Here is a 142,361-nt window from a genome sequence, read left to right as displayed (position 1 = left end):
CATAATTGCTTTGGCACAGTAGAGAAGCAAGTAATCTGTCATTTCTTCCTCGCATTTGCACAAATAAACTTATTAAGCAGAGTCCATACCATCTTTTTGGTGCCCATGTGCTCCACACTACACCTGTTGGGAAAGCTCTCTATCTCCCTTGGCCAAGGAAGATTAAAGGGATCTAATTGAAAAATTGCTGCTCTTGGACTCATTTCATCTCAATTCGCCCTCATTTTCCTTTTTAATTGACAATGATTGCAAATTCAATTGGAAAATCTCCACTTCATCAAGCTCTCAATCATTAAACTGTCTTGAAAAGTGGTGGCTCCATCCACCCTCTTTCCCAACTTGGTCCCACTCCTCCGCTACCCATCCATCTCTGTTGGATGCAATAGAGAATAAGTTAGGGAAGACTTGCTTTTTATTCCCTTCCACTCATTTTTTATGGTTTTCCACACCCCCACTCCATACCCTTCTCTCATCCTTCTTGAAGACCACCTACTTCCTCTTTTCCGAACTTTCCTATTATGATTTGTTTTGACAAGGACTCCTTGTTAGTAACAAATCTTCAATCCTACTTACCAAGCAAGGCCTTGTTAAAGGTTGAAAGATTGTGAATACCAAGATCCCCTTCCTTCCTTGCCAAGTAGACTGTAGTCTAATCAATAAAATGAGGTCTTTTCTCTAGTGCACCTCTTCCTCATAAAATGTTTCTTTGGATCTTCCTGAGTCTTGAATTGACCTTTCTTGAAACGACAAAAAAGATATATAAATTGGAAGGCTTAATAATGTGCTTTTATCAAGGTAAGTCTCCCTTCGAAATGTATGGGTGGTATGGAGTTATCATTAAGGTATGCCTAGCAATTTTATTTTTTTAAACCATGTACAGACTCCAACTACTGCTGCAACTAGTGCTCAATGAACGCAACAGTGTCAGAGATACAATTCTGGCCGCATGTCATTTGTGACTTCATAGTTCATGATAAGTTTCTTCTTATCTGCTGCTACATACCAAAATGACCAAGGGTTGATTCTAGTTTGTCCAAAATTTATTAATTCATATCATGTTGTGTGTTGATGTGATTTGTTCCAATTGTAAAACCATTATTTATGTTCTATATGTGATGTATCTGATGAAGTATTCCACTTCCCATTGTAACAGTGGCAGTTGGGTTATGCTGAATATGAGGACTTTATGTACAAGAATGGCCAACATGTAAGGGAAAGGAAGAGTACCTGGTGATGCTGCTGCTGGAGCATATGGGACGCAGTAACAACAATGTAATAGGGCTATTCATTTTTCCTTCAATATTGTAAAGGAAGGGAGTAGGAACATGGACAACACTCAGTATTTGTTCTTTTATTATAGTTAAGGGTGCTGGTCAGTGTTGTATTGGCGATTGATTGGACAACAACTATGATTGTAAGATGTGATCCAAAGTGATAGGTTTATTATGGGGTATGGTACTAATTTCATAAGAGAACAACAAACATAGACTGGAACCTATTTGTTTGTACACTAATGCAGTTTCAGTTTATCCTTCTATACTCACATTAGTAAATTGTTTGACGGCTTTCCTTTCATATTTAGTTATTGTGTAAGCTTTTACATAGCATCTTCTGTTAATGTTATTGGTAAGTTGGGAGGTTTGTTTGGTTTGATTTACTACATTAGAAACAGTTTGCTGGTATACCAATAGTTTGCAATGGCGCCCTTCAAATCTTGATCTACCAGGGTTCAGGACTATTGCGCATCCTCATTGGCAAGGGCTACTCAGGGTTCCTAAATGATTGTGCATTTTGCTAATTTTGTGTTTCAAACCATGTACAGGTTGTTATAGAAAAAATAAATGTGGTAGAAAACCAATAAATATTTGCTTCGCATGATCACCTTCCGTATCCAACCAAAACCATCATAACTTGACATAACCAGAAAAATGAGAAAACAACAGTATGATTAAATAAATACTGAGGGTGAAAAATTGTCGGGAGAGCAAGATTTATCGAATATGGTTTAAGGTAGTGTCATGCTGCAATAGGTAATGAAATTAACTAATAAAAATTTGAAGCCACAGAATGGCTACATTTCTCGCAGGTGCGTTAAGGTAATACTTGAGGTACATTAAGGTAGTACCTGATGACCATTAAGGTAGTACCTTATGTGCATTAAGGCAGTACCTGACATTTCTTATGATTACATAAGGTATAGTTGGAGTAACCTATAAGAACATAACAATGTCATGTTGTAATAGGTAATGAAATTAACTAATAAAAATCTGAAGCCACAGAATGGCTACATTTCTCGCAGGTGCGTTAAGGTAGTACCTGAGGTACATTAAGGTAGTACTTGAAGACCATTAAGGTAGTACCTTATGTGCATTAAGGTAGTACCTGAAATTTCTTATGATTACATCAGGTCGATGGAGTCACCTATGACAACATAACAACGTCATGCTACAATAGGTAATGAAATGAACTAATAAAAATCTGAAGTCACATAATAGCTACATTTCTCGCAGGTGCGTTAAGGTAGTACCTGAGGTACATTAAGGTAGTACTTGAAGACCATTACGGTAGTACCTTAAGTGCATTAAGGTAGTACCTGAAATTTCTTATGATTACATAAGCTACCGATGGAGTCGCCTATGACAACATAACAACGTCATGCTACAATAGGTAATGAAATGAACTAATTGTGTCTGAAGTCATAGAAGAGCTACATTTCTCGCAGGTGCATTAATGTAGTACCTCAGGACCATTAAGGTAGTACCTGAGGTGCATTAAGGTAGTACATGAAATTTGTTATGATTACATACGCCACCGATGGAGTAACCTATGAGAACATAACAATGTCATGCTGCAATGTGTAATGAAATGAACTAATTGTGTCTTAAGTCACACAACAACAACATTTCTCAAATATGCACTAAGATAGTACCTGATGTACATTAATATAGTACCTCAAGACCATTAAGGTGGTACATGTTTTGCATTAAGGTAGTACCTGATGCGATGAAACAATTATGTCTTCGTTGACAAAAGATGTACACTACAAATTCCAACAAACATTACAAATTCACAAACACTAACAACAATTTCTACTAACCAACACATAATTTATGCATTTTAATTTTTATTATTATTATAATTTTTATTTTTATTCTCAACATATATGATTGAATTATCAAGTTTTTCGCCAATATATGATATTGCCTAATTATATTCATCAATCTGAATAAATACATAAGTTTTCCACCCAATTTCTAAATATGTCCACAACATTTTTCCATTTCATGAGTCTCCAATACACAAAAATATTGAGATCGAACAACCGCTCATGCGATCCAAAATCGACATTTGCCTCAACCTATGCCCTCACCAATGGAGGAAAAATTGCAAATACAACAACCACTCGAAAATCACTCTTCTGCTCCATTTTAAACAAAAAAATTATTAAAAAAACAACCCTAAATACAAATTAATTACCTTCACATTTGATGTGAAGGTTACAGAAAAATGTGATCCAATGAGAAGAACACGAGATTTCTTCTTCATGAACCCAATATATCAGAGTTGTCGTTTCCATTCCGATTCGCTATCCTAAACCAGATTTTCAGTCAACACGTACCCGCCTCAAGCCGTCTTCTTAACTCGACCTTGTTTCAATGAAGTGCTCCATTTGGTTCTTCACAATTACCACAGGCAACAAAAATTTTGATTCAGGTTTTCAAGTAAAGGTTTATACTTTCAAATGTGTGAAATTTTGCAAATTTTCACACCCTCTTCGATTCGAAGGGGTGACGAAATTGGGATGATCGGGTCCAAATGGTTAGGACTTTGAGAGGAGAAGGGGCTGAAGATAGAAAACTAGATTGGAGTTTGGGATTAAAGGCTTCAGAAATTAAATGAGAGAAATTGTTGAAATATACAAGATTCTCTGCTTTGCCTCGGTGACGGAGTGAAGACAGATGAGAGGAATGGCTGACAAAATGAGAGAGAGGGAAGAAAGAACGGCTGAACGCTAGGGTTTTCTTGTGGGAACCTCTGCTTTGCCTCCGTGACAGAGTGTAGAAAGATGAGAGGAATGGGTACCAAATGAGACAGAGGGAGGAACAACGGTCAGTCGCCTAGGGTGTTTTTTGGTGAGATGGGTTGCTGACGTGGATACCTGGAGGGGCAAGCTCGGTAGAAAAAACACAGCCAACTCAGAGTGCATGAATCTGATATAAGTTTCCACATTAACATATGTTTTTCATCTTTCACAAACCTGGGTTCCAAAAACAATATTATTACCATATTGGCCCATGAAAACACAACTTTCCCTTAAATGAAAGCAAATCTCAAAGGTTGACCATAGGCAAGAATTCTTGTTCTGATTCAGAAGAGAGTTGGAAGCTTTGTGAAAAACTGAGAATGGAGAATTGGGTATTAGCTAGCAGGTATTCCTTCCTTGGTGGACCTTGTGGCTCAGAGTCAGTCAGTCAAAGCCTTTAATTTGAAGGACTCCATTGATATAAATGCTTGGCAGGTAAAGAAATTTAGGCTTTTAACTCTTTTTCACGTTCGCGAAAGGGAAAACTGAAGATGGGAGATGGGACCAGTCTGCGTGGGAACACTTCCTCGTTTGGGTGCATAAGTCCATTAGTATGATAGAATTGCTCATGGTTTTGGTCGCTACTCATCATGCCTGTGTGGGGGATCTTCCACTATTGGGTTGGTCGCCTCTCACTGCCCCTGTCGTTTTTCTTGTCTTTGTACCTAACGTTGAATAGGTCAAAAGTTTTAGTACAAATGGGTCACTTCTATGTAATATCCCCAAATATTTAAAAAAAAAAAAACAGCTTTTGAAAAATAATTTTATGATTTTTTCTAATATGAAATTCTGTTTATTAAGAATATCTCATAAATATTGTAAATATTTTTTAAACATAATTTTTATTTGTAGATATTTTTGAAATCACTTTCTTTTTACTGTGTTTTATTTTCAATCATTTTTATATTTATATTATTATTTTTTAAAACACATCATATTTCATAAAAGATTCAAAAAATTAATTTTAAAAATAGAAAATTAGTTTTAAAAACATTTCTTAAAATATGATTTCATGTATTTTTATAAAAAATTTCACTCTTCATAATGGTTTTTAAGCATGACAGCGAGTAGATTAATACTGAAAAGTGTGGATTAATACTGAAAATGGTAATTCATTTGACAATAATTTTAAAAAAAGATTCTAATATTTTTAACGCTTAAAATTTTTTATCATTTAAGTGTTTAAAATATTAGAAACGTTTTCTAGAATCATTATCAAACATATTTTAAGTAGTTTTGATATTGAAATTGAATCTTGTCGCTAATGATATTTTAAATTTACCAAATATTAATTATTGTGAGGTAATTAACACCCAAGAATTGGGACCGGGACCATGGAAAGTTCCTCAATTAAAAAGAAAAAAAAAATCTTCAAGCATGACAATTTTTTTTTTTTTTTTCACTTGCATGTACTTGTGAGCACGATATGGATAATAAGATTTTCACCAAGATAATATAATAAAGTGTGAAAAGGTATTAGATGTGATTAGATTTGTTTATGGAAATGCATCTTCAAATGGACATAAAAGACATCACTACAATAAGCTTTTATCATTTTCAAAACAATCGATGGCTGTAGAATACTAGAATGGAAGGCGTGGGACCCACTCCAAACCCTAACCGGCCAATGATATTTATAAAAAACTAAAACCAGGTCCCACATCGAAACCCTACACCAACCAAAAACGTCCATATAAATGCCGCCGTCCTTCCTACGCTATCTCCTGTTTCTCTCTATTTCCCAGTCTCTTTCCCACAGAAAATAAAAAATATGGAAGGTCTCTCCTGAAACTGCTGCCACACCAGCCAATCCTAAACCCTAATTTCCCCCTCCCCCAAATTTTACTCTACCAAACTCCAGAGATCCTCCTGCCTTTTCCCTTCCTCGACGTCTCTAACTACCCCCTTCTCGACGCTTTTAAGTTTTAACCCTCTCTTTTCCCCTTTCCACCCTCTCTCCTCTTTCTCCGATTTCAATTCTTTCCCAATTTGGTTGTGCCACCAAAATCTCCCCATTTTTCAAAGTTTTGTGTTGTGAATTCAATGCCCCTGTGAATTTGGGGCGCTCTTTTTGGATGTTGAAAATGAGATATGAGGCCGTTCTTGATTTCCCTGGAGCTGAATGACCTCATAAATTCTAGGCTCTCTTACCTGCTTCTCGGCCTTTTTAACTCTTAGGAAGTAATCCTCCCCCCTCTTTCTTTTTCGCGTGGTGAATTTTGTTTTTTTTTTGCTAATTTTGTTTTCAATATTGGGTCCAGTATATAATGAATTCAAGAGTTCTGTAATTCAACTTGAATTTTTTTCCTGTCAAAATAAAAAAATTATAATTTCAATTTTGAAAATTTTGCGTGTACCCTTTTCGCTAAAAATGGGGTTTCAATTTGTTATTCCTTTAAATTGTGGATACGTATGTAGTTTTGTGCAATTCTGATGTCTGGGTTGCTAATAGAAAGTGGAATGCTTTCTCTTGGTGTGTGTTTGTGTTGGATCATAAATATTAAGTTTGTTAAGGGACACTGCTCTTTCTTTCACCTTGAATGGATATGTGGTTTTGTGGTTAACCGGGTGTATTGATGGCTGATTTGGTTGTTTCAGATGAAGTATAGTTCTAGAAAATACTAGTTGTAATGGTTTTGTCTCGTGAGAATTGGAGAAGTTTTATTTTTTAATGTCACATAGACAAGTGAGGAGATCTTGAATGTATGTTTTCTTGACTGTTTGTGCGTGGAATGGTTAGACATCCTTAAACTCAGAGTGAAAATTTGTGGGTCTTATTTTATTTCTGAAATTGCAGACTGTTCAATATGTATCATCCCAAAAAATTTTCAACTGCAAGTTTAGTGCCGCATAAAGCTCAAGGTAGTGAACCTCTTGCTACTGTTGGGGCCTTGGGTGGATCATCTGTTAAAAATTCAAATCCGACTGGGGGAAGTGGAAAGCAGCGGCTGCGATGGACTTCGGATCTTCATGACCGCTTTGTGGATGCCATAACTCAGCTCGGTGGACCAGATAGTGGGTATTTTCTTTTAAGTAATGAATTTATGGATGTCATGACTCTTTCATTGGTAAAACCGTGTAATTGAATTTCTATATTTTTAGATTATATTTTAGTTTTTGTTGGCTTTTATATTGTGTTTTTCTTGATTGTTGTTAGAATGGGAGGTGGTAGACAGATGTAGTTGCTTATTTTAATCTCTAAAGGATATTTGAGCTTGTGAGGTTTATATGTGAGTTCTAAAAGATGGCGGGTGGCAAATTGGCAAGACCTAGTTTTTTTTTTTTTTTTGTAACAATTTTCTTCATCCTACCAAATTCTGGTGCTCTGTTTACTTGGTAATGCTTGCATTGCATTTGGTAGGGGACAAGAGAGGCATAGAGCAGGGGGAATTTTTAAAATCCCTTGTTTGTGGTGTTTATTTACCAAATTAGGAGAGAAGGTAAGAGAAACAAGGGAATAGGGGGAACATTTGGGGGTATTAAGCATGGTAAAGAGCAAATGGTCTCTCTTCATGAGAAACTTTGGCATGTCCTTAGCCCAGAGATTAGTCTCCATTTTGGGAAGAGCATCTTAGAGAGAATCGAATCAAGTTTTATAGAAAACTTGAAATGGGGTTGTTATTCACTGTAAAATTTGGGACATGGCATAGGAATAGAAAGCAAATGGCCAAAAGGGATTTTCCAATGACATTCCTAGGAGAATCAAGACCAAATTTGATAGGAATAATGAAACTGACTTGTTTTATAATAAAATTTCTTGACTGATTTCGGCTTACGAACTATCCAAAGTGAATTTAGGAAAAGCTTTCAATGACAACCAAATTCAATTAGTGTTATGAAATACTAAAATGAAACATGTTTAAAGAAGCATAAAAAAAGGGCAATATTTAGTAGTTGGCAGGATTTTTTGTTTTATTTTATTTTTATAATCCGGTTCTATAGAAAAGTTTAAAACATGTCGAGCCATTTTATAAAGTTTTAAGTCCATTTCAAAATCAAACAAGTGGAGAGCTCTCTTTTTTGGCCTAAATTTTGCATGCTTTTGTCCATGAAAGTAACCAAATCATGTCAAAAGAAAGGAAATATGTTAGAAAACATTTAAGGAAAATTCATATGAAGGAACATATTTTTGGCATGGTTTTGAATGGTTTAGCATATGGTCCTTGTGAAGTGTGTGGATAAGATCTCCTTGTGGTGGGGTTGGGGTGGTGGTGGTGTGTTTGTGCTAGGGGAGAAAAGGAGGGGGTGGTTCATTGGCCTGGAGTAAGGGTTCGCTTGATAGCTTTTACCATGTGGAAAGACATTTAGGATGTGAGAGATTTTTACAGAATATCCTGTTCTTTCAGTTGGGGATAGGCTTGCCTTGAAGTTTTAGCATGGTGAGTGTGTGGTTATTAGTTTCTATTGACTTGTTTTGATTAGCTGAGCTCAAATTATTGTCGATTATCTCTTGGCCAGTATCAGGGAATTTTAATGATCCACCAGTATGGAGGAGTCCTATCTTAACTAATAAGCATTTCATGAACAAATCATGTGAAGAAGAAAAAAGGATGAATATAGATCTTTTAATTCACTGTTCAATAGCCTGAGACGCATCATCCAAGGTTTTCCCATTATTTGGAGTCCTTTGGTTGCTCCAATGAACAAGCGGAAAAGTGTTTTCTAGATCACATGGCAACTTCATTGGGCAGAATAGAAAGAAGCTGTGGAGGACTGATCCCCTTTGCCTATGAGAAGCATTTTAGACAAATGATAAATGAGGTTTTTTTTAAAAAGAAGAAAAAAGAAAAGAAGAAAATCTTTTTGAAAATAAAAGGGTCTAAACCTAGAGGATAAGGATTTCAATATGCACTTTTGGTGGTTTAGGAATGTTCTTTCGTACTCATTTAATTCAGGGACAACCTCTTCCTGACTGCATTGTAAGTATTAATCCTTGTATACCTTTGGAGATAGGGCAAGAGTACATCATACTTGAAGGATAAATTTAGGAGGGAGGGAAAGACAGTTGGAAGTAAGACTTTTGAGTTTAAAAAGCTAGGGTAGAGGAATTACTTTGTTTGTTCTTCCCTTTCCATTCTCTCTAAAATTTGGCAATTCTTCCCAAGCTTTTCCCTTGTGCTTCATAGGTTTTTGTGAGGAATTTGGTAGTCTTGGGAGAGCTTAAACTTAAGAATGTGGTTATTTGTAGATGAGGTATGGAATTTATAGGAATAAAATTCTCCAATAGGGGTACTTTTGGGAGCGTATGGATCAAAGCACGTTTGTTGCCTTAGATTGCATATGATGTGCTGCTTGTGATTGCAATGTGGTTCATTGTGGAAGACTATTGATTCAGAATTATAAGTTAAGCCAGTGCTTGTGATCACTTTTTATGTCTGTTTATTTCGTTATTTTTCAAAATATGTTTCTAAGTGTACATGGCCTGTTTTGTCATATATCGAGCAAATCACTGTCGGTCACACGCAGATAATTGCACCTTGCATGTCAACATGCGTCAGTAACATAAAATTTATGATTTGGAGTTTGGAATTCAACTTTAGATGTCCTCTGCATGCAACGGAAGTTGCAGAAGTTTAATCGATCATAGCTTTTTTATGGATTAATGAATCTTATGTTTGAGGTTGGATTGATTAGAAAGTTACTTGAGATTGTGCAATGGTGTACTCATAGCAATTCCTATCTTCTTCCTCAATTATTCTTGCTCCTATGACTTTAATGGATTTTTCTAGAATTATTTTCATTTATACCTTTTTCTTCCTTTCCATTTTTGTTTTCAGGGGCAACACCAAAAGGTGTGCTAAGAGTGATGGGTGTACCTGGACTTACCATTTATCACGTGAAAAGCCATTTACAGGTATGATTATATTAACTAATACCATTTTCTTATGCACATACCAATACATGAATACACACTTATGGATCTGCATTTGCGGAACTAATGCAATTTATCTGCATCATTCTTTTATGTAGAAGTATCGCCTTGCGAAATACCTGCCAGAATCTCCTGCTGATGGTACATATGCATTCCCTTCCCCAATTTAATAGCAGCATTTTGTTTCACCTTCTAGGCATATATGAATCTGAAGTTGGAGAAAACCTGGCTGACTTTTAGGTTCTAAAGATGAAAAGAAAGGATCTGGAGACAGTGGCTCTAGCATGGATTCTGCCCCGTGAGTACCTTTATTTCTTCCAATCCTATATTTATTTATATGCATATCTATCCCTCTGTTTCCCATGACGTGTTTTTTATTGAAGAAGTAAGAATTTTACAAGGTATGACTCTTATGTATGACATTTGTCAAAACCATTTATCCTTCAGGGGAGTGCAAATTAATGAGGCACTGAGGCTGCAAATGGAGGTCCAGAAGCGTCTTCATGAACAGCTCGAGGTTTGGTCTTAACTTCTCTCATTGCTATTGATTGCTGAAAGAGGATAATGTGTTCTATAATATCATCTCTTTAATAGGTTATTCTTACTTTATATGTTTCTCATAGTTTTGCTGTCAGTGGATGGGAGGGGGTATAGTGGCTGTAGCATTGGTTGTAATTGTGGTTTCTGTTTGGGCTTTGGTGTAGTCTGTATTTGGTTTGTGTTGCTATTTCAAGTGCATAGGCTGAAACCAGCAATGGTCAGATTAGGATTTACACACACACACACAAAAAGAAGAAGAAGAAGAAGAAGATAAAAAGGTGAGAATAAGTCCAAACCATAGGTTTATTTTTAACCAAGAACTTGAAGTTTAACCAGCTCATGGTCTGTCATTAGCATGTTGCACATGGTGAGTTGCTCTTATGTTGTGGACATGCATGGTCATCAGTTTTACCAAGGCTGAGTTTGGCAAATGAAAACTGCATCCAGTTAATACTTCCAGAATTCTTATACTACTCACTGTTTGACGTGGAAGAAGTTTCATGTATACCTTGTGGAGATCAAACTCATTAGCAGAATTGAGGAAGATAACTTCCTTGCAAATTAGCATTTTATATTGGCTCCTCTATAAGCTTTTTATACTGGTCCTTCATGCATTCACATCCCTTCTCATGCTTAGACTTGTCTGGAATGATCTCCTGATCTCCTGTAGTAACAAACACATTTAATGTAAAAAATAAAAAACGGTTAGTGAATCTACAGTTTGAAGCTTTCAGGTTTGATGAGAATAGGTCCTGTGCTTTTCTTGAGTTTGATTATCCCTGATTTGCTATAATGATCCAACTAAATGGATATATTGTAGGTGCAAAGGCAGTTACAGATGAGAATAGAAGCACAAGGGAAGTACTTGCAGAAGATCATAGAGGAGCAGCAGAAACTAGGGGGTGCATTGAAAGCCTCTGAGGCGGTACCATTGGTTGATGATAAGCAAAATCCATCTCAGTCAAAGCCACTTCCTGATGCCTCTATTGGGTCCTCATCTCCTCGGAAGAAACAGAAGGTCGACGATGGGATGACACATGATTGCAATCCTCCCCTCGATCCACCAAAACCTGACCATGGTTGCAACCCTCCCCTCAATCCACCAAAACCTGACCCGAAGCATGGTTTCATTGATCGGTGGGATCGAGACATGTATGGGAATGATGGTGTGTTTGGATTCAACTTGGAAATAGAGTTCAAAGAGCAAGAAGATGGGGGATCTGAGCAGAGAGCAGCACCTCTGGAACTGGAGCCAATGTGTGGTTCAAAATAGGGAGAGCCCCAGATGTTGGCATTGTCCTGTGATATTGTTGTTGATGTAGCAGCAGTTTTAAACCATGCTTTTGTATAAATCTTGTAATCCATTTGTAATTATATTTTCAAATACAGTATCCAGCTCCTCATGCTTACAGTCCTTCTAGTGCTTGAGAGGCAGATCAGCAACAAGTTATGTTGCTGTTTTCAATCATTTATATTGCACTCTGTCCTGAATGTTTGTGAAAAATATGTAAAAAATAATAATAATAATTGTTTGGTATCCAAGACTTTGAAGTTGATCCAAAATATTTTCCAATCTTAACAAATTTTAGGTATCTAATAAAATCTAGGGTAAATTACAAAAATGGTAGATCAAATTGTACATTTTAAATTATTTGAAAATATTTTAATTTATTTTTGGTCAAATAAATGTAGTATTTATGTGTATAACTGTATGATTTTATGCTTAAATTTAAAATCTTTTTCTTTAATTTGCTTTATATATAAAATTTTGTTATTTTATTTGAAAATATTTTAATTTATTTTTTTTTCAAACAATTTTAGTATCATAAATTTATTATATTAATTAATTGTTTTCTATTATTAATATGTAAGTGGTTATCAAATTTATGTTATTATTTTTTACAAAATAAAATATGAAATTGAATAATTTTGTTTTACATATATAGTATAATATTTTTAAGTGTGTGAGTATTTTTTTTTTATTTTAAATTTTAGTCTTTTTATAAGGTTTACTTTTTTTTTTCTTAATTTTATATAAAATTATTTAGATTTAATTTTATTAAAAAAATTGGCATTATAAAATTATTGTATTAATTATTTAAATACTATAATATAAGTGGTACATAATATGGATATATGTAACTCCAATTTAAGGTTAAAATTTATAATAATTTTAATTTAAATATGTGATGATTTGTTCATAATAAAAAAATAAATAATTAATTTTTCTCTCACATAACTTGTAAATGCGGCTTAAATATAATTTTGAACTTAAACTTTAAAAGTATAGTTAATGATTACGACTTTAACAATTTAAAAAAAAATCAAAATTGATTTTAACACAAAAAAACCTATGCCCATGTGGATATGAAACACTAATTTAGAAATTATTTTAAAGAATTAACTACATTATAACATGATATATGGTTGGGTATAAAAAACAAATCTAGATAAATTAAAGAACTTGAAGATGATACTAATAGGAGAAACAACATCATCAAAGAATACGAAGAATTCTATCAAGGTTATGTCTTCTTTCAACTACCCTAATAACTTTAATTTGAATTTTTCACTTGCAATAGTAGCTATATGGGGATCAAAACTTCTTTGTCCGACGATTTTTGGTCTTGCGTTTTGATGCTTAGTTTTCATAGTTAATTTTATCCCATGAGGTGTCAAGATTAGTTTAAGTCATTTTAAGTTCATTGTGTTCAAAATTAAATAAGACAATGATTCTAAGAAACACTTTTTAAAAGTGTTCTTTTTTTTAAAAAAAAAAATGTTTGGTAAAATTTAGGAAACACTTTAAAAATATTAAAAATCACATTAAGTGTTTTTGGAAAAAACACTTGATAGATGATTCTCCTAAAAACACTTCAAGAGAAAACGTTTTTATTAATAATATTTTGAGTAAACACACTGTCAAACATACTCTTATAATACATTAAGTAGTGTTTTGTCACATGTATCTCCAAAAAACATTATAAGTGATTTTTCAATATTACAAATGATTTTTCAAAATTTTAAAATTGTTTCCTAAATTGGGCCAACGGCAATTTTTTTTAGAAAATACTTTTTAAGAAAAAAACAGTTCCTAAAATCACTATAAAATGAACTCTTAGAGTTTGTTTAATAGTAATTATATGAAATGTTTTTAATATTTCTAATATTTGAAAAATTTTATCGTTCAAGCATTAAAAATGTTTTCTAAAATCACTCTAAATGTATTCTTAATCTCATTTACATATCCACTAAAAAAGCTTTAATTTAAAAGTTCAATTTAAGAAACTTTAATTTAAAAGTTCAATTTAAGAAAAAAGTCTGAAAAATTATTGACAATAAAATGAGATGAAATTCTTCCACAATCCCATACCTTCGTATTTATTGAGATGTTTATGACTTGATTATGGTTGACATTGAAAATGAGCTTTAGCGTTTTGGGAATTTGAGGGTTGTTTGAAAAATATTTAAAAAAAACAATTTCTAATAACAGGTTTTCAAAAATGGTTCTCAATTTTTTTAAACAACAAAATTTTGTTCATTTTTTTTTTTGGGTTGTTCTTCATGAATGCACTATCCACTTATTCATAATATAAAAGTTTTTAAAATATTTTTTATTGTTCTTCAAACACTATACCAAAAGCAATAAAAAACATTCAAAATTTATTTTAAAAAGTAAATTGTTTTTAGAATAAATTTTCAAAAAGACTGTCTTCCGTTAAGGTTGTCGTGGGAAATCATCTTGAGATGAATGTGTGGTGTCATTTGTTGGTTCTACTACTACAAGTTTGACCCTCATAAAAAAATGCAGTGATCCTGACATTCTTCTATGATTGTGTTTTTTAAATTCTTTAATAACCCTAATCAATCTCGTAACTTGCTTTTCAATAAAATATTATTGAATATTGTAAAAGTCCCTTGTGTAGATCTAAGTGAAATATGATATCATGCTTATTTTCTTCTCAATTGGGCAAGTGTATGTGACTTGAAGATTTTATTTATTTATTTATATTTTTTTTTAGAAAAGATGGTTGGAGAGGGCCATACTCTTGCATTCCTATTATTCCTCTCCCCGACAAGGTTAAAGAAGCCACAATTTTTTTTAGCAAAGTCATTTCAAAACATGTAATTAACTTTGAAAGAAGGTTTTGATGTAATGTTTACTATTCTCGGGACTATAAAACCAAAACTTATTTCGAAGGTGACAACCTTACTAAAAGCAAATAAGGTAGATTTAACTCTTTTGCTTTATAAATAAACTTTTCTTAAACTTCATATAGTTTAGATCTCTGATTTGATGAATGGAGAGATGACAGGTAAAGATTGTCCCATCAAGCGTGCTAAAAATTTATATATATTGATTTATCTTTATAAAAAATTATATGTGATCAAACGAGACTTTTATTGATTTGAAAAATGATGCATATATAATCTTCATTTTTTAAAAAACTTTCTTATTTTCTAGTTATTAATAAAGGGTTTAAAGAAGCTCGATCTTAAAAGGCTTGATATTAATTTGGGTCTTTTCTTCATTTAGTTTGATTTTTTTATTATTATTGTTATTTGACTTGGCTCTTGGCATAATTTGGACCTTGGCACAACTTATGCTTCAAGGTGCTTTGGACCTTAGTTCGACTTCGACCTTGGTGTGATTTGGGCCTTGGTATGACTTGAGCTATGATGTGACTTAGGTTTTAACATAATTGCAACAATATTAATGGAGGGCTTGAGCAACTTAATCTTAATTTGAGGAGGTATTTTGTAGATTTTGATCTTAAAGTTTAAAACTTAAGACTTTGAATATATTGACAATTTAGAGACATTGTAAAGAAATTGAAGATTTGTTAAAGTCTTACTCGAAGATTTGAAGAAGTTTTGGATATGCTTTTGAGAGCTCCCCTCTAACTCTTAATTGATCTTGAGAGCTTTAAATATGAAGCCAATAGAAACATTATATTTGGATAGTTTTTTTTATCTTTCAAAGGGGTCAAACTTGGGTATCCAACTTAATTCTTAAGTTCCATACCACATGATTGCACTAATATTTTGTACGTGTATATGAAAACATAAAATAAAAACCAATTAAAAAACTAAATGCAACAAGAAAAAGTTTAAATGAGTTTGGCTTATAAAAACTTTACAACTTTTTTTTAATTGGTTAATTATTATTTTGATGAGGGTTTTTTATATAATTTTATAACTTGATAAATAAAAAAATAATTAAGATGAAAAATAATTAAATATATTATATCTAACATTTATCAAAATTTAATAGATTAGAGCAAACACCAAAATTTATTTGTTTATCTTTTTTATTGAATATTTTTGTAAGGAGAGTGAAAATTCAAATATTTTTGTAACGTAATTAGTTTGCTAAAGATGATTTTCATTTCGGTATTGAAGAAAACATAACAAAGGTGAAGGTTTCATTAGCTTGATGTAACATTTTTTATTTATTTTATGTGAATACATATGTATATTGTGGGATCCTCACTAAAAAGTGCCACGTGGCTCCCTCTCCCTTGGCCACGCGGACGGCTCCCCTTGCGACGCATGACATAGCTCATTCCACCCGGATGTCTCACAGCCGCCATTCTATCCGGCCGACATTCCACCTCATCCAGATGTGATGATCCGACCGATGTTCCACCTTCTTCGGATATTTCACATCCGGCGCCTTTCGTCGGATGGGAGAGAAGGACGATTCAACTTCCCCGGACAAACATGTCTGGATACTCTAGTGACAGCTTACCCGGACAGCTTAGTTCGTCAGACACTCACGATTCACCGAATCCATTTCCGCCCACAACAAAAAAGATAACTCTGACAACACTGACAACCAAGCCTCCTGAACTGTCACTCATCTTTAATACAAGATACATTCGACAAGACATTCCCAAGTTTTCTTAGGTCTTCTGACACATTCCCGATATTTAAAGTCATAAATTGAGGCAACCGCCTAAATACCTTCCTGACAACTATCACTTGGCACCAGAAATGTCATGATTGCTTTGCCGCCCTAAGAGCCGCAATCATGACGATGGGACCCGCTAGCAAAGCAGTGCCATACTTTCTGACACTATATAAAAGGGCTTTCACACAAGGAGGAAGGTAAGGCTAACTATCCCTAAAAAAGTTTGATAGCTTGATCTCTTGAGCCATGGCTAACAAAACCATCGGAGGGTGTGTCCGGACATCCTGTCCGAACACCTTTTTGCAGGAGGACAGAGGATTCACTGTAACATGTTGATCGAGATTCCGTTACTGGTGACAACTACTGTAGCAGGGGAATTTTGCCATCAAGACTGACGTCGTCTGTGGGAACATCTTTTCTTCTCAGTAAATCCTATAACTTCCAACTGTAAAGATGACTTCACCCTTAAGGAGTCGTGCTTCCGTCAGAGGTATTGAAAGTCACTTCGAGTGGCGGGACACCATGGAAAGATGACAGCGAGAGAACGAACGGCATACACAAATTTTGCTCCAAGAAACAAGGAAACTCAGGGAAGAAAACAATGTCTTGAGGATCCGAAGCTCTCCCCAACCTCAGCATTATCAACGGAGGCAGGACCCCTGTCACAACCAGGGAGCTCCATTCCCCCGAGAGGCGAGCCCAACCCTCGAAGCGCATGAAGCATGGCCTAGCGAAACCCCGGTGTACGCTCACCATGTCCGACGAGATGAAAGTTCAGGCTCTACTCGAGTCTCATCCAAGCAACAACGTGAGAAAATGCCCCAAATATCTGACGCCATGCGCGCGCGTCTGGGACCCCAAACACCCCACAAAAACAGGCCTCATGCCACCATATCACTGGATGCACACTCCGAGCCCTCGAACTCGCCTACTTTACAAGGACATGTCGCCCGCCCCCCCCCGTGGCGCGGGTTGGTAAAAACCCCTCGCACCTAACCCCTCCAGGCTCTATCAGCAGGCACCTGGACGACATGCTTTCCACGCCTTTCAGCTCTCGTATCATTAAATATGAACCCCCGCGAGGGTTCATCGTCCCGAAATTCTCCACATATGATGGATCCAGCGATCCCTTTGATCACATAATGCATTATCGGTAGCTCATGACCCTTGACATAGGGAATGATATGCTGTTGTGCAAGGTTTTCCTAGCCAGCCTACAAGGTCAGGCTCTTTCGTGGTTTCACCGATTGCCTGCGAACTCGATTGACAATTTCCGGGATCTGTCCTAGGTCTTCATGGGGCAATACTTATGCTCAGCCAGACATAAGCAAAATATCAGCACCTTACAGAACCTCAAAATGCAAGAAAATGAAACTTTGAGAGAGTTTGTAAAGCGCTTCGGACAAGCTGTCCTACAAGTCAAATTGTACAGCATGGACGCAGTCCTCCAAATTTTTAAGCGGAGCATATGCCTAGGGACCCCCTTCTTCGAGTCCCTCGCCAAAAAACCTCCTACAACCATGGACGATTTATTCCAGCGTGCGAGTAAATACTCCATGCTAGAGGATGACATCCGTGCCGCTACACAGCAGGTCTTGGTAACTGGCTAAGCCGCTAAAAGTGAAGCCACCAGAAGCTTCAAAGCACCCAACCATCTTGGGTCATCAAACATGGGGCAAGATGAGCGACGTCCACCACTCATTCGGACACTTCTCACCAAGTCGTATGAAAAATTGCTTCCTATAATCCGCGATCTGTCTGGATTTAGATGGCCAGTACCAATAAGATCGAACCCCTCAGAAAGGAACCGTAACAAAAGATGTGATTACCATAAAGATCATGGGCACACAACTGAAGCGTGCATAAGCCTCCGTTACATGGTGGAGGATCTCCTAAAGGCAGGACACTTGAAGCAGTACGTCCAAACAGTGCCTAAAGGTCAAGAATCTCCCCATGGTTGAGGCCCACGCGCCACAGCAGCTCCTGTTAGGGCAGTGATCAACTACATATACGGAGGACCCTTGGATGACGAGTACAGTTCCAAAAGGAAAAGGCAGAGACTGCTACGAGCAGCTATGGTTCGGGAACACATGAGCTCCATCCGACCGGGATTAGCCAATGGGAGCATCCATCCCATAGATGGGACCATTGTCTTCCCCACTCTAGATCCAGCCCGAGCGCTGCAACCGCACCGAGATGCTCTCATCCTAACAATAGGGGTGGGAGACTACGATGTGAAAAGAATCTCGGTTGACCCAAGTAGCTCCGCGGACCTGTTGCAGGTGGCGGTCATCAAACGAATGGGTTTCAAACCCTCCAACCTGGAAAATCCCAGAAGAACCCTGTCCGGATTCAATGGTTCTTCCACAACCTCACTTGGAGATGTAATACTGTCGGTTCAAGCCGGACTAGTCATTCTAAACGTTTTATTTTCTGTGGTTGAGGATTTATCCCCTTCTAATGCCATCTTGGGATGCACGTGGTTGCACGGAATGAAAGTCATTCCATCCACATATCATCAAAGGGTCAGCTTCATCACCCAAGATGGGCAAATTGATCTTTACGGAAGCCAGCTCACTGCCCGGCAATGTTATCAAATCGCTTGCGAGGCCGAACCCAGTGCCGACCGCGAGCACTCCCCCAAAGAAGCAAATGCTTCTGACCAATAGCAATTACAGCACCTAACGGACAAAGATCCCCCGACAGCAGACCCGCTGGAAGCTGTCTGGATATCAAAGGGAGGTGAACGCTTCACGTACGTCAGTACCCTCCTACCGCCGGTCGAGAGATTCGAGCTCCAAAAAGTGCTCCAACAAAATTGTGATATCTTTGCTTGGGCCCACTCGGACATGTCCGGAATACTTCCGAGCGTCACCTCTCACCGGCTCAACGTATTAGCCATCTTCAAGCCCATTCGACAGAAAATCCGACGATTCCATCCGGACAGGCAAAAAGTCATTCAGGAAGAAATAGAAAAATTATTGGAGGCCGGATTTATAAGGGAGGTGGAGTATCTGAAATGGTTGGCAAACGTAGTAGTGGTCCCCAAGATTGGAGGAAAATGGTGGGTGTGTATAGACTACACCAATCTCAATGACGCGTGCCCCAAAGACAGTTTTCTACTACCGCGAATAGACCAGATAGTAGATGCAACCTCCGGGCATGAAATGTTATCCTTTTTGGATGCTTTCTCCGGGTATCACCAAATTCCCATGGCTCCGGAAAACGAAGAAAAAACCTCCTTCATAACTCCTCACAGACTTTACTGTTATAGAGTCATGCCATTCGGACTCAAAAACACTGGGGCTACGTATCAGAGGTTAATGACCAAGATTTTCAAGCCACTGATTGGCGACATTATTGAGGTGTACATTAACGACGTGATAGTCAAAAGCAAAACCCAAAGCGAACATACCCAGCATTTGTAGAAAGTTTTTCATTTATTGAGAAAATATGGCATGAAGCTTAACCCAGCCAAATGCGCATTCGGGGTAAGCTCGGGGAAGTTCCTGGGGTTCATGGTTACCCAAAGAGGAATCGAAATCAATCTAGATCAGGTGAAAGCGGTCGCAAACATGCTTGCACCAACAAACAAGAAGCAGTTGCAACGCCTCACTGGAAAACTCGTCTCTCTCAGACGGTTCATAGCTCGATTCACAAACAAAATGAAGCCTTTCTTCCTGACACTCAGAGATATCAATAAACCCGGATGGACGCAAAGCTGCCAGAATGCTTTTGAAGAAATCAAGTGGTATCTTTCTCAACCCCCCATTCTAAGCAGTCTGCAACCTGGGGAAAGACTATACCTGTACCTAGCAGTTACCGAATGGGTTGTTAGTGCGGTCTTGCTCCGTTCCTTGTCGCCCCGAGAGCAAAGACTCGTATATTTCATCAGCAAAGCGTTTGCCGATGTAGAGACAAGATATTCAAGGATGGAACAGACTGCCCTGGCGTTGCGCACGACCGCTCAGAAACTGCGTCCCTATTTCCAAGCTCACCCCATAACCATACTCACCAATCAACCTCTTAGAAATGTCTTACATAAACCAAACATAACAGGAAGGATGCTACGATGAGCGATACAGTTGAGCGAATAGGGAATAGGTTATCAACCCAAACTATCCCTGAAAGGACAGGTCATGGCAGACTTTATAGCAGAGTTGCCTGAAGCGCGCGTCCCTGACAAAGAATCGACTCCGGATGATTGGTGGTCTCTGCATGTTGATGGAGCCTCCCGCTCGTCCGGATCAGGAGTCGGACTCCTTAAAGCACCAACCGAAGAACGGTTGGAGCAATCCATCCGTCTAGATTTTCCCGCTTCAAACAATGAGGCTGAATATAAGGTCATCCTATCCGGATTGGATCTTGCGACCACTTTGAACGCCTCAAAATTCAAAATCCATAACGACTCCCAGCTCGTCGTGGGGCAAATACTAAAAGAGTACGAGGCCAAGGACGAGCGCATGGCCAAATACTCATTGAAAGTACAAGAATCACTCAACCGGCTAGAAGAATGGATCATTGAGAAAATCCCAAGGGGAGATAATGTGCAAGCCGACGCTTTGGCAGGAATAGCCGCATCATTTCACGTGAAAGAGTCAACAATGCTACCGGTATACATTCAAGCCACTCCCACCATCGCTGAATCACATGTTTGCAATGTGAGCCCAAAGAAAGACGACTGGGCGGTTGACATCAGAATCTATTTACAAACGAGGGCATTGCCTAAAGATTCCAAGCACACCCACAAAGTTCGGGTACAAGCATCCCGCTTTACCCTAATCGGAGGTGATCTCTACAGGCGATCCTTCGGAGGTCCGTACCTCAGATGCTTGATCCAGCCAGAAATCCAATATGTTATATCCGAACTTCATGAAGGCGTTTGTGACAACCACTTAGGGGGCAAAACCTTAGCGCACCGGGCGCATTCACAAGGATATTATTGGCCTACAATGAGGCAGGACGTAGAGATATATGCCAGAAAATGCGACAAATGCCAAAAACACGCGCCAATCCCGCATATGCCTGCTGAGACGTTAAACTCGGTAACAAGCCCTTGGCCTTTCGTACAATGGGGGATGGATATCGTGGGACTCTTTCCCACTGCAGCCGTTCAGAAGAAGTTTCTACTCGTTGCTACCGATTATTTCTGCAAGTGGGTAGAAGCTGAAGCCTACTGTCACAAGATGCTTCAAATGACCCTCCCCATGGCTTATATAGGAGGTGAGAAGCTTCTAGAGACCCTTGGAGACATCCACACTTAGCCACTAGTGGGAAGAGTGTGGAAGGTTCTAGAAATGCCTAGAGAAGTCCACACAACTCTACACTATGGTAGAAGGCATGAGAAGGGTCCAGAGCTTTCTAGAGAAATCTAGAAGTCTCTTGTATATAGGCTTGTACATAGAATAGTGTAGGACATTCTAGAATATTCATGAATTGTAAGGAACCCTACAAGGTTCTAGAAAGTTCCATTGGTGCCTATAAATAGGTGAGGGCCTCATTTGGCCAAGGCACCAAGCAAGTGAGCTTCCAAGCACTTGTAAAGGCTTCCTTGAGTAATAAAAGCTTCCATTCTTTAAAAGTTGCCTACTACAACTTCTCAAGCTTCCGAGTCGTGAGCATCTTAGCCTAACAAGCTAAGTGTCGGGGGTAAGGCTGACTTAGCAAGATCAAGTGTCTTGATTTGCCTAAGTGCCGCACGAGCTTAGGAAACGACTAAGTCCGTGACAAGTGGTATCAGAGCGTGGCTACGAAGTGGGCATAAGGGAAGCATGTCGGGCTCTAACGTGGAGGAGACTAGCGAACAAACCCGTGGGAGGGAGGCCGAGCCTACTGCACGGGGCAGGGGCAGAGGTAAGAAGGATACATCTCGTGATGTTGTTGCCAACATGGAGGCAAGGTTAGCCAAGGTGGAGCTAGCCATGGCAGACACCCGGGAAGGGGTGGACTTGATCGAGCAAGGCATGGAGAAGGGTTTAGAGGATCTAAGGGAGCAGATCCAAGACCTTCGCAAGGGGGTGCTGGTCTCGCAAGTTCAGCCGGTGTCACACAAGGAGTTCATGTCCTTCCAAGACAAGGTCATGAGCATGTTCGCTAGTGTGGAGTCAAGGATGGAGGCCTTGACTGCGTGAGTAGAGGCCCGAGACCAAGAGATTCGACAAGAGTTGGCCATCTATAAGACCGCTGTATCAGCACGAGTCATGGCCACTCATGAGGCACCAAGGGTGGAGGTGCCCAAGCCACACACGTTCAGTGGCAAGAGGGATGCCAAGGAGCTAGATAACTTCTTGTGGCACATGGAGCGTTACTTTGAGGCAATTGCATTGACGGATGAAGCCACTAAGGTACGCACCGCGACCCTTTACCTCACTGATAATGCTACTCTATGGTGGTGTCGACGATTTGCCGACATAGAGAGAGAGACGTGCACCATAGACACATGGGATGCCTTTAAGAGAGAAATCAAGAGGCAATTCTATCCCGAAGACGTGGCTTACCTAGCAAGGAAGAGTTTGAAGCGTCTCAAGCACACGGGCTCGATCCGTGAGTATGTCAAAGAATTCTCTACTCTTATGCTTGAGATACCTAACATGGTTGAGGAGGAGCTACTGTTCAACTTCATGGACAACTTGCAAAGCTGGGTCGAGCAAGAGTTGAGGAGACGTGGTGTCCAAGACCTAGCCACGGCCATGGCAGTAGCCGAGTCCTTAGTAGATTATAGAAGGGGAGACTCCTCCAAGCCCAAACCACCATCCAAGGGTAACCAGGCCAAAGGTGGGGGAGACAAGAGGTCGCAAGGCCATACCTCTAAGGAAGGATCAAGCAAAGGCCCTAGTGGCAAGGATGGCAAAGGCAAGGACAAGCGAAAGGAGTTCACGCCCAGGACCAATTGCTTCCTGTGCGATGGTCCGCATTGGGCACGGGACTGCCCTCAGAGGAAGGCTTTAAATACTATGATCGAGGAAAAGGAGCAAGAAGGCGATGCTAAGGTGGGATCGTTGCAGCTCCTAAATGCCCTTAAGGCCAAGCCGATGCCTAAGACGCCTCAAAGCAAAGGGCTGATGTATGTGGAGGCCCTGGTGAATGGGAAAGCCACTAAGGCCCTGGTGGACACAGGTGCCACTCACAACTTTGTCTCGGAGGATGAGGCAAGAAGGCTGGAGCTCCAAGCATCCAAGGAAGGAGGATGGCTCAAGGCAGTCAATTCAGCCGCTAAGCCATCACATGGAGTAGCTCGCGGGGTGACTATGCACATCGGCTCGTGGGAAGGAAGGGTCGACTTCACAGTGGCACCCATGGACGACTTCAAGATGGTGCTAGGAATGGACTTCCTATAGAAGGTCAAGGCCGTGCCACTACCTTTCCTACGCTCAATGGCTATCCTAGAGGAAGAGAAGCCGTGCATGGTCCCTACGGTCACTGAAGGTACGATCAAGACCCCTATGCTATCCGCTATGCAAGTAAAGAAGGGGTTAAAGAGGGAAGAGGTGACCTACCTCGCCACCCTCAAGGAAGAAAGGGATGATGGGTCGAGAGAACCCATGCCTAGAGAAATCGAGGGGGTCCTTGATGAGTTCAAGGACGTTATGCCGCCCGAGTTGCCCAAGAGACTTCCTCCTAGGAGAGAGGAAGATCACAAGATTGAGCTGGAGTCGGGAGCCAAGCCCCCTGCTATGGGGCCATATAGGATGGCACCACCCGAGTTGGAGGAGCTAAGGAGACAACTCAAGGAGTTGCTAGATGAGGGGTTCATCCAACCATCCAAGGCTCCCTATGGCGCGCCGGTTCTATTTCAGAAAAAGCATGATGGGTCCCTACGAATGTGCATAGATTACCGGGCACTCAACAAGGTGACGGTGAAGAACAAGTATCCCATCCCACTCATTGCTGACTTGTTCGATCAACTGGGAAGGACAAGGTACTTCACGAAGCTAGACTTAAGGTCCGGCTACTACCAAGTCAGGATTGCGGAGGGAGATGAGCCGAAGACTACATGTGTGACCAGGTACGGCTCGTATGAATTCTTAGTGATGCCTTTTGGACTCACCAACGCCCCAGCAACGTTCTGCACCCTCATGAACAAGATCTTCCACCCATACTTGGACAAGTTCGTGGTGGTGTACTTGGATGACATAGTCATCTATAGTAACACTCTAAAGGAGCACGTAGAGCACCTGAGGAAGGTCTTTAAGATCTTGAGGCAGAACGAGCTATACGTGAAGAAGGAGAAGTGCTCGTTTGCTAAGGAGGAAGTGAGCTTCCTAGGGCATTGCATCAGAGATGGCAAGCTGATGATGGATGATAGCAAGGTGAAAGCCATCCAGGAGTGGGATCCACCAACCAAGGTACCTCAACTCAGATCTTTCCTTGGTTTAGTTAATTACTACCGGCGGTTCATAAATGGTTATTCGGGAAGGGCCGCTCCACTCACTGATCTTCTTAAGAAGAATAAGGCATGAGAATGGGATGAACGGTGCCAACAAGCCTTTGAGGATCTAAAGAAGGCTGTGACTGAGGAGCCAGTGTTGGCACTACCCGACCACACCAAGGTCTTTGAGGTACACACAGACGCCTCAGACTTCGCTATTGGGGGAGTCCTTATGCAAGAAAGACACCCAATCGCATTTGAGAGTCGCAAGCTAAACGACACGGAGAGGCGTTACACGGTGCAGGAAAAGGAGATGACTGCCATCGTCCACTGCTTGCGCACCTGGAGGCACTATCTGCTAGGGTCTCACTTCATAGTGAAGACCGACAATGTGGCCACTAGCTACTTCCAGACACAGAAGAAGCTGAGTCCTAAACAAGCTAGGTGGCAAGACTTCCTGACCGAGCTCGACTATACGCTGGAGTATAAGCCGGGAAGTGCTAATCATGTGGCCGACGCCCTAAGCCGCAAAACCGAGCTAGCGTCTATGACGAGTCAGCCCCAAGGAGACATAATAGATCTTCTAAGGGAAGGACTGCAACATGATCCAATGGCTAAGAGCCTCATTGCCCTGACTCATGAAGGGAAGACCAAGCGGTTTTGGGTGGAGGACGGCTTACTCTACACCAAAGGGAGACGACTCTACGTGCCTAAGTGGGGGAACATAAGGCGGAACCTGATTAAGGAATGCCATGACACCAAGTGGGCAGGGCACCCTGGGCAACGACGCACTAGGGCATTACTCGAGTCGGCTTACTATTGGCCCCAGATACGGGATGAGGTTGAGACCTATGTGAGGACTTGTCTTGTGTGCCAACAAGACAAGGTGGAACAGCGACAACCTAGAGGCCTGTTAGAGCCACTACCTATAGCAGAACGCCCATGGGACAGCGTCACCATGGACTTCATCATCGGGCTACCCAAGTCGGAGGACAGTGGGTCTATCATAGTGGTGGTGGACAGGTTCTCTAAGTATGCAACCTTCATAGCAGCCCCGACCGACTGCACGGCGGAAGAGACGGCGAGGCTATTCTTAAAACACGTAGTCAAATATTGGGGGTTGCCTAAGTTTATCATCAGTGATCGCGACCCGCGCTTCACTGGGAAGTTTTGGACGGAGCTCTTCAAGCTTATGGGTTCGGAGCTTCACTTCTCCACCAGCTTTCACCCACAGACAGATGGACAGACTGAGAGGGTGAACGCCTTACTGGAGCTATACTTGAGGCACTTTGTGAGTGCCAACCAGAGGGATTGGGCTAAGTTGCTAGATATAGCCCAGTTCTCATACAACTTGCAAAGGAGTGAGGCGACCAACAAGAGCTCGTTCGAGCTAGCCACAGGGCAGCAACCCTTAACTCCTCACACGCTAACGATAGGCTACACGGGGAGAAGTCCAGCGGCTTTCAAGTTCGCGAAGGGGTGGCATGAGCAAGCTGACATAGCACGCTCGTACTTGGACAAGGCCGCTAAGAAAATGAAGAAGTGGGCTGACAAGAAGCGACGTCACACGGAGTGCAAGGTCGGAGACATGGTGCTTGTCAAGCTCCTTCCTCAACAATTCAAATCCCTAAGGCCAGTGCATAAGGGCCTTGTGAGGAGGTATGAAGGACCCTTCCCTATACTTGGAAAGGTCGGCAAGGTGTCCTACAAAGTGGAGTTACCGCCAAGGTTAAAGATTCACCCTGTCTTCCACGTGAGTTACTTGAAACCATATCACGAAGACAAGGATGATCCAAGCCGAGGGCTTTCTAAGAGGGCACCTACAGCGGTTGTGACCTCCTATGACAAGGAGGTGGACACATCATTGCAGACCGAATCATCAGAAGGCGTGGTGTGCCTCCTGCTACGGAGTACTTAGTGAAATGGAAGGGACTACCAGAAAGCGAGGCTAGCTGGGAGCCAGCAAATGCACTATGGCAGTTCCAGGAGCAGATTGAGCTGTTCCGGGCAGAAGACGAGATGAGGACGTCTGCTGCTTAGGTGGGGGAGAGTGTCACAAGATGCTTCAAATGACCCTCCCCATGGCTTATATAGGAGGTGAGAAGCTTCTAGAGACCCTTGGAGACATCCACACTTAGCCACTAGTGGGAAGAGTGTGGAAGGTTCTAGAAATGCCTAGAGAAGTCCACACAACTCTACACTATGGTAGAAGACATGAGAAGGGTCCAGAGCTTTCTAGAGAAATCTAGAAGTCTCTTGTATATAGGCTTGTACATAGAATAGTGTAGGACATTCTAGAATATTCATGAATTGTAAGAAACCCTCCAAGGTTCTAGAAAGTTCCATTGGTGCCTATAAATAGGTGAGGGCCTCATTTGGCCAAGGCACCAAGCAAGTGAGCTTCCAAGCACTTGTAAAGGCTTCCTTGAGTAATAAAAGTTTCCATTCTTTAAAAGTTGCCTACTACAACTTCTCAAGCTTCCGAGTCGTGAGCATCTTAGCCTAGCAAGCTAAGTGTCGGGGGTAAGGCTGACTTAGCAAGATCAAGTGTCTTGATTTGCCTAAGTGCCGCACGAGCTTAGGAAACGACTAAGTCCGTGACATTACGCAAGCATCAAGGACAAGGACGTCAAAAGGTTCGTCTGGAAAAATATAGTGTGTTGATTTGGAATCTCTCAGGCGATTATAACCGACAACGACCCTCAGTTTGATAGCTCTGCCTTTAAAAGTTTTTGCACGGAACTTCACATCAAAAACCTGTATTCCACGTCACGGTACCCTTAGAGCAACGGTCAAGCGGAAGCGACCAATAAAACCTTATTAAGTGCATTGAAGAAACGGTTGGAAAAAACCAAAGGAAAATGGGTAGAAGAGCTGCCCGGCGTCCTATGGGCCTACCGGACCACACCCAGAAGGTCGACAGGAAATACCCCATTTGCCCTTGCATATGGAACAAATGCCGTCATCCCAACTGAAGTGGGTATGCCTACAACCCGGACTACAGTCCAAGGTCAAAGAAATGAAGACGACGAGCTTGCAAGGCATTTGGATTGAGCCGATGAGGCTAGAGAGGCAGCATCCATCCGGATGGCCGCATATCAACAAAAGGTGGCGGTATACTACAATAAGAAGGTGTGACCTCGGATTTTCAAGTTAGGGTCATCGGTGCTTAGAAAAGTCTTTGAAGACACGACTGAGAAAGGAGCCAGAAAATTTCAGGCCAATTGGGAAGGTCCTTATATGGTATCAAAAGCTAACGAAAATGGATTATACCATTTGCAAACCTTAAATGGAACCCCTCTACTCCGCCCTTGGAATGCAGCCAATCTGAAGCAATACTACCAATGAAAGAAAGATAGGAGAATAATGTGAATGAGTATGTTTTATTAATAATCGAGAAATTGTATGCAAAAGACATTCTCCGGACTACTAATACAGAGAAAAATCGCAGTAAAAGTTACAAAAAGACAAGCTCTCATTGGGAAGGCTTGCGGCGCAACTTTTCCTCCTCACCCGAAGGAATCGAAGAGATGTCCCGTTTGATACCATTCTTCTTCATGTAGCAACGGTAGCCAAAGAAATACATCTCGTCCACCTGTTTCTGGTATTCTGTCTCGAGCTCCTCCCTTTGCGCAGCAAACTCAGCCTCCAACTCTTCTTTTTGTGTTGATAAACGCAACTGCAAGTCCTCTTTCTGCTTTTTCTCAATTGACACCTCTGTCCGGAGTTGTCTCACCTCCCCCCTTAGTTGGGCTGTCTCATCCTCCGCCTCGTGCAGGCGGGCTTCTGTAGCTTTCCCCCAGCTCTTCGCCTCCCTAGCTCTATCCGAAGAGCCTCGTTGTCGTCCTAAGACCTCTTCAAAGCTTCGACACTTTCTTCAGAAGCCCTCCGGGCAGTGGATAAGTTGGCTTCGGCTTGCTCCAATCTTGAGCGCAATTCCTCTTCATCGCTCATGCGCTGGGAGACGAAGGCCTTCATATTATCGGTAATCCGCAGCAGGTCTGAAAAAAGATCGCGTTGTTGAACCATGCCGCGAATACCGCTCACCAGCTGCAAAAAAACCAACAACAACAAATTCAATCACCAGCCATGTGAAAAACACACCAGTATGACAAGAAAAATCAAGGGAAATAAGCTATACCATTTCCGCTACTTCAAACATTTTTGCTGAAGGCAGAGCAACATTTGAGCCGGAAGGAATCTGTTTCAGCATCTCTCCCAAGTCTGCATAGCTGAAAGGGCTAGCAAAGGTGCAAGTCGCATCATCAACTGGACTCTCCCCTAACAAGGCGTTATGGTGTGGCTCATTCCTCAGAGTCGGGCCCTCATCAATCACGGCTGGCTGGATGTCTTCGGGCGAACCCTCATCCGGGACAAGCACCGGGTCAGATGGATCCTCTCTAGCTATCTCCATCTGATGCCCCTCCGGATAGCCCTCCTGGGCGGATGGGCAGCTGACTTCGATGGTTTCCCGAAGACGATCCTGAAGCCGCCCGCTGATGCCGGACTTTAAATCGCGAGCAGGATGAGACCTCCTCACAACCGGTCCACCGGTACAAGTGCAAGGGGACTTGGCTCACAATGGGGCAAACCCTGCCTTTCAGCCCCCGTTTCTTGCATCGGAGGGGCCGTAAGAGGCATCGGGTCAAGGCAAGAAACCCCGGCTGCGTCCGCGTCCGGGTGGGGAGTGCCGAGCTGATCCACTGAAGTGTCTTCCTCCGCTAGAAGAGTCAGCCGTTTAGCCGCTGGCATTGAAGGCCCCGACTCGTTTTGACCCGGGATACGTTCAAATGAATCACTTGAAGGAGCGCACAAGCCGGAGGGAGCTGGAGATCTTATTACTATTCCCTTTGTGGGAACCCTCTTCTTCTTTCCCGCTGGGGCGCGAGCGGGAGGAAAAGGCGCGGGGCGTTTATCACCGGGTGCCCTCCGCAAGGTTCCCTCTTGCCTCTTTTCCTCCCGTTGGTTGAGAAGTGTTTGGCGTGCCTAGGCGTCCACCTCGCGCGCCTCCATATAGAATGGGAGGTCTTTGAGAACAAAATGTTCTCCGGCCACCACCTTTTTGGGCAGCCGCCTCGGTAATATGTTGAGAACGTACGGCTAGGGCTCTTGGGTAATCGAGCGGAGATTCTGCGCGGAGAGAAGCGTTTGACAGCTCCTCTCATCCGCCGCAATCTCGAACAGCCTGTTCAACCGGTCGAACGGGGCTTTTTCCACCCACTCTACCAGCTTCCCTCTTCTATCATTGCATGCACCCAAGAGAACAAAGCATGTTAACCACCTTATGATGCTGATCTAACTCGCAACCGCGGGAGGACAGGGGGCAACTTATTCACACCTAAGGTCTTCAATGACTGGTTAGGAGCGAACTGCTTGTCCGGATGCACCGTCAAGCCTGCCCATGTGCCCTTGACCAGCACGTGTCTTCTGGCGGCCCCCTTGGTCGAGTCAGGAAGGCCGGTCACCAGTTGAAGTGATGGAATGCTGACAACAAAGTTGTAGATATCATTCTTCCCCTTCTTGACGGAGTAGGCGAATAGGACCTCCAGCAGGGACAGGTCCAAGTTAAACAGCATGCCCAGGACGTTGCAGCCCATCAGTACCCGGACAATGTTGGGGTGGATCAGAGCCGGTGGAATCTGGGTGTAGTGGAGGAATTGCTTGAAAAGTGAGGGAAACGGAAGGCGAAGTCCCGTATTGAACTGTTCCTTGGAGAAGCAAATGGAGTTGTTCCCCGACTTGGCGATCGACACGGCATCACTCTCCAGCAAACGAATGGACACTCCGTTTGGGATACCGAAGCAATCTCGGAACTCCTTCTCGTTTAGGAGCTCAGTGCGGTTGACTCGCCCGCCAGAACCGCCTTGCCCGACCGCGCCAGTCACCATGTTTTCCTTATTCGAAGACATCGTAGATTGCGCAAAACCTGCGTTACAAGAAAGCACCGGTCAAAACGCATTCAAAGCACATCGCATTGTAAAAACCCTAAACCCATGAGCCCTAACTCGAAGATTATAGCATCACCTCACAGACCCGCCAAAAAAACCATTCTCTCAGCAACCTCACATTCAAAGAAACCTATGAAAACCCCCAAAATACATCAGGAACCCTTTGTCAGTCCCCAGCACATCCTGGCCTCTTCAAGGCTCGAACTCTAACAAAAACTACCTGTATCGTTCACTTCTACCAACCCAATCCATCCCCTCAAGGGCAAACAAACAACATCGCAAACAGCAAAGTGAAAAAGAAATGAAGAGTGAAATGGCAAACCTTGCAAAAATTTCTGAGAAAAATTGAAGACCAGTCGCCGCACTCTCGAATTTTTTCTGAAGAGTTTCTGGAAGCACTTGGGAGGCTAGAAGCAGAATGAAAAGTATCAACAGAGGGCCCTGGGCCCCTACTTATAAGAATAAAGCCCCGAGAAACCCCCTAAACGACAAGAAACCTAATTGCACCAAGTTCCGAAACGACACACCATCGAGCAGAGTTTTCAAAGTTGGCGCGCCTCACTAGCTCCCGCAACGAGAAAGCACCACGTGCCATTGTTGTCCATATGAAAGAGAAATTGTGTAAAAATACCATTTTTATCCCGCATTTTCTGACCAAGCTAGACAGGCGATATAAAAGGGGGCATTGTGGGATCCTCACTAAAAAGTGTCACGTGGCTCCCTCTCCCTTGGTCACGCAGACGGCTCCCCTTGCGACGCATGACATAGCTCATTCCACCCGGATATATCACATCCGAAATTCTTCTCCGCCGATATTCCACCCGGATGTCTCACAGCCGCCATTCTATCCGACCGACATTCCACCTCATCTGGATGTGATGATCCGACCGATGTTCCACCTTCTCCGGATATTTCACATCCGACGCCTTCCGCCGGATGGGAGAGGAGGACGATTCAACTTCCCCGGACAAACAGGTCCGAATACTCTAGTGACAGCTTACCTGGACAACTTAGCTCGTCAGACACTCGCGATTCACCGAATCCATTTCCGCCCACAATAAAAAAGATAACTCTGACAACACTGACGACCAAGCCTCCTGAACTGTTACTCATCTTTAATGCAAGATACATTCGACAAGACATTCCCAAGTCTTCTCAGGTCTTCTGACACATCTCCGATATTTAAAGTCATAAATTGCGGCAACTGCCTAAATACCTTCCTGATAACTATCACCTGGCACCAGAAATGTCATGATTGCTTTGCCGCCCTAAGAGCCGCAATCATGATGATGGGACCAGCTAGCAAAGCGGTGCCATACTTTCTGACACTATATAAAAGGGTCTTCACACAAGGAGAAAGGTAAGGCTAACTATCCCTAAAAAAGTCTGATAGCTTGATCTCTTAAGCCATGACTAACAAAACCATCGGAGGGATGTCCGGACACTTTTTTGTAGGAGGAAGGAGGATTCACTGTAACGTGTTGATCGAGATTCCATTGCTGGTGACGACTATTGTAGCAGGGGAATTTTGCCATCAACATATATGTCAAAAAAAAATTATATTAGAAAATTAATTTTTTTCTTTCATATTCTTCATACTTATATGCTTTAGTTATACTTTTGATATCAGATCACAAATTACGCACCATTGTCACATTCCTTATACCCTTGACATATTTTTTCATGCTTTGATCATATTTTTTTGTAATTTAATTGCATTTTACATACTTAAGTCATATTTTTTTTGTACCTATATTGGTTTTGATCACATTATTTATGCCTGAGTAACTCAGTCATATTTTGCATATCTCGGGAAAAAAATTTCACCTTAGTAAACTTGTTTGTATACAAGTTCTATTATTCATATCTTAGTTATTTAGTCACGCATTTCTCATTTAGTCATACTTTCTATATACTAGTAATATTCTTTGTATCTAGGTGATATTTTTCGTATTTTAACATCTTGAGAATATTTTTTGTATCTTAATTACATTATTTGCATCTATATCACATTTTTCATATTTTAATACCTAAGTCACTTTTTTTTACCTCAATACTTTGGTCACATTTTTTATACTTTAGTCACATATTTTATGCCTTTGTCACATGTTTTTTTTTTAACTTTATCATATGTGAATTAATAAGTATTAATATTATGTAGTCAATGAAAATCATAAAATTAAAATAGAATTTATATTTTTAAAACTATTAAAAAAATGCATGAATATGAATGTATTATTAATTAATTGAGTATAAAAAATATATAAATAGAAATTTATTATGAATTTTTTAATTATAAAAACATATAAATATAAATTTATTTATTAAACTAAACATGAATATGAATTTATTATAATACCAAGAGTTAGTCTTTTAATGTAGGCTTTTTATTTCCATTTTTTTTATAAAATATTTTTAAAAATATATTTTAAATATAAATTTACAACTAATTTATTTATTATCAAAGTACGTGAATATTAATTTATTATCACTTTATTAATCTCTTTTATAAATGTTAGTATTATTTGAACAAATAAAAGTCATGAATTTTGAAATAAAACATATATTTTTTAATCCATTCAAAGATTCATTAAATATTAAAAAAAATAGTTATTATATATAATTATTTATTATCACAAATATATGAATATAACAAAATTAAGTATTATTATTACGTAAGAAAATAAGAGAACATAGAGAATTATTATTTTAAAAAATAATTGAATATATTATGATAATAAGCATCGGTATCAAAACATCATAAATAAAATTTATCTTTTTTAAACTTTTAATATTTATAAAAAAATCATTCAAAAATAAAAATTTAGCGGTTCACATGGACATGATTTTTCACTAGTAATTTTAAATAAAAATTTATTTTAGTTGATCTATTTTTTTCAGTTTCAAAATTTTAAATAAAAATAAAATATAATTTTCATAAAAATAAATTATAAATATTTATAATTTTTTATTTATAAAATATATTTATTTTTAATAAAATTTAAAAATTTAAAAATAAATATATTTAAAAGAGGGAATTTCAAAGAGGGTGTTATTTTTCAAACTCAAAGAGTGGAAACCGTAGAGACATAGAGATGAAAGTAGTGGATTCCAGTGAATTAATGGAGGCTCTCAGGGGATTGTTGTGACCATAGTGACTCTGACAATGACCATTGATATTAATGCATTGAAAATGGTGCAGTGCTAATAAACTAAATGGTGTTTGGAGGTAGAGAAAACGAGGTGTTTGGAGGCAGAGGAAATGAAACATTGTTAACTGCCCGAGTGGAGAAGTTAGGGAGTTTGCCCACAATAGGATTTAATGGTCCGCACGTAATTATCCAATGTCGGACGTGGGACAGCCGGCGCCTTCTCGTCTCTCTTGGTCTTGGGTTGGAGAGAGTGAGCATGTGACCTTATTATAATAACCGCTGTCTTTTCCATTCTCTCAAAAAAACTAAAAGAAAAGGAGTCTTTATTTATTTTTATCTCTTCTTCTCTCTCTTCACTGCGGGCCATACAGGTGTTTTGAACCCTTAAAACTGCTCTTTCCCTTCTAGGGTTTCTTCAATTCTCTCTCTACTTTTCAAGCCGAGAAGGAGGAGGAGAAGAAGAAGAAGGTGGAGTGGGGTTTGACTGGTTCTCCCTGATTTTCTGGTGAGCGTTCCTCGGCTAGGTGCGTGTTACTTTCCTTTTTTGTCCATTTGGTTTTTGGGTCTGGGAACAGTGAGGGGAAAGGAAAATGCTGCATGGGGAGACTTTTTGAGGCATTTTCCTTTACTGTTTCTAGGTTTCTTTTTTCCCGAGAACCAAACGGTGCTTGAGCAGTTGGGTCTGATTGAGCCCTGTACAATGTTGCTATAATTCTCTGCAATCTTGGGGTTTTGAATTTTTAAAAAAAAATTATAATTAATTAATTAATTATTCTTAATCATGTGTTAGATCTTAAGGGCATTTGTGTCTGTACACATGGTCAACGGGGTTTGGGGAGTTCCAGAACCCTTTTGGACTAAACAAACATAACATAAACTCTCCTTAAAAAAAGGAAGAAAGAAGGATATGTGACTTTACCATATTGCCCTCTTCTTCAACCCCACCCACCCCACCCCACCCCTTCCAAAAGCTCTAATTCCTTCTCCTTCCATGTCTCAGTTCCTGGCCTTCCCAACCCTAAGCCCATCTTGTACTTCAATTTAGAAAAAACAAAAAAGCCCGCATGGGTCATTCGTTGTTTTTGTTTTTGTTTTTCCTTTTTCGTGAGGATGAAGAGGGTAAAAATGGTAATTTCACAAATGGGTTTGTCTTTAAAAAAAAAATAAAAAATGAGATGTGGAATGGAGGGAATAAGACTTCCCTTTTCATTTATTTAGAGTTGCTATACTTGCTGGATTATCAAATGACCCTTTCTTTTAAAGAAATCACGGTTTTGCCATCCTGAACCTATTCCTAGTCGTCCTAGATATTTCAGGAGGTTGTTTGTGGTTATTCTTCTGTTCTAGAACAAACCATCCTCAGTGCTTTTTGCATGCTATGTTGAATTTGCCACTAGTGAATGTTGTGTACCAAATTTCAACCTCAAATGAATATTGTATGTGAAATTTTAAGCCCCATTTGGGAGTCATTATGTTTAAAACATTTTCATGCTTTTGAAAATGTTTTTAAAATGCTTTTGAAATCAAAGAGAATGGATATACACTAAAAAAATTGCTTTGATAATTTTTTTGGTAATATTATTAAATAACAAAAAGGTGATTTTTGGAAGAATCATGGATCAAGTGATTGTCCAATGATTCTCCAATTTTGAAAAGTAATTTTAAAAAGTGCTTTCAAGCATTAGGAAATGTTTTTACACCCTTTTTAAAATAACTCTCAAATGGGCTCTTCTTTTCATGTGCTTGTGTGTGTTTTTGGCTTGATGACTTGATGGAGAACTTGGAGTTGGTTGGCCTCATTGTTTTTGAGTGCTGTATTTTATTGTTATTTCTTTCTTGAAAAGAAAAAACAGCTTAATGGGTGATTTTGAGTACCCAAATAAAATAGATTTCTGGCAAAATTGATGAGTAGCATTGTTTTATTGTTTAGTTTATGGGTTGGTTATGTTTGTTGCCTCTTATAGCCTATAGGTAATTGGTTCACTAGAACAATTTACAATTTGGTTGCTACGGGATTTTAGTTTTAACAAGGTGGTCTTGTGATTTAGCTTTGCTAGTTTATTATTGTTACTTATTTATCTTTGCTTTAGGCATTTGAAATGAAGCCTTCGGACACAACGGAGGTCACAGAGGAGGTTCTGCCACCACCTCCATCTGTGATTCCTCATGATGGAGTTGGCATACAAGTAAAACCAGAACATACATCTGAGTCGGTGAAGAAAACAACAAAGCCAAAGCGTGTCCCGATGTCTAGGCGTGGTTTTGGATCTAAAGGACAAAAAATATCACTCCTAACGAACCATTTTAAAGTTGGTATTACTAATGCTAGTGGCCACTTCTTTCACTACAGCGTAAGTCTTTCTGTTTGTTTGTGTCTTTTCACGGGTTTTTTTTTTTTTTTTGTAATACTGATAGATTTCTCCTTTGCTGGGACAGGTAGCCTTGACATATGAAGATGGCCGGCCTGTTGAAATGAAGGGTGTTGGAAGAAAAATAATGGATAAAGTTCACGAGACTTATGACACTGAGCTGTCTGGGAAGGATTTTGCTTATGATGGGGAGAAGAGCTTATTCACGGTTGGGGCCCTCCCACACAACAAACTGGAATTCACTGTTGTGCTTGACAGTGTCTCTTCAAATAGGTAATTTGCATGGGTTCTTTAAACAATAGTGCATGTGATTTACAGTATCACTTGGCATGGGACATTAACTTGGTGGGAGCAATGTTGTATCTAGAAATACTAGAAATGGCAGCCCTGATGTCAATGGAAGTCCAAATGGGGGTGACCGAAAGAGGCCAAGGCGCGCATCCCAGTCTAAAACATTTAAAGTAGAGATAAGTTTTGCTGCCAAAATCCCAATGCAGGCCATTGCAAGCGCATTACGTGGTCAAGAATCAGAGAATTCTCAAGAAGCCATCAGAGTCTTAGACATAATTTTGAGGCAGCATGCAGCAAAACAGTAACTTCAAAATTATCCTTGTTTCTTTCTAGCTTATTTTTCTGTTATTGGCTATTCTAATTGGATTTTTTCCTACAGGGGCTGCCTTCTTGTCCGTCAATCATTCTTTCATGATAACTCAAGGAATTTTACAGACTTGGGAGGTGGTGTCCTTGGATGCAGAGGGTTTCATTCCAGTTTTCGAGCCACACAAGGTGGTTTATCTCTAAATGTTGGTAAGTGTACTACCTAATTTATATTCAAGGTTTTTTTCCCCCAACTGCATAACATTTTACCTATCACCATTTTTTTGTTAACTGCAGATGGGTCCACTACTACAATCATACAGCCTGGACCGCTTGTTGATTTTCTCATTGCAAACCAAAATGCACGAGATCCATTCCAGCTCGACTGGTCAAAGGTATCAAATTCTGTGCTCTGTGGCATTGTGGTAGTAAACTATTACCAAAACCTGTGAGATCTCTTCCAAATTTTCTGAGTGCCATAGTTTTTCATTGACAGGCTAAACGGACTCTCAAAAATTTAAGGATAAAGGTAAAACCTTCTAATTCAGAGTACAGAATTGTTGGACTGAGTGAAAGTCCTTGCAAAGAGCAGATGTATGTCATTTCTCTCTTCATGTTATCCTCTCTTTTACTATGGTTAAGCTGATAAACTGCTTTAGTTTTCCTGTTGATGTATTTTAGGGTTTTTTATTGCTCTTCTTTTTTCTTTGCCTTGTTGTTGTAGGTTCACCCTAAAAAATAGGGGAAAAAATGGAAATGATGATGCTGAAAGTATAGAAGTGACGGTTTATGATTATTTTGTTAACTATCGCCAGATAGAGTTGCGTTATTCTGGAGACTTACCTTGCATCAATGTTGGGAAACCAAAAAGGCCTACGTACTTGCCTATTGAGGTGACATAATTTTTGAATTAGAATTTTAATATGGTCATGCAGCTTCTTGTGAGCTTGCTTGGTGGTATATGGTCAGTGAGCTTGGTTCTGGTTTGTATCCAGCTTTGTTTTTTGGTTTCTTTACAACGCTATACGAAGGCATTAACTGTTCATCAAAGGTCCACCTTGGTAGAAAGATCAAGACAAAAGCCCCAAGAGAAGATGACAATCTTAACTGATGTAGGTTTATCCCCAGTATTTTGAACTGAATTTATATATATATTCTGTGTCTGGGATTTACCTCTGGGGTTTGTGGCAGGTCATGAAAAGCAACAATTACGAGGCTGATTCATTGCTGCGTTCTTGTGGCATTTCAATCAGTACTCAATTTACTCAAGTTGAAGGTCGCGTTCTTTCAGCCCCAAGGGTATTGCATTTCTCAATAAGTCAATTCATTTTTTTTTTACCTTTTTTTCTTTATGGTTTTCATGTAATTTTCTTTGTTTTCCATAATGTTAATTGTTGTGCCTTATAAAGGTCCATGGTTATAAACTTCTTCATAATTGTCGTATTTGGCAGTTAAAGGCAGGAAATGGAGAAGATCTTATTGCTAGAAATGGGCGGTGGAGCTTCAACAATAAGGTGCTATGGATAATTTCTGCTCAGTTAAATCTTGATACTACTAGAATTCTGACTGAAATTTGTTTGTTGTATAGAAACTTGCTGAACCTTCAAAAATCAAGAATTGGGCTGCTGTAAACTTCTCTGCTCGCTGTGATACAAAGGGTCTATGTAGAGATATAGCCAGGTTTGGAGAAACGAAAGGAATTGTAAGTTCTATCAATGTCCTGTATGCTGACTTCTCCATGGAATCCAGTGCCTTACCATGTGGTTTATGATTTCATTATGTTTTTCTCTCTCTCTTGTAGTTCATAGATCCCCCAATAGATGTTTTTGAAGAGAATCCTCAATTTAGACGAGCTCCACCTATGGTTCGAGTGGAGAAGATGTTTGAACAAATGAAGCCACAATTGCCTGATGGTCCTCCCCATTTTATTGTCTGCCTTCTTCCTGATAGGAAGAACTCTGACATATATGGTTGGCTAATTATAATTTATTTTTAATTCATACTGTTGTATTTTTATTAATATATTTAATAATTTATTTAGTTTGATCTTAAGGTCCATGGAAAAGGAAGTGCCTTGCAGAATTTGGAATTTTTAATCAATGCCTTGCACCTACTAGAGTTAATGATCAGTATATCATGAATGTACTTTTGAAGATCAATGCCAAAGTAATGTGTTTGCCTCGCATTTGTGCTGTTCTAGTTTCTTATTTTCTTTGCATTTGTTCTTCTGCTTATCTTCCTCTTTTTTCATGTTTCTCTACAGCTTGGTGGTTTGAATTCTCTGTTAGCCATTGAACCATCAAGAAATATACCCTTGGTTTCCAAGGTTCCTACCATAATCTTTGGAATGGATGTGTCACATGGCTCCCCTGGCCAATCTGATATTCCATCTGTTGCTGCTGTACGACACCCTCTCTTTGTAGTCTTATGGTCTTACATGTAGCTTCTATCCCCCAATTTTTTCCTTCCAGAAATTGTAGTCTTATGTTTCCAGGAGTGATAGTTATTTAATTATTTACTTATCAATCTGTGGTTGTTTTGAATTTTGTGATAACATATTTGTTTTTAATTCTTAGGTTGTGAGTTCTAGGTGTTGGCCACTGATCTCTCGTTACAGAGCTTCTGTTCGTACACAGTCACCGAAAGTTGAAATGATAGATTCGCTTTTTAAGCCAGTATCAGATGATAAAGATTTAGGCATTGTCAGGTTCGATCCTTATTTCCTATTTTGATTTGAACTGAGCGTTCTAAGTTTCTTATCCTGCTAGATATTATGGATTGCTGAACGTCTCTGCCTTTAATTTCAGGGAGCTGCTGTTGGACTTTTATGTGAGTTCAGGGCAAACAAAGCCCACTCAAATAATCATTTTCAGGTATATTATTATTATTGTTTATTATTATTAATATTTTTGAATAGGTAAATGCAAATAATATTAATAAAGCACCAAATCGGCACACCAAGGTACATAGGATATATGCAACGGTTGCCAAAAGGCACCAAAAAAGGACAAGGAGAACAAAAGATGACTCCCTCCCTCAGTAAGAACCCAACCAATCAATTATTATTTTATTTCCAAACAGGAAGTTTCTTCATCCTTTATCATTTTGGCTTGGATATTTTTTGTAATCTTGTTTATGAAGAGGCACTGGAACTTGCCTTGGCTTGACCAGATAAGCGTAAAACTCATGAATTATGAGCCTCACTAACAAAAACCAATGAGTTTACAGCTCACGAACTCCTTAATAAATTTGGGCTGTTGGGGAAATTGGTAGTCTAATAATTATGTTGAAAGAGAGAGAGAAAGGAGAAAAACCTTATTTTCATTCATATATTTTTACTTACAATTGAGAGATATATATATATACAAGGCTAGGAGTCCTAACTACCATACATATGACCTATATTAATAAGGAAAGATAGTATACTATACATACATTATATTCAACACTCCCCCTCAAGCTGGAGCATATACGTCATATGCACCAAGCTTGTTACAAATATATTTAATCCTAGGACCTCTGAGAGATTTAGTGAAGATGTCTGCTAGTTGATCATTTGAATTGACAAAACTTGTAGCAACACATCCTGATGCGATCTTCTCTCTAATGAAATGACAGTCAACTTCAATATGCTTGGTCCTTTCATGAAAGACTGGATTGGATGCAATATGTAATGCGGCCTGGTTATCACAGATGAGTTTCATCTGTTCATCCTTTCCAAATCGCAACTCCTGAAGAAGATGTCTCAACCATATGAGTTCACATGTTGCCAAAGCCATAGCTCGATACTCGGCTTCAGCGCTAGATCTGGCCACTACATCTTGTTTCTTACTCTTCCAAGATATTAGATTACCTCCAATAAAAACACAGTACCCTGAAGTGGAACGTCTATCTGTGGGTGAGCCAGCCCAATCTGCATCTGTGTAACCAACAACTTGAGTATGACCTCTGTTCTCGTACAATACACCTTGGCCTGGTGTACTTTTGATATATCGAAGAATACGGATTACGGCATCCCAATGGCTATCACATGGTGACTGTAGGAATTGACTAACAACACTCACAGGAAAAGAAATGTCTGGACGAGTAATGGTGAGATAGTTCAATTTACCTACGAGTCGTCGATATCTCCCGGGGTCTCCTAAAGGCTCCCCCTGTCCTGGTACAAGTTTGACATTCAGATCCATAGGTGTGTCTACCGGTTTACAGTCTAACATACCGGTTTCTTCCAGGATGTCTAAAGCATACTTCCTTTGGGAAAGGACCACACCAGAACTAGATTGAGCTATCTCAATTCCCAAGAAATACTTGAGTTTCCCCAAGTCTTTGGTCTGAAAGTGGGTAAAAAGATGTTGCTTTAGTTTCTGTATACCATCCTGATCACTGCCTGTAATGACGATGTCGTCCACATAAACAACCAGATAAATACACTGCCCCAAGGAGTTATGATGATAAAAAACTGAATGGTCTGCTGTACTGCGAAGCATGCCAAACTCTTGAACAACAGAACTAAAACGGCTAAACCATGCTCGAGGAGATTGTTTCAAGCCATATAGAGAACGGCGTAACCTGCACACTAAACCAGACTCCCCCTGAGCAACAAAACCAGGAGGTTGCTCCATATAAACTTCCTCGGCAAGATCACCATGAAGGAAGGCATTTTTAATATCCAACTGATAAAGAGGCCAAGAACACATAGCAGCCATGGAGAGAAGCAAGCGGACAGAAGCAATCTTGGCAACAGGGGAGAATGTGTCACCATAATCAGAACCATAAACTTGAGTATAGCCTTTAGCAACTAAGCGGGCCTTAAGGCGATCAACCTGACCATCAGGACCAACCTTAACTGCATAGACCCAACGACAACCAACTGTAGATTTACCAGGGGGTAAAACAACAAGATCCCAAGTGCCATTAGAGTGCAGAGCAGCCATTTCATCCACCATTGCCTGTCGCCAGCCTGGATGGGAAAGAGCTTCATGGGTGCTCTTGGGAAGAGAAACAGAGGATATAGCAGAAACAAAAGCAGAATAGGGTGAAGATAATCGATGATAACTCAAAAAATTGTAAATAGGATGAGGATTACGAGTAGAGCGAGTACCTTTCCGAACAGCAATGGGTAAGTCATTAGGAGAAGGCAGAGCCGGGGCAGGTGAAGCCGAAGGGATAGGAAGTGAGTCAGCAGGTGCCTCAGGAAAAGGGAGAGGAGCAACGACACGAGGACGACGATGATAAACCTGAAGTGGTCGAGGGGGCATAGCTTCAGGTGGGGAGACAATGGGAATGGGCAAGACTTCAGAAACAGGAAGAGACTCAGAAGTGGTGGAAAAGAAGGGTGAGTCCTCAAAAAAGGTGACATCAGCGGAGATAAAGTACCGATGAGTCTCAAGGGAATAACAACGATAACCCTTCTGAAGTCTGGAATATCCCAAGAAGAGGCACTTCATGGCTTTGGCGGAAAGCTTGTCCTGTCCAGGAGTGAGAATATGAACAAAGCAAGTACAACCAAAGACACGAGGAGGAAGGAAATAAAGTGGTTGGTCAGGGAAAAGAAGGGAGTGAGGAATCTGATCATGTAAGACAGAGGAGGGCATACGATTAATCAAATAACAAGCGGTAAGAACAGCGTCCCCCCAAAAGCGAAAAGGAACGTGACTATGGAGGAGGAGAGTACGAGCTGTCTCAACAAGATGTCGATTCTTGCGTTCAGCTACCCCATTTTGTTGAGGAGTATGAGCACAAGAAGACTGATGAAGAATCCCATGATGAGACATAAACGAAGTAAATTGGGCTGAAAAATATTCCCTGGCATTGTCACTGCGTAACACACGAATAGAAATATTGAACTGGGTTTGGATTTCAGTATAAAATTTCTGGAAAATTGAGAATAACTCAGCTCGATTTTTCATTAAAAATAACCAAGTACATCGAGAATAGTCATCAATGAAAGTGACAAAATACTGAAATCCTAAAGTAGACGCAGTCCGACAAGGACCCCAAACATCAGTGTGAACAAGCTCAAAAGGAGACTTTGCCCGATTATTCAAACGCTTTGGGAACGAGACACGAGTATGTTTCCCAAGCTGACATGACTCACACGGAAGCGACGACAAAGTGGAAAAACGAGGAACCATCTTCTGGAACTTGGAGAGACTAGGGTGGCCCAGACGATTGTGAATGAGGAGAGGAGCATCAGTGGAAATGCAAACTGCAGGAGATGAATCTGAGGTGAGGTGATAGAGGCCTTGAGACTCACGTCCTATGCCAATCGTCTTCCCCGTACTCCGGTCCTGCAAGGTCACAAATTTATCAGAAAATGTAATAGAGCAATTAAGAGTACGAGTGATTTTGCTGATGGAAATAAGATTAAAAGGACATTCAGGAGTATAAAGGACAGAAGTGAGAGGTAGAGAAGGCAGAGGAAGGGCCAAACCAATACCTTTAGCCACAGTTTGAGAACCATTAGCTAAGGTAACAGTAGGTAAATCAGAGGTAGTAGTAATAGAGGAGAAAAGATCCTTATTACCAGATAGGTGATCAGATGCTCCAGAATCTAGAATCCAGGGTCCAAGAGAAGATGTGTGGGTAAGGCAGGCAGAGGCATTACCAGGCTGGGCAACAGAGGCAATAGAAGCCTGAGATGTCTGAGATGCGGAGGAGCTCGGAGGCTGAGGCAACAGAGAATCAGAGGACTGGGCCATATGGGCAGTGCGAGGAGGTCTTCCATGTAACTGATAGCAACGATCGCGAGTGTGGCCAAGTTTATTGCAATAGGTGCATTGAGGACGTTGGCCTCTACCTCGGGTACCACTGCGTCCTCCTCGAGAGGTAGTTTGAGAAACTAACACAGAAGAATCTGAAGCGCTATCAGATGTCAAAGTCTGAGTGGACGAGATACGCAGGAGGCGAGCAAACACATCATCCAAGGACGGAACTGATGAACTGCCAAGAATCTGATCACGAATAGGCTCAAGATCCGGACGGAGGCCAATAAGAGTAAGAACCATGAAGAACTTGTCAAGTTGTGTTTGTTGAGCCCCAACATCAGGAGTAAGAGGCATCACAGTCAGGAACTGCTCCTTAAGAGAGGCAATCTGACCAATATAAGTAGATAGGTCCAAGTCCTGTTGGCTGAGATGGACAATAGCAGAAGCCACCTTATAAAGACGCTGGATATCATTCGTGTATAATCCTTTGGCCTGAGTCCAAAACTTAAAACAAGTTTTATAGGCCTGAAGATGAAGAAGAATCCGGGGATCAACCGATTGCCATAATACACTACATAACTGTGCATCTATCTTCCGCCACTGTACGCGGTCAACCTCAGGGATATCTGCCTCCTGGGTAACCAAGTGATCCTCATATCCTTGACCCATAAACCAAAGTTCAACAGAAGCAGACCAGGAGAGATAATTCTCACTGCCAACCAATTTCTCTGAGGTAATCATAGGAGATCCAGAGATAACAGAGGTAAAGATCTGATTTTTGGTGGTCATATTCACGTATTTGGATCGAAGAGAGCCCTAAGATGGGTTCAGATTTCGGCGGAGAGAGAAAAAAAGTGAAACCACGGCTGTGAGAGGTGCAATCAATGGAGAAAAGGTTCGTGACGTGCCTGGAGAGGAAGAGAAGCAGCACCCAAGCCTCGGAGATGGAGGGGGAGCCCTGTCGGAGGTGGCCGGAATGGCAAGAAAGCCAAAAACAGGGAAAAAAATGGAGATGCAGGGCTCGGGGAGGACTGCCGGGGGGCTAGAAGGCCAAGACGGCGCCGGACGAGCCTGGAGAGGTGTCGGAAGTGGCCGGAATATGCCTCACGCGCCCCCACGCGCCGGCGCGTGAGATGCAGCCGCCGACCGAAAATCGCGCGTGGACGGCGCGTGGCTCCTCTTTTGGTGCTGGTGTCTTCACAAAAGGTGGAGATCTCCTCCAGGCGCTCCTTCTGGTATGGTCGGTGTCGGAAAAATAGGTCGCCGGAAAGTTCGCCGGAAAATTTCGCCGGCGGTGAGTGGTTTCTAGCGACGATCCGACTGACCGGAAAGTATTGGGAGATGGGAAAGGTGACCGGAAAGAAACACGGTGACCGGAAAGAAACACGGTCACCGGAAGGTTTCCCGGAGTTGATGACACGGAAAAACAGGAAAGAATTAGGTTTTCTTCCTTGGCTCTGATACCATGTTGAAAGAGAGAGAGAAAGGAGAAAAACCTTATTTTCATTCATATATTTTTACTTACAATTGAGAGATATATATATATACAAGGCTAGGAGTCCTAACTACCATACATATGACCTATATTAATAAGGAAAGATAGTATACTATACATACATTATATTCAACAAATTATAAGGTTTATGTATAGAGATATATTCTCTGGGCAGAAGGCGTAAACTAATTTCAGATTGTTAGGAGTGGTGAGACAAAAGAAGCATTGTGATGTGTTTTCAAAGATGACAAATTTTTCATGTTCACAGGGGAGATGAAAATATTTCCCAACCATGCAAGTCTTCTTATGTCAGCATTATATGATTTCTTTTATATTTTTTGTTTCTAAATAGACTATTTGATTCATAAACAACAAGAAGCTCTCTGGAACAGCTTTATGGCATAACACTTGTATGTTCTAATGGTATTTGTTTCTGCACATTGCCTTGACAGTAAGGGACCTTCTTGAATGGTATTGAACTTGATTGAATGAGATGATGAACAATCTTGACATTTGTTATTCTAGTCTGTCAATCATAATGTTCAAAAGAACCCAAAAAGAAGGAAGAAACTGTCCCTCACCAAGAAAAAATTGTCAATATATTGGAATCCATTTGGAACTTGAAAAGTGCTCTTTGCAACTAATAATATATAGGAAGATTGCTTGAAGCTCCCTTGTTCCACGTGGGAAAAGATGGGAACCAAAAGGTGGTTTATATTGAAACTCACTTTTTATGCCTTATGGGTTTGTTATTGAGAGAAATTGGAGGTCCACACATGCGCCATGTTGAAGCCCATCTAGTGAGATTTTAGGGAGGCCTAGGTTGTAAACCATCTAACAGGACACGTTTGCATCCATCAAACACCTAGGGGGGAACCTCCTTGGATTCAAGCCACTTTGGTGCACCCAAATTGGTCCGACTTTTTGTTCCATTTTTTTAAACCTATTTTGGGTTTCTTTTATTATTATTTTTCCTGTTGGATTAATTTGAGAAGAGTTCTTAGTTACTAATTTCTACCCCTACAAATCATCTTTTTTTTTTTTTTTTCCATTTAGAGTATGCCAATTTGATTTGAGAGGGGGACAAAAGAGAGCCCCCATATTGCAGTAATGAAGACCTTAGATAGCAATGTGTCACTCTTTATTGATCACTTTGTGTGACTTCTATTTGTAGAAACACTTTGGAAGAGTTGTGTTGCTGTAGTTATTGAAGTGCATCGTTGTTGGCAGTTGATTGTTGTACCTTGGAGGTAGTGTTCAAAGTAGCGGCCGAGTCAGATATGACTTTGTTGAGATCAGTATGACTTGGATGAGTTGTATCACCTTGATAAGGTGTGAAATGAGTAAAAAACCTGAATCACCCTTATGCATTGATGTGGCTTTAAGAATGTCAGTACTAAATAAAGTTGCAACTCTCAATCGAATTGGGTTCTAGGATGCTAAGGAAAGGGAAGCCTCTCTTTTAGAAAGTGGGCGACAATGGAAGAAGTCTTGTGTAGGCAAAAATAAAGATAATTATGGCTTAAAGAAGGTGATAAACATGTAAATTTATTTCATAAAATGTCCAATGCTTGTAGAAGAAGAAACTAATGTTATCTCAAGATATAGACATAAAGGAGGGGGTGACAAATGCTTTCCATAGCCTTCTTTTTCAGTTGGGGGAGTAGAGACCGAACATCAATGGAATTACGTATGAAACTTTGCGTAGAGAGGATTCAAGTTCCCTAGAGATACCATTTTTTGAGGTTTTTTCAGTCCTCTAGTTTGTGTGGGGATAAACCCCTTGGGCTAATGCTTCTCCATGGCCTTTTGGTAATTTTGTTGAGACTTTATGGAAAGTGAGGTAATAAAGTTTTTTTGCAAAGTTATATGAGTTAGGCTCTTTCAAAAGAAGCTTAAATGCCATGTTTATAATGTTAGTTCCAAAAAAGGGGGTGCAAAAGATTTAAGAGATTTTAAACCCATCAATTTGGTGGGAAACTATATAAAGTAATGGAAAAGTGGTTTTGCTGCATGTGTCTGTGGAGGCAAACAAATTTTTGATACTGTTTGCATAGTAAATAAGCCATTAACTCAAGGTTGAAAAGCACCAACACTGGGGTCATATATAAGTTGGATATTGAGAAGGTGTATGATCATGTCAACTGAGGCATCTTACTGGTGGTCTTGGAAAAGAATGGGATTCAATTCCAAGCACCGATAGTTAGGTCATATATAAGCTAGAGATTGAGAAGGGGTATGATCATGTCAAGGGTTCTCCTTTATTTTGAATTAGGCAAAGGAAGGGGGCTTCATCATAGTGTCTTTAGTTAATGGTAGAGGAAAGGGAATGGAGGTGTCCCACCTATTATTTGCCAATGATACTTTTATTCTCTATAATGCTAATAAGAAGCATATGAAGTATTTGAGCTTGGTATTCATGTGGTTTAAGGCAATTTTAGCCTTAGAGTTAAAAATCAATCTAGAGAAAATCAAGTTTATCCTAGCTAGGGAGGTTGCTAATGTACATACCTTAGCTAAGGTTCTAGGTTGTAAAGTGGGTATCCTCCTTACTTTATTTAGGTCTTTCACTGAGAGTACTTTTTAGATCAATCTGGGTTTGGAATGTGGTGGAAGAAAGATTTTAGAATCATCTCACTATGTGGAAGATAAGATACCTATCAAAAGGGGGAATGTTAACCCTTATAAAAATACACTTTATCTAGCTTACCAATTTACCTTATGTCTTTATTTGTCATATCGATAAAAGTAGTTTTAAGGTTGGAAAGGATCCAAAGGAATTTTGATTCAAGGGGAGGAGCTCTTTAGAGAAAATGACATTTGGTGAATTAGTTGACAATTTGCATGGATATGAGGAGGGTGGCTTGGGTATTAGAAGTTTGTCAATTTTTAACAGCGCTTTTTTTGCAAATAGTGTTGAAGATTCGGTAATGTGAGTGTGTGGAAGGCAATCAAAAGAGGTGGGAGGCCTTCAATAGTAGAGCTAGTTTTAGGGTAGTAGATGGACAAAAGGTGAAATTTTGGAAGAATAGGTGGTGCGATGACTTAGCCTTGGGAGTGGTTTTTTCTACATTGTTCTCAATAACCACCACCAAAGATGCGAGTAGCCAGGTGTGGGAGTAGGGAGGGGAGGGGGATTGTTGGGAACTTTAGGTTCACAAAATAGATTCATATTTTTTGGACCATTTGGGAGGGGAGTAATGGGAGAAGTGGAGACCTTTTTTAGGAAATTGCAAGCATGGTCGATTTGTGGGGATATAGGGGACATTTTCTAATATTAGTAATAAGAGTTCACAAATTTTTTGTGACTTATCCTCCTTGTCACAAGCATATGTATTTTACAAATTATCACAAACCCAAGTTATTAACTTGTATAAGTTAAGATCTGTCCTTCAATATAATGGAACATCTCTTTTTCTTAAGAACGAAAGAAAAGATTATTTGGGTTTTGGAGCACACGAAATATTTCATTACAAATTAAGACATAAGAAACTTTGTAATTCTGGAATGAATCAATGGAAAAACTGGTTAAGAGGTCATTATCAATATAAATATTTATCTCCGATAATATGGTCTAGATTAGTACCACAAAAGTGGCGAAATAGAGTAAGTGTGGCTCAAAATCAAAATAAAGATTTAAGCAAATGGGATTTATCTTAAAAAGATCAATTAATTCATTACAACAAACAAAATGATTATGAAGTAGACTCATTAACGAATCAAAAAGAAAATTTTAAAAAACACTATAGATATGACCTTTTATCATATAAATATATTAATTATGAAGATAAGAATGATTCATATATTTATGGATCACCATTACAAGTAAATAATAACCAAGATATTTCTTATAATTACAACACACATAAACGCAAATTTTTTGATATGCTGGAATTATTTATATATATATATCCTTACACCACTTGAAAGTAGTCATGTTGTGGTAGCTAATTTATGTTATATTTGAAATAGAGTAGGTGATGCACTCCTTAGTGAAGATCCCCTTTTGAGATGACATGGATCCTTTGTTGGGAAGAAGAGGAAGAAAGCCTAGAGAGCTACTTCTTTATACTTATATGGGCCATGTGGAAGGAGAGTAATGGGAGAGCATTTGATATAACAACGAAAAATTGAATCAGGCAATTTGATAATCTTTTATATTTAATTTTTTGTAGAAGGTTAGAGTGTGCATAGAGCTTGTTCATTGTCTATGATAAACTTTATGGATTGACTGAACTCTAAGTAAGTCGAGGAGGGAGTTGTTTTTTGTATTGTTTTGAAAATCAGATTGGACTGGCCGGTCTAATTGGTCTGACCATCGATCGGCGATCTCTTTGGTTCGGTCTTGCGAATTGGACCATTCAAGGTCGGACTGGCTTTGAACTGGCGGTCGGACCATCGAACTGGACTGATTGTCCGGTTTTGGACGAACTGGTCAACTTCTGGTTGACCAGAATTCTGGTGGGCTGTTTGTCCACAGCATCATCGCCATATCATCCTTATTTTTCTATTGTGTTTATGTCTTGATGTTTTAATCTGAAGCATTCAGAAGTTGATAATTGAAAAGAATCACTGCTTTCCATCTGATGACTTTTTTTTTTTTCCTTTTTTGTTAAATTAATTTCTTCTAACATTGCTCAAAACCATTTATGATGAGTATTAATGTGTTGGACTTAGGGATGGAGTCAGTGAATCGCAGTTCAACCAAGTCTTGAACATTGAGCTAGATCAAATTATTGAGGTTTTCCTGGGATACTCCCATGCGCTGAAGTTATTTTTTTAATTTTTTTTTTCTCTCAGGTACTTGCAGTCTTAAACGTTATGTTTTTGTTTTCCTCCCTGTTCTTTTGCAGGCTTGCAAGTTCCTCGATGAGAAGTGGACTCCTAAATTCACAATAATTATTGCCCAGAAAAATCACCACACAAAATTCTTCCAAGCTGGGTCTCAAGATAATGTGCCTCCTGGTTAGCTTCTTTAAAACCCATCTTCTGGTGAAAAACCAGTTATATCATCTGATGACAAAGTGTACTCCATCTTCGTCATTTGCAGGAACTGTAATTGACAGCAAAGTCTGTCATCCAACGCACAACGATTTCTACATGTGCGCACATGCAGGGATGATAGTGAGTTTTTACATAAAGCTGGTGTTTTTACTGGGACAAAAATAAGCCATGCCCTACTTGGCAGTTGGGAATTTTGCAAATTGGTCTTTTTCAATGTAAACAGCATTAGTAATACCTCTGGGCAGTTGCTTGGATTTCCATAGTGCAACTTCTCTCCATCTCACAGCTTCACTCATGAGAGTTGTTTTTACACCATTCAAAGCACCCTGTGTTGGTTTGGGCAGAAGACCTTGCACATATCCAAGAGATCAATCCAACCATGCTGACAGTTAATGAAGATAGAAACATGGGCATCCTAAACAGAAAGATTTGACGAAGTGATATTTCAGGGCCAACCCTGAACAGAGATTTGCAAATGTTTTCCTTATTGGAGTTGGATACATGCTTTTATCTGACTAATTTCTATTTTTAATATATATATTTTGTAGGGGACAACAAGACCAACACATTACCATGTTCTTCTAGACGAGATAGGCTTTTCAGCTGATGATATGCAAGAACTCATCCATTCTCTGTCCTATGTGTAAGTATTCTTAATCATACTGTATTGTTATAAAGTATTTAGGGCTGTTATGATATCTAACTCTTTTATATTTTGCAGGTATCAGAGAAGCACTACTGCCATATCCATCGGTAATGCATATTCCTTTACATTTCAATTGGTTAAAACCAAAGCTATTCAGTTCCTGAATATCTTGTAATCTAGTTTGTCTCACCTCGGCATCTTATCCAACAACGAGCTAAAATTCTAGCAATTTTTAGGTGCCTGGGTAGTTTAATAATTTTACTGAGAAATGAGTATCGTTTCATTGATAGCTAGATATTTAAAATGATGCTTTTGACACTGAACAACTGACTCTCTTCCTGCATCCTGCCAAAAGCGAGGAAGTAGTTTGGAAGGTTATCAGTTTTATGCCAATGAAACCATTTTGTAGTCTTGTAGATATCATGAAACCGACTATTTTCCTGATCTCGAAACATTGATGAAAATGGAGTGCATTGTTACACCTAGTTTTTTTATTGGAGTCTAAAATTTGCCATTGTTGTGTTTCCTGTAGTCGCCCCAGTTCGCTATGCACACCTGGCGGCTACACAGGTTTCACAGTTCATGAAGTTCGATGACTCCTCGGAGACATCTTCGAGCCATGGAAGTTTGACTTCTGTTGGAGGTCCCCCTGTCCCCGAACTCCCCAGGTTGCATGAAAAGGTTTGCAGTTCTATGTTCTTTTGCTGATCTTTTTTGTGAAAGTCCAGACTAATACACTGTTATCAAGGGTTTTTGGTAGGCAGCTTATTTCCAGCAATGCCTCTTAACTACTCTGTCTATATATTATTACACACTTGTGAAGGAAGATGGTACTAGCAGCTTCTTCCTAGGGAAACATGTGTTCTGTAAAGTCTGACTAGGCTACTTTGACATCCGATGTACATACCAACGGCTATACTATGTGGTTTCCCTATTTTGTGTCCCGGTCTGATGTCTATTAACTCCCTGTTGTATATGCTACATGGCTTCTATGTTTTTGTTTATAACTCTAGTAGCTACCTAGGAAACCCAGGTTTTGTATGTATGGACGTATTGAGTTATGTACATGGTACATGGTTTTGGTATCTCGTTCCATATCCTATTAGTACTATGACCTATGTGCTACATGGCTTCTGGGTTTTGGTTTGTAACTCTTATAGCTGAGGGAGATATGCACTGCCATGTCTATTTATCCAAGGTTTTGATGCCTACATTTTGTGTGATCTTTTCAGAAAGCATGAGCGCCTTCAGGAGAACAAATATGGTGAACCCAAAGCCTAACTCTTTTAATAAGGTTTTGGAAAATCTTTGGGTACTGATTTGGTATCCATCGAACTTAATGTAAGGGTCTGTTTGGGAAGTATTTCTTAAAGCTGTTTTCTGTTTTCCGAAACAAAAACATTAGAAAACATGTTTGATGATCTAGTATTGTTTTATTCTTGGTGAACATCTTAAACCTATTTCTCCTGTTCTTTCACTATTTACGGAACCAAAAAAAAAGGGTTGTTCTCCATGTTTTCATTAGGGTTGTTATTCATCTTCTGTGTTCTCAAGTGCATCCCTTCCTTGTGAAGGTCTCCATCACTACAAGTAAAATTCTTTGAAAATATAGAAAAAAATCTTTAAAAATACCAAAAAAAAAAAAAAAAAAAAATCTTTGAAGAAACTGACAAAAATTTATGAAAAAAAATATAAAAAAATCAGAGAATTTCTCAAAAGGAAAATCCAGCCCTGAGATGAAGATTGAAGAAACCTCGATCAAGCCTCGGCCCCAACGATGTCATTGTGGGATCGACAGTTCTCCTTTGGTCACTGGCGTGTTGTCTCTGTTTTGCATCTCGTGAGTCATCTGAGCATGGTATGCTCGATGGTGTTTGGGCATTGGAAATGAGAAGCAGATTTGGCAATATTATTTTATATAATAATAGTTTATTATTTTATTTGTGTAATAAGAATGTTGAATCAAATCAGATCACATAATGTATTATTTACGATAACGGTAACATATATGGTGTATAATATAAATTCTAATGACATTGTCTTATTTGAATACGATTTGATAATATATTATTTTATATAGTAATGATGTATTATTTTATATGTTAATGGCATAATATTATCAAATAATACGGATTTAATAGATTTAATAATATGATATAAATTTAATGATTTAAACTTATTTTATTTAAATATTTTTAAATAATTTTATTAATATTTTAATAATTTTTTGAATTTTTGAATTATCAAATTTTATGTTTCATGGAGACATAAACATTGATATACCTCAAAAGCCTCTCACTTAATCGTCAAGATCACAACTTTGAATAATTTGTCACACCTTGAAAATGTTCATCAATAGATCTCTATGGAGACATAGAATATTTACAATTATTTAAAAAATTTGAAATAATACAAGTAATTTTAAAAATTGATACAATTGCGTTAATTTTTAATAAAGTGTAAATCTAAAAATGATTTATATTTATAAAATCAAATTAATGAAAGAAAACACTCAATTTGAAAAAACAACTTCCAAACAAGTTTTTTATTTTATTTATTTTATAACACTGTTTTTAATAACTCAACCAAACATATATATTTTTTTGTTTTTAAGAACAAAAAACTACTGTTTAGAATTCAGAATCCAAACGTAGTTTTATTTTTAAAAACACTAAATATTGTTTTTAAAAACCACTTTTAAAAGTTGTTTTTTAGAACTATATTTGAAAACACTTTTCAAATAGGCCCTAAGGGAATGGATGAGGGTATGAATATACGAGATCATGTATGAACAAATGAGACTACATATAAACAAACAAATAGGATCAAAGTATGACAAAAAAAAAAAAAAATTATGCATTTGATAGAGTCATGAATCCAAAGCTAAACTCTTTAATCGAGCTCTTGGAATAATTTAGGGTACTAATTTGATACTTGTTAAATTTGTGGTTTTTGGTCATTGAAAATATGTGATAAAATCCAAGTAATTGAATGACGTTTTAAATATATGATATTAGAATACAAACAAATGAGACTGAAGTATAAAAGAAACATGTGAATAAACACAATAAGGAAACTATATTATGACTGCTCCTACTTTTAGGTGGGTATTGATATCGATACTGACATTGATTCGAGATTGAAGTTTTCACTAATTTTGTTATCTTCCCTTTAATTTGTGCACCAAATCAAAATGAAAAACCCTTTAGTTCTCCATCATTGTTAGGTGGTTGCCTTGGAAAATTCTCCATCATTGTGGGCATTAAAGTCATAGCCCTTGACGAAGCATTTGAAGATAAGATAGGATGCCCTCTTTCCCATTGAAATAGCAATAGAATCCTAAGTTGCCTCCCAACGAAAAGTTACTTGGTTTGTTGGTGACAACTGACAAGTCGTGGCCCCAAAAAAAAAGGGGGGAAAATGAAAAGAGTCAACAAAGTCTAGTGGTTGAAGTTATAAAAGGCTTAAAAGTCTTTGAAAACCCATTAGGGTTGGGGGCTTGTCATTACCAGTTGGCTTAAAGGCCATTAAGCTTTAAGGGTCCCTTCTCTCATGTCTGAAAGCTTTAAGTTTTTCCAGTCTTACTTTTTTAAAGTTTAATTTTTATTTGATATATGTAAGCTTAAACCTTATTTGTTTGCTTTTATTTATATTATCTTACTTTAGTTTTTCTTTTAAAAAATTACAAAAATTACCGAGCACTTTAATTATTTTAATTTTAATTTTAAAGAAATTAAAAGACATAAGATTTTTGACAAGCATCTAAAATATAAAAAAATAAAATAAAATAATTGTTTAATATTTTATAAAATATAAATTAATTTGATAAGGTAAATTAAAAATATAAATTTAATAATCAAAATAAACAACAATAAGAAAATTACGAACTAATAACAGAAAATTCTCCAACAAAATTTTAAAGAGGATTCTAAGATGAATTTCCATATAAAATATTTTATATAAATAACTTATTTTAAAATTTTGAATGATTTAATTTTTTTTTTAATTCAAAATGCTATAAAAATATTTCAATAAATTTAATAATTTCATGCTTTTTTGGATATTATTATTATTATTATTTGTGTGTAAGTGGTCATGGTGTGTGTCTCCACGAAGAATAATAAAAAGGAAGTTATTTTTCATTTTATAAAGTATATTAAACCAAGAGTTCTCCTAATCGGATATTGATAATTATAAAAAAGATTAAGGTTATTAATTATTTAAATTAAGTTAAGTTTTTTACCTCGTGAAATTTCAAAGAAGGTCAAATAAACATGAAAGAAGATCATTATCGTGATGACTTACGATCTTTAAAGACTTAAAGTAAGCTAACACCCTATATAATATAGAAATCTAAATCATTTTTATGTGCTTAAAATATTAATTTCATTTATTCTTGAACTCAAAAGGATTACTTCTACCAAAGAATGTGATGAGCTGAACCGGTCATGGGGCATGTGTTATCTTCTCTCTTCCACTAGCTATGATGTAGTTGGTAGAGCTTTGATTGGTCAAGCATCAGTTGATGGTTTGAGCCCCAATGGTCACCTGTCAATGGATTAAATGCATAACAACTAGTTGACTCATCAACTCAATTGCTTCATCGGTCAAGGCTTATTTTCAGTTGTTGGGATTTTGAGTTGAAATACAATATATTGAAGAATTTTAAAATATTTATTGGTGTGAGAATAATTGATTCAATTAATAAACTCTTTTTTTTTTTTTTCATTTAAACTCTTCTATAAGTTTATTAAATTCTCAACTTACAAATATTATCGTACACTTTCAAATTCATTATAGTTTTTTCTTGTATTGATAGCCTAACTTGCTACTAGGTTTAGAATTCTTAAATTCTTTCTTACCTACTATTTATAAGAGAAGTTATTTAAGAAGATTGATTGTCTAAGAAAGTTATAAAGGTTTATTAAAACTTTGGAATTTAAATATAAAAAGTTGATAAAAGAATTTGTAATTTAAATGTAAAGGTTTATTAATAAACCCTCGCTCTGTTGGAAGTTTAAGGAGAGTGAACTTCAGTGGCTTGTGGAACCATAATAAAAGAATTTGTAATTTTCTTTCTTAGATTTTTTTATATTTCTCTTTGTTATGGTAAGTTTTTCTCTCATATTTTACATATAATTGATTGTTTTCGAAAAAGTTTTAATACCCGATTCACCCTCATCTCATATAATTATCTTATTTTAATTAGTCATTTTTCACAAAATAGTTAATAATTATTTTGAAGAGTTGTTTTCAAAAACCATTTTTTCAAAGTTGCTATCAAAATGTTGCAACCTAGCATTTAATTGATTTCAATATTTCTCATCCATGCAACACCAAAAGCATGAAGGCTTACATTAAAATTTAAGTTCAAAAAAGAAAAAAAAACAAAAAAACAAAAAAGAAAAAGAAAAGAAAAGGTGTTGTGACATAGTAACTAAGAAAAAAAATTAAGGGGTTGCTTATTTATTTATTTATATTCAATTCCTAAAGTAATTTATCTTAAGATTCAAGTCATTCTTAAAGTTATTTATTTTTTATTTATTACATTTTCTAAGATATTCTTAATAGAAAAAGTGATTTTTTTTTTCATCTTAATAAAAAAACCACTCTTTCTTTCTTTTTCTTTTTTTTCTTTTTTTTCCCCTCATTTCATCTTTTAACCTTGTCAATAACCCAAATTTAAATTTTCAAGTCAAATAAAAATCAATTTTGTTTTAAAAATTTTTGGATAACTCCTATCTTAAAAATAAATTAAACTATCTCAACTTTGTCTAGAAATGAATTTATTAGAAATTAATAAAGTTATTAAAAAAACTAAATATGATTAAAATAGGTTTTGTTTTTGTCAATTTTAATTTAGATCTAACAACATAAAAACCATTTAATTTGTATAAGAAATAAATTTAAAATAAATCCAAAAAATTCCAAAATTGAAACCGAAATTTACCACTAATGATTTTGCTTTTATAATTTATCCAATTCTCAACAAAATTAAATTTAAAAAATTTTAAAGACTCCTTATTCAAAAATAAAAATAAAAATAAATAATGGTAAAATAATAAAATTTGGATTAGAAATGAATTTATTACAAAATTTTAAAATTTATTCTCTCACGGTAAAAAACTAAATAAAATATCATCAATTCCAACGATTTTTTTTTTTTTAAATCAAAACTCCAAAAATCTAATTCACACTTATACAGAATCAACAATTCTAAATAATTTTGAAAAATTAACTCTTTTCAGGATTCAAAATTTAAAAATTTAAAAAAAATGAAGGGGTTGCTTATTTATTCTCTCACTATAAAAATAAAAAATAAAATATCATTAATTCCAATGATTTTTTTTTTTAAATTAAAACTCCAAAAATATAATTCACACTTATATAGAATCAACAATTCTAAATAATTTTGAAAAATGAAAAAGTTAAAATTTTATACTCTTTTCAAAATTAAAAATTAATAAAAATTAATCTCAATAATAAAACAAATATTTCAATCACAAATTCATAAATCTAAAAACAAATGTTAATCCATAAAATTTCAAACATTTCTTTTAACAAATATCTTTCCAAATAAGAACAAATATCGATCCTCCGAATGGACCGACCTTATATTAAAAGCAAAATAGATAAGGAAAAATAAACATTATTTTTTAGTAGTGACAACTATTTTCGACACGACCGAACGTAAGACATTCTTTTAGAAAAATTGAGGTGTTGGATTAATACTAATCTAACGTCTCTAATAATGTGTATAAAAAAATGAATTTACGCTTTTGCCACTTCCTTGTGTAGCGGTTTTTATTATCCACTCATTTGTTTGTATCAATCGTTGTTGGGGGGGTCAACAACATTTAAACCGTTACTCATATTCCGTTAATACCGTTATTTTCTTCTTCCAACTGTTCAATAAATTTTAAAACTTAGTATATATTATTATTATTGTTGCTAAAATTTAAATATAAATTTAATTAAATTATTATTGGTAAAAAAGACACCCAAAGGGGCTTTGCGGAGAAAAAGTAAATGCTCGATGGAAAGCGGGGAGGAGAAAAAATCGCAGAGAGGGGAGGAGGAGTGGCAATGTGATGTGAGGGAGCATCGAGATCTGTGTGGATTTGGGTTGCCGTAGGCTTGACGGAGAAGCTTCCTCTCTGTGTTTTCATTTTTTCAGCTTTAACTGAAAGCAGTGAAAATGAAGACTCCCAAGTTCTCCGAATCCTAAGCCTTTTACTCACTTTCTCTAAGCTCTCTCTCTCTCAACTCTCAACTACTACTTCTACTACGCATTTGGACTCATAAATGACGTTGATGCTCTGACCTACTCCATTTATAGGGCCTACGCATTCTTGATTTCAGTGGCACTAGCTTCTGCTATCAGGTTTTTTTTTTTTTCTTCTTCTTTACTTCTCTGTTTTGTGGCTTGCTACTTTTGTTTTTTTTTTTTTTTTTTCTTTTATTATTTTTTTGGTGTGGTGTTGAGATCTGAGTGAAGGCAGATCGAGAGGGCTGCGGGAGCTGGAGTGAGTCGTTTTTCGGTGATTTGGTGTTGAAATTGTGAGCTGCGGTGTTTGGTTGCTGAGAATGTGGCAGGAAGGAGATGAATTGGAGTTTTTATTTTTTATTTTTTTGAGGGAATTGTGGAAACTGAAAGTCTTGTCTGTTGTTTGAAGTTGAGTTTTACATTTTCTTTGGGAAGTAAAAATGAGGGAAAAGGTTGTGTGTGTGTGTGTGTGTGTTTGCAGCCAAATGGAGTTATAAGTGTTGCTTTTGTGAATTTGAGGGGAGAATTTTGTTTGTAGCTCATTATGTTTTTTGGTTTTAAGATCAGCAATTGTCTAGACAAGGCAAGGCAATGCAATGCTGAGCATTTGCAGGAGTTGTGTTTGAATCTTTGAATTATTTCCATGTTTTTTAGAACAATAAAACTAGGCCAGTATTAGAGTTGTTTTCAATTTTCAATACAGTTAGATCTGTTAAGAGCTAATTATCTCGGTGCTGAAAATTTGTTGCTTTTTGACTGATTGCAGAGAGACTTTGAGCTGTAATGGATGGTCCTGAAAGGAGTAGTCGATGCTGAGACTCAATCCTTCAAATATATCTCTGGTACGCCTGTAGCTTCTCAGTTGCCAATGAATGGTTTTCTTTTTCTTTTTCTTTTGTTGGAATTCGATGCTTAATTTGTTTAAACATTTAAATGTGCAGCTAAATTGAACTTGTGCTGGCTTCTCCAATCTATTTTTCCAATATTTTGTCTAAATTTCTTTAGGAATTCACAGAAAGGACTAATGCTCCATTCTTGGAAAATGTGAGGCAAAGGGAAGAAAAAAATAAACATATAAAAGATAAGCTTTAGGTCAATAAAATTTTCCCTCAATCCCTCTTCAAATTTATTCCCTTTTTAAATACAAAGTGATGAATTTGAAAATGTATAAATTTTCAAATAATTACTATTATATTTGATTCTCCTTTCGATTTTCTTTAGAGAATTCGACTATTGAATTTGATATTTTTCTATTTCTTTCCTTAGTACTTGATGAGACCCAACAGAACTTAAATATTTGAATATTTTCTGTAATCTTTTTTCATCTTTTGTGTGTGGATGTGTGCTTTGCACTAAAATTCCAAATTTACAGCCAGTTTTTCCAGCCTATAATTAACCTCAATTCAATTATGCACCCTATAACAATCTGAATTTTTCAAATTTTATGCCACTAGGCATGAGTCTGAAAAATGGGTGGTCTGGTCTCTATCATGTAGAAGTGGTGAAAAAAGCAACTGCCTCCAATGGGTGAAATATTAACTAAAGAAATTGTTTTCCCCATTCCTGTATCTGTTTAGAAAATTGGTTGGACTGGTTGATTGAGTCATTGAACTGTGAAAAATGATAGTAGGCCTTCCTGCGTTCAACAACTGGTTTTATTCCAAGACCATACATAAAGTGGCAATAAGATTAATTTTTCTTTAAAATTTTAAAATTTTGATTCTTTTTACTAATGACCACACAGCATCATTGGAATGTTAATGAATTTTCCTTTTTGAAATTTTCTTCATTTTTTTTTTTTTTTAATTCTTATTCCATCTTTAGGGCTTTGGGGCATGGATAATTGTATCCATCTCCTTGAGGCCATGACAGAGAGAATAAAGTCTGAAAAAAGCTGTTTCTTTTGGCATCTACTATTGCTTGCTTTAATGCTTTTGCTTCTCCTTTAGTAGGAAAAAGATTATGCTTTTGCTTTTTTCTTTGTGATGACTTTACTTTTAGATATTGTCAATTAATCTAAACTATACTTTTATACTTCTTAGTGTTGGAGTTGCATTGGCAAATTATAATAAGAAGCAAGGCAACCAAGACAACAACAATGCCATTTGGGTCTTTAGCCCAGCCATGTCAACTTTGTATTAGAAAGCAAAATACATTTTCTTTGCTACTTGCTCTATTTTATCAAAGGCAATAGAAAAGAAACGAGCACTTTAGAAAGTTTGAACAGAATATGCTTTCAATTAGGAAAAAAATGATTTAACTCTACTGCATTTTGTGTTAAACCTGTCTATGGTTCAATATGTGACAGTTGACAGGAGCCAAATTGAACATCAAATGGTTTAAACACCCCCTCTGCTCCATAGCTGCACAAGAAATAAGTTGTCTTCTGGAGCTATTTTAATTTGTGCTTCTATAGTCCTCGCATATCCCGCTTGTTTGACTTGGATGGAGCAGAGGCGAGAACAGTGCCACTGCTCTTATTTTTCTCCAGTGATTGAAGGTTGAGTGGGCAAGCTGTTACCATTTGTTTTTGTTGTTCGCTGATTGTTGAAAGTTGTAGAAGAATGGTGTATCTGGATCTCCAAGCGTACTTGATCACAGAACATAATCAAAATATAGAGGCTCTAATACATACATGTCAAAGATCCCTATTTCTTAAAGATTTTGAAGGAGTAAATCATTATGCAGAATATATTATGAAGAGGACAGATTAATATGTTCCTACATATTTCTGATGTCAAACTGATTTGTATCAGTAATCAAAAAAGATTTAGTTTTCTGGTTGAAAAATCATAACTTGGTTTTAGGAGGAACAAGTACATTCTTTTCTATCTTTTCCTTGAATATTTTTTCATTGTGTGCATATCATCTGCAGGACTTCTTTGACTTATTTTGTTCCAAAGAAGTATTAGATTATGTGGGTGTCTTAGTACTTACTGAATCAGAGCGGGAAAACACTATGTTTCTATTATTGTGATTAGTGTTTAATGCAATTCTAATTTTTTCTGTGTTGTATGTGTTTACAGGGGGGGAAATGATCTGTTAGTAATGTTCAGTGGTCTTTGTTACAATAACAGGGGCCAGGAAGAATTGCTGAAATCTCACTTCCAAAATCAACTCCATAGTCTCCATAACAGACGATTCTCTATGAAGCTACACTCTTTTGCAGCATTACTTTTTTCCATACTATTGTTTCTCCATCAAACTATTGCTGATCTGGAGTCAGACAAACAAGCGCTCCTTGAGTTTGCCTTTGTTGTCCCTCATGTTCGCACAATCAACTGGAGTCCGGCTACTGCAATCTGCATCTCTTGGGTTGGCATCAAATGCGATGGTAACCGTGTAGTTGCCCTCCGGCTACCTGGTGTTGGCCTCTATGGTCCCATTCCAGCCAACACACTTGGGAAGCTGGATGCTCTTAAGACCCTCAGCCTCCGTTCCAACCACCTCAATGGGAATCTTCCATCTGATGTTCTGTCCCTCCCTTCTCTGCAGTACATGTACCTCCAACATAACAATTTTTCAGGTAATATTCCTTCCTCTCTTCCACCCCTGCTCATCTTGCTTGATCTCTCCTTCAATTCCATTGTGGGCAACATTCCAGCCACAATTCAGAACTTAACGCATCTCACTGGATTAAACCTCCAAAACAATTCCCTAACTGGGCCCATCCCTGTTATCAACCTCCCAAGGCTTAACCATGTGAATTTGAGCTATAACGACCTTAACGGTTCAATTCCATATTTCTTCCGCAAGTTCCCTGCTTCCTCTTTTGAAGGGAACTCTCTGTTATGTGGACAGCCACTAAACCATTGCTCTTCAGTCACTCCCTCGCCTTCTCCTTCCCCATCTTCCATACCATCCCCAGCAACAGTTTCTCCAGAGCCAAGAGCTAGCAACAAGAAGAAACTAAGTATAGGGGCTATTATTGCCATTGCAATTGGGGGTTCTGCAGTGTTGTGTCTCCTATTTGTGGTGATACTGCTATGCTGTCTGAAGAAAAAAGATGGTGAAGGTACTGTCTTACAGAAAGGAAAGTCCCTGAGCAGTGGAAAGAGTGAAAAGCCTAAGGAGGACTTTGGGAGTGGGGTGCAAGAGCCCGAGAAGAACAAGTTAGCTTTCTTCGAAGGCTCCTCCTATAATTTTGATCTTGAGGATTTGTTAAGGGCCTCTGCAGAAGTACTGGGAAAGGGAAGCTATGGGACGGCCTACAAGGCCATCTTGGAGGAGGGAACAATTGTGGTTGTGAAGAGGTTGAAAGAAGTGGCAGCGGGCAAAAGAGAGTTTGAACAACACATGGAGATTGTGGGGAGGGTCAGTTGCCACCCAAATGTCGTGCCTCTTCGTGCTTACTACTACTCAAAGGATGAGAAGCTCCTGGTTTATGACTACATAACGGGCGGCAGCTTGTTTGCACTATTGCATGGTATGCTCTATCCAATATCCTTCTGTTTTTTTCTGTTCTTTCATTCCCTTGAATATAGAAATATAGAAACACGTAAATGCTCTTACTAGCTACATAAGAAAAGTGACTCTTCTCCCAAAATAATTCCTCATTCATCACATCTTTCTTTTATTCTAATTGATTACAGGGAACAGGGATCCTGAGAAAACACTGCTGAACTGGGAATCCAGAGTAAAGATTGCCCTTGGAACTGCAAAGGGTATTGTTCATATCCACTCTGCCAATGGTGGGAAATTCACCCATGGCAATATCAAGTCCTCCAATGTCCTCCTCACCCAAGACGTTGATGGCCAAATCTCAGATTTTGGCCTGACATCTCTGATGAACTACCCTTTGGTCACATCTAGAAGCCTTGGTTACCGAGCTCCTGAGGTGATTGAAACTCGGAAATCTACTCAAAAGTCCGATGTTTACAGTTACGGTGTGCTCCTCCTTGAGATGCTTACAGGCAAGGCACCAGTACAGTCACCTGGGCGTGATGATGTGGTTGATCTCCCAAGATGGGTCCAGTCTGTTGTTCGAGAGGAATGGACGGCTGAGGTGTTTGATGTAGAGCTGATGAAGGATCAAAGTTATGAAGAAGAGATGGTGCAAATGCTTCAGATCGCAATGGCCTGTGTGGCAAAGATGCCAGACATGAGGCCTAAGATGGAGGAAGTTGTTAGGCTGATGGAAGAAATCCGGCCATCAGACTCAGAAAACCGGCCATCCTCCGACAACCAATCCAAGGGCTCCACCGCACAAACCCCATGATGGATTTAGCCTAGCTGCCCCAACTTCTCATTCCATTCCTTAAATCTCATCCAGGCTGTGCAGAATGTGTTCAATTGTGCAATTTGCTTTTAGGGTTTTAGCGTGTCACCAAATTTAACTGTATCATTTTTTTCCCCTTCCCATGATTGTTGTAACACAATGTTTGTGAACCGTTCTGACTTGATTAATGTTTGGTGTTGGTGTTTCCAAACTATTAAGTAAATGCATTCATGATTTTCTAAATGGATTACCTCGTATTTAGTCATTCAATGGCCACCAGACCGATCCATATAGACCCATTGCACAATTGCAGCAAGGGCACCTAAAAAAATTGAATGGTATGTAAAAGGTCAGCATTTCATCTCTCTTGATTAGCTTACATTGTGTACTATCATGTAAAAGGATGTATAAATGGCCCTATTAAGATTCATCTGTAGTCACAAGTTAAAAAGGATATATCATTCCTCTGATACAAATGTGGTCACTTGTATACCTCCATATTGAAGTAGAGATTAAAATGGTGAATTACGGCTGCACTGTCGGGTTTGTAGAGCTTTTCCCGACCAAATCAGCGCCACTGACATATTTAGCAACAAAAGATATAAACCGGAATGGAGCACCGATCAGAGGAGCATCTGTGATTGGCACTGTGGTGTTTCTGTCGTTCTCAGCAGCCTGCAACTCCAGCTCCCGAGCTTCATTTTCATCCAATGGAATTTGCACAATTTCTCCAGAATCGTCTGTTTCTGAAGAGTTTGGAATTACTGCAGTTTGTTCAACGTCCTCGATATCAGCACTGATCCTCTCATCATTCATCGGAACAGCTTCTAGGGGGCTCTTGTCATTGATTGGAACGGCTTCTATGGACCTCTGGTCATGGATTGGAACAGCTTCTTGGGAGCTCTCGTCAAGCATTGGAACGGCTTCTAGGGACCTCTGGTCATGGATTGGAACAGCTTCTTGGGAGTTCTCATCATGCATTGGAACAGCTTCTTGGGAGCTCTGACCATGGATTGGAACGGCTTCTACAGACTCCATCCTCTCACTTGATGCAGAACTATTGTCAGTGGGTTCAGACATGTGATCAGCAACATTGGAATTTTGCAAAGCTCCAATCTTTTTGTCGAGTCCAATTGCTGAAGAAAGGCCAGCTGCTACTCTTAATTGATCAAGCTCAATGTACAACTCATTCACCTGAGGAACCATATAGCATGAGCATTAAATCTGATGAAAAAATTAGGGCCCATTTGGGAATATTTTCAAAACAATTCTTAAAAAGTAGTTTTTGAAAAAAGCTCTCTTATGTTTTTTAGAACAAAAACTTGTTTAGAAATTTGAAATGTTTTCAATTTGTTTTCTATATATTCAAATATTTTTTAAAAATAACTTTTATCTACAATTATTTTTTAAAACCATGTCAGAAAATAAATGAAAACAATTGAAAAAAAATTAAAATGTGTTATTGGAAAACAGTCTTATCTTTAAAACAAGTTCTCAAAAAACTGTTTTCTGTCGAAAACAATTTCCTATTTTTAAGGACAAAAAATTGTTTTTAAAAAAATTTCCCAAACATGCTCTTGGATACTACTAGCAACAAACCATCTAGAATAATGCTTCAAAGAATTTCAGCCAACAGCTAAATTCCATGACAGAGTTACATGACATGTCACAAACTGTTGGAGCCGCAATCTGGAAAAAGCATTTCAGTGAACTAATAATTTTTTAAGCCTTTGTCACCCAACTACTACTTGGAGTCAACCACACAAATCTGGTTATGCTATTTGACTCTGCTTGTTTCCGGTAAAATGAACCCTCCCATGTTGTAGAAAACAGAAAATAAATGTGCATATGCATAAAGACAATCTACATGAACAGCAGCAACCCATATAGAAGAAACTTTTAGATTCATTCATTTTTTTTCCTTTTGGAAAAGGCGTCAATAAACTGAATGGACAGAATATCCCAAGAGAGGTAGTTTATTACCTTCTCCACGAGATCTGCATTTTCAGAGGTCAATTTCTCAATCAACACAGTGGCTGCTTCCGTCTGAGGGTTCAAGTCCACATGTTTAGAAGCATGCTGCATTAGACATACAATTTTGTCACAAACTTCATGACTAGATAAGAGTCGTCCTCTTAATGTTAATAGTTAAATCACATGCAGAAAGTACATCTTGCACTATTGTAAACATGTTGGGCAGGATATCTCACATTCCTAACAATGCACAAGAATCAATACATGCCCAGGGAAAAGTGGGTGCAGGAAACAAACCTTTGTGATTTCAGTTGATGCATGAGCAGAGGAAACACTCTCCTCAAGCTCCTTAATCTGCAACTGAAGACTAGATACTTTTTCCTTCAGTAGTTGGTTTTCTTGTAGGATATTGATCCTGAATTCTTCCAACTCCATTACCTGCCAGGCGTTGTTTTTAATTTCCATGACTAGATAAGAGTCCTCTTAATGTTAATAGTTAAATCACATGCAGAAAGTACATCTTGCACTACTGTAAACATGTTGGGGGCAGGATAGCTCACATTCCTAACAATGCACAAGAATCAATAGATTCAATACATGCCCAGGGAAAAGCGGGTGCAGGAAACAAACCTTTGTGATTTCAGTTGATGCATGAGCAGAGGAAACACTCCCCTCAAGCTCCTTAATCTGCAAGTGAAGACTAGATACTTTTTCCTTCAGTAGTTGGTTTTCTTGTAGGATATTGATCCTGAATTCTTCCAACTCCATTACCTGCCAGGCTTTGTTTTTAATTTCCATATCAGAACAAAAATAGAGGCTTCTTATTGAGGGGTCTTGAGCAATGAATAAGACATGCATGGAATACTAAGGACTGTCATTTACTGGAAACAGAATATGAAAATGAAGGTTTCCATAAATCCCCATACATAACCTTATCAAATGCCTTCTACAGGAAGAAATATTTGATAATGAAAAAGAAAAGATGTCTAATACAACAAATTGTTACATCATCCACCCAGAACTGTTTCATCGTATAGAACTTTAAAGTAAAGCAACCGAATATGCAACTTATCTTTGCCCTTATGTGCTCCTATGGTCAGAATACTATTCCTAGCACCTCTATCAGACAGGTTCAGCAAGTCCAAACACAAGAATGCCACCACATGCTACCTACTTAATAAATCATTGCTGTAAAAATTATACAACATGCATTTATCAAGAGTATTTTCTCCAGAAAACTGTGGGTTCTTCACACGCCACATATAGCTTGGGACTGTCTGGTTCAGCTAAAACTTAAGTTTAAAAGGTGTCAGTTTCTGAAAAGATGGAAATAACTCAAGGTAACAAGAATCTCTAAACTAGGTGCACAACTGACATAAGCACATACAAGTATCCTTGCAGACTCCAGTAGGTAGATATCCATGTTGATGGTTGACTGATACCCTAAGTTCCACAAATCATATGAAGTAAATCCTTGATACAAAATATTTAGGTTAATAAGCTATATACCTGCCCCTGTAGTTTTCTGTTTTCATCATTCAGGCTAGAAATTATTTCTCTGCTTGAATTCTGTCAAAGAAGAAAGATTTAAAATTAGAAAAAACATGTACTCGTGCCTTTAATTTTCAGTGTCTACACATAAATGAAGAGGGTGAAAGTGGAAAATTATAAAAAAAAAAAAAAAAAAAAAAGATAAAGTAAAATATAAATACAATTTCGATACGAAAATGAGAGGGAAGAAGCTCATAAAAAGTATTGCTGGATGCAAGCGAAGGGGTTTACCATCAGGCTTGTGATCCCAAAATTTTTAGGGTACTCTTATGATGTGTTAGTTATCCACCCAAATCCTTCAGTACATAATTCACCATCAGGCTTGTGATCCCTAAATTTTTAGGGCACTCTTATGATGTGTTAGTTATCCAATCAAATGATGTTCCAGGGCATGTACATCCATGGGTGTTTATTTATTGATGTCTTCATATGCATGGAGATAATAAATCAGTTTCAGGTGCTGTTCCATTTTTTTACTCTATTATATTTGGGGACATGTGCCAGGGCATGTACATCCATAGTGTTTATTCATTGATATCTTCATATGTGTGGAAATTATAAATCAATTTCAGGTTCTGTTCCTTCCTTACTCTCTTTGTATTTGGGGACAAGGGTAATCCAAATTTATTTTATTTTATTTTTATTATTATAACAATGAGTTTACAAACAACATTTGTTCTCATTAGTAAGCAACTATTCTTAAAAGTAATTGGTGAAGGCAACAACAATATCAACAACAACAACAACAACAAAAACAATAATAATAATAATAATAATAATAATAATAAGTGATTACCTCCTTTAGAACCCAGGAATTTCTTTCTCTTTCTTGATGTTCAACCTTTTCCTCTAAACTTGCCTATAAACCATTTTAAACTTAATTTAGTAATGCAACCCACGTTTTTTTTTCCTCCCCAAAAATAACTTAGAAGAATGCACATGACATAAAGCCATACAGCCACCTAAACGTAAGGGGAAAAAAAAATTATAATGCTAAACAAGGGTTGCAAACTGCAAAGTCATGAATTATATTTTTCTGCAAGTGACGAGAAAATTTATTGTGAGAGGAGGAGATTGCCTTTGTTAAAGCAAGAGAACTCATGAAGTGAAAAATAATTACCCATTTCACACTCAAAGTAGAGTTTTCATCTAGCAACTGCTGGATTTTCCCTTCCAAGGTAGCCTGCATCTCAGAAGTCAATAACTCATTAGATTACCAATACATCTGAAAGTTCCTAGAGAACCTGTATATACCAGGGTCCAACCCAAAAACACAATAGGCAGAATCTTGGTGAGGAAATTGTTACTAAAAGATAAGTGAACAAGATTATTTCCAATATTTATGTGGATGCCTGAGCTAAAAATCTACAATTATAACCCTGTCACCCAATTCGGATCACCTCTTTTTGAATCCAGGAATGCTTTTCAGTTTGCAATTGTACAATTCTCATCTCCAGACCAGCCTGTAAAAACAAGTAGAACAGTTATACCATTGCAGTATGAAAAGTAAATGACTTGCATCTAAAAAGTTCATCAAAACCATTGCCAGTCTACACAACAAGAAGACAAACCAAAAAGCATCCCACCAAAGGGGGAAAAACTTTACGGTACCTCCTTTTGCATGTGCAAGTCATTTTCATCTTGTAATTGTTTGATTCTCTCTTCTAAGGTAGCCTGCCAAAGCCCAGTTAGTTACAATATGGCAGACAATTAATGCAATCTGAAAATCACATAATCACAATATGGAAAGTAGAAAACAGGCAACTGGGTTAACCAAAACCACGCTCACCTCTCTTTTCAACCATTGCTTTTTGTCAGCTTCAGCTAAAATGGACTGTACAACCAAATTTGAAAATGAGTGGAAGGTATTAGCACAGGGCAATGAAAGGAGCCACATGTGAAAAAATTCTTCAAACGATTGTGAGTCTATTATCTACAACCCCCACGACAACCTCACCCCAACAAAAGAAAAATACACACACAAGCACAAATAATAAACAAATTCATACTACCTCTTTTTGTGTGTGCAACTCCTTGTCATTTTCTAACTGTTTGATTCTCTCTTGTAAGCTAGCCTGTGAAAAATATGGTCAGTAACTCTAGGCCTAAAATCATGTTAGGAATGCAAGATATAGAACTCATGTAATCGCAAAATGAACACCACAAAACACATGGCTGAATTAACAAATCTATCCTCACCTCTCTTTGCAACCACTTTTGTTTCTCTGCTTCAACTAAAATGGACTGTATGGTTTAAGATAAGGGACAGAATATTAGCATAAGGCAACAAGGAAAAAAAAGTGCAAAAATGCACCAAAATTGAAAATTCCTCACAAAAGAAAAAATACTTGGTCAATATAATACATATGGAAAACAAAACTCAAAGAGGTTCAGATCAATCAGCATATACCATTATAATAGCATCTCAAACCAACCCCAGGAAATGCTAATTTCTAATTCCAGATTCCTGGTTAAACTACTTTACTGGATTCTTAAATAGCAGGTAAACAAGGAATCAGTTATTCATAATTGCCATCATGAAAACATGATATCTCTAAAGATATATCTGAGTAATGTGTCCATTACTCATAAACTCAACAGGTGTGTGCAAAAAAGAATCAATAGTAATTGCATTTACACTTCCATCTGGCCCAGTTAAAGGAACAAGAAACTGAAAAGATGATGCTGATGTGCATAGCATGAATCCAAAATAACAATCTCACTTCATCAGCCAAGAAGATAATGATATTTGGACTTTCACCTTTGCTAAGCTCAACCTTTTAAACTTTGGGAACCACCTATCTTTGGTGACAACAAAATTTTGACGAATCTATGTTGTGTGATATACATGCACCAACTTCAGCAGAGCATTGTGAATATTATGAATTCCATGGTTTGTCATACTAGACGTATTTGGGCTTTGTCACATGGGGAAACATTCTCTGCTCTTGACTCCACTGCATGTTTCTAAATAAAGCATTAAATGTAACAGGGAAAAAATATGGAGGTTCACAGCATTTTTTTTTCAATATGAGAATCAATTAATTCCATGGAAAAACTAGGTTATGATCGTACTTGTCAACTATAACATATTTTTGTAAAATGCAAATGGAATAATACATACATAAAAATGAAAAGATCATGGAAATTTGATACTGATAGCCTTATCTGTTAAGGTATACTGACCTAAATTTCCAATCTTTCTAATCAAAAACCTTACTAGATTCACTTTAAAACTCACTTCTTGCTTTCCCTATACAGTTATTTTCAGCTATTTTCTGTTTAATGGTCATCCAGCGCATGTCCTATGATTTTATAAACTGATTATATAACTTTTGTCAACCTAACATGGGTAACCTTTCATCATAGCATCTAATAAATTTGATTCCATGGGTATGAATTAAAACAGTTTCATTTGATACGCATAAATAATTGGTTTAAAAACAAATATAGGATTCCATGTGTATGTATGATTAATTCAATGCCAATGCTTTAGAAGCGAGTATGTGTTTGAGGATTTGCATGATCTGCTGTAGGACATAGCTAGCATCAATGTCAAATGCACCGCAAATGTGATGCTAATTTATATTTCCTAAAAACACATGAAGAAGGAAACTGGATAACTTTAAACCCCCGCAACTATAAATGCAATCATTTTTTTTATCAGATGCAATAAGATCGACACAGATAATATCGACAATTTATCCACATACGAAAATGCCATATAATGATATTGATTAAAGCCGCACTTACACTATCAGTACCATTGGCGCAATGTCCATTCAGATCTACATTCTCTTTCTGAACATCACGATTTTGAACATCGGCAATCGACTCTTGGTTCCCATGAGTCTGCGTACTCAAATGATTCTCATCCAGAGACGCTATTTCTTCTCCAACCCCAACCGCCGGACCTTCACTTGCTTTATGTTGCTTGTTCTTCTTTTTCTTGTTTTTCTTCTTCTTCTTTTCATCCTCCATTTGATCAGCTCAAAGCCGCTCGATTCACCCCAAATGTTTCACCTGCCACCACATTTATTCAGATCGGCACATTCTTCAACAAATCCGAAACCCTAACCTTGCAAACAAACCTATCCTAATCGGGAAAAAAATTTGAAAAACCTCCAAATCCACTTCAGAATCTTGAAATTGCGTTGTAGGAGCTTAGACACTTACGGGCAGATCCAAATAATTTGCAGTCGAATCCAGATACGCACGACTCAGATGGACAAAAAGAAAAGAAATGAAAAGTAAAAAAATAAAATAATAATAATAAATAAATAAATAAAAGCCTTTCGCGAGAAACAAACAGAAAGCTGTGTAACGGCTTCAATTTTGTCCAAGGCCTTTCAGTCCAGAACGTTTAGGTAGGGATTATGCCAATCGCACAGTCGCAGTTGATCTGATCGCGACAATTATGTAGTGAGTGGGACCAACGTTGCGTGGGTCCGACCTTTAGAGGTGGCAATATTTCATTGGCCATCTTTAGGCACGGGAGAATTGCGAATCGGGGAACAGTGATCCGGATTTCCCAATTTCTCACGAAAACCATTTTCCGAGAAATTAAGATTGAAGGTGGAGGTTGACTTGGCGGGCTTCCGAGTGAAAGTCACGAGATCACCGACCGAGTTCCTGTCGAGAAGCCGTGTATCTTATCGAGAGCCCGTCAACCCATACCATTTTATTATTTATTTATTATTATTTACTTAAATGACATCAGTCTTCTATTTTTAAAACACCTCACACTCTTTAATTAGATCTTTTATAAGAGTGTGATAGTTTTAAAAAATAATTTTTAAACTAACCTAAAAAATAATTTCAAATCTAACCTAGTTTTTACTAGGTAGGAAAGAGATAATTAAAAAAAAAAATTGTAAAGATGATTTATAAGCTTTTAAAAAAAATATAAAAAAACTCGTCTTTCCAAGATATGATTTCTAAAATTCTTTTATATATATATACGAGAAATCGTATATTGAAGAGATGATTTTCATAAAATAAAAAAAAAAACTTCAAAAATCCATTTTTCCATTTCCTACTGTACTTATATAATAATACAATTATTATAAATATATATTATAAAATTAATTAATTTCATTTACTAAATTTAATATATCAATAATATACTAAATTTAATATAAGATAAATAATATTTATCAACTATTTTTTTCTTTCACTTTGGAATTAAAAAAAAAAAAAAAGCTATTATCAATTTTATGTGAAAAATGAGTTTAAAAAAAAACAAATTTGTTATTAATTTATTTATAAAAAAAAAGTGAAAAATTGTCTCTTCAAGACGAAATTCACAAAAAAAAAAAACAAAAAGTGAGAATTCATCTCTTGAAAAGACGATTTTCATGAAAAAAACTTCAAAAATCTATTTTTTTTCATTCCCTATTATACTTATAAAATAATAAAATTATTATAAATATATATTATAAAATTAATTAATTTTATTTACTAAATTTAATATATAAATAGTATATCTCTTGAATAGATGATTTTCACAAAAAAAAAAAAAAAAAAAAAAAAACCCTTCAAAAATCCATTTTTTCATTCCCAATTATACTTAGACAATAATACAATTATTATAAATATATATTGTAAAATTAATTAATTTTATTTACTAAATTTAATATATAAATAATATACTCAATTTAATATAAAATAAATAATTTTTTTTCTTTCACTTTGGAATTAAAAGAAAAACTATTATCAAATTATGTAAAAAATGAGTTTAAAAAACAATTTTGTTATTAATTTATTAAATAATTATTTACAAAATAAATAATTCTATTTTTTTATTTTAAAATTAATTTTATTATATAAAATTTAAAATTAAAAATATTAATCCTTAAGTAAAAATTTCACTGTAAAATTAATAATTTCATATATTTTTTGGAAAATTTTACTTACCACAAGGCCTCCACTACACTCATCATTTCTTCTAGGCCAACAATGCACTACACTCATAGAAGAATCTTACCTACAACACTCCACTTTATAACTTCACACACTATTACACTACAATTCTATTGCATCACTCAACTAATTTGACGATAGGTGTTGTCATTTCTTTTGAAATGTTTAAACACTCCACTAATTTGACCATTTCAAGTATTGTCATTTCTTCTGAAACATTCAAACGTTATATATATTAAACACCTCCCCTATCCTACACACTACACACTACACCCATCTTGCTTCTTACTAACTTCACTTATAATATAAATCGGTTTCAATTTTTTGTCATCTTCGTTTTCTTCTTATTCCCCATTTAAAACCCAGTTTTTCACTTTCAATCATTTCAATCCATATCCCTCATTTCTCTTTGTGGAACTTCTCCGCATATCTCATCTTTTTTATTCGACACTCACACTACTTACCTTGATAGGTAATAATTTTACTTTATTTTTATTTTAAGTTATTTTGTAATGTTTGATTTTTATTATTATATAAGTTTTTAAATTTTTAGTATTATACAAGTTTTAAAATTTATTTGGATTATGCAATATTTGTTTGAATAATATTTATTAAAAATTATAATTTTAAATAGATTAAATCATTCAAAAAAAATAAAAGTTATATTATTTTATTCCTAGGTAATATTTTTGCCTTTATTTCATATTTATTTTGTAATACATAATAGATATTTATTGTTATATATATTTTTTAATTTATTGGATTTATGCTAATTTTGTTAGAATATTATTTTTGTAAATTATCATTTTATAGAGATGAATGGATTAAATCATTCAAAAAATAAAAGTGATATTAGTTTATTTAATTAATATGAAATAGTATGATTATTGTTTATGTTTATCAATCAAATAATATATTTTATAAAATATTAAAATTAAAAATTAAAAATTAAATAAAAAGATTACTAAAATGAGAATGGAAAATAATAATAATAGAATAATTATATATCTATATATTTGCATAAAATATGATTTTAAAAATATTAAAATCTAAAAAATAGAAATACAACATTATCCAAAATTATGAATTTATCCTATATATTTTTTAAAATTAATGTTAGTCTTAAATCATTGAAAAAATTGTTGTAAAACATTGAGATATAAAAATAAAAATATAAATAAAAGTAGAAATAGAGTTAAAATGTTATTTGATTTATTTAAATGGATATTTAAATATACATGATAAAAAAAGTAATTGTATATAATATAAAATAGTAACCGTGAGTATTAAATGTATATAATATGTAAATGTACATTTAAAATAGTAAATAGTAACTGTATGTTTAAATGTATATAATATATAAATTTACATTTAAAATATTGCATTATATACATTTAAATATCCATTTTAAAAACAAAAGAAAGATATAGTTGTAAAATGTTAGAATATATAATAAAATAAAAAATTGAATTAAGTAATGGTTGTTAGTATTAATTTTTTTTTTTTGCACATAATATTATTTCAAAAATATTAAAAATCTAAGAAATATAAATAGAACATTATCCGAAATTATGAATTTATATTATATATTTTAAAAAAATCAATATTAGTCTTAGATTGTTGAAAAAATTCTTGTAACATATTGAGAGCTCAAAATAAAAGTAGAAATAAAACTAAATTGTTATTTAATTTATTTGAATGTATGTAATATCATAATAAAAATAGTAACTGTGTATTATTATTTTGAAAAAAAAAATGACTTTTAGAACATTAGAATATATAATAAAATAAAAAAAGTGAATTTAGTAATGGTTGTTAGTATTAAATTATTTTTTTGGAAACAATATTATTTAAAAAATATTAAAATCTAAGACATATAAATAGAACATTATCCGAAATTATGAATTTATCTTATAAATTTAAAAAAAAAATTAATATTAGTCTTAAATTGTTGAAAAATTTCTTGTACATATTTAGAACTCAAAATAAAAATAGAAATAAAACTAAAATTTAATTTAATTTATTTGAATGTATATATTATAACAATAAAAATAGTGTGTATTATTATTTTTGAAAAATACGATTTTTTAAAAATAGATTTAGTAATGGACAATGCACCATAATATTAGTAAAATAGATTTTCAAAATACATATTTGTTAGATGGTATATCAATCGTTATCATAAAGTTTATTGATGATGATACTTCTTTATTGATTTTTTGAATAGGTTTGATAATGGACGGTTACACCACAGTGTTATGTTATACTAGTAGTGAAATTATTGATTGTGAATTTGGGTTATATTATAATCGTCCTTATGAGAAAGGTGTTTCAATCAATAGTATGATAATATTTAACGAGTTAAAAACAAAATTGTGTCATGCTATGAATATTAATCGTACTTACACCAAGTTAAATACGATGTTCCGATATCCAGTTCCCCTTCCAAATGGAAGTGATACTGTTAATTATGTTCCTTTGCTTATTTGAGATAATGGTGATGTGAACATAATGTTTAATGTTGTCACACAATCTCCTCTTCTAAATACTATTGAAATGTATTACCAAACTTTTTCAATTGATCATCACTCCATGCCGAGTAACTTTACTACCATAATGCATATTGAAGGTGTAGGTCCATGTCAACAAATGGTATAAGAAAACATCTCTTCCTCTATGTATATGCAAAGTTATGATAATGACATGGAACTTAAAGTTAGGGTAGATTTGGCAAGGGTCACTAATTCAATTGTAATGATAATTGAAAATCATGTTGATATTTTACCTAGAAATGATGATGACAATGTGGAGTTATTTGATGAAGATGATGGTAATTAGGATATTATGGACATGGAGGATAATGAAAATATAGAAAATGATGCATCATTGCTAAGTGGTGGTGAACATGATGTCCCCTCCCCAATATTTAGAAAATTGAATTGAGATGTAATTAACTTGATGGTCGATAAGGATTTGATAGCACATACTAGATTATGAAATGAATCAGATGAATTGTTTAAGGGTTTACGGTTTGAGAGTAAGGTAAACTTACAATATATTGTTAAACGTTATTCCATATGTAGGAATCAACATTTTATTGTCATTGAATCTGAGCCAGATATGTGGACCGAAAAGTGTAAAAAGTGGTCTAAAGGCTGTAATTGGAGGCTTCGTGTATGTCGTTGTAAATCTCATGGTTTGTTTGAGATAACAAATTAAACTAGTCCTCATACTTGCGTTTACCTTAAACTATCACAAGACCACTCACAATTAGACTCCACATTGATTGCATGAGAAGCTCAAAATGTAGTCCAAAGTGATCACACAATTTTAATTGTTACATTACATCAAATAATGAAAGATAAATTTGGTTATAATGTTCATTACAAAAGAATTTGTGAAACAAAAAGGAAAACAATCATAAGGATATTTGGTGATTGGATGAATCTTACCAAGCTTTACCTAGGTGGATGAATATCGTTAAACTAACTAACTTTGGGACTAAGGTTGTTTGAAAGACATCAATACTAGCAGGTTGCAATGGAAATGTATGTTTTATGTGTGTGTTTTGGGCTTTTGGGACATGTGTTGAAGGATTTAAGCATTGTAGACCAATAATACAAATAGATGACACTTTTTTTATATAAAAAATACATGGGAATCTTTTGATTGCAACATCAATCGATGTTGATGGTCATATATTTCCTCTTGCATTTGCAATAGTTAAAGAGGAATCATCGAATAGTTGGTCTTGGTTTCTTTATACATTAAGGAGTCAAGTCAAGCAAAGAGAAGACATATGACTCATTTCTGATCATCATGCAGGAATACAATCCGTTGTTAGGGATCTTAGTGTTTGATGGAACCCACCATTATTTTGAATAATTTTTTTAAACAATTTGTAATCAAAATATTATTAAATAATGTGAGTTATATTTCAAATTTAATTGCAGATTATATGGGAACCATATACTGATGATGTCATTTCTAGACTCCCAGATTATTGTACTATTGTCTCTGACTTGTGGCTGACTATTTCACCCCTTATCTATTTCCACATAGTGGAGTGGCATAGACTTGATCGTGTTTTGAGGCAGTTCGGGTTACTACAGGATATTCCCGAGCAGTGCGATGCAAAGTTGGGATTACATAAATATGATTTGAAGGGTCGACATGATTTGGATTGAATAACTATTCATCACCACTATATTCAAAGGTAGGATGCTAGGTACGATTATCTTGCTGGAGTTGAGGCAAAGTCTACTTCTTTCGAGTATAACCACCCATATATGGTGTTGTATCATTCTATCACTCGCCTTTTTGTTACTCCACATGGATCTTCATGGGAGATAGTGGTAATTACAATGTTTTTGTATTTTATTTATTATTCCACTTTCTTTTAATTTGGAAAACATATAACTTTTTATTATTAATTCTTTCAGAATTGTAGTTTGCAATGATACATCTATGGACTGGTCCAGATACTCTGAATATAGGTCATCGCAATGAAATTCATCAATTATGTGCAACCACTTTAGGGGCTATATATGAAGCTGATAGATTGTTTATTCTCCCCAATGTCATTAATACAAAGAGACAATCATCAAATGAAAAGGTAGTGATGAGAGGAGGAAGAGCACGAACCAGAGGTGGTGTGGTGTGGACTAGAGGTGGTAGGGTACGAACTAGAAGTGGTAGGGTACGAACTAGATGTGGAGGTGTACAAACTAGAGGTGGAGGTGTACGAACACGTGGAGGACAAATTTATGATGATCCACACTTCCCTATCGATGATCCATCACTAGATTTTCCATCATCATTGCTTCTTCAACATACTGCCTTCGCTTTTCTACACCACTTGATTAGTCACTACATCCTTCATCAATTTCATCAATTGATGAGGGGGTGATACAAGAAGATGTTGGGACATCATTCATCTAAAAGCTATTGCATTCTCATATTGATGGACCTTATTTTCAATATTTTTTCAGAAAATGGGGATTGGAGACCAAGTATTTCGAGGCTACCTTTTTTTTTCCTTGGATAGTGTTCAGGCGGGGCTCCTTGAGAATGCCTTTTCTGTGGAAAAAGTCCAGATTGTAGTCTTTGGTTTGAATGGGGATAAAGCCCCTGAACTTGATGGGTTTACTTTGGCTTTTTGGCAATTTTGTTGGGACATAGTCAAGCACGAAGTAATGGGCTTTTTTGCTGAATTTCATAGTTTTGGCCGTTTTGAGAGAAGCTTAAACTCTACCTTTATTGTTCTCATTCCTAAGAAAGGGAGCACAGATGATTTGAAGGATTTTCGTACTATAAGCCTGGTGGGGAGTCTTTACAAGATTCTAGCTAAATTTATGGCTAATAGATTGAAAAGAGTGGTGGGAAATGTGATTTTGAACTCCCAACATGCCTTTGTGGAAAGTAGACAAATTTTGGATGTTGTCCTTATAGCAAACGAGGCCTTAGATTCAAGACTAAAAAGTGCAAATGGTGAAAGTATTTGCAAGATGGATATTGAAAAAACGTATGATCATATGAATTGGGGTTTTTTATTAGCAATCTTGGATAAGATGGGGTTTGAGACTAAATGGGTGAATTGGATGAGGTGGTGTATTTCTTCAATCTATTTCTTAATCTTGCTTAATGGTTCTTCTGTAGGCTTTTTCCAAAGTTCTAGAGGCCTAAGATAGGGAGATTCTCTTTCTCATTTCCTTTTCATTTTAGCAATGGAGGCGTTGTCTTCTATATTGAAGAGGGCTTTACAAGGAGGCTTTCTTGAGGGTTTCATGGCTGGTGGGAGAGGAGGTGAGAGTGTGGTTGTTTCTCATATTTTATTTGTTGATGGCACACTAGTTTTTTGTGATGCAAGCAAGGAGCATGTGGAGATCTTAAGTTGGACTTTTATGTGGTTCGAAGTGATTTCTTGGCTAAAAATCAATCTTCACAAAAGCAAGCTAATTCCAGTGGGGGTGGTTCCTAATTTTGAGGACTTGGCTAGGGTGTTGGGCCGTAAAGTGGGTTCTCTTCCTTCTTGTTATTTGGGTTTGCCTTTGGGAGCTACTTTCAAATCATCTCGGGTTTGGGATGCAGTGGAGAAGAGATTTCAAAAACGGCTCATTTTGTGGAAGAGACAGTATTTGTCCAAATGAGGAATGTTGACTTTGGTAAAAAACACTCTTTCTAGCCTCCCAATTTACTTTACTTATTTATCATTCCTCACAAGGTCAGCCTAAGGTTAGAAAAGATTCAAAGAGACTTCCTTTAGGGAGGAAGAGCTTCTCAAAGTAAGTCGCATTTGGTGAATTGGTCTATTGTTTGCATTGAGAAAAAGGATGGGGGCTTAGGTTTCAGAAACCTTTCTAGGCTGAATAAGGCTCTTCTTGAAAAATGGTGTTGGAGATTTGCTTCAGAACAAGACTCTTTATGGAAACAAGTGATTGTAAGGAAATATGGAGAGGAAAATGGACGTTGATGCTATGGCGATTCAAAGGAGAGTCATGGAGTGGGGCTTTGGAAGGCAATTAGGAACGGGTGGATGGAGTTTAGCAAAATGGTGGCTTTTAAGGTGGGGGATGGTAGAAGAGTGTGGTTTTGGAAGGATAGGTGGTGTGGAGAGGTTTCTTTGGAATAGGCTTTTCCAAGATTGTACTCTCTTGCATCCTCCAAGGATGCTTGGGTAGCTTAGTTATGGGACCAGTCCGAGAATTTAGGTTATTAGAACCTTATATTCACAAGACTTAATAATGATTGGGAGATGAAAAAGGTGAAAACTTTTTTTCAGTAGGTTACATGGTCATGTGCTTAGAAGAGGGAATGAGGATGTCATGTCTTGGAGGGTTTCAAATAAAGATTTCTTTACAGTTAAGTCTTTCTTCTCATCCTTAGCTCCATGCATCGGTAGAGAGTTCCCTTCAAGCTTAGTTTGGAATCCTTGGGTTCCAAAGAGAGTCCGTTTTTTTGCTTGGGAGGCTATCTGGGGAAGAATTCTAATTAGGGATCAATTAAAAAGGAGGGATTGGGCCTTACCAAATAGGTGCTATTTGTGTAAAGCGGATGAAGAATCCGCAAATCATGTGTTTATTCATTGTCCCAAGGTAGCTATGATTTGACACCTTATTTGTGCTTTTTTTGGTGTTCATTGGGTTTTGCCCAATTCTATCAAGGAAACCATTCTTGGTTGGAACGACACCTTTGTTGGAAAGAAAAGAAAAAAGGCGTGGAATGCAGCCCCTTTATGTTTATTTTGAACTTTATGGAAGGAAAGAAATAGAAGAATATTTGAAGATACTGAATTAGCGGATCAAACTATTTTATGGTTTTTTTTGTACATGTTTTCGGATTGGGTTAGGGTGCATGTAGATTGTGCTTCATGGTCCATTTTCGATTTCATTGATTGGTTGGGTTGTAAGTAAGGTTTTTTTTTTTTGTATTTTTCTTCCCCTTTGGCCTTGTTGCCTTGTATACTTTGTGTATACTTTCAGGCTTTCTTTATGCAATTGCTATTACTTATCAAAAAAAAAAAAAAATATGATATAGTGTATTTGAATTTCAAGGCTTTTATTTGGATATATAACTTTTGAAAAAAATGATTTTTTTAATTCTTTTTTATTTGATTGATTTTCTTGGAACCTATGACATTAAAATTTGAAAAAAGATAAAAAATTTATGTAACAAAAAAATATTTTATTTTTCATAAATATTTCTTAATAAAAAATAGTTATTCATTTCTAATTTTAAGTGTATTAAATTATTTTTAAAGAAATATTTTATTATTTGTTCAAATTACTTTAGTTGTTTATCATTTATAATTACTAAATAAAATATTTTAATATACAAATGATTACTATTTCTTTTTAAATTGATTAATACTAAAAAAAAAATATCTTTTAATGTTGAATTTTTTTTTTTGAAATTGAATTTGTTTTTTATATTTTATTCATTTTATTGTGAAATTTTAACTTAAAGATTAATATTTTCAATTTTAAAATTTAAATAATAAAATTAATTTAAAATTTAAAAACAAAACAAAATTATATATTTTGTAAATATTTATTTAAGAAATGAATAACAAATTTATTTTTTTAAACTCAATTTTCATACAAAATTGATAATAGTTTTTTTTAAATTCCAAAGTGAAAGAAAAAAAAATAATAGGTAAATATTATTTACCTTATATTAAATTTAGTATATTATTTATATATTAAATTTAGCAAATAAAATTAATTAATTTTATAATAGATATTTATAATAATTGTATTATTGTATAAGTATAGTATGGAATGACAAAATGAATTTTTGATTTTTTTGTTTTTGTTTTTGTGAAAATCGTATCTACGATTCTCACTTCTAATTTTTTTTTTGTTTTACCAAAATTGTATATTTAAGAGTTGATTTCTTATTGATAAAAAAGGGAATTTTTAGAAATTGTGTCTTAAAAAGATGATTTTTTATAGTAAAAATTATGATAGATTTATAATTATTTTTCTTGCTAGGATAGTTTATAAATTATTTTTTAAAAGTGTCGTACTTTTATCAAAAATCCCTCTACAATACTTTAGAGTTTTAAATTTAACGGCGTGAGAAGGAACAAAAATGAGAATTCTATAATACTTTACAGTTTTAAATTTAACAGGGGACAAAAATGAGAATTCTATAATACTTTACAGTTTTAAATTTAACGGCGTGAGAGGGGACAAAAATGAGAATAAGAAAAAGACGAGAGGTCAAAAGCGGAATAAAAAAAGTAGGGGAAATCTCATTCTCAGTCGGCATAAAAGTCTACAGGGGAAAGCTGGAAGAGGAAAGGCAAAGCGAGAGGGATAAAAAGGGCGGTTTTGGGGGGCGGCTGTGGATCGCCTTAAAAGCCGTCTCCTTTTTCCGCTATACCCTAAATTTCTCCATTTCTTCAATCTCTACTTGTAATTTTCTCTCTAATTTTCTCATTTTTGCTTGTTTGGTTGCCGAGAAAAGGTGGGGAAAAAGAAAAGAAATTAATTTGTTTATGAAGCTCCAAATTTTTACTTTTTTTTTGGTCAAATAGAACAATAGATTACATGCGTTTGATACGTTTGTGTTTTTTTCCATGTTTTCTCGGCAATCAAACTCAAACTTAGGGTTGATGTTTTGTTTTGTGTGTGAATTTCTGGGATTGTGTGATGCTTGGGTCTCTTGTGCTAAATTTTGTTTGTATGGGGGAATGGGGTTCTGCAGGTACGGGCTTCAACTCCTTGACTTGTTGGAGCGTCAATGGCTTCGAAGCGTATTTTGAAGGAACTGAAGGATTTGCAGAAAGATCCTCCTACTTCATGCAGTGCTGGTGTGTGGGTTTTTTTTTCTTCTTGTTTATTTTCTTTGATCGGGTTCTTCATGTATTGATATCATATTGATGTTGGATGTGAAAATGGTGTTTATATTGGTGATTGTGTTTGACCTGAATATCTGGGTTTTTGATATCCGGTATTGAATTGTCCTTTTACTTTACAATTTGCCGCATTTAGATGTTGCGAGACATCTCCTTGAAAATTATAGTGGTGTGGTTTCTCCTGAAGTTATAAAACAGGAGCAGGTAAATTCATAGAGGAGTTGTTGGGTTTGTTTGTGTGAGGTAGGAGTGGGTGGTGGGTTGGGTTGGTGTTGGTGCTCTAGTGTGGGTAGGGGATGCGGTTGGTTTGGATATGGAGAATATGTGCAGAAGTCCCTCCAAAGGACTGCTTCCCTTCACAGAAGATAAAGAAGGTTTGGTTGCTGAGTGGTGCTTGGAGGGAGGAAGTGCTTATCGGAATATGGTAATCCCATATTCATTAGGAGGTTCCATTACTGCATGTTGCAGTTGTGGAGACTTCAATATCTACCTGCTATGCCATTTAAGTCAGAGATGGGACAGAAGATAAATTATCTTGGAAACTCTCTAAGATGAGTTTGTTTTAGTATAGTTTGTGCAAAATAATGAGGATAACCTAATCCCCTTATTATCCATTGTGATTGTTTGTAGCCTATGGTCTTTGATGTTTTCCACCTTTGGTGCCTCTGGAGCAGCATCTTAAACAATGAAGGATATTTATTTAATTTGTGTAGGGAAAAAAAGAGGAGGGCAACTATGGAGAAAAGCTCAACTGAATTTACTTTTATGTGTATGGAAGGAGTGGATTTGTGAAATTTTCAGAGATTTGGCTGGCCATGGAAAATTTGTTCTTTAACCCTTAGGGGTAGTCTAAGGCTTTATTTTGGTCATTTTATTGGCCCTTGCCTCTTCTTTTCTTTTCTTTTCTTTTCTTTCTTGTGTCAAGTGTTACTTTGTGTAGATTCTCTATGCCAAAGTAACACTTCCCTTTGAGACATTTTTTCAAATTTTTTTTTCTACTTGTCAAAAAAAAAACCCTCTGGTTAAATTAAAATCTGACACAATGAATTGATGATGAAATTGTATTTGTTCTTGTTCTCATGGCATGACAATTACTTGATATGTGCTAACATGCGTATAGTTGAGCTCAAATCCCACAAGCATATGTAACCTTTTGAAGCTTGCTTTGAATGTAATAGGACCTGTAGCTGAAGACATGTTCCACTGGCAAGCAACAATTATGGGACCCCCTGATAGCCCATATGCAGGAGGTGTATTCCTAGTTACTATTCATTTTCCTCCTGATTATCCTTTCAAGCCCCCTAAAGTAAGTTGTTGGTTCTGATTTCAAGTGCATTTTATTCTTAAAACTATGAGAGGGATATAATAGCTAAAAATAATTATGGGGCAAGAAGATAATACAGGATACAAGGTATATTAGTTCATCCAACATGATAATTTTGATATTTGTATGTAAATAGTTGACTGGTGCCTCAAATCTTTTTCATTAATTTTAGTAAGTTTTTCTTATTCATTTGAACGTATGTCCAAAGTGATATACCAATATGACAGCTTTTTATGAGTATAAAATCGCAAAAGAGGTGAAACTTGCTAATTATACAAGGAGGGTACAAGGACAAAAAAAGGTTGATGCCTCAACAGTCAACCTCACCACCATAACAACACAATCTAAAAACTCCATAAGGAAGAACAGGAAAATTTTGCCCTCCTAGACAGATTGAGCCATTGGGGACCTAGGGCAGATTTCTTGAGTTTAAAGAATGAGACTAAAGCTTTTTTTAAAGTTCTTGTATTGCATGCTCTCCTGGTGCACTGTGCTACACAAAGGGAGCAATCTTCCATATTCTTCCTGTCTTCCACTTCACGGGGAAACTCCTTTCCCAACTTGTTATTAAACTTTTATAGACTAATGGAGAACTCAAAAGACCTCAAATAAAGCAACAACTAAACTAAGGCCCCTAGTTCCCAGGCCACTAAGCAATGCAGCAGAAGATGATTTGCAGATTCCTTCTCCTTTTCTACCTATACACCAATTCGTTGTTTCTTTATTTGCCTCTAAAAAATAATACACCAATTTATTTTTCTTTTAACAGGAAAAAAATAGTATACCAATTTGCCACACATTCCCTCTTCTAAAATAATAATAATAAATAATCATTTTTCCAAAGCCTTTACCGCCCTGTTGTCAACTTGGAAGGGGTTGCCTTTGAGGGGCTAAAGTGCTTGATATCTCCTTTTTCAGAAAATCCCCTCCTCCTTGAGACAGCTCCTTGAGGATTGATTTGACCATGAAACAATGTTTAGTCTCCAAGCTTCGCACTGTTAGGTAATCAGCTGTAACCCTGAGGTTCACACTATGAAGCCAGTCCTTGAAAGAATTAACTGGCTCCAACTTTGAGTATCTCGGCTTTTTAGTAAGCATCAACAAGCCTCATGAAGGCTCCTTATGGTTTAATTTCGAATGTGGAATCGACACATTTAATGCATGTGATAAAGAAAAGATAAAGCAACATTATAAGCTATTGCACCATGTCAATTAATATGTGGTAATGCATGCATGGGATGGAATTTTGTAGATGATGCTTAAGATATGCAATTAAATGTAAAATTTTTCAGTCTAATTTTTTGGCTCGATGTTTTATATGTTGGACAATGCTAATGGTATTTCATTTTGCAGGTTGCTTTTAGGACCAAGGTCTTCCACCCAAATATCAACAGCAATGGAAGTATTTGTCTTGATATTCTTAAAGAACAGTGGAGCCCTGCACTTACCATCTCTAAGGTTTGCCTTTGCTCCCCTTAAATTTTTGTTATTACATGGTGTATGTTCCTGATTCTTGTTATTTCATCTCACAATGGCATAGTTATCTATGTGTTTATGTATGTATATGCGTGTGAGTAATACGTTTACCATGCTGCACCAGTGATTGTGTAGGATTTAGGACCATAATGTTACCTCAGTATCATGGTCATGTAGTACCTAAAATTATTGAATTGCCTCAATACATGGTTGTCTGGGCCCTCAACTATGTATGGTTGGATAAGCTGTAAACTTCCCTGATTCATTGGTCTGTAGGTCCATTATTCTCAACGCCATACTCATCTATTGATGGTTGCCCAAAGATGTGGCCTGGTGGCAATTGAAACTATTATAATGTATCAATCTATTGCTCCCCTTAAAATTTTGTTATTACATGGTGTATGTTCCTGATTCTTGTTATTTCATCTCACAATGGCATGGTTATCTATGTATTTATGTATGTATATGCGTGTGAGTAATACATTTACCATGCTGCACTAGCACATGATTGTGTAGGATTTAGGACTACAATGTTACCTCATTATCATGGTCATGTAGTACCTAAAATTATTGAATTGCTTCAATACATGGTTGTCTGGGCCCTCAACTATGTATGGTTGGATAAGCTGTAAACTTCCCTGATGCATTGTTCTATAGGTCCATTATTCTCAACGTTATACTCATCTATTGATGGGTGCCCAAAGATGTGGCCTGGTGGTAATTGAAACTATTATCATGTATCAATCTATAGAACAATAAGCTATTCTCAACACTGTCATCTATTGAATGTTACCCAAATGTGAGCTCTGGTAGGACTTGAGACTACCACATTACCTTGGTATGTGGTTTACTTGATATATGGTCTGGTGGAAGGTCTCAAGCTACCATGTGCTTGGATGCATTTTTATCCTGATCAACAATCTGCAGTTTATTAATCAGTAGCAATAATGATTTCAAAAGATAGCTCCCTGATTACAATCGTTCATCCTGGCACATAATTTGATCCAAACTTCTTCAATATTTGTGCTAGGAATACATATCATAAACTGTTATGTCGCCAATTCCATGACTTGTCTCTAGCAATATATTGTGCCACAGTTTTGCCTTGATATTCAATTTCTAGAACACTTCCATGTTTCCATAATTGGTTATCACCTGCACATATAGGACCGTAAATTATCATGTTGGCTTAATAATTAGTTCTCTTGATTGAAATCTAGGCACCCTTTCCTAGTCTAGGGAAATAAGGGAGGGTTGCTTGAATTTAAAATGCATAATCAGTAAGGCTGATTCCCCCACCCGATCAACTGCTTTTTAGGAACAACCCCCAGCCCCCCCGCACCACCAACAGGCCTCTTTGGGATTTGGCATCAACTTTTAAAGTGTTGATGTCCAGTCGGAAGTAAGACATTAGTCATAATCTCAAACCTTGATGGATCATACTTCAATCTGTAAAGCTGACCCCAAGTATTGGGGTAAGGCTTGGTGCTTCAGTAGACACACTGGGCGATCCACTCTCCCCCTCCTCTTCCTCTTTACCTCGTAACTTTTAGAACTTCAGTATCATCTTTAGTATGTATGTAGGGTTCAACTTGGTCAAGTCGGCCCAAGCCACCCACTCTCAAGCATCAGATTGAGCTCACCAGGTCAGTGATATGGTTGAGTTGGGTTTGCATGTGCTTTGCTGCTGGTACACATGATGCTTTAAAACTTATATTTGAGCTTGGAAGTTCTCATCCAACGTTTGTGAACTCCATTCAAAATTCGTTTGCTGCTGATGCTCACATTTCATCCTTTCTTATAAAAGAAAAGAAAATTTAACGTGGCCAATTATTATTGGATAATTAACTATACTTGCATGCAAATCAGGTGCTGCTCTCCATCTGCTCATTGCTGACCGATCCAAATCCTGACGACCCTCTCGTACCAGAGATTGCCCACATGTACAAGACCGACCGAGCCAAGTATGAAACAACTGCTCGGAGCTGGACACAGAAGTATGCAATGGGATAATGTACAAGCTCCTTTGTGAATATATATTATGTTGCCGTATGATGATGTGTTAAACCATGGGTTTGTTGGTCTATTACAGACTTGCGGTAGGAAAAATTTATATATATATGTATGGGTTCTGTAATGAACCATCTTGCCTGCTTTGTGAAACTATATTTTGGGGTTTGAAAAGGAAGAAAGATGTTAGGGATATTATTACTTTGGTATCATGTATTGATATTTCATGGTGAAGGTTTTTTTTTGTGTGACCCGGTAGGTCCAATAAAAGTTCTCATGTTTCATAATTCATAAAATTTTTAGATGATGTTGAAACATCTCGGTATTTGTTTAGTTTTAGTTTTTAAATGAAAAATGTGTAAGAGTGTGTTTGATAGTTATTTTAGGAAATGTTGTTACAAATATTAGAAACGCTTTTAAGTATTAAGAATGTTAGAAATTATTAGAAATAATATTAATGCTTTGTAAAATCATTGTTAAGCACACTTTAAATTTATTAGTTATTATTTTCATTAGGTCGAAAATATAAATACTTTCAAGTATTGGAATTACTATCCAATACATTCTAAATGATATTAGTTATTGGTTTCATTTAATGGAATGTGATATTAAATAAGTGAGAATGTATCTTGTTCTCATATTTGACATTTCTTTTGGAAAAACTATCTTATATCTAATCTGATATTTTTAAAAATGATTTTTTAAACTAAATTTTTAATAATAATTTCATATTTAAAATAAAATAAAAATTGCTATATTGTATTACTATATAAGTTGAATAATTTATATTATACCTATTAGCCTATACAATTCATTAAATTGTTGGAAAGATCCTCATTCATAGATGTTTGATCTATTAAAATTACCTAACTATGTCGTTTATAAGTTTACAATGGATAAAGGGTTAATTCCGTCCACAAAATAACAATAATTTTGCAGTCATATTTTTATTATTATTTATACCATGATAATTTTATTATTATTTTAAAATGAACTTTAATTATTTGAATTTTTTCCAAATCGCTCATGTGAGGTCTTAAGATTTAAATTTAGGAAATCTTGAAGTATTAGTTTTAATTATCCAACCCATTATTTAATGGGTCTTTCCTTTAATTGTAGGAAGTGGAAAATTAAAAAAGTTCTTAATTTGAGGTTCTAAAATTTTTATTGAAAGGAGTAGACTACTTCTATAGTTCTATTAGGTGCGGGAGTTGACTTGATTCGACCTGACCTAACACGACCTGTGGATGGTCTAAGCAATCATTTTAACTACTCGGGTTGGGTTTGAGTGAGGTTTTTTTTAGCCTAACCTAACCTAATTACATAATTTAATGTTTTTATTATGTTTATAATCTATATTATTATAATAATATTCATTTTTTTTAAGGGAAAAATCAAATTATATTATATCATATGTTTTTCATTTTAAAAAATATACAAATTTATGTTTGTTTTTTTTTCTTTTTATATTGAATTTTTTTTCTATTCACTATTTAATTTTTCATATAAATACATTAAAAAAGTTTTTAAAGAAATACTACAAATGAATTTTGAATTATGCAACTCAATCAACTAGAAATTAATGGAGCCAACTCAAATATAATCCGATCAATCCGAGTTTAGAAAAATGAAGTTGAGTTGGATTTAAGTTAAATACCTCAAATTAAAATTCAGATTGAATTAAGACAAATTGATTGTTTCTTAATTTGATTGGATTTGGATTAGCTATCAACTCAACCGATCGACCCAAATTATAACCCTAACTTCCATGCCCAAGCTACTTTCAATTTTAATTTTTCTTTCTCTTTCTATTTTTCCTTTTCAAATATTTAATTAAAAAATTATATTTCCAATTTACTTTTTTGTATTTTTAATATTTTTCTTTTCTTGAAGATGATCATTAGTCATTACATTATGCTATATGAAAAGTATGATTGGTTTTTGTGCATTTTTTTCCTTGAAATATTATTCTTATCTTATTTTAAGCTTTTCTTATTTTTCCTTAAAGTCTTTTCAATGGAGAATCATATTCGTCAAGAGAGTTTTTACATAAATTTATAAATCATGATTTGAATTACTTAGTGCATACATTTCATTATTTTTTTTAAATTTTCCATACCACGTTATGAAATTAAAAAAAAAAAAAAAATCCTACTTTTCTTAAAAATTAAACATATCTTAATTATTTTGATCTTAATTTATAGAAAATAATTTTATTTATATTTGTTTGCATACATAAATCATACATAAATATAAATAAATAAATATAGAAATGAAAAAAAATTGTGTTAGTTTTATACTATGTAATCGGTATGAATGTTTTTCTTGTTTTAACCTACATTTAGCGTTAATATTTTCCATATGATAATTGATACTAAACAATGTTGTCATTGAACCAAAATCAAACATATACTATTAATATTAGACTTTGTTTTAAACGTGTTAACAATATTAATCGTCATAAGTTGGTTTCTTATTTCTTACGAATTACTAGAGAATGGCTCAATACTTTAGTTATGGCCTCGTGACAACTCTTGCCATAAAAGAATGTGTGACTTGCACCATTTTTGTATAATATCATAAAAGTTGGTTTCCTTATTTTGCATAGGAATGTTAATTAAGTTGGTTTCCTTATTTTGCATAGGAATGTTAATTTGTTGTAGACAAACATATCTTCTATTTTTCTCACATCATTTTTGTATTTTTACTTTATGCACATTCAAGAATACTATTATATAGAAATTATTATGAGTATATATAGTAAATACAATCTTGTTTCACGGAACTATGTAAAAGGTTATGAATATGTAGTCATATTCAATCTAGCCCAAAGTTTATTAATCTTTAATTTTTTATGAATTTTTTAATTAGATTGAAATTGTTAATTAAGATAATAATTTTAATTGCATACAGAGATATGCGATATATGCGGAAACCATCCATAAAGTCTCCTTAAAACTTTATAGATATAAAAATCTTGAGTTAGAGATGGCAAAGTTATAATTCATTAAAAGATTTCCCCTTTTAAATTTCTTGAAAGATTTTGATTTTTTTTTTTTAATTCTAATTTAACATTCTTTCCAAATCAATTTGATTCCTAATTTTCAGAAATTCACTTTATATCTTCTACATCATGTAACAACCCGTGTGAAAAATGAACAAAACAATATTATAACTTAATATAAATACGTACTACACTAAAATATAATATTATATAATATCTGTATCGTATCGATTTGCACACCCCACTTTGGAGACAATCGATCCCACTTGATGCTAAGGTGTTACCGTATTCAAAAGTAAGTGGCGAAGGGAAATGGCCACGAAATCAAACATAAAAAGCATTGGAGGCAGCTCACCATTGGGACAATGGTTTTAACATATAACTAAAATTTATGGTTATTTATATAAATATAATTACGAGGTGATCTTAGGATTTTTAAGGGCGCGTTTGATAGTAATTTTAGGAAACGATTATAATATTTCTAATATTTAAAAAATAAAAAATTTCAAATATTAAAAGGATTATAAATACTTCCTAAAATCATTATCAAATAAACTTTTAAATGTATTTACAAATAGCAAAGTTTCTCGGTTACTTTTTTTTTCTTGTATTTTTTTTATATTTTTAATTATTAGATTAAAAATGTTAGTTTTTTTCCTATAATGTGTGACCATATATAATTATATTTGTATGGATATTATTTAAGGGTATCAATTGATAGGTAGATGAATAAATTGATTGAACATCAAAAGTCTTGTGTATGGAAGACTCAAATTATAAATGGGGAGTTAGAAAATTTAACTCATATGAATGTGGTGTTACAACTTTTGTAACCCTATCATTATGAAATTTATTTGGTACATTATATTTATGAGTAATGGAAGACAATGGAAAAGTATAACCTACGCAATTATAGAGATGCATTCAAATTCATAGTCTACCATTACCCATTAATTTGTACATAATGAGTTTTTTTTTATAAGTTGAAGTCTCGAGCCACACTTTCATTTTTATATCTTTTTGTTGTTTAATTTTAACAACATATACCACACAAGTGACCCATCCACTATATGAGAGTAGTGAGTTGAAGAACTTGACAATTAAATTCACAAGGTAACACAATCTCATTTCAAAAGTATTATTGATATAATAGATAAGGTAATAATATGATCATTATTTTAGTATTTATATTTATTTTATTTTATGCATTTAAAATTGTTTTTTAAAATAATTATTTTCCCATAAAGCTTATAAAAGTTTGGTTAACAAAAAATATAATTTTTATAAAGGATTTTATCCATTAAAAGTCCAATTTTCTTTTTTCTCTTATTTTTTTAAAGGATTTTATCCATTGAAAGTCCAGTCCATTTTTTCTTTTAATATTTCTTTCTTCACGTGTAAATAATAAGGTTAATTTTATTCATATATTTTTAAAGGTTTTGACTAAATATAAAGGAATAAATTTTTGAAATTTAAAAATATTTTTATATCCATTAGAAAAATAAAACATTAAAAAAAACAAATCCAAATTTGACCAGCTAAAGAAAAGAAAAGTAGAAAAGTAGAGGCCATGTCATATTTGAATTATTATAATTAACTTTAACACAATGGAGACTTTCACTATGGCTTGGATTGCCAACTATTTTCTCTTAAATTACCATATTTATATTATTTTAGTTGGCATTGAGCCAACCAGAAAACAACCTTGTACTGGCAATAATCATTTTACAGACAACTAAAGAAATAAATTGTACCGAAACGTGGCAACTATAATTTCTATTTTAAAAAAGAAAAATTAATTAAATTATAATATAATTATTAAAATAAAAGGAAAATAAAACGAAATTCGCTTCTCTTGAATGGGTGTCCAGGTCGGACTTCCAGAAAAATGTACTCAAGGGCTGTTTCTTCCACCTTTACCACTCTCGTTTCCCAAAATAGCCCTACGCTTTTTCCTTTAAATGGACGAAACGCGGAGGGAATTTGGGGAGTATAGCAGGGGTATTTTGATAATCCGACACGTGAGAGAACAGGAACACACTATCGCTGAGAGGAAGAATCAAGATTGAATCAGGATTGTGGGTGGTTCATACTTCGTATTAGTCTTCTTTTGGCTCCTTTTAATTATTATTTTTATTATTATATATCAATTCCCACAGAGGAAATTGGCCACTTTGTCTTCGTCTTCGATCTCCTCAAAGCGGCAACGTTCCGTTTCTAGGGTTTCTCCTTCCGGCGATCGTTCTGGTCTTGGGTCTTGTGGTGGTGCATTCACCTTCGGATTGATCAAATCCCTCCCCACCAAAGGTAATTTTGCTCCTCTTTTTCTACTTTTATGGCTCTGCTGTTCTTTTGGTTTTAGTTTTGTTGCTTAAATTCTGAAATTTGTTTTGAATTTCTGCGGAGAATTTCTCTAATTTAGAGTAGTTTGTTCGGGTATGACTTCTGAGCTGATGTTGTGGGGAATTTGGTATTCTCTAGTAAGAAAATGTGGGGAAAGAGAAGAAATTGGAATTTTGGGTTTTAGATTTTTTTAGTTGTTTGGGTTGGGAGAAAACAAAACCCTCAGTTTAATTGAGTTTCGTACAGCTATTGGCTTTATTGAGGTGAACAATGGCAACCGGATGGAACAATTGTATAATTTTGTTTTTGAAGCTCTGGAAGTAAATTAATGGTTATGAATCAATGAGTACGTGCTTCATGTTTAGGATTCTGTTTAAGGTGAACAATCGAAACCAAATGGAAGATTGGTATAACCATTTTTATGAAGTCTTGGGAGTACATTAAAGGTTATGAATTTCCTATGAAAAGAAAAAAATTAAAGGTTATGAATCAATTTGTATATGCTTCCTTTCTAGGATTCTGTTTGAGGTAATAATACCAAATGCCCATTTGGGGGAAATTGATGGAAAGACCCATATGGGACTATAATTCAATTAGACAATAAACATCATGGAATCTGTTGTTTATTTTTTTGAGTTCCTTAAAGTGCAATTTATGGTGTTTTTTTTTTTTTTTTTTTTTTTGTTGATTCTACTCTCAAGGGTACTTGTTCTAAGTATTGATATTACGGTCACTTTCAATTACATGTTGGCTGTAGCGATGCTGTTTTATTTCTCATTTGTTTTCATCTGGGGGAATATGTATTTTTACCTGCATGTGCATTAATCACATTTACTAGTTTGTATCATCAAACAAAGTTAAAGCAATTGATTTACTGTTTAAATTTGCCAATTGAGGTTTTGAATGAATAATTGGTTGTATGGAAAGTTTTATTGGTTCTCCAAACTAGAATTTATTGGATCTTTCTTCTGTTGGGATGAATACTTGGCATGCATTATGTAAATTATCTGGTTAATGGGATGGGTTTTGAAATTTCAGGGTACATCTGTATTCATATTGCTGTTCACAGACTAAACATCAAATGGGACAGTGCTTTATGAAGGCAAGTGTTTTCAGATAGACATCTATTTTTTTTTTTTCCATTTTATTTTCTTGAAGAGTAGTTCTGCCATGGTTGTGTTGTCTTTTTCCATTTCCCAATTCTATATTTTCCTTTTATGTCATAAATGATCAAAATGGGGACTAAGTGCCTGAAACTAAAGTTCTCTGGACTCTCTGTATTTCCACATATCATATATGTATGTGGTTCAAGTTGAAGGTGCTATGAAGAATCAAGGACAAGGTAAACCAAAAGCAACATTGGTCAAGTCTGTGAAAGAAATTATGGTGCCTCATCTTTTGACTATTGTGTGGACTTTTTTTTTTCCTTTTTCTTTTTTGGTAGGTAAATAAAGCAAATATATTAAAAGCACTTGGAACAGGCCCTAAGAGTACACATGGAGTATACAAGAAGTAGTCGAATACAAGCGAAAAAGAAGAGAAACAACAAACCAGCTTCCCTAATTAAAAGCTTCACCCTACAGCCTAACTAAACAAAAAGCCCCAGGCATAGCTAACCCTTGGGAAAACTGCCATAGCCCCTCTTCATTGCCCTCCCTGAACGCACCACCTTCGAACCCTCTGGAATTATAATCCCAGAACATGGTCACTTGCACACCATCTCCCACCCACTATTGTGTGGACATATTTAGAGGGAAATAGTGAAAAAGATTTATTTAACTAATTCCAAGTAGATTGGAATACGTTACTCAATTAGATCTGTGCTACTGTGTGTTTATACATGAGTATATACTTATAGCAAGCATAAACTTAGATTAGGGGAATTTATTTATTGACAGGAGATTGGGTGCCAGGAGGTGGAGAACTCTGTCAAAGAAAGCTCCACTTCCAGTTTTAGGATGAATAGTAATATTGCAATGAAGAACCTCTAGGATGTAGCTCCAAGGTAGTGCCTTCTGGCAACAAACCAGAAGTCCCAAGTTTGAGTCTTGGCTCTCTATCAGGTGGATTCCCTCTTATAAAAAGGGAAAAATGGAAAGGCAGAAAAGAAAAAATTTGCAAAAGGTTTTCCCCTTGATCCTTACCATGTATCTTCCTAAACTGGATCGCTGCAGGGGGTTTCAATTTGTTTTTTTTTTTTTACTCGTTAAAACTTGAAACATGTTGTGCCTGTACTTTTACATAACACGGCTAGAAATGTGTGCATTTGTGAATCACTGGCTACTAAAATAATTTGATTTAATTTTTTCCAAAATAGAGAGACAAACAGCCATGATATAGATGTTGTCTTTTGCTTGCTATTTCATGACTCAGATTGGAAGTTGATGAGAAAAGAGAGATATATGATTTTTGAGGAAAATTTATGACAAATCCTTTTGTATTTCTTTCATATAATTTCTAAGAAACACCAGTATTTCCCTTTTTATGATGCTTTTCTTCAAAAATCAGTTGTATTCTTTCTTTATTTATTTATTGATAGCAGGAATCCACCAACAGTGAGGCAGTTATTTTGATCATATGATATCTAAGAAAAATGAATGTTTCCTTTAAAAGAGTGTCCTTTTCTTTTTTCTTCTCTTATTTTGTCCCCATTCATTTCCATGTCATATGTTATGGAGACTCCCTTCAATTCATTCTCTTTCTGGGAAGGGGACCCATTTTAGTGACTGGTTTTTTTTACTAGCTAATAAACACCTATCCAGTTTTCCATGGGAAGTCAAACCATGGCCTAAAACTATAATGATACATTTTTATTTTGTAACCCTTTAGTATTTATCCACGTAGCGGGAAAAGAGAATACTCTTGTCCACGTCAATTAATCAGTTTTGTCAACTATGATATTGCCTTGACATGATGATTTCAAAACTCTGAGTGTACTATAGCGTCAGTTTTATATTCTTAACTTGCTAAGGCATTTGACGAGAAGGTATAACATGCATGGTGCAGCATCACAATGATGATGATGATTCCGATCACAATGCTGCATTTGCTAGTGGAAATGTACACCTTATCACTACCAAAGAAAATTGGGAGGAGAAGTTGGCAGAAGCAAGCAAAGATGGAAAGATTGTAAGTTCTTCAATCCTGTTTTGTTCTGGTGGAAGAAGTGGGCCATGTCATATGGTATCACTCCCATTCTCTCTTCACGCATGCACTTGCATGCACACATATGCACAAATGGGAATCAGCCAGTCCAGCTATTAGCCTATAACATACTTGTTTGCTTGAGGAATTGCTCTTCATTGCAATTTGATTTATCTGGTGAGTTCAGTTGTACAATATTTTTCCAATTTTCACTAATTGGAGCTGCATATTCGACAGGTGATTGCAAATTTTAGTGCAACATGGTGTGGTCCTTGTAAAATGATTGCACCATTCTACTGCGAACTATCTGAGGCACACCCTTCTCTGATGTTTCTAACTGTTGATGTTGATGAACTAAGTGTAAGTAATAAATCATATTGGAAGCTTTGAACTGAAGAACAAAAGGTTTCATCTCAGACACATTAAGCTAGCTCTTTGGCAAAAACCTTGGCTCTGACCATTTGCCTGAGTTAAATAAAATTTAGCTACATGGCTTTCTGCTGAGTCTCATTATCTTGGGCAATGCCCAATGGATGTTAATGGTTTGATCCGGCCTGCAACTCATAGGTTCCAGCAGCATAATCAACATGCCCTGGAAAAGATAAAAGAAAAATGAAAAATATCAACCAAATATCTAGAAAAAAATATTGAAATGGTTTATGGTATAACGCAGGAATTCAGTTCTTCATGGGATATCAAAGCCACTCCAACCTTTTTCTTCCTCAGAGATGGGCAACAGGTAGACAAGCTTGTGGGGGCGAACAAACCTGAGCTACAGAAGAAGATAACTGCTATTTTAGATTCCATGACCCAGTGTAATAAATGACTGCTAAGATGATCCATGTTGGTTGAGAGGGCACTGAAAAGTCTTTCGTTGTGAGTATTCCAGATGCTGTATTTAGAGCTTTTGAGTGTATATTTTGCGTTGGCATGTAAAAATTTGACTGACATGAGTGTTCTGTTTTGAAAATCTTGAGATCTAAAGCCTGGGAAATGACAGCAACTCTCTTGTTTGAAAAAAAAAAAAAATTGTAGATTCAGAAATGTTAGGCATTCTTTCTATCACGCTGGTCTCAATATGTAGCTCTCCCAAATCTTCATGCTTCTGAACTTTTGCAATTGAAGTTATGAAGATGATAAAGGCCAAGTCTCAACCAAACCGAACGTATGTTTAGGCTGATTATGGACGTACAACAGAAGCCAAGGTAGCCTACTTGGCTTATTATCACCAAATAAACGATGGAAAATTCTAGGGTGATACCTATATAACATGGAACATGGAATCTGAATCATTGAAAGTGCGTGATAAAATTTAAGTTGTTGGATCAAGGTATGAATATATATATATATATATATATATATATATATATATATATATATATATATATATATATATTATCATCTTATCATCTTATTAGTCTGTGTTTCTCGGAATATACTGATTTGGCAGGACTCATAAATGACAGACAACTCAACCAATTTTTACCCAACCTAGTAGGCAGGTTCACTAGTGCACGATGTGTGTCGGCATCAATTATTTTCCCCCTGGTTGTTGGCCATTTACTCCATCAAATAAAAGCATGACCTGTTCTCCATTTTCTCTTTATCTTTGGTACTCGAATTATCATCCACCGTTACATCCGCAAAAGTAATAAAACCATGAGAGCCCTTGTGCATGGCTCATGGCTAGGTTTCATAGTATAGGGATGGATGGTAATGAGGCAAATGCCCCTGGAGTGGTTAAGACCATCTTCTAATTGTTGATGAGTCGTCCACAGCACTGGCTCACATGAGTTAGACCAAAGTTCTAACAAAGAGTATATATAAGAGAAAGGAGTAGAAACACCATAGGAGATAGGATAGGATGGCAGGGTTGGTGCACCAGAATGGAAAAGGAAATATCACATGGTCCCCCCCACCACCACTTGATGGACTGGCCCATCCTAGTTAACCAACATGTGCTGCTGTCTGCTCTTTTTTCCATATCTTTCTATGTTTATTTTTTTTTCCTTTTATTTTTTCCATATCTTCCTATGTTTATTTTTTTTTTCCCTTTTATTTATGTTTTCGTGGGGCTTTTGCCCAACTAGAGTTGAAGGGACAAAGCACAGATCGGTGGGAGGCCATGTTGCCCATTCCCTTTTGGCTCTGTTTAAATGGTCCTTGTGCAACCCTCCATTGTGAATCCGTGTGGACCCTTGCTTTCCTCTTAGCTGGTGCCACAATTAATATTATTCTTGGGCTGGAAAGGAAGATCATGTACCGTATGAATTTAGGCAACGGAAACATTATCCCACGAAATAGACCTGGCCAAAGTCTATTTATTCCAGATCATGGTTCCCCATGTATTCCCAAAAGATTCCGCGGACCAGCTTTCATATCCATGGTCAAATGATGGAAGGAGCTTCACCAATTTCTCATTCCTCCTCTTTCACAGAAGATCATAGAAGAGCCCTACCACCAAGAAAAAGCACAACAATTGTCCAATCCGTATCATTTTTTTGGGGCACAATTAGCTTCTTATCAACTTCTTAATGGCCCAAAAAGATAGTCGGCAGTATTACTGTTATATAGGGTGCACAAAGATAGTAGCCAAGGGAGTTGCAAGAACTTGTCATTACTTGATATGGCCTTTAGATCTCATGAAATTTTCGCTCTCTACTGAGAACCAGCACAACATATGCTTGCCAATTTTAAAATCTAATATTGGTCACTTTCAACGTTATTGAGTGAGACCCGGGCCAACCAGCAACCCATTTGAGGATCGCACGTCAATGACTTAACTGGGACATACATACAATGACAAGAATAATACATGTTAGGTGAAAAATTGAAACTTCTTAATCTATGTTGTCATCTTGTACATATTCCCTATCTGTATCTCTCTGGAGTCAATCATTAAAGAGCCTAAGGAGCTGCATAAATGAAGTAGCAAACAGCTCCGTTCACTAAGAATGCATTTGACAATAATTCTGAAAAGTGTTTTTGATCTTTCTAATATTTGAAAATTTTTATTTTTTAAGTATTAGAAATACTAGAAACACTTCTGAAAATCACTTTCAAACGCACTCTAAGTCTTTCCTATGTGTTGCCCATTTTCTAGGATATGCAAATATTTGAACAATCAAGTTAGACACCACCCACAAGTGTCACAGACCAAATTTCATAGTAATGCATACAGTAGTATTATTGTTTTTGGTTATTGAAAGCATATAAGGATATTGACCACTGTTTCATCCAATCCATCTGTGATAGATAAACAAGGGTTGTATGACTGTAGCATGAAGCATTAAGGAAAGCCAAATCAATACTTCTCATCTGGGTGCAAATACAAGTACAAACACATTATTTTACACTGTTTCTTGAGATTGTAGATACAAATTACAACTTACTTTGATCGAAAACATAACACAACTCAAAAAAAGGGGAAGAAAGAAAATAGTGGTAAATAAATGAATAATGTAAAGAACATTTAAATTTGATTACCTGATTAGTAATAGCGAAAAGCTTATCTGATTGCTGGGTTCTGGAAGGCTGTGGCAAAAACAATTACTTCAGATCTCAACGTCCTTTTGGGTTCATGATCTGTGAGAACACTGCACTTGGTGTCAACCCATCGGAATCCTCGCTAGCAAGGCTCCGCCCGCCTATGCTCATGGTCATCCCACTACTCCTTGAATCAGTAACATTGCCGTCAAATCCAGGGGATGAATTTGGATCCTTCTTTCCTCCACAGGCTATGTCAAATGAACCATCTTCAATCTCCATTCCACCCATGGCTGTGCCAGCCTCCTCTGCACTCTCTTGCAGCTGAAGAGCAAACTCAAGGTTCCACAGCACATCACCCATTGATGGCCTGTCAATACCCTGATCTGACACACACTTCACTGCAGTTTCAGCAATCTTCTTAAAACATTCTGGTGCAATTTTCCCCTTCAGATATGGGTCGATAATCTGATCCAGAATGCCCTTCTTTTGGCAATGCAACGCCCACTCTGCCAAGCTCACTTGCTCCTTTGGAAGTGTTGGATTCAAAGCTGGCCGAGCACACAGGATCTCGAAAAGGACAACCCCAAATGAATATACATCAGATTTTTCTGTCAGTTGTTGCCGCCTGAAATACTCTGGGTCCAAGTACCCAAAACTGCCCTTCACAACAGTGCTAACATGTGTGTGATCCAATGCAGGGCCAGTCTTAGACAACCCAAAATCAGAAACCTTCGCAACCCACTTCTCATCCAAGAGAATGTTAGTTGTCTTCACATCTCGATGGATAATAGTGTGTTTTGCACCAGTATGCAGATAATGTAAACCACGGGCAGCTCCAATGCCTATCTCAAGCCTTTGTTTCCATGGTAGAGGTGGCTTTTGTGTTTTGTATAGATGCTCCCTGAGGGTACCATGAGCCATGTAGTCATAAACAAGGATCATTTCACAGTTCTCTTCACAATACCCAATCAGTGAAACAAGGTGGCGGTGTCGAAGTTTTGAGAGCATTTCAATCTCATTTTGGAACTCATGCACACCTTGCTCGGAGAGAGGGTTCCCACGCTTGATTGCAACCATAGTTGCTCCGCCATCGATTTCTCCCTTGTAAACTTTGCCAAAACCTCCAACCCCAAGGAGTAGAGCCTCGTCAAAGTTCTTGGTTGCAGATTTGATCTCAGCAAATGAGAAGTGGCGGCAAAGATTTGAAGGAAGGGAGGATGCATAACTTCCAGTAGTGTTTGTTTTCGCAGAACCTGCAGAATGTGAATTTCCATACAAAGAAAGAGGAAGCCAACCAGATGGTCCATCACTTGCACTTGATTCCTTTCCTTGCCTACGGCGACGGGAAGCAACACAAACAAGGAGACCAACTAGAAGGGCTAAAATAAAGATCCCACCGCCAACACCCCCACCAATGATTGCTGTCTGGTTCTTTGAATTGCCAGATTTTGATGATGGTCTAACCCGTTCTGGATCAATAACTTCCTGTTTAGGAGGAGGAACTGGATTAGGACCGGCAAGATTATAATCTGAATTACTTAATTTCAATATCTCCACCCCATTTAAGAATGCATCATAATAATTGGAATCCGAAGTCGTGTTTGGATGAAGCGCAAGCCACAGGTCCTGCTGTCCACTTCCCACTGGAACAACAACCACGAAATCCTTGTATATGGGAATTCCATTTGAACCTGCCCAGGCAAACACATCCGCACCTCCAAATGCAGTTTGATTATTGAGGAAGATATCAAAAACCCTTTGATTAATCTTGGTGAAATTATCAAAAACCTCGCACAAATGGAGCCTAACCAAGTAAGAGAACCCTGAGTCAACCGCAAAAACCCATGTGAGGTTGTAATTCAGGTTGATATAAGCATTTGGCCCCATTGATCTAGCAGTGGCATAAACATCAACTGGTGCAGCAAAATCAGGAACCTTCGAAGATATTTTATTTGTCATGTTTGGACTAGCAGTCTCAGTCACTCCCGACGCAGCCCCAAAGATATACGCTGTATCAATAGACCATGACCTAAACATACCAGTATCATGGGAAGGTGAAATGTCACTTCCACCCACATTCAACCGATAAGCGCATTCGAGGGCAGTATCATTGCCGATGGTGTACGGAACATCTGCCCCGACTATCATAGAACTTCCATCCTCGGTATTGTAAATGTCAGGCATTGACACAATCTCAATCCCATTCACAAACGCATAAAAATTCTTACCACTCGGAGACGGACTGAAGGTTATATTCAATGCTTCACTGTCCACATTGATAGAATACTCCTTCATAATAAATGCATAATTTAGAGCTTCAGTGGTTTGCGCAACACTGAAGTTCTTGAGCAAAGTATATGACCCGGCCGTAACAGAAAACAAAGCATCCGACGCACTTAAGTTGGAATAAGATGCGGGATAAAAGTACAATCGCACAAATTTCCGGCCCATGGCCAGAGGAAAACGATAACTGAACTCCGATTTAGAGATCCGAGCAGTCATGTAAGGGACTGTAGGGACTGAAGGGTCTTGAGTATCAGCCTCAGAGGTGAGCGAGTTCTCAGCGGCCACCATGAACTTGGATCCAATATCTGTGGTCCATACTAGACCATCGGTATCGGTAGTACTAGAAGACGCCCCACAGTTTAGCAGAATTTTATCGGTTGCCACATAATTGGCAGCTAAACTTGCCCAGACTTGGAAAGCCAAACAGAAAAAAACGAAGCAACAACGGTACTTAAACAAATTCCTCATGAAAACAAAGCCCCCAACCTCAACAAATCTCCAAACACCTAAAATGCCGCAGACGTACACACCCCTAAGACCACACAAGCCCTGGACACATCCAAAATCAACTCAAACCACGCCCCCCAACACAAGATCTGAGGTCTTTAAAACTCAAATCAAGCTCAAAACAGAAAAAGAACAGCTCAAAGACCTCAAATTTATCTCATAACACAGATGAAGCAAACAAACAAGCCTAAAAACACACCGTAGAAAAATTCAGATCTAGCAGAGAAAAAAACACGGATAATACCTGGAAAACAGAGATGAAAACCACTATATTTGAAGAAATGAGGTGAATGTGAGGAAGGAATTGCAGAGAAAAAGGAGAGTATAGGTCGTGGAAGAGATCGTACAGAGTGCGAGAGTTAGGGCTGAAAGAAATCGAAGAAGAGCTAGAAAAACCAAACCAAAAGCGACGAGAAACCGCCGAGAAAGGTGTGTATTTTCTCATACTCTGATTAGCTGTCTAAGTGTAAATTACCATTTCACCCCTCATCAGTCACCTCTGCTGTGAGAAAAAAGTTGCTGTGCCACGACTCCTCACCCATGTACAATTATTTCCATTTCTGTAGCAATGAGTCAATTCCGAGTGACGTGGCACAGTAGTTTTATTTTCTGAAATTTCAAAATGTTTTCAAAAAATACTTTATTTATTCAAAAAATAAAAATCCCCATAAATCTTCAATATTCTGTCCACTATTTTCCAAAATTCTAAACTTGAAAGCGGTAGTTACTACTTATTACTACTTACTAGTTAGGTATAAATTTATAACAGTGTGAATCCGATTGGTCGACCGAAAGCCTCAAATATCTGAGCCTTCCGTCACCACGTGATTGACGGTCAGTTGGATTCCAGCTACGGCTTTAAAAAAACGAAAAGGACCAATCTACCCTCCTCAAATATATTCCATTTATAGCTGCGTGACGCTGCCACGCGTAAAAGCTGCGGCTGGACGCGTTTTCTTTTGATTTTGTTTTATTAAAAATTTTATAAAATGGTGGTGGCCTTTATTAATTGCTTGATTGTCCTTTTGTGGTTAGGCTGATGAGTTGTTCCGACATGGCCCACTTACTACTCGTCCACGACTCGTTTCTTTGGTGCCCGCCACTCCAACTACAACTCACTCCAAGGATATAATGGTCTTTTTCAGAAGAGTATGTCCAGGATATCGCTGGTTGCATTGCGGTTATTATTTCATAATATTTTATCACTTAAGAGCGCGTTTGCTTGTGTTTCCATGTGTTTTCAGTAAAATAAATGTTTTCATAAAATATTAAAAGTGATTTTTTTTTTAGATTTTTATAAATGTTTTCTAAATTTTATTAAATATTTAATTTTTTTTAATTAAAAGCACTTCCTAGTGATAAATAGATTTTTTGAATGTGTTTTACGGTGTGAAATATTTTATTTTTAGAGTGTTTTAAAAAAATTATTATCAAACAAACTCTAAAAGTGTTTTCTAAACTCAATGTAAAACCACCTCTTAATATTTTAATAATGTAACATTTTTTTTTATTAAAAATACCTTATTTTCTTATATCTTATCATTATTCTTCAAAATAAAATATATTAATTAACAAAATATAAAATAGACAAAATTTCAAAATAAATTAAAAATTAAATAATAATATAGCACTAATATGTTTATATTTGTTATAAAATATGAGAATTTATCGGATTATGAGAATTTATGAATGATCATTCATATTAATGTATATTTTTTTTAACTCCCTATAAAAAGAGAGATACATTTAATGAAAATTCATCACGTTCTCTTTCTATATTCTATTATATTTTTCTTTGAATATCTTTGTTTATTCTTTTTTCTTCTCCTTATTTTTTTTATTTTACAACAGGTTATTAGCACGAATAGTCTCTACAAAAGAAATAGATAGATTTTTTTCTATTCAAAGAAATAGAAAGAAGTTCTACTCTTCAAAGAAATATAAAAACTATTATCTCTTCTTTATCACAAAAAGGTATGGGATAAATTATAAATTATGGGGTAAATTCATAATCAGAAGTTATGAAAAAATATGTACAATCCTTGTAACCATAAATTATGGGGAAAATTACAAAATTACAAATATATGACCAAAAGTTATGTATATGATCCCTAATTATTTGTTTTTAATTATGCAATAAACTGGAAGTTATACAAAATAATATTATATAATTAGAAGCTATAAAATGAATAATTCATAGCTTGAAGCTATGCACAAATCTACACAATGAATAGCTTACAGCTTGAAGTTCTACACAAATTTATATAAAAAAACAGTTCATAGTCTGAAACTATGTACAGATTTAAATATTTTCTTATTTGATAAAACAATCATAGTTTGAAGTTATGAAAGATATTAACTTTTAATTTCTTTTAATTATATTATATAATTGAAAGTTATACATAAATAGTTCATAGTATGAAGTTATATACAAATTTACATTAAAAAAAAATTGTTTATAGCCTGAAACTATGTACAAATTTGTATATTTTCTTGTTTTGACAAAATAATCATAACTCAAAGTTATGAAAATTATTGGCTTTTAATTTTTATTTTGTATTCACTTATTTTTTATAAAAGGGATTATGGAAAACCATTTTTATTAACAATTGTTTCATAGCCAGAAGTTATGCATACAATTTCTAATTCTCTTGTATAACCAAAAGTTATACAAAACAAAATTGTCAATGAACAACTATGTACCTAGAAGATACATAATTTCTTTTAATTTATATTATACAACCAGAAGTTATATAAATATTATTATTCATAACCCGAAGTTATAAAAATAAGAAAATTAATATTCTTTGTGCTAATAAAAGGTTATGTCAAAGTTGTTAATATGTACTTTCTTATAACTAAAAGCTATAGAGAACAAAATTATTAACTAACAAATTTGTACAACTTTATGAAATTTATTTAACCAAAAGTTATAATGAAATATATTATAACATGAAGCTATGATAACAAGCATATAGATAATATTTATATATTATCAAAAGATTAATATTTTGTACATTAAGTTATACAAATAGGTACAAATAGGTAAGTGTTTGATAATTTTTATGAACTATATTATTATAAGTTATATTGTTATTAGTAGAATTTTTTTCATATAGATGTGGAAATGTACAAATACCTAATATTGATGAGATCTTAATAATTTACTCATATATGGAGAAAAATGAGATTGAAATACTCTTGTCATTGACAATATATTTTCTTTCCAAATAATTATTAACATCATAAGAAATGATGAGGATCCCAAAGTAGAAACTATGAATGAATGTCATCATAGAAAAGATTGGCCAAAATGGAAAAAATACATCTTGAAAAAATTAGACTAATTAAAAAAAAGTATTAAGACTTGTAGTCCAAATGTCTGAAGTTGTCAAACTTGTTGGATATAAATGAAATCATGAGATATAAAACATGACTCATAGCTCAAGGTTTCCCATAGAAACTTAGTATTGACTGCGAGAAAACATATTCTCTTATGATGGATGCAACCATATTTAGATATCTAATTTGTTTAACAGTCTTAGAAAGACTAAATTTGTGTCTCATGGATGTTGTTGCTATATATTTACATGGATCTTTAGATAATGACACATATATATGGATTATTTAATAGTCGGATCAAATTCATGTTGTATAGGTTAAACCCAAAACAATATGTTTATTAAATGAATTGTATAGGACAGTACAAATTTGATCCAAGCACAATCATACTCAACCCAATTTTATTTATTTTTATTTTAAAAAAAAACTTGTGAGTTTCAAATATTATTGAAAAATCATATTAGACTTTGTCACCCTAATTACAAATGTCATATATTCTCATTTTGGCCAATAAATAATTTAAATAAGCACGGCGAGATGGGTGTAAAAAATTCTCATTCCCATTTTGCCCTAATTTGTTTTAATTTTTTAATTTTTTTCAATCTTAAAATTATTTTTTATTAAAAATGAATATAATTTATAAATAAATAAATATTATAAATATTTATAATTTATTTTTATGAAAATAAATATTTTATATATATTAAAAGGTTGATAAATGAGGAAAAAACCAATAAAAATAATTTTTAATTTAATATTATATGTAAACGAGGTTGGGTCAGATTAAGGTAGTGTTTGTTTTTTGATTGAATAAAAAAATCAAAATATTTAGTCTTTTTTATTAAGCTAAAAGAGACATGTTGATATCAAATAATATAATTAAACTAAACATATCGATAACAAGTTCATTTTAATTATATTGATTACTTTTAATTAAATAAAAAATAGTTAGATATTTTGATTTTTTATTCAATCAAAAAACAAACACTACCTAAATCATACCTCAACCAACTATTTCGAGTTTATGTTAACATCGTCATTCCTTATGTTGACCTTTTCTATGGAGGAAACATGTTGAAACAAATGTATTTTTTTGGTATGAGTAAGTGTTAAGTCATTTTCTTGCGGGTACGCCTTCGACCAATTGCTAATGATAGAAAGAAAATGTCAAAAAGTCCCAACGGTAGTAGGTAGGTTCCATATGGGAGGAGGATTGAAAATAATCTCTTTAATATTTAATTATAAATTTTTTTATTAAAATTTTTGATAAATAAATAGGATTGCATGCTAAGATGGCAATAAGATGTCAATTCACCACCTTTACTTGCTATTTTTTAGTTTTTTTTTTTTCACTTCATTGAGAAAATATTTTAAGGTGAAAAAATTTAAAGAAAATGGTTAAAAATTCATCATGGTTGCAAAATTATATATTTATAGGTTTTAAAATATATTTAATATTAAAATTATGTTCATTTTAATTTAAATGTGTTCCATGATATCAAATAAATAATAATATAAGTATAATTTTTTTAATATTTTTATTTTTATATTCAATAAATATATAGATTATATAAAAAAGAGTTATTAAGAAAATTATGTTTTTATATTTTTGATAATAAATTAAATCAAATGTAAAAATAAAATAATTAGACTTAATTTATTTAATAATAAAAATCCAAAAAAATTGATGAAATATTCAAAAATATTGGTTGAAATACGAAAAAAAATTTAAAAATCTATTAAATATTAGTAAAATATTTGAAAATATCGATTGATACATATATATTCCTAAATCCATGAATAATAAATATATTAAAGATATATTGATAATATAGATATATTGACGATATATCCAGATATTTTAAACCTTACTCAATACTATTTTGTTGATTCATGGGTAAGATAAATTACCTTAAATCAATTTAAAATGTTAATTTGAATACATAAAAGCATAATGAAAACTACTGAAATATAAATTCATTATTGCATTGATCCGTGACATTGAGTTGACTCTTTGTCCCGGAGGCTCCTAATTACAATTTATAGGTAAAGGTAGAAAGGTTAAAGGCATGGTTGCAAACTATTCTTAAATCTACTTTTTTTTTTTTTTTTTTTTAAGTTTTTAGAATACAAAATAATTTTCTCATTTAAAAAAAGCTTTAGTAAATTTTTAATTGATTTTTTTTAAAAGATTTTATTTTGAAAATAAGTTATTTTTCAAAACAAATTTAAGATACTTTTTGTAGAGTATTTTGTAAATAATTGTAAATGTTAAAGTTATTTTAAGAATTTTTATATCATACATAAATACAAAGTAATTTCATGAAATGTAAATTAAAAAATTTATTTTTTTGAACAATTAAAAACTAATTTTAAAAATTGTTTTCAAAATCTATTTCATCAAAACTTTACTCAAATGTACTAAAATTCTATTCTCACTTAAAACAATGCATTGAAAATCATGTCGTCATTTATTCCAACAATTCATCATCAAAAATGGAAAAAATTAAACAATGTCTATTCTTCAAAAAGGAAAAAGAAAAAATAGCATATTTCATTCATATCTTTATCCTAAAAGAATGTTTGGGAAACATTTATTAGCTGGTAACTTAATTTAAATTAAATCACGATTTGAAACTTGTTATTTGATTTTTATTTTAAGTATTAAGATTCTACAATAAAATTAAGCTTATGTTTAGTTCCCATAAAATTTGAGGGAAAATATAAGGAAAAGAAAATACAAAAGAAAAGTAGAAGGAAAATAAAAATAGATTAAAAGTTGATAAATTATTTTTTTTGTTACTTTAAACTTATTTTATTTATTTTAACTCATCAATATAAAGATTAAATAATTTAAAAATATTTAAGTTTTTAATTAGTTTTAATTATATTAGGACAACCAAATATGAAAAAATAATTTCTTTTACATTTTTTTTCTTTCCTTAATATTTTCCGGGAACCAAACATAATTTTAATTTTTTCAAAAATTTATAAAATTAATATATTTACCTTTATTAATACTAACTAATATTTATCCCATCAATTTTAACAAATAATTATATTCATTAATCCTAAATAATAAACTTAGTTATTCAGATAAAATAATTACAAAATTAAAAATAAGTCACAGATGTGGAGTTATTGACTTATAGATGTTAAATAATAATAATAATAATTCTCACTAGATAAAAAAAAAATAGAGAGAAAATATTTAGGATTCACAACAAATTGATTAGTTTAACTTAATATTTAAAATTATTGATAAATTGGAGGTAGGTCACATCCATTAATTTCCCATGTGTTCAAACATCTTGGACATGAATGCACTTAACTTTATGCGCCCGTTTCAATAATTGTTTTTAGGAGAATTAGTAGTGTTTAAGGTCCTATAAAATTATTTTTAATTTTAAGTTATTTTATCAAATATATTTATTTTATTTAATAACATAAATTAAGTTATTATATCACATCAAGTCAATAGATCAAAATACTGACCTATTAATTGTTTGTTAAGAAAAAAACAAAACAAAACATATTTTACAATAAATAAAAAAATACTGTTTTCTAATAACATATTTTAGCGTATGTTTGACAGAAATTTATGAATCACTTTTAATTTAAAAAGTGTTTTTTTTAAAAAAAAATTAGATGTTTGAAAATTTTTAGAAAACACTTTTAAAAATATAAAAAAATCACCCATAATATTGAAAAATCACTTATAGGTAATTCTCCTAAAAAAACATTTTCAGATGCACATTTAATTACTTATAATTGTTTTAAAAAATAATGGAATAAATATAAAGAATAATGAAAAATCAAGTAATGCATATAAAATTTATTTTTAAATACTGTTGTAAAAAAATAGACCCCCCAGATTTCTGTTTTTCTTGAAAATGGAAACAGAAAAACACTCTAACCAAACAGGGAATACTCATATTTGGTTCTCAGTGGCGCGTGAGTCCCATGGATGACCTTGGACTATGAACTTCCCATGTGCAACCCCCTACCATCTAGCGAGCCCCACTTTCATCTTTCCTTAGCATATGAAGTGGCTGGTCGATTGTAGTGATGTAGCACATGAAACCGACACCGTTTCATGCCTGCACGGCGTCGTTTTATATATGGGGTTATTGTCAACGGTGCATGCCACTTGGCCACTCATGAATCATGATGTACACCTGTTGGCTTCCAAAGCCTTCAAGAAGCTACAATGGGCACAGCCTGGACCGACTTCCATTTTTATTCGAGTCATTCAGACTTTGAGGTATGCTTCTCCTTCCCTTTTTTTATTCTCTTATTCTGTTCTCTTCTCTTCTCTTCTCTCTCTCTCTCTCTCTCAAGCATTTGATTTGGTTTGTTTTTCTTATCTTAAACTGCATAATTGCTGAGGCTTAGGGTTTGTCAACGTTCTATTTTTCATTCATTTTTAAATTGGAAATTGTTGATTTTTATATTTATTTTTAAATTTGTTTCTGACTTTAGTTTGAATGGGTTTTGTCTTCTTTTATTCATTCTTTTTTATAATTCTCTTCAAGCTAAGTCATCCATTGCTGAGGACTTTTATTCTGCCATTGAGTAGAGTTACAATTTGGGCCTGTTCAACCTGACATAAACCCAATCCTAATCTGACTTAAATGGTAATTTAGATTAAATTTGGGTTGGGCCTGGGTTGGCGGTCTGCAGCCCATGCCAATCTTATTATTGCATTAATTTAATATTTCAAACTCTTTCATAGTTATGTTGAAATTTGCGTAGAAGTATCCAATGATGATTTTTAATTTTGTTTTTATTTGGTGTTTTTAATTGATGGTATTAATGCTATAAATTTACAAATTCTAGCTTAAATGAATTTTATTATATTTTTTTTAATTATTAAATATAAATTGACTTATGAAAGTTTGTAATGAAATGGATGCCAAATGTGAGTCCATTTAATATCATCCATTATTTATAGTAATTTTGTTTTGTAAGTTGACTTTTCTTTCTAATATAATTTTTCATTTAGGTTATTTGGTAATTTTGTTTTATGAGTTGATTTTTCATTGTGTTTTTAATATGATAAAAAAATTTATTTAAACCTGAACTTTTGCTAAAGAAAAAACAAAAACTTGTTTAAAAACCTAAAATGTTTTTAACTTGTTTTTAAATTATTTCTAATATTTTAAAATATCATTTAAAAATAATTTTTATATTTAATGTTTTATTTTTTATCATTTTAGATGTTTGTTTAATTATTTTTTAAAATAACCCTTAAAAAACAATTAAAAATGTTTAAAAATGTTTTCTAAAAACACCGGTGCTGTAGTGAAACTAATTGCAAAAGAGGGGAAATCGACCACATTAAATTTACCTTCTGGGGAGGTCTATTTGATATCCAAAAACTGCTCAGCAACAGTCGAACATGTGGGAAATATTGGGGTGAACCAGAAAAGTTTGGGTAGAGCCGGATCTAAGTGTTGGCTAGTATGTATATTGTGAAGAAGATTATTTGACTTTACCCTTTCTCTTCTTTGTTTTTTTCAATCTAAATTGGAGTGGTGTGACTATGTCACTATTGCCAAATTTAAATGTCAATGTCATAGAATGCATTAATCGTTTTATATTAGAATAATAGAATTCAATGCGACTAGATATTAGACATAAGTAAGCGTAAAATATAGAGCAAAGGATAAATAAAATGAGGGAAACAAATGATTCTAGGAATAGTTATTCCTCTTCCTAGTCTTCCACACAAGAAAGGAATTTTCCACATCCCTTTCTTGTGTCGAAATAATAATGATCCTCGACACCTTCGTAAAAAATTCCTAGGATAGAAAATAAGTTTTAATTATCAAATTTTTATTTTTAGTTTTATTTATTTTTTTATTTTATTTTTTTATCTTGAACAATAGAAAAGTGTTCTTTAGAACGGTTACTAAACAAGCTCTAACGTGTTATAGACAACAATTACTTCACCCTCAACTAGCCCTACCTTCTATTGCTCAAACAATTCGTCCCTCCTTGCTTCTCACTCCATGTTGAGTGCTGAGCTGATCATATATGACAATACCCCATTTCCCATCTATGGGTCCCATGGATCCTAATTGGTATATCCAATGAATGAAAAATCTAATCCATACCCTAAACTTGATGAATCATCATCACTCCCCCACCAACAAGATCCCCCATTCTCATAGGGCCAATTCTCTTAAACCAAAACCCCCATTAAAACTTGTCTTAGCAGTGATGTTTGCAGCATTAAGCCTTCACACCTACTCTGCTTCATGTTGTGTGTATCCATTCCTCTAAGAGAAGCCAATGGCCAAGCAATGAAAGAAAATTTTCTTCGCTTCAAAGATAGAGAGGTCATCCCCTCTTCAACACTCTTCTTATGTGTCATAATTCTGTCACCCACAATGGGGAAACCTTGGACATCCATATATATAAATATGGAGTCCAGAAAGCTACAAGATGTGGCTCACTGACTCAGAAAACATGGATACCTATTTGGGAAAACTTGGGTCTAAAATATTTTTTTCAGTTGCCATTTTTATGATTCTTGTTCAAAATTCAAGTTCCACTGCTGTTGAGGTCAGTGGGGATGAGAATTTGGAGACATTGGTGGAGAATGTAGCTGATCACCTTTCATATTCTAGCTCTAATTATGGGTGCCCACAATTTGAATTCATGTTTCTGCTTCTGTTTTTGTTTTTGTTTTTGTTTTTTTTTGTTGTTGTGTTTTTTTTTTTTTTTTTTTCATTTTGGTTTGATTTATCTTTTGACATGGGTATAGGGTTTATGAGATGGGTGACTTTGGAGATGAGCCATGGACAATGGTGCAGAAAAAAGGGAACCAATTTGTGGTTAATGATAAGCCTTTTTATGTGAACGGGTTCAACACTTACTGGTTGATGGTATTTGCTGTGGATCAATCCACAAGGGGGAAGGTCAGTGAGGTGTTTCAACAAGCAGCCTCTGTGGGCTTAACTGTGTGCAGGACCTGGGCTTTCAATGATGGCCAGTGGAGAGCTCTTCAGAAGTCCCCCTCTGTTTATGATGAAGAGGTGTTCAAGGTACTCTTCACTGAACAAATCTCAATTTTCATGCTTGTGGATTTTATAGCTCTTGTGCCCATCACCATGGACACTGCACATATCATGCTATTCCATATTCTGCTTCTCTGTTTGATGTTGAGCTTATAGAAGCAACAACCTCAAGCAAGGATGAATTCCAAGTTGTATATGTGAAGGAGAAATCTCTTTATAGGAAAAAGCAAGTGGCATTGGGTTTCATCCTTTGTATCAACCCAGTTGAGTCCCACATTGCTAAGCTAAGGCTTAGCAGTTGAACTTATGAGCACTTGGGCACCCTCCCCGTGATAGACGGTTTTCAAGGCTTCATCCATCTCCATGTTCACATCAATTTGTTAAGCATGATCTAGAAACTTATATAAGCATTTTGCATCCTAGAAGAATGATCAAACTATTCAGCATTCACTGTGTAGCTAAGATTTTTGTTCATTTTTTCCCCCTGAAAATATCCTTTGTTGCAGGCCCTGGATTTTGTTGTGAGTGAAGCAAGGAAGTACAAAATCAGGCTTATATTGTCATTAAGCAACAATTGGGAAGGATATGGTGGCAAAGCACAGTATGTCAAATGGGGAAAAGAGGCTGGCCTGAATTTAACCTCTGATGACGACTTCTTCTCTCATCCTACTCTCAGAAGCTACTACAAAGCCAATGTTAAGGCAAGTTCTTCACAACCGCTCGGCCATCTTTTGCTTTAAAACTTGGATATCCAACTTGAAAAATAATCACGCCATAGATGTGCTCTCTTTCCCAATTTGAAGTATGATTTCTATTTCTCTTCAATATTTTGTCTATGCAGACGGTTCTCAATAGAGTCAATACATTCACAAATATCACTTACAAGGAGGACCCAACAATATTTGCTTGGGAACTGATGAATGAGCCACGATGTACTTCAGATCCTACAGGGGATAAACTGCAGGTTTGTTCTATGAAGGCTAAGAACCGATCAATCAGATGCATCAAACCTTTTTCTGTGACAAATAAAATTAGCTTTAGTTATAGCTCTGTAATTCCAAAATTATGCTTTTACTTGCCAGTGTTTGAGAATTGGATTTTCCAATGGGCTTTTTTTTTTTCCTGAAGTAACTGATTGCTATTGTTTCTAGTCATGGATACAAGAGATGGTGATCTATGTGAAGAGTATGGATCCAAAGCACTTGCTGGAGATAGGATTGGAAGGATTTTATGGTCCTTCAACACCAGATAAAGTTCAATTCAACCCGAATACATATGCTCAACAAGTTGGAACTGACTTTATCAGAAACCATCAGGTTCTTGGTGTCGATTTTGCTTCAGTTCACATTTATACAGACTCTTGGTGAGTGTTCAACACCTATGCAAATTTTTGAGCGATATCTGGCATGAATTTAAAACAAATCCAGCTTCATGCCTATTTACATTAATCATAGGCATGCCATTTTTCTTCTGGCATCACTAACGGTTTCATTTGTTGATGGAGGATTTCTCAATCGATCACTGAGGCCCATCTCGACTTCACCAAATCATGGATGCAAGCCCACATAGAGGACAGTGAGAAGTACCTGGGAATGCCCGTTGTGTTTGGTGAGTTTGGTGTATCTTCAAAAGACAATGGCTACAACTCATCATTCCGCGACACCTTCATCAGCACAGTGTACAAGATCCTCCTGAATTCTACCAAGAAGGGAGGGAGCGGAGCTGGGAGCCTCTTGTGGCAGCTGTTCCCTGATGGAGCAGACTACATGGACGACGGGTATGCCATTGTTCTCTCCAAGTCTCCTTCAACTTCAAATGTCATCGCTCTTCAGTCCACAAGGCTGATGATGTTCAACTCCATGTGTGCCTGGAACTGCCGCTGGAGTTGCCATAAGAAGCACCCTTTGGATGCATTTCTCTTCCATGATGATCTCTAGAGCCCATATATAAGAAAGACAAGTCCAATTTCATGGAAATGAAGATCGATCAATATCTATGATCATAATACTTGTGTGTATCTCTGTATAATTATGCATGTTGGTCTGTCTATGAACATAAAAATGGGTTATACCCAATTGCAGATTGATGTTTACAGTTAAGAGTTTGGTTTGTGATTAAGAAAGAGTCTATTGCCCAGTTTGATGGTACATTGGATCAAACTAAGCTGGCCCCAGGTCCAATTTTTGAGTCAATTCATACTTTAAAAGCTTCGGATTTGAAGCATGAACCGACCATCATGCCCTTGGAATGGGTATAAGGGGCGTGACAAAGAGGTAGAACTCTCAAAAACTTGTTTGTCGAGAATGTCATTTTTTTATACATATTCTACGTGAAATAAAAAAGATTTTATTTATTTTTATTTTTATTTTCAAAACTAAAGGCATGAAACTTGATGGCCATTCAAATTTTTTAAAGATGCTACTTTATTTTAATTTTAAAAATCTGATTTTTAAGGTCACTGGCCTATTAGCATGAGATTGAAACTTTTTGAAGAGTTACCCATGACACTTACCACTTCGATGGTGTCAAGATGAAGTTTTCCCAAACATGGAATTTTCATTATTTAATATATGCATCCCCTGAATTACTTTTATTTAAAGGGCATATAAATTATTAAATTCTCTTTCCTCTTTATCATCAAAATCAACTTTATTTTCAAACCCTATTTTAGTTGATACAACAAAATGGGGGTTATCATCAATTTCATTAGAATCATCTTGTTCATTTTTACGAAAATAAAAATTATTATAAATCACTTGCATGGGTTTTTTTATTCTCTTTGAAGTTAGGACTATCATAACTAAAACACTCAATTTGATTTGATTCATATGAACTCCTTCTTTATTATTTATTATTTTCCCGGAGTTTTATGTGTCTTAAATGTCTTGGCAAAAATAAAGATTTTAAATTAAGTAAGAATTAGTTCTCTTTCATCTTTAAACTCAAGTTATCTTATAGACTAGTAAGGAACTGCAAACTCATTCACTCTCAATGCATCGACATTTTTTTTTTTTTTTTTTTTTTTTATGTATGTCAGACCAACTTTTCCTAATTACCTTCGAATTTGGAATTTTTTTTTTCACCCAAGTTAAAACATAAATTCATAATATCACTTAATTCAACATAAAATTCAAAAAATGTTTTATCTTCATTCATTCTAATGCTTGCTTCTAAATTAGGCAAGCAATACCTACCATTTAGATAACTTTATAGTAGAAGTACTCTTATAAGCTATAATTAATATATCTCATATTTTTTTTAGCATATATCTACATGTTGCTATGCTTTTAAATTCATCAAGATCAAGGCCTCATTGCCTTCTTTGTCAATCTTATCTCATTCTTGCTTGGCATTTGTCTCTTCTTGTCTAGAGCTACAGGAGGTAAATCACCTTGATGCAACTTGTCTCTCCACTCAAAGGACTTCTAAGAAGGGCCTTCAAAGTTTTTTGAGAGTTAAAAGAGTACTTAGAGCACCATCAGAGATTTTAGTCCAAAAAATTAGATTTTTATGTCAATACTCTAAAGGGATATTTCAAAGTAGGTTTTTATAAGGTGAATCTACCAAAATGTCCATTGAAAATATAAAAATAGGGCTTAAAAAACTAAACAAAACAGTCAACATTCCAACATCCCACAAGGACGCATTTGAACTGAGTGTGGATGTTTGAATATCCACCCATAATATTACATTTTTGCTTTCATTTTTCAATATTTTCTTCAATTTTCCATTTTTTTAAATGTATTATAGTCATTTCCCATACTTTAAATATATCCAAAACCCCTTTTCTTCATACTTTAATTATCAGAAAAATGTTTTTAGGCATTAAAAAAATTCATTCGAAGATATTAAACGGATGCTAGCATTTGTAGGGTCAGGCTTAGTTTTGAAAGAACAGCAGCAGCCTGGTCACCACCCAGCAAGAAATAAGGATGCCTAAGCGCTAAAGCAGCTGATAAACGACCACTTCTGAGGGAACCCCTCTCTGAAATAAGTTTAGTAGCCAGATCCCACCCTCTGCCTGAGTCTAGATCAAGAACAGTCAAGTCAGGCTTGAACCAAGTGTACTCCCTCCATCTTTTCAAGTCCTACCCCACTGTTTTTAATTCTAAATTGAAATTCTTTAAGCCTGCTGTAGACCTCAAACTTGGTACTGCCATTTGCATCAGTACAATGCCAGTAGAATACATATCAAACGGATCAGGACAGGACTATTGAGCTGCAAATACAATTATAAACCCCACTTTAGCACCATAACATACAATTGATATGTTCTACTCCAAAGACTCAGGATTCTTTGTTCAAAAAACCATCAGTTCCATTCTAGCATATGGGGGTTGGGGGGAGGGGAGAAACAGAAATGGTAACACCCAAAATAAACTTTAGGAACAAAATAGTAAATTACAAATTAATTAATTCATTAAACTCATTAAAGGTAAAAAAAGTCATTTTATCATTAATAATCCTTGGTATAAATTAGATTTTCCTCGTGTCTTCTTTATTCAAAAAACTTTATTAACTAAAAATCAGAAAATTGGAGAACATAGGGCTAAAGGTTTGAAAGTTTAGAATTTGAAGTTTAAATTTTTCCATGTAAGATTTTAATCATAAATTAATATATTATATTTGTTAGTTAGTTTTGAACACATTAGATATTTTTTAGAAAATTTAAATTTAAATTAGGGTTAGTTTAGTTAATTTATTTTAAAATCAAAAAATTGAAATTATGAATATAGGTTATTTCATTGATGAAAATAGGGAAATTCGAAATTTTTTTTAGATGAATAGATCTAAACAATGAAATTTCAAAAATTAAATGAGTAAATAAATATATGATTATATGTGGCTTAAGGGATTGGAAAACAATAAGAAGAAGAATTGCATATTTCTGGGTTTTGGATTTGAGGCATTGTGTCGGGTGACAAAAAAAAATATATTAGATATTTTTTAGAAAATCTTAATTTAGATTAGGGTTAGTTTAGTTAATTTATTTTAAAATCAAAAAATTGAAATTATGAATATAGGTTATTTCATTGATGAAAATAGGGAAATTCGAAATTTTTTTTAGATGAATAGATCTAAACAATGAAATTTCAAAAATTAAATGAGTAAATAAATATATGATTATATGTGGCTTAAGGGATTGGAAAACAATAAGAAGAAGAATTACATATTTCTGGATTTTGGATTTGAGGCATTGTGTCGGGTGACAAAAAAAAATAACAATAATATAATACTATGAGTGGCAAAGGTGGTAGTGGAATAAATTAAAATAATAATAATGAGTAAAGTTGGTGGGGTTGTTGGAGTTTGTTAAAAGCATATGAGGTATTTTGTTAAGTAAGAGGGACATTGGGGTTAATAAGAATAATGATAATAATTATATTAATATTAATAATGATAATAATAACAATAGTAAGAATTGTGTGATTTGGATGCTTGTGAGTGACGTACACTAGGGTTGTTTGGATGTTGTGGGGTATCAAAAAATATAGTAATAATAATAGTAATTGTTTTTAATAAAAGTTTTAATTTAGTTGAAGTATACAAAAGAAATAAATTGTTAGAATAAGATTTGGAAGAAATATGAGTTTATAAAAAAAATATGGAAATTCATTAAATTATATTATTATTGTTTAAGAAGTTGAAATAATATTGGGTAGTAATAATATTAGCATGAGAAATTAATTAGGATCCCTAATACTAAATAAAATATTTTTAGGATTGTCAAACTTTTACCTTTGGATAATTGTATATGATATTATGTAAGGTGAGGAGTAAATTCGTCAAGCTAAATACTTCAAGTTTTTAGCGCTTCTTCAAAGTAAGGGAAATTAATGCAAATTTTTATAAAAGAAAATAATTTTTTTTATATTGTATTTTGAAATGTGTAAAAATATTATTTTTATCTTTTCGCATTGATTAAATATGTGTTTTGTATGAAAAATGTATTTGAGAATTTTCTTTGTTTATGAAAAGTGAAAAATTGAGGAGATATGATTTTTTTTTTTATAAGTTTGAATTAATGAAATAAAGTGTTTGACTTTGAATTACATGACACTAGTTAACGAGTTATAATAATTAATATCAGATGACTCTAGTCAACGGGTTATAATTGTTGATATTTGGTTTTGTTCACTTTAAATGGAACAAATTTGAAACTAGTTACACAATTGTGAAGTCTCACCTAATTAGGCATCATTTGTCGTACAATAACCAGAGTAAAGATATTTTGAATGTATTTTATTCGGTTTTGATGAGAAATTGTTTTGAAATAAATATGAAAAAGTTTTGTTGAAAAATTTGAATGTATTAGTATTTTGAACTCAAAAATTGTTATGAAAATATATATACATTATATCTCCTATTTACAAGCATGATTGAAAATGTTTTATCCATGAAACTGTATTAATATTCCTTATTGAGTTTTAAGCTCATGCCCCTTTATTGATAATTTTTCACATACTCTTAATTCGAGTGATGAGTGATGGTTAGGTTGGAGAATTTTTCTTTGTTAGGATTTTAGTTCAAACTTTATTTTGAACATTGCTTAGATGTTAAAATTTAATTCCTGTTTAAATTATTTGAATTTTGAGTTATTTGGATAATAACATTATGATTGATATGTTAATTTTTAAAATTGAGAATTGAGGATCATAAAATTTATTTATTTTACTATTCTAAACAAGAAATTAGTAATTGATAATTTTTAGTTATAAGATAAATATTGTGTTGTTTCCACTTTGAACCTTTAGGTTTGAAATGTTAAATGATCGTTATGCCCTTAGATTGGGTTTTGCAGCCTAAGAGAAGCTGCAAAACCTGCCATAAAATTGGAGAGAAGCCAATGACAGTGATGTTTGCAGCATTAACCCTTCACACCAACTCTTCATTTTGTGTGTATCCATTCCTCTAAGAGAAGCCAATGGCCAAGCAATGAAAGAAAATTTTCTTTGCTTCAAAGGTAGACAGGTCATCCCCTCTTCAACACTCTTCTTATGTGTCACAGTTCTGTCACCCACAATGGGGAAACCTTGGACATCTATACATATAAATATGGAGTCCAGAAAACTGCAAAATGTAGCTCACTGACTCAAAAAACATGGATACCTATGTGGGAAAACCTGGGTCTAAAATATTTTTTTCAGTTGCCATTTTTATGATTCTTTTTCAAAGTTCAAGTTCCACTGCCGTTGGGGTCAGTGGGGATGAGGATTTGGAGACATTGGTGGAGAATGTAGCTGATCACCTTTCATATTCTAGCTCTAATTATGGGTACCCACAATTTGAATTCATGTTTTTGTTCTTTTTTTCTTTTTTTACATTTTGGTTTGATTTTTTTTTTTTTTTTTGACATGGGTATAGGGTTTATGAGATGGGTGACCTTGGAGATGAGCCATGGACAATGGTGCAGAAGAAAGGCAACCAATTTGTGGTTAATGGTAAGCCTTTTTATGTGAACGGGTTCAACACTTACTGGTTGATGGTATTTGCTGTGGATCAATCCACAAGGGGGAAGGTCAGTGAGGTGTTTCAACAAGCAGCCTCTGTGGGCTTAACTGTGTGCAGGACCTTGGCTTTCAATGATGGCCAGTGGAGAGCTCTTCAGAAGTCTCCCTCTGTTTATGATGAAGAGGTGTTCAAGGTACTCTTCACTGTACAAATCTCAGTTTTCTTGCTTGTGGATTTTATTGCTCTTTGGGCCCATCACCATAGCCAATATACATATCAGGCAATTCCATCTTCTGCTGCTCTATTTGATGTTGAGTTTATAGAAGAAAGGATGAATTCCGATTTGTGTATATGAAGGTGAATTCTATTTATAGGAAAAAGCAAGTGGCATTGGATTCATCCTTTGTTGTATCAACCCAGTTGAGTCCCACATTGCTGAGCTAAGCTAAGGCTTAGTGGTTGGAGTTATAAGCATTTGGGCACCGCCGCCACCCCCCCACTTGATAGCCGGTTTTCAAGGCTCCATCTCCAGGGGTTCACTTCAATTTGTTAAACACGATCTAGAAACTTATATAAGTATTTTGTATCCTAATAGAATGATCAAACCATTGAGCATTCATTGTTGCAGGCCCTGGATTTTGTTGTGAGTGAAGCAAGGAAGTACAAAATCAGGCTCATATTGTCATTAGTCAACAATTGGGAAGGATATGGTGGCAAAGCACAGTATGTCAAATGGGGAAAAGAGGCTGGCCTGAATTTAACCTCTGATGATGACTTCTTCTCTCATCCTACTCTCAGAAGCTACTACAAAGCCAATGTTAAGGCAAGTTCTTCACAACCGCTTGGCCATCTTTTGCTTTAAAAATTCATGTGCTCTCTTTCGCAATTTGAAGTCTGATTTATAATTCTCTTCAGTATTTTGTCTACACAGACGGTTCTCAATAGAGTCAATACATTCACAAATATCACTTACAAGGAGGACCCAACAATTTTCGCTTGGGAACTGATGAATGAGCCACGATGTACTTCAGATCCTACAGGGGATAAACTGCAGGTTTGTTCTATGAAGGCTAAGAACCATCAGATGTATCAAACTATTTTCTGTAATTCCAAATATTATGCTTTTACTTGGAAGTGTGAGAATTGGATTTTGCAACGGGCATTTTTTTTTTTCTGAAGCGATTGATTGCTATTGTTTCTAGTCATGGATACAAGAGATGGCGGTCTATGTGAAGAGTATGGATCCAAAGCACTTACTGGAGATAGGATTGGAAGGATTTTATGGTCCTTCAACACCAGATAAAGTTCAAGTCAACCCGAATACATATGCTCAACAAGTTGGAACTGACTTCATCAGAAACCATCTGGTTCTTGGTGTCGATTTTGCTTCAGTTCACATTTATCCAGACTCTTGGTGAGTGCTAGACACCTATGCATTTATACTTGAGCAATATCTGGCATGAACTTAAAACAAATCCAGCTTCATGCCTATTTACATTAATCATAGGTATGCCCTTTTTCTTCTGGCATCACTAACGGTTTCATTTGTTGATGGAGGATTTCTCAATCGATCACTGATGCCCATCTCGACTTCACCAGATCATGGATGCAAGCCCACATAGAGGACAGTGAGAAGTACCTGGGAATGCCTGTTGTGTTTGCTGAGTTTGGTGTATCTTCAGAAGACGATGGCTACAACTCATCATTCCGCGACACCCTCATCAGCACAGTGTACAAGGTCCTCCTGAATTCCACCAGGAAGGGAGGGAGCGGAGCTGGGAGCCTCTTGTGGCAGCTGTTCCCTGATGGGACAGACTACATGGACGACGGGTATGCCATTGTTCTCTCTAAGTCTCCTTCAACTTCAAATATCATCGCTCTTCAGTCCACAAGGCTGATGATGTTCAACTCCAAGTGTGCCCGGAACTGCCGCTGGAGCTGCCATAAGAAGCACCCTTTGGATGCATTTCTCTTCCATGATGATCTCTAGAGCCCAAATATAAGAAACACAAGTCCAATTTCATGGAAATTGAGATTGATCTGTATCTATGATCATAATACATGTGTGTATTTCTGTGTAATTATGCATGTTGGTCTGTTTATGAACATAAAAATGGGTTATACCCAATTGCAGATTGATGTTTGCAGTTGAGTTTGATTTGTGATTGAGAAAGAGTTTATTGCCCAGTTTGATATTACATTTGATCAAACTAAGCCAATAAAAAATGAAGAGGTAGGAACTCCTAAAAACTTGCTTGGCTTTTTTCTAATGGAAAATATGCCACATTGCCTGGGAGATTTTTCCAATTTACTTAATATTTTACTTGAAATAAAAAAGATGTTAGGTTCTTCTTTTTTTTTCTTTAAAAAAAGAATCCCTAAATGTATGAAACTTGAAGGCCATTCAAATATTTTTTTAAAGATGTTACCTTTTTTAATTTTAAAAATCTGATTTTTAAGGTCACAAGCCTATCAGCATGAGATTTAGACTTTTTGAAGAGTTTACCGTGACACCTACTTTGATGGTGTGTAGATGAAGTTTTCCCAAACATGGAACTTTCATCCTGTGCATTCATTGGAATTACTTTTATTTTAAGGGTGTATAAATTATTAAATTCCCTTTCCTCTTTATCCTCGAAATCAACTTTATTTCCAAATCATATTTTAGTTGATACAACAAAATAAAGGTTATTATTAATTTCATTATAATCATCTTATTCATTCTTATCAAAATAAGAATCAATATAACTCACTTGCATGGCCTTTTCGTTCTCTTTGAAGCTAGAACTATCAAAGCAATTGCACATCCACCATGACTAAAACACTCAATTTGATTTTATTCAAATGAGCTCCTTTTTGTTTCTATTCTCGGGTCCATTCTTTTTACCTTTCTTTTTTATTATTTTTTTTCTCCAGAAGTTTCATATGTCTTACATATCTTAGCAAAAATAAAGATTTCAAATTGAGTAAGACTCAGTTCACTTTCAACTTTAAACTCAATTGTTTCTTTTAAAGATGCTTTCGAGGTTGATCATTTCGATCTCTTTACGAGGGAAAAGTTATCTCATAGGTTGGCAAAGAACTCCTAACTCATCCACTCTCAATGCATCCACATTTGTTTTTCTTTTATGTATGAAAATTACTTTAAGCCTAAATCTCTTAAGAAGAAATCTAAAACACTTACTAATTGTCTTCAAATTTGGAGTTTTTTTCACCCAAGTTAAAATGTTTTATCTTCATATCATTTTAATGCTTTCAAATTAGGTAAGCAATATTTACGGTTTGAATAACTTCATATTATAAGTGCCCTTATGAGTTATAACTAATATCGCTCATATTTTTTTTAAGTATATTTACATGTTACCACGCTTTTAAATTCCTAAGGACTAACACCATTAAAACTATAATAAAAGGCCTTCGTATCGCCTTCGCTGCCTTTATTGTCAATCTTCTCCCATTCTTGTTTGGGTAGTGTTTCATCTTTTCTAGAGTTACAAGAGGTAATCCACCCATGCTCCACCTAGTTTCAAACATGCTCTTGCATTTTTAAAGGAAATCTCATTCCAATTTTCCAATGAAGGTGGTTACTCCTAGTAATATTTAATCATTTTTTATTTTTTATTTAAATCTAAATTAGCATGTCAATAAATTAGAGATTATAAGAAAGCAATCAACACACGAAAACATTGGATATATGTAAACATACCACTTACAAAGTTTCCAGGAAACTCTACAAAAGTAGAAAAAATTGATCGATCAACTATAAAAACAATTTACTAAATATGAAATGAATGTAAACAGTTTTACCTAATCCAAATGTACATATTCCCAATGATCTTATACTAATCAAAACCGATACTCTTCTTTTATGTCATTTGAGGCAACACCTTGTACTTAGTGGATCACCTCAACACCACAATGAAGTTTGTGAATTGATGCATTAAAGGATCTGGAAAGATTTTTAAGAGTTAAAACACTTAGAGCAGAGTAATGGCTACATGTATTTTAGTCCAAATATTTTGACTTTTATATCAAAACTCTAAATGAGTATTAAAAGTAGGTTTTTATAAAGTGAATTTACCAAAATTCCATTGAAAGTATAAAAATAGGGCTTCAAAAACTGAACAAAGGAGTCAACATTCCAACGTCCCACAAAGAGGCATTTGAACTCTTTGTGGATGTTCGAGCTTCTAACAAGAGAATGTTTGAAAGGTCCCTACAGATGTTTGAACAGCCCATATGAGATGTTTGAATATCCAACCATAATATTATATTTTTGCTTTCATTTTTCAATATTTTCTTCAAATTTCCAATTTTTTTTTTAATATATTATAGTCATTCCTCATACTTCAAATATATCCAAAACCCTTCTTCTTCATACTTTAATTATCAGAAAAATATTACTAGGCATCAAAAAAATTCATTCAAAGATATTAAACGAATGCTGGCATTTGTGGAGGAAGCTCACAAATCACAAGTTTTATACAAGAGAAGATAATTAGCAGAAGGGGGAAAAATTAATCTCATTGCAATATGAGAATCAGATTTTCATCTTACAAAGAAGACATGACCAACCTTTGCCATTATTTCTCTTTTTTCTTGTTTTTTTTTTTTTTCCTCTTTTGGAGAGCAAATGACCTCCTCCAATATGCTTTCAGTAATCAAAGAAACCAGAAAATCTGTGTTTTTTCTCTAGGAATGGTGCCCAGATAAACTGTATTATTATTTTTTTTTTTTCCTTTTTTTTGGTTCAGAAAAGGGTAGCCAAGTACCTTTTGAGTCACCCAGTGGAGGAGGGGCAAGAGTTTATGGACTAATACGGCAAGCAAGCTGTTGATACCAGTGAGCCTTGTCCTTCCCTCTGTTATTGCATAAAAAACAATGCATTAGTTCTACTTATGAATTTCTAATGAACCAACATAGGATGAGAAAAACATGGTTTCAAGCCCAAAATAAGGAGAATTGTAGGGTACCGAATTCTGGGTCATTGAAAGTGTATGATAAAATCTAGGTCATTGGTTGAGATACAAATAATAAAACCAAGCTACAAGATAGCACAGGATCAAACTTGATACAAAGCAATGAGCCATAAATGCACACATAGCATAACCTGATTGGTTTGATATGTACCCATAAGGATATCCATTTCTCAACATTGGCAGAAATAGTTGCTTAACCATCAACCATCCAAGCTCTTTTAGGCACTGGAAGAATTTTCATTTCCCCAAGTATAAATGATCGATCAAGCATGGTACCATTTTCACATATAATGAGCTGGATCTTACCACATTGTTACATGAAATTTATCCATCTCAACCAAAATATTTATGAAAAAAAAAAAAAGAGAGAGAATCAAAGAGTTAGAGAAGGCAAAAGATGTACTCACATCAGCAAGCGGCCCACTACTTGCTCAGGCTTAGTTTTGAAAGAACAGCAGCAGCCTGGTCACCACCCAGCAAGAAATAAGGATGTCTAAGAGCTGCAGCAGCTGATAAACGGCCCCTTCTGAGGGAACCCCTCTCTGAAATAAGTTTAGTGGCAAGATCCCACCCTCTGCCTGAGTCTAGATCAAGAATAGTCAAGTCAGGCCTGAACCGAGTGTACTCCCTCCATCTTTTCAAGTCATACCCCACTGTTTTTAATTCTAAATTGAAATTCTTTAAGCCCGCTGTAGACCTCAAACTTGGTACTGCCATTTGCATCAGTACAATGCCAGCAGAATACATATCAAATAGATCAGGACTATTGAGCTGCAAATACAATTATAAACCCCACTTTAGCACTATAACATACAATTGATATGTTCTACTCCACAAAGACTGAGGATTCTTTGTTCAAAAAACCATCAGTTCCATTTTAGCACATGGGGGTTGGGGGGAGGGGGAGAAACAAAAACTGCAATACCTGCCATAAAATTGGAGAAAGAAAGGCAGCAATCGGCTCTGGAGGGGGGGTTGGTGTTTCCTCTGGGAGCACATATAGTTCAGGTGGGCAATAGTCAGGATCAAGCAACCCACGGTTGGGTACATAGTTTTTGCCAATTCGGAGGTCTGTGGCTGCTCCAAAATCGATGAGCTTAATCTGTCCTCTCTTTGTCACCACTAAGTTTGAGGGCTTTACGTCTCGGTGAACAATACCCGTGTCATGGATTTTCTTGAGTGAAGTAATAATCTGGCGCATTATTTGCTTTATGATTAATGCATTTCGTTCAATTGAACCTAGTCCTTGCAAGACACGCCCAAACATAGTAGACTCCAAGTTTAAAGGGAAGTTACGATCTTTCATGTAGTCTGCAAGGTCTCTATCTCCCTGTCACACAGAGAGAAAGCAGTTGGTGCTGCCTTTTATGCATCTATAACTGTACACCAATCTTCTTGCATATCACACAAACAAGTCAACTTAACAAAGGCACACGTTAAATGCATAAACCTATAAGCAATATTACGACCACAAATCTACTTAATCTTTTGAATGGATAATCAATAGCGCTTGCTACCATCTTGGACAGTTACTCAAGGGCCATGATAAATACCCAAACAGAGTAAATACATGACCATTTCTGTCGTGTAACAGAATCCAATCCACATCAGGAGAAGTGCTCATGATGTTTCTGTACCATCCTTTACACTTGAAGCTCCACAAAAAGGCTTCTGCCCTCTTGTGAAGAAAGGATATCACGTTTAATGAAAACATCCATTTAATTATAGGGATGACTCAACATATTCAATGTTGTTATTTAAAATTCTTCAAGACTCTTAAGGCCCAATTCCTTGTAAGGATTCCCCTAGTAAAGACCGAAGATATTTGGTTTATAATGTAGCTCTGTCTCTAGTTTTCTTAATCCAAATTATGAAGAAGGGAACTTGAGCGCTAACTATGGTCATCCTGAGCTTGGATCATTGTACCCTGATATTCATTTTAGGCATACAAAGGAAGAAACAACATATAGGCATAATGCATTCAGTCACACAAAAATACAAACAGCTAGAGTACCTCGAATTTCCAGACAAGCCATTTTCCACCCTTTGTAAATTGTGAATTTGTTTGATCAGCAATGAAACTTCCAAGGAACTCAGCACATGTTTCAGGAGCTGCTCTAGACAGCCTGTAATTAAACCACTCCTCAAAATCACCACATTCTTCAGCCCCTTGGACTCCAACCTTCACCTGCAGTGCCACATTGCAATCGAAGTTATAATTAAAAACTCTGGCACTATAATTTTGCTTAGAAGGATCCAAACAAGAAACACATTAGTAATAGCCAAAAGACAAAATGGACTGTTATAATTCCCAGAGAAAGAAAAACAAACAGGAAAAGAGGAGGGAGAAGTGAGAAGCTAAATGCATAGAGGGATAAAAGGAATTTATGAATTTATTGCAGGATCCAAGAGGGCAGACAAATTAAATAAATGGAATAGGCATTTGAATTATTGCAGGTTCAGCACTTAACTTAAAGAAAGGATAATGGGAATTTATGAATTCATTCTAAACCATAAGTATGCCCAATCAAAAGCCCTGTTTTTTTTTTCTTTTTTTTTTTCCTTTTCTTTTTTGAAGAAGAATGAAGAAGAAGAAGAAGAAGAAGAAGAAATAAAAATTAGTTTTAGAAGTATTTTTTTATCGTATCAATTACCTTCTTGAGAATAACCTTCTCCTTGAACCTGCCATCCAACTGCAACGCTTGACCTGTTCCTCTCTTCTGTGGCCTTTCTTCCACACTCACATTCTTTGGAACCAAAACACCAGAATAAACAACACCAAAGGACCCTTCGCCCAATCTATTCCCAACCACAAAATCAGTCCTCTTCAAGTTCCTCCTCCCTGTCAAACTGTCCAAACCCAGCTGCAGAGGAGCTAGAAGATATGAATCTATAGCACCCATGAGAACACCCGGCCTTGCAGTTAGGTAAATCCAAGTGAGCCCAGCAAAAACAAGAATCCCCCACTTCTCCATCTCAGGCAATTCCTCTGTAATTCTCTGAAATTGGGCATACCCAGACCTATAAAAAGGAAACGAAGACAAAGACTGGTCGAGCTCAACCACATTCTCCGAAATGTTGTCAAAGAATGCATTGCACCTTGCTGGGTTAGTCTTGAAGCGGTTCGAGAATGAAGAGAGATGGATTTGGGAAATGGGTTTTGAAAAAGAGAACCAAATTCGTTTGGGTTGTTGTTGGAAAGTGGTTGCAGCTGGGGAGAGCAGAGAAGCCATGGACTCTCCTCGGAGAGGAGTCTCATGGTGCCGAGTGCTGGTGTTTGTTTTTACAAGGAAGCGTCAGCAGAGGCTGAATTTTTCCCACGTGTTCAATCCAGGGTTTATCCATTGAGTAGGGAACATGTGGAGAGAAAACAGACAAGTCTGCCCCTCAAAAACAGATAACTCAGTATTACCAATGCTCACTTACATTCTATTCATTTGAATGCTCCCCATGGTTATGAGTTTTAACTAATGACTACCTGTGGGTGGCATATACTAAAAATTTTAAAAATAACAAAAATAAAATAAAAATAGCCAATGTTATTTATAGCAGTTTGAACAACGCAGACTAATTATCAGATTGAAGTAGATGGTAAGGGCACAGATCGTGTCCACATAATACATAATTCGAACTGGTCTCCATACAGACTTTGCTGGGCTTTCCTAAATAATCCCATATGACACAATTGTCCATGGGAAAGACAGCCCTACAGTAAAATAATAGTTTTCTTAATTCAAGGGGCTATTCCTTCGAAGAAAAGAGGCCGCAGGCCTTACATAGGTGAAGCCTGTGAAGATATTTCCGTTGGCTTTTGGGCTGGCAGCAGGAGAATCAGCCAATGGCATGTCGGTCCATCGCTTCTCAAAGTTTGCAATGCAGAGTTTTCCATCAACTTCTGGACGAAAACTTGGCTGAATCTCACGAGCCTCCAGCTTCCTCCAGTTGATTGGTTTGAACCACTTATGGTGCTTGATTTCATCGATCCCCAACGGTCCACTTCCCAGGCGCTTGCTTGGGTCCTTTTGTAGCAGCTAAAAAAGGCAAAATGACTTTATTAATTAAATTAAATTAAAACTATTTCAAGGTTATGAGATCTTCCACTGATTCACAATTTGCAATCAGGTGTAAGAAGACTTTGGAATCCGCAGGTTGTAATCAATTGTCAGAGAGGACTTTTAAAATGGCTATGAGCAAAAAAGTTTATGATATCCACATTAGCATCAACTCCTGATTGGTGCATGAGCATCTACTATACAGATTCAAGATAGGAATGATTAAATCATAGGTGCCTAAAATTACCCCTTTCAACACAGAATGCGCATCACTTGACAAAAAGGCTGGAAGCTTGATCTTATCTTTTATTATCTTTTGCTGGATTTTCTGCCGATTCCCACCAATAAATGGAGGCTGCACAAGGGAAAAGCAAATGAGAAAAAGTAATAGTTAGGCACAAACTGCTTATCCATGAAATCAAATAAGCTCCAAGACGTGTTTTGGGATGTTAAGAAGCTATTCAGGAAACATGGGATGATCCTCTTTCAAGTTGTGGAAGATCATGAATACAACCTTTACATAATTTGGAATGGTTTTGAGAGACTTAAGTTTGTTTGGTTTCACAAAATTTCTCCAATGTTATAAAATCAGAATTTAGTTTCAAGCCTTTTACCACAGTGACATGTGAATTTCTGATGTTGCATATGCTATCATCTTATGCACACATTGATATGGAATTGCTACAATATATTTCATATACCATATGCATAATACAACAAAGCCAAGGAATCTGCAGCAAATCCACTCAAACGAATTGCTAAAATTGACAAGGTAGAGAGGCAAGCATTAATGAAAGAAAGTAGTTACACCATCACAAGTATAAGGGCAATACAACAAATGTTATAAACAAATCAAAATACAAAATTGAAGGTGGCAACTGAAATATGACTCCTTGTTTTAGCTGGTTTCAAGCACACTAATTAAGAAATTGGTTTCAAGTGCCAACTAATTTTCAGTAGCTGCCATAAATGAAATGTGACATGGATGAGTTGGCTTTTATGAAGTAAGAAAAAAGGGGAAAAAATGACAGACAACCCAGTATGAAAAAAAGAGGTTTAAAACAAGCATTTCATTGAATAAACACTCATCATAAGGAATTCACATGGAATCTGTAAGTGAAGAAAGCTAACCTTCCCAGTGAGCATCTCGAATAATAGGATTCCCACACTCCACCAGTCTGCAGCCTTATCATGACCTTTCCCAAGAAAAATTTCAGGTGACATATATTCTACAGTTCCACACATTGAATTTGATCTCGTATTCTCATCAAATTCCTTTGCCAGGCCAAAATCAGTCAACATGGCCTAAATTAAGGAATGAGTAACATGTTAAGTTGAGAGAGTGAATGATATTACAGTCATACACACAAAAGAAAAAGAGAGAAAGAGAGAGAGAGAGAGAGAGCGAGAGAGCATACATGGCCATCTGCATCCAGTAAGATATTTTCAGGTTTAAGATCCCTATGCATTATTCCATTTGCGTGAAGATGAGAAACTGCAGAAACAATCTCAGCAGCATATATACGTGCCAGATCCTCTCTGAAAGAAAATCTAAGTCTCAATTTTATTCATGCCTTGATCATTCTCAGAATATATACAAAGCATTAAAACCAAAGGTACCTGAAAAGACCGTGGTTGTAAAGCTGAAAGAAAAGGTGACCTCCATTTACAAAATCCAGCACAAGGTACAGTCGATATTTGGTCTGCATGTTAAAAATAGCCAAACTTATTGTCTTATGGCAGAAGTAGATTGAGATCTCTTGCTCTGGAAAAAATCTTTTAATAAATACTACTCCCGTTAAAGTTGAACAAGTTTTTATTCCAGAAATAATAATGAGCTCGCTTAAAAAGGAAGATAGAAAATAAGGAAAAGTAAAAAAACATGGGAACAATGGAAGTCCAAAGAGTCTATTCTTGATGGAAGTAGAAAGTACCTGAAACGAGTATCGGAGCTGGACGATGAAGGGGTGATCTACTTTTGTTAAAATATCCCTTTCAGCTTTCATATATTCAGCATGATCTTTCTCCATAATCTTATCTTTCCGCATGACCTTCATTGCATATATTTCTGATGTATTTCTCTTCCTCACCTGGAATACTTTTCCAAATGCACCCTGCCCAACAAGCTTCATAACTTCAAAATCCTCAAGGCCCACAGTCTCAACCGTGGTGGAATCAGAGTCAATGTCTTCAAAAGATTTCTCAGAAATATCATCACTACTGGAAGTCCTCTGAAGTTCTTTGACAGCCTCTTCATGAAGACACTCCACAAGTTCCTCTGAATCCTCTATCTCATGTAAAGCGAGCTTGCTGAGCTTCAATGATTGACTAAGACAAGTTGAGGGGCCAACCAAAGAATGTGACCGGCTATAAATAACAACTGGATCACCATAAATGAGATCATTTGTATCTGCTGCAGATACTGAATCTCCTGAATCCCCAGGATTCATTTCACTGGGTGTCTGGACTGGTAGAGGACCAAACACATCAGCAAAATCTAACTCAACATGATCCAAGGGGACAATATCAGTGGGGTTCATAGGAAAAAGTAGCTGGTTCTGGATTGGTTTGCACATTCTGGTTTTGGTCAAACCAGGTACATCAGAGAAAACCATGTTACCAAGACTATTGAAAGGGAGATGTGTGCTTCAGATGGACAAATTGATTGCTGCTATGGATGAATTTCAAGACAACAACTCCAAGTTGCGTTCAGCTGAAGGACTCCTATCAATGGCCTTGATCAAGAGAAAGTTCACGTATACAATAGCAGTTCCCAAAAAGTTTGGCAGCAAGCAAACCAAAATCCAGAGGAAGTCGTTCTTGTTTCCCGATTTACAGGAAACGACGGATGCTACAGTGGTTTTTGAACTCATGAAGATTAAGTTGTCAAATCTGTAGCCCAAGGTAAAGATACAAGAAGAAAATAAGTTACTAATGCAAAATCAAGCACGATATTCAAAATGGATAATAACACTAAAAACAAATAGCATTTAAAAAAAAAATCAAAAAGAAAAGATAATATAAAAGTTCTCTAATAAAAATTATCAGTACATATAAACTAGGTGACAAAATGAAACAGACTAGCACAAGAAAAACAGATATATAGATATTCTAGTTACATAATACATACAAATTAAAAAGGTAAGCCAAATAAGAGGTTCTCTTGTAAGAGTACATGTTCAGGTATTTGGAAAGCACAATATTGATGCATTTTAAAAATGAGATCGTCTTCAGTGCCCCTATGCTGGTTAATGAGCCTTCATCCTTTACACATTAATTGCTGCAATAAATCATACACTGCTAGACCACACACTTGGGATACAAATTTCAAACCTTGCTAACATTTTCTATCATTCAAATGTTATAAATCCAGTAAATTAAAACATTCACCTATCACCACTCACACACAAAGGCCTGATACAGTGCAGCTTGCTGATAAATATATCATAAACAATGATGATAAATATAGCATAAACAAGACATGATCAATACTGCTAATTTTTCTGAAATACATTTGTGAGATTACCCAATGCTTCTTCAGACAAAATCTGAGAGGAAAATGTAGGACCACACTAAAGCAATAGATATATTGATGGCTAAGCACCAAAAATCATAGTTTTAAAAAGCGCAAGGCACACTTATGACACAAAAGTCTTCTGCAACTTAGGCACAATACGCAAACACCTATACAAAAAGAAAAAAGAAAAACTCAAGGCATGTGCAAAGCAAAGTGAAACATGACCAGGGATGTATATCAATTTTATAAAATATGATCCAAAATCTAACACAATCAATAAAAAAAAAAATTAAGATTTGAAATATATAAAAGAAGCATTCAACAAAGAGCAATGAAATTATATAAATTTCAATATACAAATACAAATTTCAAGGATAGAAGTATTTAAAAAAGAAGAGTAAAGTAGATAAGGCATGCCTCTCCAACAAGGCAAACTAGGGAGTGGTGGCATCTTGGGAGTGCATCTTTTAAAACTATGCCAAAAATATTACTTGAATTCACTGTTAGATAAGGTTGTTTCCTAATTTTCATTCCAAGGAAACTTCCATTCATAATTTTCTGTGCTAAAATGCCAAATAAAATTTTTTTGCTCTATTGTTTAGTTAAATATCTAGGAAAAGGAAGATACTAAAATAACCATATGGCCACACATGCTTTCTGATTAAGAAAGTTGGGTAGAAAGAAACAATATATTTGTAGTACATGAAATATACTAGAGCTTTTAATTGTGTTTGTTGTTGTTCCGTTGTAATATTTATCTTGGACAATTAAAAGAATAAATAAATATCAGATCCCCGAGGAGATTAGACCATTAATTGAACATCCGATATTTGAACATAAATAAAATAAAATCATCCAATTGAAAAACAAGAAATTACAACGAAATCACAAAGGAGATCCAAAGGCGCCCAAACTCATTCTTGATAATAAAGACCTCCCTTTTCCCTTATTTTCCATCTATATATGCTTCTTTCCTTTTTGGTTGCCACTGTTAATTATTTGGGTTTGGAACATGAATCTTTTCCACCATATCCCTTCTCTCCTTCTTGCCCCATGTTCCTTTTGGCTTTTCCCTTGTCTTGTAGAGCATTCAGCTAGATCAAATCATTTTGGACCGCATTCCATGTCTTTAGGAGACCCTATCCTTGATTTTTTTCAATTCTTTTCATTGCTTATATATATTTTCTTCTGGTAATTGTAGATTCCATCTTAGCATCCTGAGCTCTAGTATATTTCATGTACTACAAATATATTGTTTCTTTCTACCCAACTTTCTTAATCAGAAAGCATGTGTGGCCATATGGTTATTTTAGTATCTTCCTTTTCCTAGATATTTAACTAAACAATAGAGCAAAAAAATTTTATTTGGCATTTTAGCACAGAAAATTATGAATGGAAGTTTCCTTGGAATGAAAATTAGGAAACAACCTTATCTAACATTGGCATAGTTTTAAAAGATGCACTCCCAAGACGCCACCACTCCCTAGTTTGCCTTGTTGGAGAGGCATGCCTTGTCTACTTTACTCTTCTTTTTTAAATACTTCTATCCTTGAAATTTGTATTTGTATTTGTATTTGTATATTTTAGAGACAAAGAAAAATTAGTGGTGTTGTGATCTAAAATATAATCCGCATTCATAAGGGAAAGGAAAGTTATTGATCATCCAAACACATATAAGGGAATAGATTGTAATAAAAACTGATACGGCAGAACATTTTGGGTGAGGAAAAGCCATCAATTGTAAGGATCTCAAATGTCAAAATCAGCTTTATACGAGTTCGAACAAAATTTCATAAACATTACAATCAACTTCTTAATATGTATACAGGATCCAAGATAAATATTACAACGGAACAACAACAAACACAATTAAAAGAATAAATAAATATCAGATCCCCGAGGAGATTAGACCATTAATTGAACATCCGATCTTTGAACAATAATAAAATAAAATCATCCAATTGAAAAACAAGAAATTACAACGAAATCACAAAGGAGATCCAAAGGCGCCCAAACTCATTCCAAATTCAGAACATTATATTTCCAGATCTAATCAAACAAACCTGTTTGGTTGCCGAGAAAAAACAGTAAATAAGCAAACAACGAATAATAAAAAAGAAAAAAGAAAAAAAAGCAAAGCAAAGAAAAGAAAACGTGTTGAACATCTACCAGAGAGAGGTTGAAGACGGCGACGGAGAGGAATGAGAGCGTTCTCCTTTCTAGAAGGGTCGCGTCGCCGCTTATTTATGATCGGTAATATTCTCGGGAGCAGATCATCTACTGCCAAGTTGAACACGTGGCGCTACGCTAGTGGACGATAGGATTAAGCTGCAAATAGAGGGAAACGTTTTTTGAGTTGGATTTTTGGAATATCCGTTTTCTGTGGATATGGGTTGGCGCCGGGTGGGCTTGTCTCCTTTTTTGGTTGGACGCATTTACGTGAATGCCCTTCCGACCATGGGGTATTATGAGGGTTGGTGGATGGGGTTTTCTGTCAAATAAATTACATTATGGGGAGATGAGGATATGCTATGTTAGGTTAGGTTCAGTGAATTAGTTGACGTGCCGTGTACAGGCCCTATTGAAATTTTGGAAGTTAATGAATTTAGATGAGGGTCATTTTAGGAATACTCAATTAAAGATGTAGACATTGAGTAACTTTGAAAGCCTGTTATGATTTATAAACAACGTAGTTATCGGTCGGAATCAATTTGATTCGGGAGTTATATTATGTTTATATTATGTTTCAACGTGTGAAAACACGGAAAATGACTAGAAAAAATTGATCTCATTATATTTTCTCACTATATTTTTTTTAGAATTTAGGTGAGATATGATAACATATTTTATACCATATTTATAATTTTGTAATAATTTTAAGAAGTGTTTATAACATTTCTAATATTTTGAAAAATAAAAAATTTCAAGTATTAGAAAAGTTAAAAATATTTCCTAAAATCACTATTAGTCAATGATGAATATGAAATAAAATATATTATTTATATTCTTCTTTGTATTTTTATACAGCATATTAAGAGAATGTTGGGTAAAATTTAATATTTATTATTTAATTATTTAAGTTGATTTTAAGTTAAATTATACTTAAATTATTAATTTAAAACTTATTACTTAATTCATATTTTAAGTATTAAGTTAATTTAAAGAAACTAACTTAAAATTTATCCTAAATTATCAAATTGATATATCTATTCTAATAAATTATAAATAAGGCAAAGGATATCAATAACAGTACAGGTGGTGGAGTAATATTAAATTAAAAATAATTTAATAAAGATAAGATAAATATGTGGATTTTAAAAATAAGTTAATTATTATTTTTATTTAAATTTATTTTTTATTTTAAGTTATACCATTAAATTATTTTTTTAAATATACTTAATTTACTAAATGACTTAAATTAGGTTATTAAGTCACTTTAAGTTATTAAAGTTGGTTTACCAAACACCCACTAAGTTGAGATAGAGGATTTACATATCTCATATATTATAATTTTTTAATTATTTTTTTATGTTTTATATTAGTTATTTTGTAAAATAATAAAATTTCACTAAAATTTTAAATTTGTAGTTAAAAAAATATTTACAAAATATATTGTAAACTAATACTAATAATATTAATATATATATATATATATATATATATATATATAATTTTTTATATATTGAATAATATGATATTAAATTTTTATTTATAAATTTTAAATATTTTAATCATTATGTGGACCCTGACTCATGCGTTTTCCACTCGATGACGAACTCGATTTTCATTTGAAAATGATTTTTATTTTATTTTTTTAAAATGACTTGGAATCGTCACTTATTTTTGTTTTATTTTTAAAAGGGTTAACAAAAAGTACGGTAAATATCGTAGCACCCCTTTAAGTCCCTAAAGTCGGGTCTCTACTAATAAAATGAAGCAAGTATGGTGATTGATAAATAAATCAATGAGTACCGAATGAAAATCACAACAAAATACCCGAATGAATATAAGAGGCAGAGAACGTACCTAAGTAATGACCTAGTTTACTTAGGGAAAACAAGGGTTAGTGAATCAATATAGGATGAATATATGCATATCACAAAGCAAAACAAATCAATCATGCATGACAATCAGATCAATCATTCATGCATGATAATCGGATCAATCAATCAATCATAAATGACATATGTGGGGTCCCCACCAAAACCCGTTTATTTTTGCATGAATAAACTTCATAAATTCCATCACTCGGAATTACAGAAATGTAATTCTTGCTTATTTTAAAAACGTTTTAAAAGATCATAAAAGATTAAAAATTGCTTGCCAAATAAAAAGGGGAAGCAAATTTTATTAAAAAGAGATTTTATTGACTTTAAGACTACTAAAAAAAAATAAATAAAAAAATAAGTAAAATAAAATAAAATAAAGTAAAAATAAAATGATAAACGAAACAATAAAATAAAAATAAGATAAAATAATGAGAAGGTTAAGGAGTAAAAGAAAACTACTTGAAAATCAGATTTTTTTAAAATCAATTTTTGGAAGTGGAGATGAGGAATTTAAGAAATGAAACATCCACTTGTTTTAAGAATGGCTCACCCAAGGTGGCCATGCATCTCATGAGAGAAAGAGGGTGGGGCCCATGGTTAGATTTTGTTTTCTTCACATTTTGACACTTGCATGCAGCCTCCCTGCCATTTCTGCAACATTATTTGGACCTCCAAGCTGGTCAATAATATCATCCAATGGGTTGTTTGGAAGATCCAAAGAACGAATTATCTCCAAAATCTTAGACTTACGCTCCATGGCTGCTTCATACCTCTTCAAAAGTTCGGCTACGGCTACATAGGCATGTCTTGCTTGAAGATATTCATCAGTTTTCCTTTTCTTTGCACAAGTGACATGACCATTCCTCAGATAATAACTCAATCATAGGTGGGACCAAACATGATGGGTGAACTAGTTGGACGCAACAGGAACATTGGAGCAATTTCTTCCGTTCTTATTCAGTATCGCAAATCTCACAAATCTGAATTTCATCATCAGATTCAGTAGATTCATGTTCAGAATCAAGTTCAAAATCTTCATCATCGGACCTGTGCTTGGGCTTCGATCTGACCTGATGATCATCGGCAGCAGCAGCAGCCACCATCTGAGCTTCCAGGACCAGTTGGCGCCGCTCCTCCGCCTGCTGCTCGAGTGATCGGAACACGTTAGGCTTGTCCCCGGTGGCGAGCGTTCCATTGACACGAACCTTCGCAGAATTCCCAACGGAATCTGAGTTCTTGGACTGCTACTTCCGATTGCACCTGGCGTAGGTGACCTTCTGCCAACCGTGGTTGCTGTGAGCGTTGGTGATGTTGCGGTGAAACATCCAACTCTATGAACCTGCTGGCAATGACATCTTGAATGAAATCCAAATGCTTCTGCAACTCGTCCCATCTTCGTCTAAATGCGTGTAGAACAGTAGAGAGGTTGCAAAGTTCATTCACGAATCTCATAGGATCGCCCCCACCACTTTCCCCTGACACTGCTGCCGCCCATGATGGTGGAAAACGAAAAAGGATGGGACAAAAGTGTTTTGGATGTGAGGGATGATTGGTGGGCGATGTGGGTCAGGTTAAAGGGTAATGACTACTCCAATTATTCTTCTTCAAATTCATAATGTTTTTACTAATAACGAGATCACATGCTGCACTTTTGGCACGTCGGGAGGCCATATTTACTCTCATGACAGCCACTTGAGTTGTTCTTGGACTTGGACACTTCATGATCCCAGCGGGACTGCCCTGAACCCGTACAGTGTGCTCCATTTCACATGATTCTGCAAATAACGGAATGCTTCAGAGGTCACATTGTGTCATCCGGGTGCTTGGCATCCAAGTATATTGAAAATGCCAAGAAGATCTCTTGAAATGTGAACTTTCGCGAACGATAAACGCCAACAGAAAGCACGCAGCCACTGGGAAATGATGGTGAAAGATGTCCCATCAGAAAGCGCGCCAACATAGGACGTCTTCACGGTTCTGTGCATCTTCATGCACCACGCAATCACTAGAGAGCTTCCAGTGAATATCAGCTTCATCACAGTGTTATGAACTCCCAATATTCTCTCAATTGATGATATATGAACCAGGGTATTTCACAACTAGCTACACAGGGGCAGAGGAGTACAGAGGAGGGAATGGCTAATAATAGAGTAAAAATGAAAAAAAAACTCCAGAGGTTATTAGGCAAAGCCTCGTTTCATGAATAATGAACGACAACCGGTGGGACAAACTGGAAGTCTACAATATAACCATCAAACATCAAATTCAAAAAAAAAGAACCTAGCCATTTACAGGGAAGAGTCAAGAGTATGAGAGGGGGCAAAACAGAGCAAATATAATGCAAGCTTAAGTACAACAACCCAACAATCAACGCTCAAGATCAACAATGACAAGGAAAGAACACCAAGAAATTAAACCAAAGCGGAAGTGTCCGTAGTGGTAATGGTTCAACCCCTTCTCATCCAGAATATTTGGCTCCCCTGTAGCAAAAATCTTCAGCAACCAACACGTTTCTCACCTTCTCACAGCAAATACTCCCCTCTCAGTCTTTCTGGTAGCCTCACCCTCTCTCCCGTAAATTTCTCCCTCTAACCATCACCAGAAGAAGAATCTCTCTCTCCAACCACCTCCCAGAAAACCAGTCTACCACCCCAAGTTCTCTCCAATGTCCCTTTTTCTGTAACCAGCCTCCTTTTCCCTCTTCTTTCAGAATATCCCCCCAAAAATATCTCTAGCCAACCCCCCCAAAAAGCACCTCTCCTCCTCCAGCTTTTGCATAACAGACCCGCTCCTCCATAACGGCATGAAGATTCTCATGCCACGCATCAGCTGCTGATTGCCTCTAGACAAGAACACTGCCCATCCACCCTCATCACATGTTGCCAAAAAAAAAAAGTTGTAAAGAATGCTCCCTAAAATGCCCTTACCTATAGACCAAAACGAGGGTCTACACATTAATGTTATTAATAAACAAATAAATAAATCCTTACTAAATTTTAAATTAATAAGAGAAATCTTATATATATATTTTTACAAATATTGGAATATAATATAATTTTTATTTTAAATAAATATGAACATTGAAAAATAATATATTTTTATTCTTTGCAAACTAAATATAAGTTTAACATAAAATAACTTATCTCATTAAATATATTAACTTTGGATATCATGACTATGGGATGCTGTCTCCCATTAAACTTTGGAAAGGCGTGTACGAAAATTTATCCACAAAAAACTTATCCGAACATTCCTTTGTGCAAGTAGATACGTCATCTAAGCTTCTAATGCTAGTTGAACTCTCCTTATTGGTTGTGCACCAACAATGTCAATTGGTATTTAAGAATATTTTATCTTAAAAAAAATGATATGATCCGATTTTTGTTTTTTAAAATAAAATTCATTATCAAATGTGCACTGAGAATATTATTTTTAAAACTTTCATTTTTTTTTTAAAGTTATATTTGATCAATGGAATATAATAAAAAAAATGTACATAAAAGGATATCATATCATATTAGATAATATATGCATATCTTAAGATATTATTTTTCTTTGTTTTAGACTATATTTGAGTGATAAAATAAGAGATGACATATATATCTTAAAATATTATGTCCAATGGATAACATATACATATCTTAATATAACATTTTCAATGAAATTTGATATTTAATATCCTATGATACTATATGGGACATGCTATGTGATGTTCATATTTGATTTGTAAAATAAATAAATAAATGAAATTTAAAACATATTATTTTTCACATATTATTGTTCAATGTTAAACTTTATTTAAAATAAAAATCATATTAAACTCTAATATTTGCCATTAATATATATAATCCCTCATGTTAAATATAATTTAGAAAATGATTAATAATTTAAAATTTAGTAAATAATTTTTATTTATTTGATCATAATATGTGATTATAATATTTGTTATATTATTGGAATAATACATCTCTGTTTATTCTATTTCGTGTTTGATTGAATATAAAATATGATAAGTGATATGTTATATTCGATTAACTAAATATGAACTTTGGATTTTTATTTATTTATTAATTATTTTCCCTTACCCTTTTCCATGGTATTCAAATATGATAAAAGAAAGGAATATTGAAAGAGTAGAGATACTCTCAAAGGTGGAATAGAAGCAAAAGTAAAAATCTAGAAAACTATGACAGGATGGCCAAGGGGTGGGTTTGGGATAGATTGCCACAATCCTATCTCATCCCATGTATATAAATTAATTTTCATCCTCATCCCAATAACAAATTTAATAAGTGGGGGTATAAAAATTTTTTGTACCCATATTGTGGCATTTAAATTTAAATTTTTTTAATTATATTATAAATAAACATTATCACTTTTTATAACTTATTTTGTTGGAAAGTAGATTTGCTTATATTATTTTATATGTGCTAAAGATGAAAAAAAATTAAAATTAAATTGTTTCTAACTTTAATTATATTATATAATAAAGACGGGATAGAACAAAAGAATACATAAACTCACCCTTAACTCGTTTATTTTAATTCTAAATATTGGGTATCCGAAAAAACTCGTCTTATTATCATCCCTAAACTATGACAACAATGACAAGTCTAAGATGTAAAATCCAAATTAAAAAATAATTTTTAATACAAATTGTTTAAAAAAGAGCAAAATAAATAAGAAAAAAAGTATAAAATAAAGACGGAATTAATATTGTTACAAGCCCAACTAATGATAATGTTTGTATTCTATTTGATATATGTTAGGAACTCTCATCACCTTGTTGGTTTGGGAGCTTCTTATCGTGTCATTTCATGTTATGACATCTTTTCCTCCTACACAACTAGCCATTTTTGTTGAGTAAAAATGGAAAAAAACGTGGAATGCAAATTTGTCATATACCATTGTGTAGAAATTGTTACTTAAGAATGTGAGGCATGTTCCTAAGATTTCATTTGATTTCCACTCATATATTTGATGATGAGGGCCCTCACAACCCCTTTTGTGAAGGAAAAATGAGCGCTTACCAAGGGGTCTTTGGCGACAATTAGAGGAAACAAATCCAATTCTCTTTCTATGGTTGAGGCCAAGTCTTGTGTGCGAAAGGTAAATGCAGTTGATTTTTCCTTTCGCATGTATATGTTTTTTCCCGTCAAAATTTGCTTGTGGATTTTATTTATTCCATATTACCTTGCCTCTTTTTGTATAATATTATTTATTTTGCATGTCCATTTGATTGCAAATGGAGGAAAAAAAATTTATAATCCATGAGATTGCTTGTTATTTTGGAGAAATTATGTTAACATGCACTATTTACAAAACATGGATGAAGAGGAAATCTAAAAAAATCATTTTTATGATGAGTGCATTTTGGAAAAAATTGTTACGTTCCAATTTCCTAATTAGTACATATTCATTTTTTTGTAAAGAATATTATATAGAACATTTCAAAGTTGATATATTATTATAATATTAGATTTCCTTATATAATAAAGAAAATTGCTAAAAATATCTCTTTAAATAATTTGAAAAAATTATGAAATGAAGATGAGTCTGTAAAGACTATATGAGGTGAATAGAGATGTGAGGAATAATGGAAAGTACCTGATGGAGTAAAAGGGCTCGTGATATGGTATGGATATGAAAAGTGGAACCCATATTTGCATGTGTTCTAATCTTAAAGTAACATTGTTTTGGTCTTAAAGTAACACTATTTTGAGTTTAAGATAGCTTTGTTAATTAAATAATGTACTATTCTCATGTGAATTAGATTGATAAGGGTCCAAATACACATATAAGTGACATTTTCGGGTAATATGAGATGGGTATTGTTCTAGTATATAAAATGAAAATTATTTTCTTCAAAATGCATTCCCCATGTAAATGATTTTTTTTATATTTTTTTTTATCATTTTCATCCATGTTTTATAAATAGTGCATGTTTGCATCATTCTCACATAGAATATAAGAAAAAGCTAAAATAAACAATCCTACTTTTATTGTCTTATTGAAGTGGAAAAATACAAACAAATGACTTTTTGTTTAATTATATCCCATGATTTTTTAAACCTTAAGGTTCTTTTAATAGATTAATAGCTAATAAATATATTTAAATACTTAAAATTATGTTATTAAATATGCTAGACTTATTTAATAAAATAAGTTAATAATGTTACTTAAAGTTAAAATTAACGTAAAATAATAAATAATAAATATTATATTTTTAAATTGAAAATAGTTTTGTATTTTCATTGTCTAAAACTTTAGGCTTCACATCCTAAGCTCTTTCAAATTTAATAGGGTGTATTTAGAAAACACATTTGAGAATTAAAAATTGTTATTAAGAATAGAAAACATGTGTTTTAAGAGA

At 35.3% G+C, this 142,361-nt stretch overlaps 11 protein-coding genes and 1 long non-coding RNA gene across 22 annotated transcripts in view; 8 read left to right on the top strand and 4 right to left on the bottom strand.

Annotated features, from left to right (window-relative positions):
* LOC104880079 (tRNA dimethylallyltransferase 9) overlaps positions 1–1,581 on the top strand; it is a 3,089-nt gene extending 1,508 nt beyond the window's left edge. The window contains exon 2 of the mRNA XM_010655391.3: positions 1,154–1,581. Coding sequence (XP_010653693.1) covers positions 1,154–1,234 — 81 coding nt within the window. The 3' untranslated portion in view covers positions 1,235–1,581. The remainder of the gene's footprint in view (positions 1–1,153) is intronic.
* Positions 1,582–5,549: 3,968 nt separating this feature from the next.
* On the top strand, positions 5,550–11,964 carry LOC100256914 (myb family transcription factor PHL7). The gene is made up of 7 exons (XM_010655392.3): positions 5,550–6,265; positions 6,882–7,099; positions 9,862–9,938; positions 10,055–10,097; positions 10,197–10,254; positions 10,404–10,473; positions 11,317–11,964. The coding sequence occupies exons 2-7, from the start codon at positions 6,892–6,894 to the stop codon at positions 11,767–11,769; spliced, it is 909 nt and encodes a 302-aa protein (XP_010653694.1). The 5' UTR covers positions 5,550–6,265; positions 6,882–6,891; the 3' UTR covers positions 11,770–11,964.
* A 21,999-nt stretch (positions 11,965–33,963) lies between these two features.
* LOC100260151 (protein argonaute 4A) lies at positions 33,964–51,781 on the top strand. 2 transcript variants are annotated; one of them, XM_010655394.3, is made up of 23 exons: positions 33,964–34,402; positions 35,969–36,229; positions 36,315–36,520; positions 36,615–36,839; positions 36,918–37,054; positions 37,142–37,239; positions 37,341–37,438; positions 37,569–37,737; positions 37,840–37,956; positions 38,036–38,143; positions 38,296–38,358; positions 38,433–38,546; positions 38,646–38,814; positions 38,898–39,010; positions 39,108–39,245; positions 39,421–39,551; positions 39,652–39,717; positions 49,724–49,787; positions 49,900–50,011; positions 50,097–50,170; positions 50,599–50,693; positions 50,772–50,803; positions 51,229–51,781. In XM_010655394.3, exons 2-23 carry the CDS (start codon positions 35,978–35,980, stop codon positions 51,402–51,404), a joined length of 2,757 nt encoding a protein of 918 aa, XP_010653696.1. In that variant the 5' UTR covers positions 33,964–34,402; positions 35,969–35,977; the 3' UTR covers positions 51,405–51,781. The 2 variants fall into 2 exon arrangements, with proteins under 2 accessions (XP_010653696.1, XP_010653697.1); XM_010655395.3 differs by having other exon boundaries at positions 34,167–34,383.
* A 5,949-nt stretch (positions 51,782–57,730) lies between these two features.
* Positions 57,731–63,424, top strand: LOC100255050 (probable inactive receptor kinase At5g58300). Of its 2 annotated transcripts, none has more exons than XM_059738971.1 (4): positions 57,731–58,080; positions 58,730–58,805; positions 60,990–62,389; positions 62,556–63,424. In XM_059738971.1, exons 3-4 carry the CDS (start codon positions 61,012–61,014, stop codon positions 63,179–63,181), a joined length of 2,004 nt encoding a protein of 667 aa, XP_059594954.1. In that variant the 5' UTR covers positions 57,731–58,080; positions 58,730–58,805; positions 60,990–61,011; the 3' UTR covers positions 63,182–63,424. The 2 variants fall into 2 exon arrangements, with proteins under 2 accessions (XP_059594954.1, XP_019077284.1); XM_019221739.2 differs by having other exon boundaries at positions 58,730–58,813.
* Positions 63,425–63,517: 93 nt separating this feature from the next.
* LOC100249907 (uncharacterized) lies at positions 63,518–71,258 on the bottom strand. 4 transcript variants are annotated; one of them, XM_059738972.1, is made up of 14 exons: positions 70,883–71,258; positions 70,460–70,729; positions 68,906–68,950; positions 68,719–68,781; positions 68,496–68,540; positions 68,318–68,380; positions 68,107–68,169; positions 67,827–67,889; positions 67,503–67,565; positions 66,665–66,724; positions 65,786–65,926; positions 65,453–65,593; positions 65,165–65,260; positions 63,518–64,375 (listed from the first exon to the last, which is right to left on the bottom strand). In XM_059738972.1, the coding sequence occupies exons 2-14, from the start codon at positions 70,685–70,687 to the stop codon at positions 63,707–63,709; spliced, it is 1,740 nt and encodes a 579-aa protein (XP_059594955.1). In that variant the 5' UTR covers positions 70,688–70,729; positions 70,883–71,258; the 3' UTR covers positions 63,518–63,706. The 4 variants fall into 4 exon arrangements, with proteins under 4 accessions (XP_059594955.1, XP_059594956.1, XP_059594958.1 ...); XM_059738973.1 differs by having other exon boundaries at positions 70,829–71,203; XM_059738975.1 differs by lacking the exon at positions 65,453–65,593.
* Positions 71,259–81,381: 10,123 nt separating this feature from the next.
* LOC100249853 (ubiquitin-conjugating enzyme-like) lies at positions 81,382–87,086 on the top strand. Of its 2 annotated transcripts, none has more exons than XR_002030722.2 (5): positions 81,382–81,546; positions 81,839–81,944; positions 83,168–83,295; positions 84,667–84,771; positions 86,659–87,086. It is a non-coding gene; the product is annotated as a ubiquitin-conjugating enzyme-like (long non-coding RNA). The 2 variants fall into 2 exon arrangements; XR_002030723.2 differs by having other exon boundaries at positions 81,414–81,598.
* Positions 87,087–91,640: 4,554 nt separating this feature from the next.
* On the top strand, positions 91,641–96,334 carry LOC100267093 (thioredoxin H-type). Of its 2 annotated transcripts, XM_059738970.1 has the most exons (6): positions 91,662–91,881; positions 91,963–92,110; positions 93,185–93,248; positions 95,153–95,275; positions 95,528–95,650; positions 95,964–96,334. In XM_059738970.1, the coding sequence occupies exons 3-6, from the start codon at positions 93,228–93,230 to the stop codon at positions 96,114–96,116; spliced, it is 420 nt and encodes a 139-aa protein (XP_059594953.1). In that variant the 5' UTR covers positions 91,662–91,881; positions 91,963–92,110; positions 93,185–93,227; the 3' UTR covers positions 96,117–96,334. The 2 variants fall into 2 exon arrangements, with proteins under 2 accessions (XP_002279195.3, XP_059594953.1); XM_002279159.5 differs by having other exon boundaries at positions 91,641–92,110.
* A 2,245-nt stretch (positions 96,335–98,579) lies between these two features.
* On the bottom strand, positions 98,580–102,032 carry LOC100261909 (receptor-like protein kinase FERONIA). The gene is made up of 2 exons (XM_002279182.5): positions 101,817–102,032; positions 98,580–101,614 (listed from the first exon to the last, which is right to left on the bottom strand). Exons 1-2 carry the CDS (start codon positions 102,015–102,017, stop codon positions 98,852–98,854), a joined length of 2,964 nt encoding a protein of 987 aa, XP_002279218.5. The 5' UTR covers positions 102,018–102,032; the 3' UTR covers positions 98,580–98,851.
* A 6,910-nt stretch (positions 102,033–108,942) lies between these two features.
* Positions 108,943–114,086, top strand: LOC100243039 (mannan endo-1,4-beta-mannosidase 6). Of its 4 annotated transcripts, none has more exons than XM_002273353.4 (6): positions 108,943–109,178; positions 111,687–111,966; positions 112,446–112,640; positions 112,781–112,903; positions 113,091–113,302; positions 113,444–114,086. In XM_002273353.4, exons 1-6 carry the CDS (start codon positions 108,958–108,960, stop codon positions 113,874–113,876), a joined length of 1,464 nt encoding a protein of 487 aa, XP_002273389.3. In that variant the 5' UTR covers positions 108,943–108,957; the 3' UTR covers positions 113,877–114,086. The 4 variants fall into 4 exon arrangements, with proteins under 4 accessions (XP_002273389.3, XP_059594952.1, XP_010653331.1 ...); XM_059738969.1 differs by lacking the exon at positions 108,943–109,178 and adding an exon at positions 109,181–109,266; XM_010655029.3 differs by lacking the exon at positions 108,943–109,178 and adding an exon at positions 111,041–111,258.
* A 4,917-nt stretch (positions 114,087–119,003) lies between these two features.
* LOC100248160 (mannan endo-1,4-beta-mannosidase 6) lies at positions 119,004–121,530 on the top strand. Its single transcript, XM_002273194.5, has 6 exons — positions 119,004–119,214; positions 119,305–119,584; positions 120,020–120,214; positions 120,323–120,445; positions 120,594–120,805; positions 120,949–121,530. Exons 1-6 carry the CDS (start codon positions 119,042–119,044, stop codon positions 121,379–121,381), a joined length of 1,416 nt encoding a protein of 471 aa, XP_002273230.2. The 5' UTR covers positions 119,004–119,041; the 3' UTR covers positions 121,382–121,530.
* A 2,239-nt stretch (positions 121,531–123,769) lies between these two features.
* Positions 123,770–127,683, bottom strand: LOC100253288 (serine/threonine-protein kinase STN8, chloroplastic). The gene is made up of 5 exons (XM_002273102.5): positions 127,025–127,683; positions 126,385–126,558; positions 125,296–125,700; positions 124,778–125,141; positions 123,770–124,252 (listed from the first exon to the last, which is right to left on the bottom strand). Exons 1-4 carry the CDS (start codon positions 127,601–127,603, stop codon positions 124,794–124,796), a joined length of 1,506 nt encoding a protein of 501 aa, XP_002273138.1. The 5' UTR covers positions 127,604–127,683; the 3' UTR covers positions 123,770–124,252; positions 124,778–124,793.
* Positions 127,684–127,889: 206 nt separating this feature from the next.
* LOC100258607 (serine/threonine-protein kinase AtPK2/AtPK19) lies at positions 127,890–134,454 on the bottom strand. Its single transcript, XM_002272976.5, has 7 exons — positions 134,109–134,454; positions 130,357–131,314; positions 130,043–130,125; positions 129,841–129,961; positions 129,554–129,727; positions 128,670–128,777; positions 127,890–128,401 (listed from the first exon to the last, which is right to left on the bottom strand). Exons 2-7 carry the CDS (start codon positions 131,035–131,037, stop codon positions 128,099–128,101), a joined length of 1,470 nt encoding a protein of 489 aa, XP_002273012.1. The 5' UTR covers positions 131,038–131,314; positions 134,109–134,454; the 3' UTR covers positions 127,890–128,098.
* Between the last annotated feature and the right edge of the window lie 7,907 nt (positions 134,455–142,361).

The sequence above is a fragment of the Vitis vinifera genome, chromosome 8 (assembly GCF_030704535.1).
Source record: "Vitis vinifera cultivar Pinot Noir 40024 chromosome 8, ASM3070453v1".
Lineage (NCBI taxonomy): Eukaryota > Viridiplantae > Streptophyta > Magnoliopsida > Vitales > Vitaceae > Vitis > Vitis vinifera.
The sequence above is the reverse complement of the archived record's forward strand: the minus strand, read 5'-3'. Positions and strand labels throughout refer to the sequence as shown.

Excerpts from the sequence above, each read along its gene's own strand:
- LOC100260151 (XM_010655394.3), top strand. The coding sequence starts at position 35,978 with ATGAAGCCTTCGGACACAACGGAGGTCACAGAGGAGGTTCTGCCACCA. Across the intron at positions 36,521-36,614 it reads GACAGTGTCTCTTCAAATAG|AAATACTAGAAATGGCAGCC; the intron begins GTAATTTGCATG and ends TGTTGTATCTAG. Across the intron at positions 37,240-37,340 it reads TCCAGCTCGACTGGTCAAAG|GCTAAACGGACTCTCAAAAA; the intron begins GTATCAAATTCT and ends TTTCATTGACAG.
- LOC100267093 (XM_002279159.5), top strand. The coding sequence starts at position 93,228 with ATGGGACAGTGCTTTATGAAG. Across the intron at positions 95,276-95,527 it reads CAAGCAAAGATGGAAAGATT|GTGATTGCAAATTTTAGTGC; the intron begins GTAAGTTCTTCA and ends CATATTCGACAG. Across the intron at positions 95,651-95,963 it reads TTGATGTTGATGAACTAAGT|GAATTCAGTTCTTCATGGGA; the intron begins GTAAGTAATAAA and ends GGTATAACGCAG.
- LOC100243039 (XM_002273353.4), top strand. The coding sequence starts at position 108,958 with ATGAAGTGGCTGGTCGATTGTAGTGATGTAGCACATGAAACCGACACC. Across the intron at positions 111,967-112,445 it reads ATGATGAAGAGGTGTTCAAG|GCCCTGGATTTTGTTGTGAG; the intron begins GTACTCTTCACT and ends CCTTTGTTGCAG. Across the intron at positions 112,904-113,090 it reads CTACAGGGGATAAACTGCAG|TCATGGATACAAGAGATGGT; the intron begins GTTTGTTCTATG and ends TATTGTTTCTAG.
- LOC100256914 (XM_010655392.3), top strand. The coding sequence starts at position 6,892 with ATGTATCATCCCAAAAAATTTTCAACTGCAAGTTTAGTGCCGCATAAA. Across the intron at positions 7,100-9,861 it reads TCAGCTCGGTGGACCAGATA|GGGCAACACCAAAAGGTGTG; the intron begins GTGGGTATTTTC and ends TTTTGTTTTCAG. Across the intron at positions 10,255-10,403 it reads TCTAGCATGGATTCTGCCCC|GGGAGTGCAAATTAATGAGG; the intron begins GTGAGTACCTTT and ends TTTATCCTTCAG.
- LOC100258607 (XM_002272976.5), bottom strand. The coding sequence starts at position 131,037 with ATGGTTTTCTCTGATGTACCTGGTTTGACCAAAACCAGAATGTGCAAA. Across the intron at positions 130,126-130,356 it reads AGCTCCGATACTCGTTTCAG|ACCAAATATCGACTGTACCT; the intron begins GTACTTTCTACT and ends TTTAACATGCAG. Across the intron at positions 128,778-129,553 it reads TCGAGATGCTCACTGGGAAG|CCTCCATTTATTGGTGGGAA; the intron begins GTTAGCTTTCTT and ends TCCCTTGTGCAG.
- LOC100249907 (XM_059738972.1), bottom strand. The coding sequence starts at position 70,687 with ATGGAGGATGAAAAGAAGAAGAAGAAAAACAAGAAAAAGAAGAACAAG. Across the intron at positions 65,927-66,664 it reads ACAGAAAACTACAGGGGCAG|GTAATGGAGTTGGAAGAATT; the intron begins GTATATAGCTTA and ends AAAGCCTGGCAG. Across the intron at positions 65,261-65,452 it reads CATCAACTGAAATCACAAAG|CATGCTTCTAAACATGTGGA; the intron begins GTTTGTTTCCTG and ends TGTCTAATGCAG.
- LOC100255050 (XM_019221739.2), top strand. The coding sequence starts at position 58,773 with ATGCTGAGACTCAATCCTTCAAATATATCTCTGGTACGCCT. Across the intron at positions 58,814-60,989 it reads AATATATCTCTGGTACGCCT|GGGGGGAAATGATCTGTTAG; the intron begins GTAGCTTCTCAG and ends ATGTGTTTACAG. Across the intron at positions 62,390-62,555 it reads CTTGTTTGCACTATTGCATG|GGAACAGGGATCCTGAGAAA; the intron begins GTATGCTCTATC and ends AATTGATTACAG.
- LOC100248160 (XM_002273194.5), top strand. The coding sequence starts at position 119,042 with ATGGATACCTATGTGGGAAAACCTGGGTCTAAAATATTTTTTTCAGTT. Across the intron at positions 119,215-119,304 it reads TATTCTAGCTCTAATTATGG|GGTTTATGAGATGGGTGACC; the intron begins GTACCCACAATT and ends ACATGGGTATAG. Across the intron at positions 120,215-120,322 it reads ACTACAAAGCCAATGTTAAG|ACGGTTCTCAATAGAGTCAA; the intron begins GCAAGTTCTTCA and ends TTGTCTACACAG.
- LOC100261909 (XM_002279182.5), bottom strand. The coding sequence starts at position 102,017 with ATGAGAAAATACACACCTTTCTCGGCGGTTTCTCGTCGCTTTTGGTTT. Across the intron at positions 101,615-101,816 it reads TTTTCATCTCTGTTTTCCAG|GGCTTGTGTGGTCTTAGGGG; the intron begins GTATTATCCGTG and ends GGATGTGTCCAG.
- LOC100253288 (XM_002273102.5), bottom strand. The coding sequence starts at position 127,603 with ATGGCTTCTCTGCTCTCCCCAGCTGCAACCACTTTCCAACAACAACCC. Across the intron at positions 126,559-127,024 it reads AGAAGGTTATTCTCAAGAAG|GTGAAGGTTGGAGTCCAAGG; the intron begins GTAATTGATACG and ends GTGGCACTGCAG. Across the intron at positions 125,142-125,295 it reads TTTCTCCAATTTTATGGCAG|CTCAATAGTCCTGATCTATT; the intron begins GTATTGCAGTTT and ends TTGTATTTGCAG.